Consider the following 104,447-nt stretch of genomic DNA (forward strand, 5'->3'; position numbering starts at 1 on the left):
CAGGGGCCCAAGAATTTGGACTGTCTTCCACTGCCTTACCAGGTGCACTAGCAGGGAGCTGAATCAGAAGTGGAGCAGCCGGGACTCGAACCAGCACCCATTTGGGATGTTGGCGCCACAGGCAGCTGCTTTACCCACTATGCCGTAGCACCAGCCCCATTAACACCTTTAGAAACTAGCGACGTTGTAACGCTCACTGGGATTAAACCTAGGGGCAGGTGTTGGGCCTAGTGGTTAAGGTGCCTGCATCCCATACTGGAGTACCTGGGTCTGATTCCTGGTTCTGGCTCCTGACTCCAGCATTCCTGCCAATTCCCACCCTGGGAGGCAGCTGTGATGGCTCAAGTTGGGCCCCTGCCAATTCATGTGGCAGCCCTGGCCTCATCCTGGCCATTGTGGGCATTTGGGGAATGAACCAGTGGCTGAAAGCGCTAACTCTGACTCTCTCTCTCTCTCTCCTCCTCTCCCTCCCTCTCTCTCTCCCCGTCTCTCTACCTCCAAACAGACAAACAAAAATGACTAAGGCACAGAGACTGGTTTTCTTGGGCCCGTCCTCTCCCATCTCCCTGGTGGAGCCCCCTCAACAGTGAGGACCCCCATTGAGCAGATCAGCACTGTAGTTCCACTACTGGACAGAGCATCCTCCTGGCTCCCAGAGGGGCTCCCCCTTCCCATCCGTGGTGCCAGCAGCCCCATGTGACTGTCGTCTGCTGGGAACCCCACAAGCCCTGTGAAAATCAGGCCTTTTTGCTGCCCAGGATCATGAGTCAGCTGCAGGGGTGGGGGACAGCTGAGCAGAGCAGGGTGAACTTCACACGGCTGGTCTCCTGGAGACAGGCCTTGGGTCCTCCACGGCTCTCACACACAGCAGCTCCCTGGGTCACTGCCTCTCAGCACCTTTGCTGCACCAACAGATTTGGCTCTTGGCTCTTTCACTCTCACGACTTGCTCTCCCCTGTAACTTCCGGTCACTACTCATCTTGGCCTGCCCACGGCGCTTTGTTGGCCCGTCTCACCTTCATGCTCTCCAGGGTGCTCCTGGTGTCGGCTCCCACTCCTCACTCCTTGCTCTCTCCATGCTCCCAGCTCAAGTTCTGGGGGTTGGGACTCTGGTGCCCAGTGTGGCCTTCTGTGGGCACAGCTTTTCTACCTGAGGCCATCTCCGAGGCCACTGTGCAGCCTGCCACCCACCTACACTTGGCTATTTCTGGTAGGATGTGATGGGCCACAAATGCAAGGGTAAAATTCCATCATCACTCCTTCACATTCATTTTGCCATCTCATGTCAATAGCAAATGACTAATGAAGATACAGGAGGAAATGTCATTAAATTGTGACAGGGTGATGGGTGTTCAGTGCAGCAGTTACGATGTCTTTTGAGACACCTACATTTCATGTTGGAGTCCTGGGTTCAAGATCCAACTCTGCTCTTGATTCCAGCCTCCTGCTAATTCTCACGCCTGGAGGCAGCAGTGATGGTTCGAAGTAGTTGGGTCCCTGTCACCTACGTGGGAGACTTAACCTCCAGTTCTAGGCTCCTGGCTTTGACCTGGCCCAACCCTGGCAGGAGCAGGTATTTGAGGAGTGAGCCAGTGGAGGGATAGCTCTCTTTGTCTCTCTGTCTCTCTTTCCATTTAAGCAAGCTTTTAAAAATTAAAAAAAAAAAATTCTGAGGTAAGCTTTTGAAGATATATCAGTTATATCCTTTTGTCCACCCTGTGTCTCCAGAAACGAGGCTCATGCCATCATAAACTCATTAACTTCCCAAATCAATCCCAAACTCTTGAGTCAGTTCCACAGCCGGTCACTCAAGTCCTTCCCACCTGCATTTCTGGTCTTGGTGCACTGTCTTCCTCTTCACATGTCCCACGTTACAGATGCCACTGGGCTTCCTTCAAGCTACTCAGTGTCTCCTTTGCTCATGAGGCCTCCTCCAAGGGCCAGATTCTGATGTGCTTCAGAGAGCAGCCCAATCTCTGCATGTTTCCTAAGGTTGCTGCAACAGATCACACGCTTGGTGGCTTGGAATAACAGAAATGTGCTCCCTCCCAATTCTGGGAGCCAGAAGTCAGAAATCAAAGCTGTCTGTGGGCAGCTCTTCCTCTGAGGACTGCAGGGGAGAAGGCTTCCTTTTCTCTCCAGGGTTCTCCTTTACAGAAACTCCTTGGCTTGTGGTTGTGTGACTTCCCATCCCTGCCTCTGCTTCTGCCTTCACGGGGCTTTCCCTGTGTGTCTGTCTTCTATTTCTTAGAAAGACACTAATGGATTGACAGTCATCCAAAGTGATCCAGGCTGATCCCATCTCAAGAACCTTAACTCAATTACTTTTGCAAAGAAATAAGGTCACCCTCACAAGCTCCAGGGTTTCAGAGGTGAGCATTTGTTTTGGACCACCATTCAACACTCCCCAATCGTTCTGAAGGCTCTGCCCTTAGCCAGTGACCTTTATCCCCTCTGAGGTCTCTCAAGTCTCTCAGGGCACTTCTGATATTTTACTGTGCAGGGTAGTACCTTGGCTCTAGTGGGAGGCACGTAGGTCACAGAGTTAGACATCCTGGCTTCAAACCCTCGCTCTGCCACCTGCCTGCTGAATGACATGGGTCAAGTCGCTCACTTCCTTTTGCCTGGGCCAGGGCACAGTGAGGCACATCTAGACCACAAGATTTAAGGATGCACTTGGCCCTCTCACCATCCTGAAGTAAGATTTTCACTGTGCCCTCGGTGTCTTTGATTTACCCCACCTTAGTTCTTGCCCTACCCCCGTCTTGGTTTCCTATTCTGTTACAAGTTTTTTTTTTTTAGCCTAAAAGTGACTTTTTATTTATTTTTAAAAATTTATTTATTTGGAAGTCAGAGTTACAGAGAGAGAGAGAGAGAGAGAGAGAGAGAGAGGTCCTCCATCCACTGGTTCACTCCCCAACTGGCCACAATGGCTGGAGCTGCGCCAATCCAAAGCCAGGGGCCAAGAGCTTCTTCTGGGCATCCCACATTGGTCCAGGGGCCCAAGGACTTGGGCCACCTTCTATTGCTTTCCCAGGCCATAGCAGAGAGCTGGATTGGAAGTGGAGACTTGAATGGGTGCCCATATGGGATGCCAGCGCTGCAGGCAGTGAATTTACTCGCTATGCCACAGCACCGGCCCCATACTTATGTCTTATTATCAAGTTTTTGGGACTTAAAGATTCAATAAATAATCAATGACATTTTTCTGACTAGACAGCATGTTCCTCTGGAGCTGGCCTTCATGTGAAATTCATTTATATATTCCTAATAACCTTAAATTGCCAAAATTTGGAAGCATCCAATATGTCTTTCAGTAGATGAATGGATAAATAAACTCACACATCCAGACAATGGCATCTTATTCAGTACTAAAAAGAAATGTGTTATCAAGTCAGAAAAGACATGGAGGAGTCGCAGATCCATATTACTAAGTCAATTCGAAAAGGCTGCAAACTGTATGATTCCAACATTCTGGAAAAGATAAACTACAGAAACAACAAAAAGATCAGTGGTTGCCAGGGGTTGAGAAGAGGGAAAGATTGGGAGGCAGACATAGGATTTTAGGGCATTGAACCTGCTCTGTAGCATACTATAATGGTGGATACATGTCATTACACATTCATCCAAAACCATGAAAGGCACACCACCACGTGTGACCCCTACTGTAAATGGGGGGCACTGGGTGACTATAATGCCTCAGGGTAGGTTCATCCATGGAAATAACATACCCTGTGGTGGGAGGTTGTTGGCCACAGGGAAGCTGGGGCGCATGGGACAGAAGACAGATGGGCAATGTCAGTACCGCCCCCTCCACTTTGCTGGGAACCAAAAACTGCTCTAAAAGATAAAATCAGTTTTTCAAAACAGATTGAACATATTACATTGAAAATAGCAGGTGACCAATTACGTTTGAGTAAATTAAAGAATATCTGCTAAGTTTGAGGCATATGGAAATTGGGTTAATAGTCTATAATTAGGTAAACAACCCTGCATCAAGGCCCTGGATCAAGAAGTCTTGGGCTGGTTTATCTTCTTGTTTGTGCAGTGTTTAGAAGGTTTAGGTGAGTGCTTTGGACCGAAGTAGTAGAGTCCAAACCTCAGAAAATTTCTGAGGTTGGTTTTCAAATTAGAGCCATGAAGGAGAGCGTTCTGAAAGTGGGATGCATGCACGTGGAAGGACTGGCCCGTGTCTGGAGAGCAGCAGATGAAATATGCAAAGTGGCTTCGGTCCATGCATGCTGGTCTCATCAGAGATGGATAGGCTCCTTCCTGGTTACACCCTTGCCAGCTCTCGCGAAAGGAGGCTCTTGCCTGGAACACAGACACTATCTTGCATCTTGCCTGGAACTCTGTGAAACTCTGGGTAGCACCTGGTCCAGCTGGGTGCACACCGAAACACCACATTTATTTGATATTGGGGTTGATATTCTTTTTTTACATAGTGGTTGGGACTCATTAAGTCTCACTAAGGAGCAACATTGAAGGAAACGTTTCCTCCCTTTCTAGCAAAAGAAAAAAAAAATCCCTTGGATGGGCCACAGCTCCTGTAACTGATTTGCGCTCCTGGCGCAGGACAGCATGTTGTGTGGTACCCCGAGGCTGGTGAGAGAGGGGACAGACTCAAGAATTCCTGGGTGGGAAGGCTCTTCCTTGTATTTACCACAATTACTAAAACACTATGTTTAATAGCTCCAGACTGGTCTATATTTGCATGGAAACTGTGTATGTGCGGAATTTTCTTCTCTTTTTTTACTTCAAGATGGTCATAATAAGAGCCAGACTGTTGATGAGTCTAACGATTAGAAGCAGCCTCTAAATTCCCTGCACAATCATGTTGGGTTCAATTTTGAGATCTTGTTCTAATAGCTCAAAACGTGTGGTGTTTATCCAGCAACTTCACTAAAAGACTCACGGTCACGGGTGCCAAACATGTGCATTAGGTTTGCAGCTGCCCAGTTCAAGGACTGCCTCTGTAACCAGCCACGGAGTTAAAGGAAAGCAGCCTGGAAGGGTGTTGGGAAGGTTCATTTTAGTAACTGCTGTATTTATGTCCATCATATCACTATGAAGTTGGCAAGCAGGAAGGAGTGTTCAGCGTGTACAGTCACCATTCCTGGAGGAGCCACATGCTTGGAAACAAGGAGCACAAAGAGGGTTCTTGGCTTAGGCATTTGGCTCAATGTTTCTATTCATTTGAGTCATGTCCACCATTGCACCTGCTTCCTTTGGAGCCAAACTTACACATTATCACCATTACTCTTTAATAGCACTAAAATTGCACTAATCTATGAAATCTGTCTTTTCTTTCTTTCCTTGCCACAAAATAGAATCTCCAGGAGTGTGTGGGAGTGTAGAATCCATTCTGAGCTGCTTGAGAAATTTTTTGTTGTATTACTTTTCAAGTAATTCTGCTAATGAAAGTTATTATCCTTATTGGGCAGGCAAACATTAAAACTGAAGAGCAATCGGATGGTAAAGACCACTGCTTTAATCTACTATACGAGGGGTAATGGCTACTCATTTCCAAAGCTATTATCAACCTGGCATGTGGGGTTGGAGAAGCTCTCCCAATATAGTTAGTGTGTTCACGAAAGAACCACAGGCTTCAAAAGAGAAACACTTGGACCCCAACAATGAATCCATCACTTTCATTTATATCTTATATCAGCAAAACAATCCTAATGTAAATATCAAGACACAATTCTATACTCCCATGTTTTGTACCTGTTTTGTCATGAGCCACAAAGTGTCACTTTTTAAACTCTTGTGTAATGTCCAAGGAATAGAAAAAGCATTGTGGGGCCAGCACTTGGCTCAGTAGGTTAATCCTCCACCTGCAGCACCAGCATCCCTTATGTTATGGGCACCAGTTCTAGTCCCGGCTGTTCCTCTTCCAATCTAGTTCTCTGCTGTGGCCTGGGAAAGCAGTGGAAGATGGCCCAAGCACTTGGGCCCCTGCACCCTCATGGGAGACCTGGAAGAAGCTCCTGGCTCCTGGCTTCATATTGGCACAGCTCCAGCCATTGCAGCCATTTGGGGAGTGAACCAGCGGATGGAAGACCTTTCTGTCTGTCTCTCCCTCTCACTGTATCTCTACCTCTCAAATAAATAAAATCTTTAATAAAAAAGAAAAAGTCTTCCAAAAAAATAAAAACATTATATGACAAGGGCAGAAGAGTCTAGAGCAGGGACTGACAAACTATAGCCCATGGACTGGCAATTTGTTTTTGTAAATAAAGTTTTATTAGAACACAGCTATGCTCACTCATTTACATACTGTTTGTGGGTGCTTTGTGCTACAATAGCAGAGTTGATTAGTTGCAACAGACACAGTACAACACAAACCTCCAAAATATTTACCCTCTGGGTCTTTATTTAAAAAGTTTGCCCACCTCGGTCTACACAAATAGTCAGATAAGCCAAGTGTTGGCAAAAGTTCCCCAACTCACAATGCCAAGAGAAGGACTGGCTTAGCTTTGGTTGCTGTGCATTGCATAATATTAAAACTCTTACACGTTAGTGTAAGTTAGTGTAAGTTCGGTTAGTAGAACCGAAACTCCTATTTATCTTACCTTGGAATAGTAATATAGAAAGTCACCTGGACTTTGAATGCATTGCTGGATTGTTTGGATGTGCACTGTCATCTCTCAAAACTTTTAATAGATGCAAATGTTGGTGGTCACTGAAGTATTGGCATTATGCTTGGGTCTCTGCAAAATTCCACAGTGCTCAAAACCATGCATGCACTGTAGTTATAAATTAGTCCTACTTCAAAGAAAACTCTTCAGTCTCATTTTTTCCCCATTCTTTGAAACAAGTTTTAAGTCACCAGAAATCTGTAGTGTAAGACACATTTCTTAGCTGAGCCTTCTAGGGCTAATGTGCTAGACTCATTCATTAAAACATGCCTCAAATTATATGCATGACCATTTTATCTGAATTAATGGGACACTTTGTATAATGGCAAGAGTTGTTGGGAGATCAGAAGCCAGATGTGGATTTGGGATTATTTTTCGTACATTGGTGATGTATTCAAATTTCTCCTTGGAACCCAGGATCTGCCTGTCTGGTTATGAATGCAGCTAAGGATGACGAAAAAGCTCAAAGTCCTGAAAGATTACAGTCTCAACGGCTCTGGGTTAAACAGTCTACACAGTGCAAGATGATTGGCCACAGTGATATTGGACTGACAAGTCAGGAGTGATTTGAAGGCTTTGAAATGTCATGAAGGAAAAGATTCATTATTTGATATTGGTTACAGGGAAGGCCACCTCATTTCTTCCCCTTCAAATACTAGGTCGATCATAGATAAGAGACATTATTATGGATTCCACCTGCTACTGTTATCTTAGTGGATATGTGGTCATCGGTAGCAGAAGAGCCATTTGGGCGTAGGAGCACCTGGGCTTCCCTCTCCACCCAGGTTTGGCTGCTTGGCTGTCCTATTCTACAGACTTAAATGGCTCAGATCCAGTTCTTTAATCATAACTCCTTTCACCTAGAAGAATCTACAAAACTTGGGACAATGACTTTGGGGACAAAATGGTTTGTAGGGAAAATGTCACTAATAATTTAAATGTGATTTTTTCATACTTGTTTTTAGAGTTAAAACATATGAACACAATTGATAAATTATAAGATCTGTAACAAATAAAGACATAGGACATGACATTTTCCTGCATTTCGAGCACAGCAGGACCATCCAGCTGAAGAAAACATCACCATTCTACATTTTTATTAAAAAACAAACAAATATTGATCCTAATCCTTTTTCAGATGCCTTATGAATGTTTGTGTTATCCTTGCAGGGCCATGCTCATCTTCTCTGTGTTCTTCCAATTTCTGTGTTGTAGATGGGCTGCTGAAGTGAGTACAGTCCCAATTCTAAAAACTTCTGCATTTTTTTTTTAAGGTTTCAAAAGTCCACTAGCAGAAGTCTCTTAGTTTTGGCATCCACCATCACAGAAGGCCACTTGTAAATACTAATAGCAATAGTCTTCAGAAAGGATGGCCCACCATCACTGTTTTAATTTAGGAATGGAAAGGTGACACCTTTACGGGGAGGTGCATGGAAGGTGTTCTGGAAAAAATGAATGCTCTCAAGCCTTTCACTTAGGACTGAGGCCGTGGGCTAATGGGGCTCTTCAAAGCCAGGCAGCTGACACCATAAGCCACGTGGAAATAGTAATCTGTGTGTCCCGTGGCCAAATGGTGAGTGCACGCTTTTGTGTGACAGACAGCCCTGTGGTTAGATGATCGTCAGGGAGAGGTCCAGGGTGTGGGGACCACTTCGAGTTACATTCCGTGAGAACATTAGACTGTCAAAGCTGAGGAAGGCCGTGATTGTCCATAGACACGGAGCCGGGGGGAGGACTGAAACGAATGCGAGCACATGTCAGCATGAAATAGCTGCTGACACAAATTGAACATGTGCAATTTTTTAAAAAGGTGGTATTGAATATCAGGCCAAGAGCCACCCCCTCAGCATTTTAGGCCTCTTTCTTCTCTCCACTTTGGCTCTGTGTTGAGTCACTTCCATCGGGCAAAGTTCCATAGGATAAGCCGTTTGAATCCTGTTGTATCTTGTCCAATATTTGTTTCCCTGTGGAGATCATAATCATAAAAAATCTTTTGAGCTCTCAAAGAAGAATAAGTCTTAATGATTTCCCCTCAATCTAGGCCACATTTTATTGCTTTTTTTTATACTATGTGGTCAACCTCTAAACAGAGGAGATAAAAATCAAGAAGCTAAGGCTCATGGAACTCCATGCTGCTTGGTGGGTGACACGCACTGTTGATGGGAGACAGCCGGTTCCCCCACCTGCAGGCTTGGCTGCACGGAAGTCAAGTTAGGTCAGTCTGGAGATTCATGTGAAGTGTTCACTCATCTCCAAACCTGTCTCTCTAATGTTTTGTCTTCTTTTCCATGTTTAGTCTAATATGAGGGGTCATCAAAAAGTTCATGGAAAACAAACTTAAAAGATAACGCATACTCTCCATGAACTGTTTGAAGACTCCCTGTACCTGTAACAACACAGAAAAACAGCTAAGTGGCTTCTAATGCTGGTACTGGTCTGAGGTCTGAGGCACTGTGAAATGGAAAGCAGAGTTAAATATAAGTAAACTGGGCTTCCACACAAGTCATCTGTAACACACACCTTTGTCATGAGCTCCAAGTCATGCATTGAATGTTTTTGGTTGACAAGATGGCCCAAATGGCAAAGCGGGCACAGAATCCATTGGTTAGGGCTATACCTGCCCAGGCTAAGAGATGAGGCTTTCATGGTTTTTGGTTCAAAGGTATGGTGCTATCGCAATGGCGGTGGAAGCGATGTGAACATCTCCACTTCTGACTGGATACCCCAAATCCCCAGCAAAGCTGGGGACTGCTGAGGGCGGGTGGGCGGGGGGGGGGGGGAGGAGGCGAGGACTCTGCAGGTGGCTTCCTTTGTTCTTGACTTGGCCTCTGTGGCCCATGTGCCTCGATGAGCTACTTCTCAGTGAGAGCTGGAAAGGTGACACCTGTTAGCCCAATTTGCAATGAGTAAGCTAGGGCACAGGGAAGGGGCCACTCATGTTTTGGTGACTGATAAATGTCACCGTTGGTACCACAGTGCACAAGCCACCTCAGTCATCCCCAGGAATTCTGTCCCTTAGCTGTTCTATTAGAGGCTCCTCAAGGGGCAGGGATCTGCTGTTGGGAGCCAATCCCACCACCTTCCCTCTCCTCTTCCAGTTTAAGGAATCCTCAAAAGGAAATCCCCCAAACCAAGGCAGCAGTCAGTTCTTTTATATCCCCAGTGTTCTGTGTAAAATGAGTATTTAATAAGTTATCATCTACACTTAAAGAATCACCTTTGGTTTTATCATTAAATATAGTTTTGAGCTTAAGAATTGTTTTATGGTAGCCTAACACCCATTGCTAATCCCAGCAATTACTAATTTATAAGGATACAATTCTCTACTATGAATGAAAGGATATGTAATTTTACCAGGAATATTTCCAATGTCAATATAAGGCTGTTGCAGATGTTCCCTTTCTCGATTTCTTGTGACCAAAAACACGCCAAGGAATGACAGAAAACACCTGTAAGAAAAATATTAATAAAAAGCAAGAACACTGAGACAGCTCATGGTGTCAAATAACGGAGTTCCTTACTCTACATGCTGGCATAAATTCCATCGGTTTTGTTCATCCTGTTTCTCATGGTAAGCTGCCTAGAACTTGTCTTAATTGCTGCAGCCAATAATATTTGTACCCAGAACCACGACTTGGGCAACATCCAATAAGTCTCTGCCCCAGGTTTTTACCATCTGGAGGCTAATTCAGGCTCTAACCCCTTTGGGTAGACACTAGGTCTCATTTTCTATCCATGCATGCCCAGACCATTACTGGCTGGCAACACGAGTGAAAAAATAATTTATTCTTTAATTTTCTAAGAAATCTCGCTGTCCTTGGCCATAGGAGCAGTCATAGTTTCCAGACCCCAGAAATTTGGCCTCACCCAAATGTCTTATGAAATTGACTTTTCAAGATAGATGGTTTCCTATGCTGAAAATAATCTGGGCTCAAGTTTGCATAACAATGGCCATGCTGGATACCAGCTCAAGGAGGAGCCAAGCACTATGGGAGTGCCAGTTGGAGCCAAGGGACTCCTCCATACCTCAGTGATACACTGTTAAAGTTCTGGCCTCTGCTTGCTGGCAGTGCAGACAATGATGTCCACCAACTCCCCAGGGAGGGTTCAGCCTGGGCACAATGACACAAGAAAGGGATCTGCCCCAGTCCTGGCCTTTTATTCTGGGTGCCCGTAGGGCATCTGTGGTTTCCTAGTTGAGATCTAAAACAGGAGATCCCAAGAATGTGGTGGTTTTGATACAGTACAGAAATGCCATGAAGTACTACAAGGGTCAGTGGATTTCTCTTGACTCTGGAGAGCACTGAAAGCCCTCAGTGTTTCAGAACCCTCAGGAGGGCACCTAGATCAAAAGCAAAGACGCTGAGGCCCGAGGGGGGCATGCTGAGCAGTGTGTCTCCTGTATTATTTTCCAATTTTCTATACCTCAGGTACAATGCCAAAAATCCTATATAGAAGTAATAGAATCTCACATACCTTACCTCTGAGACATTCACTTACCCAAAAAGATATATAAATACAGTGAGAAAAGCGGCACCAAGGAATTCCTGATAAAATATGATACCTATATGGAAATAGAGGACAATTTCAGACTAAGAGTATTTACAATAACTACATACTATTTTAAAAATTGTTAAGACACCACTTTTTCTAAATAGTTATTCTTTTTTCTTTTTCTTTCTTTTTTTTTCTTTTTTTTTTTTTTTTTTTTGGACAGGCAGAGTGGACAGAGAGAGAGACAGAGAGAAAGGTCTTCCTTTGCCGTTGGTTCACCCCGCAATGGCTGCTGCAGCCGGCGCATTGCGCTGATCTGAAGCTAGGAGCCAGGTGCTTCTCCTGGTCCCCCATGCGGGTGCAGGGTCAAGGACCTGGGCCATCCTCCACTGCCTTCCCGGGCCACAGCAGAGGGCTGGACTGGAAGAGGAGCAACCGGGACAGAATCTGGAGCCCCAACCGGGACTAGAACCTGGGGTGCCAGTGCCACAGGTAGAAGATTAGCCTATTGAGCCGCGGCACTGGCCTCTAAATAGTTATTCTTAAAATACACATTCAGTAGTTTATTTTTAAAAATTTATTTGCTATATTTACATTTTAAACTATTCTAGAAAGAATATAACTTGTAGACTTTATATAATGTGATTATCATTATTATAAACATAATTGACATAACTTTTTATTTTTTATTTATTTATTTTTTTTGACAGGCAGAGTGGACAGTGAGAGAGAGACAGAGAGAAAGGTCTTCCTTTGCCGTTGGTTCACCCTCCAATGGCCGCCGCAGCTGGTGCACTGCGGTTGGCGCACCGCGCTGATCTGATGGCAGGAGCCAGGTACTTATCCTGGTCTCCCATGGGGTGCAGGGCCCAAGGACTTGGGCCATCCTCCACTGCACTCCCTGGCCACAGCAGAGAGCTGGCCTGGAAGAGGGGCAACCGGGACAGAATCCGGTGCCCCAACCGGGACTAGAACCCAGTGTGCCAGCGCCGCAAGGCGGAGGATTAGCCTAGTGAGCCGCGGCGCCGGCCCGTAACTTTTTAAATAAAGCTTTATTTATTCATTTGAAAATCAGTTACAAAGAGAGAGAGAAAGACACAGAGAGATCTTCTATCTGCTGGTTCACTCCACAAGTGGCTGCAACGGCCGGAGCTGGGCTAGGCCGGAAGCCAGGAGCCAGGAGCTCCATCTAGCTCTCCCATGTGGATGCAGGGGCCCAAGCACTTCAGCCATCATCTGCTGCCTCCCAGATGCGGAACAGCAGGAAGCTGCACTGGACGTGAAGGAGCCAGGACTGGTACCAGGCACTCTGGTATGGGATGTGGGCACTCCAAGCAGCAATCTAACTGTGCCAAATGCTCTCCTCTAATCTAAAATGTCTGATGGAGGCAGAGAGAGAGATGAGCCAAGAAGCTTCACTTCATTTCCCAGTCCGGTGACATCAGATGAACAGAGGTCGCTCCCAGGAAGTCCTAGTCTCCCTGGCTCAGCAATTCCTCCATGTGCTAAGTGTTAGGAAGGCTGTCTAGTCGCAGGAGTCACATTCTTTACACTTCTTTATTCTCATTAACCACAAGGCTGTATGCCATGCCTATAGCTCTTTTTGGTCTTATTTTTCCTTTTCTAATGATTCTAGGACACATCAGTGTGCAATTTTCTTCTCAATTTTTTTTTAGCAAGTAAAAAATGCTAAAGAATTTGATGTATTGGGATATAATATTTTTATTTAAATATGAGGATCAATTTTGCCCTCTAGGGTCAGCACTGTGGCATAGATAGTTAAGCATAGATGTCTACAGTGCTGGCATTCCATATGGGCGCTGGTTGCCCCACTTCCGATCCAGCTCCCTGTTGATATGCCTGGGAAAGCAGCAGAAGGTAGCCCAAGTCCTTGGACCCCTGCACCCATGTGGGAGACCTGGAAAAAGCTCCTAGCTCCTGGCTTCAGCCTGGCTCAGCCCTGACTGTTGTGGCCATCTGGGGAGTGAACTGGCAGATGGAAGATCTTCTCTCTCTCCTTCTTTCTGTGTACCTGTCTTTCAAATAAATAAATAAATAAACAAATCTTTTAAAAAATTAAAAAAATAAAAATTGCCCACCGGCAGTCATGTTTTGTCATAAAATAAAAAATGATGTGTTAATTAGGAACCAGATAATTCCTACTTACCTCCAAAATATATAAACTTTGCATTGAGAAATGAAACACCAAGACAAGAAGATGGTAAACACACACACACACACATATATATATATTTTTTTTTTTTTGACAGGCAGAGTGGACAGTGAGAGAGACAGAGAGAAAGGTCTTCCTTTTGCCGTTGGTTCACCCTCCAATGGCCGCCGCGGCCGGCGCGCTGCACTGATCCGATGGCAGGAGCCAGGTGCTTCTCCTGGTCTCCCATGGGGTGCAGGGCCCAAGCACTTGGGCCATCCTCCACTGCACTCCCTGGCCACAGCAGAGAGCTGGCCTGGAAGAAGGGCAACCGGGACAGAATCCGGCACCCCGACCAGGACTAGAACCCGGTGTGCCGGCGCCGCAAGGTGGAGGATTAGCCTAGTGAGCCACAGTGCCGGCTGGTGGTAAACATATTAAATAAGCCAATGAACTAGGGAATAACAATACCAAGTTCAATCTGTCATATTTTTGGTTTGGACCAAGTTTTAAAAAGTTAATCAATTAATTAGTTTAATTTGAAAGGGAGAGAGAGAAACAAACAGATACAGAGTCTGTCCTTTGGTTTTCTCCCCAGAGGCCTGCAACATCCAATTCCAATGCTGGGAGCTGGGGACCTGGGAACTCAATTCAGCTCTCCTGTGGGTGGCAGGAACCCCGCTGAACCATCACTGCTGCCTCCCAGGATCTGCACTGCAGGGAGCTGGGGTCAGAAGCCAGAGCTGGAGCCGGAGCCGGAGCCGGAGCCGGAGCCGGAGCCGGAGCTGGGGAATCAAACCCAGGTCCTCTGATGTGGGAGACAGGGTCTCAACTGCTAGGCCAGGCACCCCTCCTAGACCAAGCTCCAGATGCATAGCTTTTGTTTTAACAGTATTGTGTCTGTCAAATAAAAAACTTGTTCATAAAAACAAAAGAATTATAATAGTGGAAAAAGAGAGGCCTGAATAGTGAAGGGAGCAGTTTCTGTCCTTGTGTGTCAGACCTGTCCTGGGACGCCTCTGAACAAGCCACAGAGGGGCACGTCGGCAAGAGTTCACGGAGCTGGGATGCCTGGCCCAGAGACTAGACTCAAGAGGACCTGTCCGTCGCTTTGGTTATCTGATGGGCTGGCCAGGGAAGACTCCAGAAGGCAGAACAGAGTCGTGTGCCTTGAATTTACAAGGAAGTTAATTTCAGCCCCAAGATAAGGAGGCAGTTTCCAACAATGAGGCCTCGCCAGACAGCAGGACTATTTCCTATCCAATACGAGACTGAATGGTTTCGGGGCGACACTCACAGACGGCAGAGCGACCTGTGCACGAGGACAGACGTGGTGGGTGGAGGCCAGGGGGCTGTGGGCTGCACAGCTCCTTATGACCCAAAGACTCCTTGATGCTCTCATTACTCTGGGAAACTTCAATCACGCTTGTGCCCGGGGGTGGAATCCTGGATGTCCAGAGACCCAGAACTCACCTGCGATAATGGCACTAGTTGTAAAGAAAATATGGTTAACTGGCACCACCGTCGTCGTATTGTAGAGTTTCGTGGCTTGGTTCAGGAACCTAGGGCAGAAGGCACTTACTGAAGCTTTGAGAGACGTTCAGCAACAAGTTAACAATAACTTCAAGAAATGCGTGTTCTTTAACTCTGACTACAAAGCGAAAGGAAGTGCAGCGAGAGGGCATTTCCAATCAGCAGTCATAGCTTATATGCATCTGATGTATGAGATCAGATGTCAGGTTTTATGGTCTGTTTAAACCAACAACAGTAACAATGAAAAGCAATTAATCATATTCCGAGGCCACAGAAGTTTGACTTGGAAGCGGTTCAAGCTGCTGGACCAGTATCACACTGGGGCTGATTCATTAGAATGGACCCTAGAATCTGTTAAATATCATATCTGGGGAATAGTATAGCTATCCATTGACATGCCACGTGCCAAGAAAGAAGATGGAGAAGTACAGGAATGTTTAATGTTTCAAAACCAGCGCTCAGTGCTCCAGCTGCAGAGCACATGTGGGAGCCGGGCTTCTTGCTCCGGCCACCACGCGGAATGCAGGTTCCCACAAGAGCGCTGGTCTGCCCCGCCAGGGACTAGCCTGGTTGCTAAGGCAGCAAACTGCACCTTGATATCCTGGGTGCTCTGAAAAAGCACTGAAGCTTAGGTCCCACTCTAGAGCAACTGACAGCAAAAATCTTGGTGGGTAGAGCCCAGGGTGGAAGCAAGGGGGATACAGACTACACAGTTACCTAACAAGGTATGCATGCATGTTGGTGTGTATACACACATATGAAGGAATACACATGGGCATGTCAATATGTGCACACACACACGTACAAACAAATGTCCGCAGGTGACTGCAATGGGCACCCGGGTCTGGGAACCCCAGTTTTACCATGTGATGGGTGCAGGGACTGAAACAATACCATCTGCTTTTTAAATCCATAAAGCATGGCGTTAACTACGCTAAGCCCCTCAGGAAATAGCAGTCCCAACTAATTCAAAGAAAGGGAGAAGAAACAAAATAGCAAGATCCAAATATTAGAAACACAGTCAGTCATCTAAGGAAGAGACAACTGGTGACAAAACACTGAGTTTCTGCAAACTCTCCACAGAGCTTGCAGAGTGTCTCTTCCCAGTCCACAACTAGACTAGCCTCCAGCACCCACAGAACGAAGATCTCGTGTTCCAAGTTCCAGCTCTGACTTCCTGGCTGGCACTGGCCCCGTGCCTGGTGTTCTGGGGGTGAACAGATAACTTCCTGGCCACTCCAGAGAGTCTAGCAGGCAAAGGTACAATCACGAGGTGAGATGCAGGGGACATGATCAGAGCAGATGGAGGTGGGGGCGGGGAGAAGAACGGAAACTCCAAATGTTCCACGTCACCACGATGGGGCCCCAAGAGAACACAAACCGAGCCCCCTGCAATCCCACTGGTACAGAGCCAATTCTGGCCAGAGATGCAAAGTTCTGGGGAAAGGGTTTCCCTCCCGGCCAGGCGTCTGGTTTCGCCCCTCTCCGGGCAACTCATGAGCATGAGCTAAGAAACGAAGGTGAAGGGTTCATGCATCTCCTAGATTTAGAATGAAGCCCTGGATGTGGACCCGCCCCTTTGATTTATTGCTAATGACAACCTGTGTACGAGGGATATTAATTACAAGCAGAAGAGCATCAGGAAAGCATCAAAGTGCACTTAGCTGGATTACGGCCACACTTTAGAACTCAGAAGACATGAAGGCAATGCCGAGTAAAAACTTATTATTGGATGCGAAAGACAAAGCAAGGCATGCTGGCTGGGGAGAAGCTGGAGGCCCCTTGCTCTTAGAAATCAGTTGTAGCTCATTTTAATTATCATCTGAAATCAATAAGGATTAATGCTCAGAGAAGCACAGGAATGTTGAGAGATTAGCGAGTATGTAGAAGCTAACTTACTTGACTTGGAAAACACAAGATGCTATCATGATGATGAACATGATATAGAAGATGGGATAAGTTAGCTGCATTTTATCCGTCATAGAGAAAGTGATCATGCCCGAGACGGCTTTTACTGAAATAACAGTCAATGAGGCTGAAAAAGAAAACAAACACCACAAATAAAGCACATATTTGGGACAGAATTACAAATAAATATCTTAGGTTTACGTGGGAGAGTAGCAAACACGCCAACCATGCTTTAAGAAGGAAAACTGTTGTAAGAGGTACGGCTACGACTCTAGCCATGCGGCAGCTCTGTGTTACATTTGCTGAGATTAGCTAAAGAGCTGCTGGGTGACTGGGTACTTTTAATCATTGGAGTCAAAATTTTTTTTTTAATTTTTTTTAGATTTTTAAAATTTATTTATTAGGTAAATTACAGACAGTGAGAGGGAGAGATGAGAGAAAGGTCTTTCTTCTGTTGGTTCACCCCCCAAATGGCCACTACGGCTGGTGCTGCGCTGTTCCGAAGCCAGGAGCCAGGTGCTTCTCCTGGTCTCCCATGCGGGTGCAGGGCCCAAGCACTTGGGCCATCCCCCACTGCACTCCCGGGCCACAGCAGAGGGCTGGACTGGAAGAGGAGCAACTGGGACTAGAACCCGGTGCCCATATGGGATTCCGGTGCCGCAGGCAGAGGATTAGCCAAGTGAGCCAGCCACAGCGCCGGCCCTGGAGTCAAATGTTTATTGGCCAGCCCCACCTGTGGAGGATGCAGCAGAGGTAAAGATGAAAACGTTAGGGAAAGGAGATAAAAAAGTCCGAGTTGCCATGTGACATTAATGGGGGAAATCACAGAACTCTACTGTGATAAATCCAGAGAGATGAGAGGACTGGAAAGGGAAAAGCAGCTGACAGCCTGAGTGTCCTGGTAGAGCTAGGGCCACGTGTGTGTGAACCGTTTAGGAGAGGGACATTGTTGTCAATCAAGACAATAATGGGAAGCAGGACCCTGGCTGAGAATTCATTTCTCAGCGTCCCACCATACATCTAAGATTTACAGGATATCTATTCATTTTCTATGGTACAGAGGAAATCCATCCCTAATGAGAAAAAACGTTTTGTGGCTTCCAAATAGCAATTAAGAAAAAAGTGACTTAATAAGGTTGCATGGGTAGGAAGGCGCTGAGCACTCTCTGGCAGCACCTGCTTCTGCAGGATGAAGATAATGCTTTCTTTCCGGCCCAGGTGCCCTGAAGTTACTGTAGCAAATAATTACATAACTTAGCTGAAACTCCCAGGAAGTTTGAAGGTAATTTTTACATGAGACCAACTAACTGTAAGTCAAAGGCAATGTGAAGGAGAAATACTCCCTTTGTTGCTGCTGAGTTACCTGGTCACAATATATCTGAGCTTTGTTCTTTTAGCTTTGGAAAAGCTATTATCTCTCTCTCTATATATGTATGTGTTTATAAAGAATATGTTTAAAATAGCAGGTCAGGGCCAACCAAGAAGAGCCCTCCATGATTTCCTTTTCCAAAAAATGGAGAATATTACTTTAACTTGAAGGGTATCAGGGCACACTTCCAAATTAGGCATTTTCTTTTGGTTAAATTTCATAATTAACAGGGGAGGCCAGGTGAGAAATTCTGAAAACAATCTGAAGAGGCTCAACTGGGACAAAGAGGCCCATTGTGAGCAGGCTCTTCTTCATCCTAAAATGTCTTTTGATGCGATCCTTTTACATTTTCCAACAATAGCCGTCTCTGATCTGGGAATTTAAAATATCCGTAGAGGAGATCTGTGTACCGCTTGATGGTTTAAATTTGAGCTCAGCTCTTTAGGGACCCTGATTTCCTTCGAAAACACTTTGCTGAAATTAGAGCACAGTGTGGTTATGGCCTTGTGGTCTGAACTGCCAAGTTTCCCAAAGGGATAATGAACGGAGAGGGAACTGAACACACTGCTCCATTAGCCTCTGAACTTCAGGGCTGCAAAGGACTTGAAAGGTCATCTAATTGAGCCACCACCCGATTTTAAATTATACTTAAACAAAAAGCAAAAACAAAACCAGAATGTTTCACTAAGCTGCTAAACAAACTATCAGTTTCTCTAGTTAATCATTATATTTTCAAAGCATGTATAATCACCGACTGATTAAGCACTATTTACTGTCACTCTGCAAGTTATTTCTAGGCTGGTATTGAGTACATGTAAGCTTTGTGAGTGTGTGTGTGTGTGTGTGTGAGAGAGAGAGAGAGAGAGAGAGCGTGAGAGAGAGAGAGAGAGTCTGGTAAGTGGAAATACAAAGATGTAATGCAGGAGCATTTTAATGTGTGTACACAAAAGTAGAAAACACTTAAGTATGCACAGAAAGAAGGAGCTAGAAGAATCTACACTTAGATACTGTCAGTAGGTATCTCCAGTACTGGAAATCTGAATAGTTTATGTTCATTTTTTAAAACATCCATAAAATATATGCTCATTTAAAATTTTTGGGAAAATTCTAAGAAATCTGGAGAGAAAAACTGAAATCACCTGTAATCTCAACATTCATCCCCAGACCACTTCTAACATTGGGCACATTGCTATTTTTCTATCTGTAAGTATAGCTATGTGCAAATCACAACATGTGAGTTGTATGGTACACACCATATGTTTCTGAGGAACCTGTTTTCCATTGCTACTCACTGTTTTCCAGGTCATTAAGTATCATTCAAATCAATATTTTTATTGGCTGTAAAAAATGTATGAATGTCTAATTTATGTTAGTAACTTCCTGCTGTTGCGTATTTGGTTTGCATTCTTTTTTTCTTTTACTACTGAAAATGAGGCTTAGGAGAATATCCTTGAGTGTCGCTCTGTGTGTCTGCGTGTATCGCTCTGCCTCTTTCCTCAGGAAAACCTCCTGAATGGGCATTACTGCGTCAGCAGCCACTGTGAAGGCTTCTGGGCAACACCAGCAAACTCTCCCAGGGAGGGTCGGGCACGCTGGCCTGCGGTGCGCAGTGACACAGGTTCTAGATGGTTCTTTCTGTCTTGTCCATTTGCTTACCTCTCGACAAGGAACATATTACCATCCTCATGGAACACCATCTCCCCCATGTCTGACCGTGTTCTGAAATTTGGCCCTCTCAGTTTATTCTTAGCTCTCCGTCCTGTTCCAAGAACTTTTTCCTAGATTGCTGGATCCTCCATCGCTGTCTCCGGATTAGATCCATAAATATTCATGTTGAAATTCTGCTTCGGAAGCCAGGGTGTGGGGAGGATAGAGAGGGACTTCCTGGCTTCCCCAGCTAGCTCATCACCCGACAGAACCCCGCTAAGACGCTCTGGATTTAAGAAACGAGATCACGATTCTCGATTATTAACTATATTCACGTGCTACGCAACAGAACAAAACAAAAACATTTGGGGTAGTCCCCTGTCTGAGATTTGGTAGACATTTTTAAATTGCTAAGAAACTAAAATTTCAAACCTTCTTACCACAAAAAATATTAAGTGGTTGAGGTGATGGCTATGTTAACTAGCTGGATTTGGTTATTCCACACGTCGTTTTACAAGTCAGAACAGCACTGTGTACACATAGATTTATACGATTATAGACGGTCAACATAGTCAAAAACTATGCATATATATTTATACACATACATACACAAATAAAAAGAAAGGAGACCACAGCCACAGCAGAGAGAGCCACTCATTAGAAGGCAAATTCCTTTCTTCCTGATTATTATCACTTCCTTAGCTTCCTTTTTAGCTCATTTTTTTAAACCGTCATATAAATATATTGTAACAGCAATAAAGAAAAAGAACTCACCTCTGCTCTTCCACTGATTTCCAGTTTTTGCTTCAAGTGTGTTTTTTTTTTTTTTTTTTTTTTTTTGACAGGCAGAGTGGACAGTGAGAGAGAGAGAGACAGAGAGAAAGGTCTTCCTTTGCCGTTGGTTCACCCTCCAATGGCCGCCGCGGCCAGCGCGATGCGGCCGGCGCACCGCGCTGATCCGATGGCAGGAGCCAGGAGCCAGGTGCTTTTCCTGGTCTCCCATGGGGTGCAGGGCCCAAGCACCTGGGCCATCCTCCACTGCACTCCCGGGCCACAGCAGAGGGCTGGCCTGGAAGAGGGGCAACCGGGACAGAATCCGGCGCCCCGACCGGGACTAGAACCCGGTGTGCCGGCGCCGCTAGGCGGAGGATTAGCCTAGTGAGCCACGGCGCCGGCCTCAAGTGTGTTTTTAATCACAAGGGTGTGTGCTACTCTTTCCATTTTATGTAACACTACAAATATTTTTCAATTAATATTTAGTAGCAAAATTCGTTCATAGACGTCTTCATTTGTGCTGTCTTTCTCAGATTTGGGACTGGTATTATCTGATTGTGCTAAAGAAGCTTCCTTCTATGTCTTCAGAGCCTTCCATCATCAGAACTCTGCCACTGTTCCTTGAAGGTCTGAAGACCCTGGTTCTTTTTCACAGTGTAACTTGTTAACAATGCCTTCACTTCCTTCACAGTTACTTTCTTTTCAAAAATAAGCAATTTATTGATTAATGAGGGGTCTTCAACCAGTTCATGGAAAATAATATCATGAAAAAAAAAACTACACAAGGATTTCAGAATTTTTTGCACCAAAATAAAACTCTCTTAATTTCACTTTCTATACACTTTTTGAAGTCCCCTGGGATGTGTATGTATGTGTGTATAGACACACACATTTAGAATCTACATATCTATCTAGGTTTTATTTCTATTTTGGGATATTGGATGTTTTTCTAATGGAGGATTTATTTTATTGGTTGTTTTTTTAAATAACTAATTCTTGGGTTTATTTATCATTCATTGCTTTCCCATTATTTTGTTAATTTTTTGCCTCAATAAATTGCTCATTTCTGCTTTCTTTACCTTTATTCCTTCTTGAATTGAGCACTTAATTAATTTCCTTTAAAAGCAGCATTACTCACAAGCTATAGGTTTTAACACTAAGTGTTTTCATAATAATTTCAAAAATATATACTGTAATGAAACTTTGCTTTCCACCTTGCCCAGCTGTGGGTTAGGAAGAAGGTGAACATTTTCAGGTGGTAGGTTTTATTGATGTCTTTCTGCCATTATTTTCTCTTTTTTACATCACTCTGTGATCCCAGAATGTGGCCTGTACTATTACAGCTCCCTGGAATTTATCAAGGATTTCTTTGAGGCTAATTATATAGTCAGCAACTGTAAATGTTACCCAGGCACAAGAGAGTCCAATATTAATGCTACCAGACCAAATTAAGTTATGCAGATATTCTATCTTAACATGTTTTTATGTCTATGTACCTTCCATGAGCCCAGAGAAGTCTCCTAATCCCTTTATATTTCTGTTAATGCAATTTTGTATTTTCTGCAGATCTCCATAGCATATTAAATATGACATTTTTGTGGGCTAGACACTTTTTATCAAGATAAAATCGCCCTTTTAAAAATGATTTATGTCTTGATTTTTAGCTTAGTAACATCATGATTCTCTGATTTCTTCTACTTTAGACCTGAGTTACCTTGTTTTAATTGAAATTGATATATGAAGGCACATCAAAATGTTTGTGAAAAAATGGAATTAAAAGTATATCTTGGTGCCAAAAAATGTGAAATCTGTGCACAGCTTTTTTATATTACAGACTTTCTATGTATTATGAAAAAGAAATCTGCACCAAAAAGTTTTTGCACCAAAATAAACTGATACTTTTAATTTCATTTTCACAAAATTGTTGAAGTACTCTCATTTATGGTCCAAACATTTCGCAACCAGCAGGAACCAATCAGAAAGGCTGCTGGCCCTGGAGCCACTGGAAAAGGATCTAGTGGCTCCCTGCATTAATGCTTAGTAGCTCATCCTGGCAGGGCTGGGGGTTAGGAGGAAGCGGCACCCAGCAGGCTGGGTGGCAGCTATTTCAATCACTCCCCTGCATCTCTATTAGTGCAAAAGTGCTGAATACAATTTGAGAATCTTTTTCAGAATCAACCTGAGACTTTCTCTGATGTCCATTTTTTAGTAGGTAAACTCATCCCATTTATCTTTATGTTCAAAGCTGGTGTGGATGCTCCTAATTTTGCCATCTTATGTTCCTATCTAAACTGTCATTATATTTAATATTTTCTTGGATAGTGCACATTCTCTGCCTTAGCTGTTTGCTTTGGTTCTAGGCGATCGTTTAAAAAGAAACAAGTATAAAGTCTCCTTTCCGATCTCTTCAGCGACAGCCGCCAATTTGTTTCCCTTAAACAGCAATCACAAACACAAATCCTTCACGCAAAGGACAGAGAAATGAGAACGAGAAATGAAGAGCCCAGTCCCTCACGGATGTGGTGCAGTACAACCTACCAGACCACAGACAACAACACAAGGTATATAGGACATCTTATTGGGAAAAAAAGAGGCGAAGGAAGAATGCAAATAAAATTCGAGAAAGGGAGTTTCCCAATGACTAGTCAGATCTCCTGGTGTTGGTCTCTCTGCAGGTGTTTGAGTGCGTGGGGAGGAGAGAGAGGAAAGAGGCTGCATTAATATATACACAGGGGGCTTACCCAGCATCAGTTCTCAAATCTGACCAGGAGCTCTGGGGGGAGGGGGTGGTGGTGATGGAAATGGAAATGGACAGGGAAACAATGAATGAAAGAAATAGGGTGTTCAGGAAAATCATCCTGCTTACCTTTATGTTTCTTATTAACTGTATTTTCTTTTTTTTTTTTTTAATGTAAACAGGATAGGTCTTGCTAACTAATTCCTGGCACAAAAGTTTCAATTGGGTTCATTAGTTTATTCCTCCTTTAATAGTTTTCAATTACAGTCATCCCTTGGCATCTGTAGGGGACTGGCTCCAGGACTCTCAGCCCGCCCCACAGATACCAAAATCTGTGGATGCTCAAGTCCCTTCTATAAAATGGCGTGGCAGCTGCATGTAACTCAGTCACATCCTCCCGTATAATCTAGAGTACTTAGAATACATCTCTAGAGTACTTAGAATACCTAATACTGTAAATTATTTAGGGACTAATGACAAGGGAAAAAAGTCTATACACACTCAGTTGAGATGCATTTTTTTTTTTTTTGGGCTGAATACCTTTGACCTGTGGTTGGTTGAATTCTCTAGTTTGGAACCCTAGGATACAAAGGGCAACTGTGTTTAAAGTGTAATTTATATAATTCAGACTCGGTTTCTATCCATCCAGCAGAGGTGAAAACGAGGACCAGAACGCCCGGGGATTTTCCTGCAGATCTTGTTGATGACCTAGCACCGCCAGCGATCAGGAACCAAAGCACGCTCTCACCTAGGAGTGCCACCAAAGCCAGCAGAACCACCATGTGCTTCACTCCTCTTCTTTTATGGAAATACAGGAGGACGCAGAAAAGTAGTATTTCTAAAATCTAGACATGAAAAGGATGAGAAAGGGTAAGTTATTCTACACAAAGCTTCTCTTACTGATTTTGCAACGGCTCTCCCACAGGAGTCATGGGGACGACACAAGCAGCCACGGTCACCCAGAGCCACCAGCGACACCCGGACAGAGCCCAAAGGCCTCACTTCCCTGCAACTCTGGGCTCACTCATCCGATGGTCTACCAGATGTTTCCCTGTCCGTGTTTAATGGACACTCCACACTAATCAGGGCAGCACTGAACTTTCCGACCCCAAATTGTGCCTTAGATTCCCAAAATGTCTTCCCAATGGGTCCTCAGGGCCCCTCAGTTCATGTCAGCATCAAAATCCCTCCCTGGCCCAAACCAGAAGCTCCTCCCCGAGCCTGGCTCCCTGCCCTCCTCTCTGCACTACTGGGATAAGCTTCCAGCTCGTCTCCGATGGTACCCTTGCCTTTCAACAAACCAGCCGTTCAGGAGCACAGGGATCCCTTAGAAGTACAAGTTGCATCAGGAAATATCCCATATATGTTTAAGGTACCTTTAGTAACACGACGAGTACTCTACCCAACTGCAGGAACACAACCCAGCGTGGCCTTCGAAATCTCTCACTGCATTCTCCTCCTCCTCCTCGGCCTCTCCCAGGAACCCTACGCTGAAGCGGGAGCCCACCATTCACTTCTGTGTGGTTTATCACGCCTCTATGTCCCCAAGCTGCACCCGACTCCTTTGTGCACCTTTAGACCTTACAGAAGTGGAGTCACGCTTGCTTGCTTTCCTCCCCTCTGAATTATGTTTAGGAGATTCATCCGGGATGACACATGTGGTAAAAATATAGATTAGATCCAGCCACTCCTTTGGAGAATTCCTCAGTGGTTTCCTAGTCCATTTAGGATAAAATCCAAATTTCCTCCTGGATTACAAAGCCACGGCCGACTTATCAACTGCATCGTGTCCCACTTGCTCCTGGATGCACTCGCTGGCCACGATGGCCTTTCCACGTCCCTTTTTCTGTTCTTTGTAATTTTAGATTGCTTCTGTCTGGGCTATTGCACTCACTGTTCACGGGTTGAACAGCTTTTTCATTGGTCTTTGTATAACCATTCCTAGTCTCAGCTGGCAGCTCATGTCACATCCTCTACGAGGCCTTCCGTAACTACTGTGACCTGAAAAAGCCAACCCGGTCATCCTGCACAGCCCTGCTTCAGGTTCCCATATTGTATTTCTCATTCATGTACTTCGTGTTTCTTGTCTCTCCCCTACCAGAATAGGGACCTTGCCTGCTGTCTGTTACTCTGTTTCCGGCGTCTGGCACATAGCTGGTCACTCAGTATTTATGGAACCAATGAGTAAGCTATACCTAAAATTTATTGTGAACTATTTGCCAAAAAGACCTAATATCTAATAAATTGAGTGTCCAACACATATTAGTTGACTGAAAGCCTGAAGTGTTCTCACCCCTTAAGAAAAGTCTAGTGTAATTTTAAGTTCTGTTTTATTTTTAGTATTTTTTGCAGCACTGACCAAAACCTGAACTTAAGCTATCACTAACACTCTTTCGATAAGAGATGGTGTCCCTGGACTGAAATCATCAAAGTGAATGTTTGTTTTTCTGACACAGACAAGTAAAAGCATCACCAGGAATTTTTTTCTTAAAAACAAAAAAAAATCGCTGGCGTTTGGGACTTCCTTCGCTCCAGGAGTGCGTGTGATGCGCGGAGCCCTTCAGTCTGCTTCAGTTCCAGATTCTGCTCGCCGATTGGCTTTCTCCTTTAATCCCTCTGTGGGCAGGGAAGCGGGAGGACCCTGCCGTCCCCATTTAGAAACCTTTCCATCTTACCGCAGAAGATTAAATCATTCTTCAGTCTGTTTTCCCCTGCTGGCAAATGAAACCGATTATTTTCACTTTTCTTTATAGGGCTTATTTTCCAGGACCTTAATTTAATTGACTCGATTACAAAAGCCATTAAAGTCCTATTCCCTAGCCTTCCCTAAAAGCTGCCATCAGAACACGGGGCGTCCTCCTCTCTGTCCTGCTCACCGCTGGGAGCAGAAGTGTGGGCTCCGCCTGGCTGCCCCTCACCCCCAAGTCTGCTGCTGCAGACGCTACACGGCAGCGCGAAGCTCTTCCTGCACTCACGCACACCGCGTGCTGGCTGCGTCTACCGGCACGCCCAGTCCTCATTTGCAGGATGGGGGGATGAAGGTAGCTGTTACCAGTTCGAAAACCCATGTAGGACTTTTTCTTCAAATGCCTTTCTGCAGCTTCCGATAAATAAAACACGAGTTCTCATTATTCACGGCATGACTCTCGCGGCTCTGGGTTCTGTCTTGTGGCAGGAGGTCGCACAGCTCCCAGGAATAAAATATTCAAGCCGTATGAATTTATGGTAATTCATTTTCTACTGCGTGTTTTTTTCTTTCTGAAAATAGCAGTGCATCTGCAGACAATCCCGGGAGCTGCGATTTCCCCCGGCTGCTGGGCCCCGGGAGGATGCTACCTTCCTGACTGCTGTCTCCAAGTTCAGAAATGTCAGTGGCGCTTCCTGCATGGCCAGTGCGGGCTGTGCTTGCTCTCGAGGGCTTTCCTGGAGCTAACTTACTGGCTCCTCACAACCGCTTTAGGAGCGAGGCACTATTAGAACATCTCCAGTTCTACAAGGGAGGAAACTGAGGCTCAACAGGGTTCATGACACTGGCCACACCCCCTCCCCGCACACACACCCCAGCCCAGGGGCCACATCCTAAATCTCGAAAACCTGTGATCGCGTTACTTCACACGGCAGAGGGGCTTTGCAGCTGGGATGAAGATTACGGACCGCGAGACGGGGAGATTATCCCGGAAGATCCAAGTGGGCCCAAGAACGTTCCCAGCTGCGGTCAGAGAGCGTTGCAACGTGAGACAGACCCGGGCCAAGGAATGCTGGCGGCCCCCAGAAGCTGGAAGAGGCAAGGAAATCGATTCTCCCCTGGAGACTCCAGCGAGGAGCACAGCCCTGCCAGCACCTGACTGTGCTCCAGCGAGACCTGTGTCAGACACAGCCCCACAAAGCTGCAGGCTCGTAAAGGGGTGTTGTCGTACGCCACTAAGGTGGTGACAATTTATTATGGAAGTCATAGAAAACGATTTCGGGTCTCGGACCCCTGGCATCTTGGCAGAGAACAGAAATCTCAGGGTGAGTTTTCTGCATTGATTGTGAATGGATTCTCTAACATAAAGAAAGACACAAATCACCCTGTTTCCTATGGTACAAAGAGCACTGGAAGTGCATGGGACGAGGTGGCAAAGAGACACAAAATGTCAGCGCCGCTGCCTCACTGCCGGAGCCACACTCTGACCCAAGGTTAGCTCACCTTCTCTCACCAAGCTCTTTGCTGAAAGCTTAGCTCCTGATACCGCTTCTTTGTCCCAAAGGGTTGGGCTCAGCCGAGGCCCTCCTGAAGGCCAGGTATGGACGAAGATTTGCCCCTTGGGGGTCAGCGTTCATCATTCTGCCAGGAGAGGTACCCGGGGCAGGGCACAGGATTGAGTGTCCACAGTGGACCAGCCTGGTTTGGAATCCTGGCCCTGCCACTCAGCACAGGGTATTTCAAAAAAAAGTATGTAGAGAAATAGAATGAAGATGGGCTTATTTGGGTGCAAAAAAGCCTTTGAAACCTATACTATGACAGGATCTTCAAAAAGTTCATGGAAAAAAATGTATAATGTGAAAAAACTATGCAGGGATCGCAAAAAATGTTTTTGCACCAAAATAAACTTATCTTTTAATTCCCTTTTCCACGAACTTTTTGAAGCCCCCAATATTTATGTGCTTTGGGGCAAGTCATGTGACCTTAAGCTTAGGTGTCCCCGCCACCAGAGGCAGAAGATAATGGTGCCCGAGGGAGAGAGAGCGATGCTGTGCAGGACTTGATGGCTCAGGGCGTGTGGGCTCCGGTACGGCAGTGCTGCGTGCTTTCACACAGCGAAGCACATGAACGTCACGCAGCAGATATCGATGTCTTGTAAAAACACACAGCCCCCCCCCCCCCCCCTTTCAGGTTTTTAACACCTGCTGGTGGGTTTCGAAGCAGATCTGCCAGAAAGGTCGACTTAGCTGGCGGTTTTGGGTATAGAATGACACCAGACCACAGGCTTGGCCCCTGCTTCTGCTGATTTCATCTTCTGTCTGGCAGGGAGAGAACAAACCCCGTGCAGAGGATTTTGTGTTCACAACAGAGGTTTTGATTTGAATAGTCCTTCGGAAAATCTGGGTGGGCACAGTGGCCACGGGCAAGCCTGCCAAAGAACATGAAGTCATGGAGGCCCAGGGCCATGTGTGCTCACTCGGGCTCTGCAGGACATCTTAGTAGGTGTCGCTCAATTAAGGCTCCTTGTGGTCCAGTCAGCCCTGGGCACCCAGGAACACATGGAAACCTGTCTCTTTCCTAAGAACCCTCGAAGAGACAACAAGTTTCCCGGAAGAGGCCATTACTTGGGCTCTTGCTCCAGCTGGTTTGGCCTTGAACCTCAAGCAGTGTCAGGTCAGGAGCTCACCTCCAGGGCCTTGTTTCCGCGGGCGGCTGGAAGGTGAAACAGATGCCCCTCTGGTCCAGGTCACCGGGGGAGAACAGAGCCGTGAGCCAGTCTGGACGGCAGTTTTACAATCCCGTTTTGGGGAAATATAAAACTGACTCTGACTTTCAGATATTTTTGTTCATTTTATAAGTTATTCGGATACTCTTGAAAGACAATTCAGATCCTGTATTTATACCTGGCATACTTCACAGATTGGTGAACTAGACATTGAAAATTTGTTTAATTACTGTAACTGCCATCCTTGCCCTCATGGTTTGCAGGAAAAGCAAAGAATTTGCTACACCTGAGGATTAAATATTCCTGACTTAGAGGTTTAGCAGACTTAAATGGATCTTCTGCTGAAGATGTTGGTATCTAATCCATCTCTCTGAGAGTCTTCGAGAGGAAACTAAATAATGGGTTAAATTCCAAACAAGTGCAATATAGATTCCTCCCCTTGCTGGGTCTAATGCCGACAGTGCTATTCAAATGTGACTCTAGTAAAGGCTTAGTTTATGCTATCTTATAAATACTCAGCATTGTTTATGTTTTTCTCTGTGGCATTTACTTTCACACATTCTTAAGTACAGTCTCTCCTGGAGCTGTCAAGTCCCTGCTGTAGGAATTCTACTCTGTACTAGGCGTCTAATCAGTTGAATGGATGAGTGCAAATGACTGAATTTAAGGGTTGATTTTGACAAATGGCAAAATATAAAGAATTTCATAGTATTTTTTTGTGGAAATAGAAGGTTGAATTAGAAAGTAGTATGGGGGCCAATGCTATTGTGCAATAGGTTAATCATCTACCTGCAGTGTTGGCATCCCATATGGGCACCGGTTCTAGTCCCGGCTGCTCCTCTTCTGATCCAGTTCTCTGCTGTGGCCTGGGAAAGCAGTAGAAAATGGCCCAAGTCCTTGGGCCCCTGCACCCATGTGGGAGATCTGGAAGAAGCTCCTGGCTACTGGCTTCAGATGGGCTCAGCTCCAGCCATTGCAGCCATTTGGGGAGTGAACCAGCAGATGGAAGACATTTCTGTCTATCTCTCCCTCTCTTTGTTACTATCTGTAACTCTATTTTCAAATAAATAAATAAAATATTTAAAAAAGTAGTATGGTTCTTTTCAAATATTTCCTCTGGTGTTAAAACAAAACAAGGGATCTCATCATCAAACAATGCTGTTTATTCCGGGAAATAAGTCTTGATGCATCTTTAATCTCCAAAGGATTCAAGTCAGGCTATCGCTTTTCTGGCCACCAGTTACGTCAGTCACTCTTTTCTTACTGGATGAGAACTTGTTTTGCCTGTAGGCAGGAACTAGTAATTTGTTGGTAGAGCTTCAAGTCTGGGCTATCATGAAATAGCCAACAAAGTACAAAGAGCCGAAGTAAATCGCAGAGATTAAAATCCCCTCCAGCGCTTCTAAGTTGATCGATGAAAGCTGTGATCGTTAAAGGACTGAACACGGTGGACAAGTGGGAAGCTAAATAGGCAGACGCGAGGCACAAAGTATGACAGCCCCGAGGGAGGCTCGGTTGGGAAGTCCAGTCCCACAGGTTGAGGCTGAGCAAGGGCAGGCGTAAGGGAAGGAGGAGGAAGTGACAAAGCTAGGGTGGAAGTACAGTCCACGAGAACGGGAGCCAGCGCCATAACACACAAGTAACAGGTGTTTAAGTTGGCAGGGCATTAGGACTGGTAAGCTGAACAACGGACTGATCAGCCAGGAAGAGTTCTTGCCCTGAAGAAGTGCATGGTCTGCTAGAGTAGGGCTTACAGGTAAAAAGAAAATTAAGACAGAACACGGCCCGTGCAAAGCTCAGAAAATGGATCAGCTCATTGGGCAGTATTTCACTGAGGGGGTCACGTCTGGGCTGTGCACAGTGGGGTGAGGGTGCAGGGGGTGGTAAGAGGATGAAGTTGTGGGTCAGAGGAGGCGGGGGACAGTAGACAGGCATGACAGCTACATGGCTGGATGGGCGTGCTGGTGTGACCGGTGTTTGTAGCTGCAGTGTTCATGGTCAGCAGTAGGGGAGACAGACTCATGAAGAGGCTGCTGGATCATTTAAGCAAGAGATGGCGAAAGCTTGAATTCATGCAATGGTGAGGGGAATGCAGAAAGAGGGATCAAGTTCAAGAGACTTCAGAGTACCCAATAGGAAGGGGGTGGGGATGCAGAACGAGGGTGTGGGAAAAGTCAAGTATGCTCAGGCTTCTGATGTGGGAGGCTGAGAGGAGAGAGGCCAGGGAGAAGACAGTGGGGTCGGTGCTTCATGTGCTGAATTTGGGGAACCCGTGGCATGTCAGGCAGGGGTGAGTCAACAGTGGGCTAATGAGAACACATACCTGGTGTTCAGGAGAGCTAGGCGGGATCTGGGAGGAGGACGATGGTGGGATGGGGAGTAGTCATTTAAAAGACCCCACAAGAGCAGGCCGGCACTGTTGTGTATCAAGTAAAGCTGCAGCCTGCACTGCCAGCATCCCATATGGGCGCCAGTTCATGTCCCGGCTGCTCCTCTTCCGATCAAGCTCTCTGCTATGGCCTGGGAAAGCAGCAGAAGATGGCCCAAGTCCTTGGGCCCCTGTACCCGCATGGGAGACTGGGAAGAGGCTCCTGGCTCCTGGTTTCAGATCAGCACAGCTCCGGCTGTTGCTGCCAACTGGGGAGTGAACCAGCAGATGGAAGACCCCCCTCTCTCTGTCTCTTCTTCTTTCTTTATATAACTCTGACTTACAAATAAAATAAATAAATTTAAAAAAAAAAAAAAGACCCTGCAAGAGTATGTGCCATGAACAGATGCAAGAGGCTGGCAGGAAAGTAGGAGATGCCCACCAAGAGCCTGGGGTGGATTAGTCAGAGAGAAAGCAGAGAAAGGGAGAAAACACACTGAGGAAGCCCAGGAAGAGATGTCCCAGGAGAAGACAACGGGCCATGGAGCAAGGTGCTCAGATTCAAGAAGAAACAAGGCGGAAAAAAGCAACTCCGTTCAGTACTTTGTGGGGAGGGATCCATAGGGGGTGGGGAACCTCTTCCCTGCTAAAGGCCCTGTGGGTATTTATCGCATTCTTCACGGGTCAGACAGAATTATCAACTTAAAAACTAGCCTGCGGTATTTATAGAAGTTCGAGTCCCACCTGCGGTCGGTTGTCTTGTCAGGGCCGGACCAAATGATTCTGCGGGCTGGGTGTTCCCCACCCCTGTGTAGGGAGCTGAGAAAGTGGACAGGGCCAGCAAGAGGATATTATTTGAACACATTTTTGGTGGTGAATGGAGAAACAGAAATAGGATAGTTTATTAAAGGGTAGGAGAAATTAAAAATAAAAAACAACAGTAGCAATAGAGAAACCTGACTACCTAGTAGGGTAAGAGACAGGAGACTATAAAGAGAAAAGACTTGGGAAGACCTGTGCTCCAGAGGTCAGAATGCCTGTCACACAGCCTCAGACCGCTGCTGCAATATCCTGAGTGACACTTAGAGCAAAGCTCACCAATAAACATGTCCCTGTAAACACACCTGTCGCACTTTTATATACTGAGCAATAAAGTAGGATTATACTACTTTGTCTATTTGACTAAACTTGATAGTGATTTTTTATTTTTTAAGAAAGTTTCTTTTTGACAGGCAGAGTTAGACAGAGAGAGACAAAGAGAAAGGTCTTCCTTCCGTTGGTTCACTCCCCAAATGGCTGCTACGGCTGGCGCTGTGCCGATCCGAAGCCAGGAGCCAGGTGCTTATCCTGGTCTCCCATGCAGGTGCAGGGCCCAAGCACTTGGGCCATCCTCCACTGCACTCCCGGGCCACAGCAGAGAGCTGGCCTGGAAGAGGGGCAACCGGGACAGAACCGGAGCCCCAACCAGGACTAGAACCCGGTGTGCTGGCGCCGTAGGCGAAGGATTAGCCAAGTGAGCCACGGTGCCGGCCTTGATAGTGTTTTGAGGTCACAGTTAATCTTAAAAATGTACACTTTGATTTTTCAGACTGAATTCACAACTGTTTTACTGACCTAGTTCTGGGCTAAATGCTCAGCTAGACTTTCTCAGATTTCTTCTCACTACCTGCCCTTCCTAGAACATTCTTACGCTCCCATCTAAATGGACTTCTGTGACAAGTTACACTTCAGCCATTTTTGATCATGTTCTGTCCTTATCCCTGCCAGGTAGAGCCACTGTATCAGATAAAATATCTCATCAATGGCTTCACAGTTCTGAGTCAGATGATTTCATTTTTTCTTTTATGCATCTTTTACGCACAGTGTTACTGCTTCTCTCAGATAACCTGCTGCGGTGATTTCAAAGGAAACTTCTTTGAAGGTGCTAACTCAGTACTTCAAAAACTCTGGCATTTCTGTTGTTAACTTAGTGTTTCAAATATTTTGGTATTAGTCAGATATATCTGCATTTTAATAAGTCATCAGTGCTGAAAAGAAAAGATGATATCAGTTTTCTACTGCCTGCATGTTCCAGGGGTCTGGAAGATAAAGCTTCAGGGACAATAAAACGTTTAGAATTCTTACCACATAGATCAGGAATTGCCAGCCGACCAAGAAATACTGCACTGCTCTCGCTGAAATGGCCTGAGTTACATTTGGAGCAAAGTTCACCAATAAGTATGTTCCCGCAAATGCCAATGCCATTCCTTGAAACAAAATGGAAAAGACAAATCAAATTGAAAAGGGACCCTTAGAGCTTTTTGTTGATGCAAACATCACCGACAGCCTGAGCACCGCTCGCAGAAGAACCGACAGTGCCTTCTGTCAAAACACCACTCATCAGCTATCCCCGGGTGGCATCAGATGTTCACCTGCAGAGTCACCTTCCAGGGAGGACGAGGGGCAGGACCTAACTTCCGATTTCACTCTGCTGTTCCCGACGAAGCCTGGCGTTTTCCGTGCAGCTTGCTCCCAGGATGGGCAGCTCAGAAGCTCGTGCCTACAGAGATGCGCGCACACAGCCACGCTGACTGCTTCCACACGGGCCGGTAAGTGCGCCATGGCTCTGGATCTAGACTGCCAGGCCGTGGGCTCTGCACCCACTCTTCTCTGGAGGGTTTTCACACAGTGAGGTGACTTGAGACTGGACACTCTGGAACTGTGCACCTTAAACCACTGCCACCTATTGCCATTCTGAGAGCAGAAGTAACAAAATGAATACTGACTTTGCTGTAGGAGTTTAGTTACTCTGCTCTAGAATCTAGAATTCCAAGGAGATCTTATATTATTTTTTTTAAAGTCACATCAGAAACCTATGGCAGGAGTATGTTCCTGTCATCACTGTAGGTTTGCACAAAATGATGGGGGAAGGGATGGGTGTGTGAGGGGTGGCCATGGAAGGAGAGGTGAAGGGGGGACTCGCCCTTCCCAGCACCACTGAAAGCTGCTCATTTATATGTAGTTAGGAACCCAAGAAATAGTTAGATGTGCGGCATTTTTCAGATAGCACCCTTCAAAACTTAATGCAACCAGTTCACCGCGGAGGCCACTGCTGGTTAGTGTACAATTTGCAGCCAGCGTCGATCCCAACCTGCAATGCCGGTTTGTCTGTTCACTCATACAACTTGAAGGCACCTATTTCCTACTCTTTTGAACCAAATGATTGAGGTTTTGAACTGGTTTCTGAGGGCAAACAGCATCTGACTTTTCACACAAGCTCGACCACAGCTATTCAGGGTCCTACAGAAGCCACAGTAAGTTCCCTCCAATGTAATACTTTATTCTGTAATATTTTGTGCAGACAGTAATTAGAAACACAATTTTTAAAGCTATATTTAATGAGGACTTTTAATATGAAAACAACATACATTATTAAACATTGTAATAAAAGCAAAGTAATAAAAACCATATATAAGAACTTAGAGGAAAATTATTGGTCACTCTTATCCTTTCTTTGGCAAAAAAAAGAGATTATCTTTTTTTTTTTTTTTTTAGATTCATTTATTAAGTTGAGTTACAGAAAGGCAGAGGCAGAGAGAGAGGTCTTCCATCCACTGGTTCACTCTCCAGATGGTTGCAATGGTTGGAGCTGTGCTGATCCGAAGCCAAAAGCTTCTTCTGGGTCTCCCACGCTGGTGCGGGGGCCAAGGACTTGGGCCATCTTCTATTGCCTTCCCAGGCCATAGCAGAGAGCTGGATTGGAAGTAGAGCAGCCAGGACTCGAACCGGCATACATGTAGGATGCCGGCACTGCAGGCGGCAGCTTTACCCACTACGCCACAGCACCAGACCCAAGATAACTTTTAAAATTAGGTTCCTGGGGCCAGAATTGTGGCACAGCAGGCAAAAGCCACCATGTGCAATGCCAGCATCCCGTATGAGCACCCGTTCAAGTCCTGGCTGCTCCACTTCTGATCCAGCTCCCTCCTAATTAATGTACCTGGGAAAGCAGTGGACGATGGCCCAAGTACGTGGGCCCCTGCACCCACATGGGAGACTGGGATGGAGTTGCCGGTTCCCAGCTTCAGCCTGGCCCAGTCCCGGCCTTTGGGGATATTTGGGGAGTGACCCAGTAGATGGAAAATCTCTCTCTCTTCCCCACCTTCCCCTTCACTGTCCCGTAACTCTGCCTTTCAAATAAATAAATAAATACATCTTTAAAAAAAGAGATTCCTAAGAAGGAGGGATTAAAACACCAGTTTTCTAAACTTCGAATAATAAAGTAGCGTCACTCCACTGAATACACTTTAAAAAGTCTTCCTGACTTCCAGTTGTGTCCTTTGTGAAATCCAGATTTCCTGTGTGTATCAAGCTTCTCCACCAGATAGTTCATTTATCTCATCTAACAGTGTCTTGTGTTGATGAACTTGCTCAGGTTTTAATTTTATTTCAAACGGGTGAATGGGTGACATGTGGAGGTGGTAACAATTCAGTGGGAAGTGACACATCTCACACACCTTGGTGACCCATTAGCTTCCCTCCTCAAAGGTGACCACAAGACTAGTTCCAAGGTTTTTTTTGTTTTGTTTTGTTTTGTTTTTTTCTCAGAGATGGTGTACCATATGTGTCTGAATGTGAATGGGATTTTTTAAAAAACATAGAGATAGGTAGATAGGTAGGTAGACAGACAGACAGACAGACACTCAGACAGAGATAGCTACCATCTGACAGACTGACAGAAAGACAGACAGAGATAGCTACCATCTGATCGTTTCCCTAAAAGCCTGCAATAGCTGGGCCTGGGCCAGGCTGAAATCAGGAGCTGGGACCTCAATCAGGTCTTCTGTGTGGGTGGCAGGGACCAAAGTACTTGGGCCACCACCTACTGCCTCCCACAGGGTGCAAATTAGCAGAAAGCTGGAATTCAGAGCAGAGCTGGAACTGGAATCCAGGCAGTCTGCTACAGGATGTGGGCATCCCAAGTGATATCGTAAGTACTACGCCAAACACTCATCTTGGATTTTGTTTACCCATACTACACATAATTTTCTGAGTCCTGCTTTTATTCTACTTAGTATCTTGAAGGACATGTGCCCAGGGTAGCCTCATTCTTTTTAAGTCTGTGCAGTGCTGTATTAGATGGAGGCCAGCTTATTTATGTAGCTTAACATTTGCTATTGCCTGTTTGCCATCTGCTTCCACACTGGCCTTCCATGGCCATCGTTGTCACCATATAACCTCAGTGCATTTCTAAGCTAAAAACAAGTAAAAAGGCGGGTGATTTTGCAAGTACACTTTCATAGTATCTTTCCATGAATATTATTTTATTTGAGCCTTATGTCATTGTGAGCCTAGTAAGTAATTCTATGGCAGCCACATACATTCTTTCTTCTTAATAATTTTAATTTCATCTACCTTTGACAATTACTGAATCACCTCTGCATAACTGTTACCACTTGTCTGCTTGTTTGTTTCATGTCATTCACATTTTTAAAAGTGATTTACTGTCTTCTTCATGAGTCATGTGCATATTTTTCAAAAGTGTTTGAAAGTGTTGAAGACAGCCATTTGCACTTCCTCAAATAAATGTCCTTAAAATTTATTTTTACCCCACCTTTTTCTAAAAGTGGCACGAAATGTCAGTTCCTGCTATTTTTATTCCAGCAAAATCACAAATATTCCTCCTTCTGAAAGAGACAGATTTCTGGCTTAGAAAGCTTGCTAGATTACCTTCTGCTCTTGTTTACCCAAAGAAGTAATCTGGGCCGGCGCCGCGGCTCAACAGGCTAATCCTCCGCCTTGCGGCGTTGGCACACCGGGTTCTAGTCCTGGTCGGGGCGCCGGATTCTGTCCCCGTTGCCCCTCTTCCAGGCCAGCTCTCTGCTGTGGCCAGGGAGTGCAGTGGAGGATGGCCCAAGTGCTTGGGCCCTGCACCCCATGGGAGACCAGGAGAAGCACCTGGCTCCTGCCTTTGGATCAGCGCGGTGCGCCGGCGCGGCGGCCACTGGAGGGTGAACCAATGGCAAAGGAAGACCTTTCTCTCTAGTAATCTGGATGTGTAAGATCCAGGAGGATGGGGCTGGCACCACGGCACAGCAGGTTAAAGTGCCTCCTGCAGCACCAGTATCGAGCCCTGGCTGCTCCACTTCTGATCCAACTCCCTGCTAATGCTCCTGAGAAAGCAGTGGAAAACGGCCCAAGTGCTTGGGTCCCTGCACCCATGTTTGAGGCCTGGAGAAAGCTCCTGGCTCCTGGCTTTGGACCAGCTCAGCTCTGGCTGCTAGAGTCATTTGGGGAGTATACTAGCAGATGGAGGATCTCTCTCTCTCTCTCTCTTCCCCCTCTCTCTCTGTAACTCTGCCTTTCAAATAAAAAAATAAATAAATCTTAAAAAAAAGATAGGAAGTGGCTACACTTGAGGTCAAGACTTGAATCTTAGAAATCTAATCCAATGGAAACGGGCCCCGCACAGGTCTAATTTTATTGCTATCGCTAGCTGGAAGACTTCAGGCAAGTTATTTACCCCCCGTGACTCGGTTCCTCATCTCTAGGTACCATGAAGTCATCATACATCCTTGACTCCAGGCATCTGGCTCTGCAAGAGGCCAGCCTGGGGAGCTGAATGAATTGGAAAGATCACTTGGACGGAGGCCAGGCTGGATCCATCTCAGGATGAGGACTGCCTGCCATCAGTCAAAGGCCATCAGAGTTAAGCTTAAGAATTCATCCAAAATTGTATCTCTACCATCATAGCTCAGGGATGACCAGGGACTGTCACTGGGGCTCTCTGTAAGGAGGTGACAATGCAGTCGGACAAAGGAGGGGACAGAAAGGAAGGAGTCGGCTGGTGTTTTCTGAATGCACAGTGAAGACTTTTCCCCACTGTTTTTTTTTTTTTTAAGATATATTTATTTATTTGAAAATCAGAGTTACACAGAGAGAGGAGAGGAAGAGAGAGAGAGGTCTTCCATCTGATGGTTCACTCCCCAACTGGCTGCAACAGCCAGAGCTGCGCTGATCCAAAGCCAGAAACAAGGAGCTTCTTCCGGGTCTCCCATGTGGGTGCAGGGGCCCAAGGACTTGGGCCATTTTCTACTGCTTTCCCAGGCCACAGCAGAGAGCTGGATCGGAAGTGGAGCAGCCAGGTCTCGAACCAGCGCCCATATGCGATGCTGGAGCTTCAGGCCAGGGTGTTAACCTGCGCCACAGCATCGGCCCCATGCTCTTTTTTTTTTTTTTTTTTTTTAAAGATTTATATATTTATTTGGAAGTCAGAGTTACACAGAGAGAGGAGGATGGGGGAGAGGGAGAGGGAGAGAGAGAGAGAGGGAGAGAGGAGAGAGAGAGGGAGAGAGAGGAATAGAGAGAGAGAGGGAGAGAGGGGAGAGAGGGGGAGAGAGAGGGAGAGAGAAGGAGAGGGAGAGAGAGAGAGAGGTCTTCCATTTGCTAGTTCACTCCCCAGCTGGTTCACTCTGCAATGGCCAAAACTGTACCAATTTGAAGCCAGGAGCCAGGAGCTTCTTCCGGGTCTCTCACGCAGGTGCAGAGGCCCAAGGACTTGGGCCATCTTCTACTGCTTTCCCAGGCCATAGCAGAGAGCTGGATTGGAAGTGGAGCAGCCGGGACTCAAACCGGTGCCTATATTGGATGCCAGCACTGCAAGTGGTGGCTTTATCAGCTATGCCACAGTGCCAGCCCCTCCCCCCCCATTGGTCTTAATGAGAACAGAGGAAGAGGTGACCTAAATTAACAGAACACAAAGAAGGAGCTGCAGCCAGACGATACTTGCTACCCATAGCTAACCTTAGGAACTGGGCACAATGCACTGGGAAGCCATGGGGCAGATGAAGGGGGAGTCTGCGTCGGAGGCGAGGCCTCCTATGATTCAGGGGTGTGGCCCCACCCTCTACCCTCACACCCAGACAACTAGTGAATGCACTTTCTCATCAAATACAGCACAAATCACTTAAAAGACTACAATGAGTTGGTGGGCATTTCAGATTCAGCTTGATATTATACACAAATAAAAATGGAATCTCTTCTATAAATTTGTCATATATACAAAACAGGTCAACCAGCGGATCCCTGCTCTTTATAGTAGGTAGAGCAGGTGCACCAGCAGGGCACATGCCTGGGGTGGGAATTTTTTTTTTTTTTAAGGTGAAGCTCTTCAAATGCTTGATTTCATAGACAAGTATGACTTGACATAAGAATTGTATTATGATCAGCATCATACTAAAATGTGATGCTAATGTCTATAATAGCTAATATTTATAAGAATGACTCAAAATGCTTTATATGTAACTAATTTACTCCTTATAAATGAACCTTATAAATGCAAAATTATTAGGGTAGCCCCTGTGGTCCTTAAGGATCTGTTCTTTTTTTTTTTTTTTTTTTTTTGACAGGCAGAGTGAACAGTGAGAGAGAGACAGAGAGAGACAGAGAGAAAGGTCTTCCTTTTTGCCGTTGGTTCACCCTCCAATGGCCGCCGCGGCCAGCGCACTACGGCCGGCGCATCGCGCTGATCCGAAGCCAGGAGCCAAGTGGTTCTCCTGGTCTCCCATGTGGGTGCAGGGCCCAAGCACTTGGGCCATCCTCCACTGCACTCCCGGGCCACAGCAGAGAGCTGGCCTGGAAGAGGGGCAACCGGGACAGAATCCAGCGCCCTGACCGGGACTAGAACCCGGTGTGCCGGTGCCACAAGGTGGAGGATTAGCCTAGTGAGCTGCGGAAGCCCTTCAGCTGATGCTTGAAACTACAGATGGTCCCAAACCTTATAAATGCTGTGCTTTTTTCATATGTATATATGGCCTATGATAAAGTTCAATTTATAAATCAGGTACAGTAAAAATTAGGAGCTGATGCTGTGGTGTAGCAGGTAAAGCCACTGCCTGCAGTGCTGGCATCCCATATGGGCACCGGTTCATGTTCCAGCTGCTCCACTTCTGATCCAGCTCTCTGCTATGGCCTGGGAAAGCAGGAGAAGATGCCCCGAGTCCTTGGGCCCCTGCACCCACATGGGAGACCCAGAAGAAGCTCCTGGCTCCTGGTTTTGGATCAGCCCAGCTCTGGCCATTGCGACCAACTGGGGAGTGAACCAGCAGATAGAAGACCTCTCTGTCTCTCTGTCTCTGTCTCTCTCTGCCTCTCCCTCTCTCTATGTAACTCTTTCAAATAAATAAATAAATAAATCTTTACAAAAAAAGAAATTAAAAACAGGGCCAGTATTGTGGCACAGCAAGTTAAACTGCTACCTGCAGTGCCAGCATCCATTTGAGTGCTAGTTCAAGTCCTGCTTGCTCCGCTTCTGATCTGGCCACCTGCCAATTATCCTGGGACAGCAGTGGAGGACAGCCCAAGTCCACCAACGCGGCAGGCTCGCATGCAGTTCCTGGCTCCTGACACTGGCCTGGCTCAGCTTTGGGTACTGTGGCTATTTGGGGATTGACCCAGAGAATGAAAGATTTCTCTCTCTGTAACTCTGCCTTTCAAATAAATAAAATGAATCTTTTAAACAAGAAACAAACAACAATAAGAAGGGACAATTATAACAGCATGCTATAAAATAGATTATTTAAAACCTATGCATTGTTTATTTCAGGAATTTTCCATTTAATATTTTTGGACTGCAGTTGGCCACAGGTGACCAAAACCACAGCAACTGGGAGACTATTATATATACAAAGTGCATGACATAGACTGTATACTCTTGAACCATACAATCTACATTTGACAAATGAGAAACTCGAGTAACAAAAGGAATAACTGTCTTTTTTTTTTTTTTTTTTTTTTTTTTTTTTTTTTTTTTTTTGACAGGCAGAGTAGACAGTGAGAGAGACAGACAGTGAGAAAGGTCTTCCTTTGCTGTTGGTTCACCCTCCAATGGCCGCCACGGCCGGCGCACCGCGCTGATCCGATGGCAGGAGCCAGGTACTCATCCTGGTCTCCCATGGGGTGCAGGGCCCAAGCACTTGGGCCATCCTCCACTGCACTCCCTGGCCACAGCAGAGAGCTGGCCTGGAAGAGGGGCAACGGGGACAGAATCCGGCGCCCCAACCGGGACTAGAACCCGGTGTGCCGGTGCCGCAAGGTGGAGGATTAGCCTAGTGAGCCGTGGCACCTGATGGGTCTCAGGTAAGTTCTGGGTCTGAGGATTTTTTTTTAAAGGAGCATCCTCAAACTGGTGTTCCTAGAACCAGTTTCACAAGACACATGCTCCACCAAAAACAGTCCCAAGTCAAACCCAGGGGACTTCAAAAAGTTGTGAAAAATGGAATTAAAAGGTAAGGTGTGGGCCGGTGCCACGGTTCACTAGGCTAATCCTCCACCTTGTGGCGCCGGCACACCGGGTTCTAGTCCCGGTCGGGGCGCCAGATTCTGTCCCAGTTGCCCCTCTTCCAGGCCAGCTCTCTGCTGTGGCCTGGGAGTGCAGTGGAGGATGGCCCAAGTGCTTGGGCCCTGCACTCCATGGGAGACCAGGAGAAGTACCTGGCTCCTGCCATCGGATCAGCGCGGTGCCTCGGCCGCAGCGCGCTGGCCGCGGCGGCCACTGGAGGGTGAACCAACGGCAAAGGAAGACCTTTCTCTCTGTCTCTCTCTCTCTCTGTCCACTCTGCCTGTCAAAAAAAAAAAAAAAAAAAAAAAAAAAAGGTAAGGTGTGTTTTCCATGAACTTTTTGCAGACCCTCATCTACTTGGGAAGAGGTGAGAACATCAGCAGTTCTTGACTGGAAGACACCTGAGATCCTCTCATGCATCAGTGTCTACTGTGGATTTCCTACAGGAACTACGGTGGTCATGTTTTCTAAACACACCTGTGCATTTATATTGCCCTAAGTAGTGTCTATGGGAATACTTTATCCTTTGGTAAATACTCGCCCTTGACCTTGAACTGGGTTTGGCTGTGAGCAAGCAGCCTTTGTTGCAGGAAGCTACTAGGTTCTGTTGCAGAGTCTCCTGTGGATTCCTGTAGACCCAGAATGGCCTAGGACAGTGGTGGAGGGAGGGAAGGTGGCCTAGAACCAGGCTCACTAGACTGCTGGGTGCCTCGCCTGTGCCAGCCTTGAATTCTAGGATCCACTTGTACAGCTCTTCCTCAGTTGATACCCTGTTTCCCAAACCACTCTGCCCCTTAGGTAACACCTGAAATCTTCCTGAACCCACTCCCCAGCTGCACGCCAACCCCTATGAACTGCCTGTTTCTGCCTTCTGGAACCTGACTTGACCTGACTCCCGGGGTAGGGGTGGGGGGTCTTAAGAGCCTTCTGATATTCAGCCAACCTGACTGCAAATGAGATCTGCTCGTTGATGCCTTTGGCCCCTGCAGTGTGACTGCTGGGCAATGGGAGTCCAGCGACCGCTTTTGTGGGAACTGAGGAGTCACAGCATAAACTTACTCTGTAATTCTCTTCCAGTCGTCTCCCTGTTTTCCCAAGGATCTGGCAGCCAGCTCTGAAAGGAGCCCTAGATTGGGAAGTCTCAATAACAGACCGAACCCAAACAGTCCAGGACCCGATCCTGAGGCAGCTCGGAAACCCCGAGAGCCAACTGCTCTTCAGGACCAGAAACGAGGGTTAATTCGGCTCCATCAGTATACGAGAGGCTGGACCCAACCCAGCTGACCCCCTGCGGGACAGGTAGGGGGCAGGAGGCAGGAAGACCACCTAGGAAACCCTTTATAGGTGACTTGAGGCAATCACGCTACTGGTTTCTGGAGAACACTGGAGAGTTGACCATAATTTTTATTTCTCTGATGACACTATCTGGGCTTAAATCTACGAAGATCTCACAGACTATTAGGTTCGGGACTTTTGATGACTAAGGGAGAAGGAGGAGGAAAATGCTATAGTTTTTGGCTGATTGAAGGGGAGAGAAATCTGGTGCTTTTTTAAAGGAAAAATAATCATTAAAATAATTAAAAATCATTAATCTCCTAAGACTCAGACTCCAAAGCCTGTCACTGAGTTAATAATAGCTGGCGATTCTCTTCAGACATAGCTTTTGTGAGGTCATTCTTTTGAGACTAGTGGTGAAAAGTTTCATGGCCACAGAGCAACATTTGGCAATAAATTAGTTCAGCTTGTTTCCACATGGCCCCGAATCTTCATTTGTTCCATCATGAAAAACAAACTTTCATTTGCTCGAAGCAGGGAAAAATAAATGATTTTCCTTTTCACATTTTGACAATTTAATTTTTAGCATGCTCATATGTTAATCTTTAAAAAATACCACTAACTACTCTTTTCCCTCTTTGGTTTTAGTCCCTGTGAAGAAAACGAAAATGCATTTTTTGCTTTTAACAGAAAGAGCTAAATTTTCTCAAGGCAATGGCCATATAGGCCTAAAGCACACACATGTGACTTAACACGTTCCTGTGCGAAGCTGGGGTGAGCTCTTTCCCCATACTTCCTGAAGTATGAAGTGGGTGAGGATGGCTTAGATAATGATAATCTCACAGCATTCCTTGCTGGATGAAAGGGCATAAAATAAGTGGCTAAATACTTTTTTTATTCCCATGGTACTAAAAACTGATCACTTTTCACTGTGGTTACAAAACAAATATGACTTAGTTACTATGACTTAGTTATAAAGCCTACTCCAAAAAAAAAAAAAAAAAGCCACATTAGCTTAGGGGGTGGGCATTTTAGACTAGTGAAGAAGACTCTGGTTAAGATGCCCATGTCCCATACCCAAGAGCCTGGCTTCAATTCCAAGCTCAGGATCCTGACCCAGCTTCCTGCTAAAGCAGACCCTGGGAAGCAGTAGGCAATGGCGCAAATAATTGGATTCCTGTCACCCAGGTGGGAGACCTGGGTTGACTTCCTGGTCATTTGTGAGCATCTGTGTTTCTCAAATAAATAGATTAAAAAAAACCATTAAGTTAGAAGACAAAACCAACCAACAAAACCCACTCAGAATTGTGAGAAATGTTACCTGGATTATTAAAGTTTGAAAAAGTAGCCTAATCCAGGTTTCTCCTGATTAATAAGTAGAGTGTAGTGGTGATGGTGGGGGTAGCTATAGTGGTAGAGATGATAAAAGCAGCTCACATTATGGAGCACTTAATATGAGACAGGCCCTGTTCTAAGTGTTTTACATATATGAACTCATTCAGTTCTGGGAGGTGGGTCATATTATTTTCATCTTAAAGATGAAGACATTGAGGCTTAAAGATCCTACTCATTGAAATTTGCAAAATCACACAGCTCTCTGAGAATAAAGGCTCAACACAAAGCACCACACAGAGCTCCAGGAAGCTGCCACTGTTAGAACACTAGTCCATCATTCACTAGTTGTACGACCCTGGGCAAGTTATTTAACCTCTCTAAGTACCAGATTTTCCCCTGTCAATAGGTTGTTCTATATATAAATGAAATAATCTATACAAAACACAACATCATCTCTGGCAAATGTTTACTGAATGTTAGTTTTTATTAAAAATAGGAGAAATTAATTAAGAGTCTTAAATAATTAATTAGAGGTATTATTTCGTATGTTTTCTTGGGAGTGTTTCTATATTTCTTTTTCTTTATATTACATTTTTAGTATTACCTCTTGGGAATCTCTCAGGAATGAAGATGATAATAAAAATTATGGCAATTATAGTGACAGAGTTTTAGATTTCTCGAAGTGGTTTTAAATGAATTATCCAATTTGATCTTCAAAACAGTCTTACATATTTTTCAGCCAATTGAGGAGTTAAGTAATACCAGGCTGGCCACACAGTTGATGGCAGAAGTTGAAGCCAGAGTTGAAGCCATGAGAGTGAGTTTAATTTCTATCCTTTAGCTGAGATTGATTCCAGTAATGTGCAGTTGACCTTGGGTTTTCTGAGTTCATAACTAAATCACCTGTACACATGGCTATTTCTACTTCTTCCTTTCCCATAGTTATGACTTGCACTGAGTTCTTTTCTAACCCTTACAGGCGGCAGCTGTAGCATGGTATTAGGTAGAAACTGGTCTGTTTGCACCTGTGTTAGCACTTCTCCTGAGTTCCTCTGTGTGCCTTCTCCACATCCGAGGTATGGCCTGTGTCCATCCCATCCAGCTGTCAGAACTGATTAAAATGTTACCTCTGCTATTAAAAAAAAATGCTTCCCGAACGTCCCCATCCGAGTAATAGCCCTTCACTCTAATCAGTGGTCCTCCGCTGGGGGGTGATTTTACCCTCTAGAGGGCATTTGGCCGTGTCCAGAGACATTTGTGGTTGTCATATCTGGAGTGGAGGATGTTGGAGACATCTAGGGGGTAAAGGCCAGGAGGGATGTTAAACACCCCACAAAGCATAAGGCAGTCCCTACGCTGAAGAACTATCTGGGCCAACATGTCAGGAGTGTTGCTGCTCAGATTCATGACATCATGACATATATTGTTTTCTACTTTAAAAAATTGGTGGGAGTTTGTGTTGTGGTGCAGAGTTAAGCCATTGCTTGGGACACATGCATTCCTTATGGAAGTACTGGTTTGAGTCCCAGCTATTCCACTGCAGATCCAGCTCCCTGGTAATGCACCTGGGAAAGCAGTGGAGGATGGTCCAAGTATTTGGACCCTTGAACCCATGTGGGAAACCAGAATGGAGTTCCTGGCTTCTGGTTTTGGGCCTGGCCCAGTCCTGGCTGTGTGGGCATTTGGGGAGTGAACCAATTGACAGAAGATCTCCTTTATCCCCACCTCTGCCCCTATCTCCTACCACTCTTCCTTTTAAATAAATTAATCAAAAAACCTTTTATGTGCCTATTTTATCATGGACTGTAAATTATTTGAAAGCAGAGACTATATCTTAACTTTTTATCACTAATATGCAAGGTAATTAGCTAATCCTCCTTTATCATAATCTATATTATCTCTTAGATACCTTAAATTAATCATTATCCATCATGAGCTACAAAAGATGACAGATAAGAGGGTTAAAGTTTCCTGAAAGCATTTGATAAATGAGACAAACATTAGGATCTAATGTTTTAATTTACAAAATTCGGGCCTTGGTCATTCTTAATTTTGATTCCATACAACTTCCCTCGGATGATACCACAAACCACAATATATAGCAAAGGGTATGGAAAAATCCTATGTTGGAAAAGATACAGTTCACATATGAATGCATTTAGAAAAACATTTTAACCATGAAAAATTTGACAATGTTGACTGAAAAATCTACCAGCAGAATCAAACCAAGGAGGAAAAGACAAAGTGAAAACACTCCCAAGCAGTTGGGCTGGAGGGAAACGTGATCGGGGCAAACAAATGCTCAACACACTGACACCGGTGTCACAGTTGGAGCTCAAATTTTCTAAAAAATCTGATCTCTCTGGAAGAGGGTAGGCTTGTTTTAGTTAACGTGCCTAAAGGATCTGTGTTCATTATCATATGTCAGCAGCAATTTGAACAGGATTTTGTCAAGAAGAAAATATGAATTTCCATAATTCTCACCCATATTTCCAACGAGAGCTAGAAGTCACAATGAACATACGATGGCTTTGCCATATAACAGAGACCTCTCTCACAGCCAGAAGGGCTACTGTTGTTTTCCATTAATAAGTGCATTTCCAAATAAAATTCTGAAGGGCAGCATTCTCTGTGTTACTTTTGGAAAGAGCTAAATACAAATTAGGTAGTTAGTTGGTAACATCTCATTTTTTTTTGTGGTTTTCATTTTTATGCAATACAAATGGAATAATACAACAAATGTGTCCTTTTGAAGTGCAGTGGCCTATTAGGTAACACAGATGTTTTCATTGAATTTTATTATGTTCATAAAAATGTCATAACCTTAATAACAGTGACATTATAAAGTAATAATCCGCTGTGGCCAGTGGCACGGGCAGTGGCCACAGTGAAGATGGAAGTCTCACGTGAGAAGACACGCAGTTCCAAGATAGAGACATTCACCTCCAGGTGGGATTTATACCCATTTTGTTGATTCGTTCCCAGTTTTCAAAGCACACATTTTTTATGGAAAGCATTATTTATTTCTTGGTCAAGCCATGCTATAACTACATGAATTAAATAATTACTTACCTAGTAAATCTGCAGCTCTCAGGTTTTCTTTCAGAAACAGAACAGAAATGATGGCACTACCTGTAATGGAAATGGGCATTAGTGGCAGTTCTAGACTGGAAACAGAAACCCGCCTATTACAATTCCATTTGGAAGAAGCCCAGCAATTTGCATCTGCTGGCCAGCTAGCTGTGTCCTGACCAGAGACACCCAGCAGCTGTGGTTCTAACTACAACCTTCTCTGGCTCCTGGTTGGAAACATGTGGAACCTGGTGTGGTTCACAGTGGACTCAGCGCCATGACCGGGAGAGAGCCTGGTACGTGGTGAGAGCCTCCCAAGTGTTTCTGGGATGACTACAAGTGTGGGCAGAAAGAAACAAGGAAGAAAGGCAGGAAGAGCTGGAAGGTTGGGGACGCGACAGGGGACAGAAGGGCAGGAAGAACTTTAAATACAGCCCAGACTGGAACTCCCTTCCCACGACCATCATTCCACGGACACGCACCACCAGCAGAATCCCGGCGTCCTCCGAGCCCCTCACATTCCCACCCCACACCCTACAGTGCTGGCCTCTTGTTCACTCCTGCCTCTTCACCCCTCCCATCACCACCCCAGCTCAGGTACAAGTTGAAACCTTCTGTTGGGTTGGGGGCATTCCTCTAGGAGGATAGCCATGGAGAAATCCAACATTGAAGTGATTAAAAACAAAACGCACATCCTAATTTGTATTTTAAAATTTTTTCAAAAAATTTTTAGCTATTTTTTTTCTAAAGTAAAAATACAGGAAAGAAAGAGTATCATAAAATAATATCTTTTTTTTTTTTTTTTTTTTTTTTTTTTGGACAGGCAGAGTGGACAGTGAGAGAGAGAGACAGAGAGAAAGGTCCTCCCTTTGCCGTTGGTTCACCCTCCAATGGCCGCCGCGGCCAGCGCGATGTGGCCGGCGCACCGCGCTGATCCGATGGCAGGAGCCAGGAGCCAGGTGCTTTTCCTGGTCTCCCATGGGGTGCAGGGCCCAAGCACCTGGGCCATCCTCCACTGCACTTCCCTGGCCACAGCAGAGGGCTGGCCTGGAAGAGGGGCAACCGGGACAGAATCCGGCACCCCAACCGGGACTAGAACCCGGTGTGCCGGCGCCGCTAGGCGGAGGATTAGCCTAGTGAGCCGCGGCGCCGGCCCATAAAATAATATCACTAGAGAAACTTGTTGGTGTTTTATTTCCCTTTAGTTGAGATCAAATCATAATAAAAGTTTCTTAGTTTACTCAGTAATCATATTAAAAGTTGCGTTGTAATTAAGAATCTTTTTAAAAAAAGATTATTTATTTCAAAGATTTACAGAGAGGGAGAGGCAGAGAGAGGTCTTCCATCTGCTGGTTCACTCCCCAAAGGGCTGCGAAGGGCAGGGCTGGGGCCAGGCTGAAGCCAGGAGCCAGAATCTTCATCCAGGTCTCCCATGTGGGTGCAGGGGCTCATGCACTTGAGCCATCTTCTGCTGCTTTCGCAGGCTTATTAGCAGGAAGCTGGATCAGAAGTGGAGCAGCTGGGACTCAAACAGGTACCTTTCTGGGATGCCAGCACCACAGGCAGCAGCTTTACCACTATGCCACAGTGTGGCCCCAGTCATTAAGAATTCTTCATAGGCATAATTTTAATGTCTGCATTATAATCTATTAAGTGGATGCTTCAATTAAACTTGAATTTGACTATGTCTGGCATTATGATACTCTATTTAAAAGAAAATAACAGAGGCAGGTGTTGTGCAGCAATGATTAAGATGCCACTTAGAATATCTGTATTTCATATCAGAGCTATGAGTCCCAGCTCTGCTTAAGATCCAGCTTCCTGCTAATGCACACCCTGAGAGACAGCAGGTGATGGTTCAAGTGCTAGGGTCCCTGCCACTCACGTGGGAGACCAGAACTGAGTTCATGGTTTCCTGGCTTCAGCTTGGCCCATTCCGGCTATTGGAGGTATTTGGGAAGTGAACCAGCAGATGAAAGATCTCTCTCTTTTTCTCTCTCCCCTCCTTACAAATAGAGAAATAGAAACATTAAGTAAAACAAAAAATCACTCCAAATAAAATAACAAATCCACTGGAAATCCTCATTCAAGGTAAACTGGGATCCTATATGTGTTTTGCCTTTTTTTCTCAACCTAGCTCTCTCTCATTCAAGTTGATGTTTGTCTTTGCAAACTTCTCCTGGGCAGGCTATTTATAGAAATGGAAGTGTCACACAGAATGAACAGTGTGGGAAATGTTCACCAAGCAAATGTTAATTGAGCGGTGGGGCTTTAAAACATTGAAACAAGATTTCCTGTAGATAAACTAACATTTGGATACATAGCTCATTAAGGTAAGAATTGAGTTTAGGGCAGACATAAAATGAAAATTTCTTATTTTAGATTTGAACAAAAACAATTCAGGGAAACAAATTTTGGGTGTTAGAAGCATTAGAAAAGAAATAAAAAACCAAGACCCCTGTAAACCATCCCCTCTCCCATTCCTGATTCTTGTAATTAGGTAAGGAATGTTTTCACGTGGACAGAGATAGATTAGCAATGAAAAATAGGCCAAGTGTTGCTACACTAATACATACCAAATGCAGCCCATTGTAACAATCCTTGAGATGACTACTTCAGAGCAAATGATTCCAGTAAGAAGGGAGACACTGCTTCCAAGGAATGAGGAAATTCAGAGTAGCAGGAGACAGAGAGATAATCTACTCCAGGTCCTAAACTTTGTCATTGGGAAACGCAAGTCCAGAGAGGTTGTTTGTCTACGCACTCACTGACCCTACTCCTCTACCAAACATTTGTATCACAGCAGAACAGGAGCCAGCACCCCTATCTCCTGATTCTGAGTCCACCGCTCTTTCTGGCACACTCCATTGTCTCTCTCAGAGGAAGAAAAGGCATCATTTTCTTTCTCTTTTGTTGCTCAGCCACAGTTTCAAAAATAATTTTACTTTCAGAAGAAATGGAGAAAAGTTAGGAAGGAAGTAACTTCATTACTTAAAGCAAAAAGGCCATGGTTGGTAACAACTATAACAAAACCCTTGAAATACACTACATGCATCAAATTATATCAGTTGCCATAAAACAATTATCAGAGTTTTCTGAAACATAAACATGCTATACCTTTTGGAAAGAATGAGAAGTCAAAGGCGTTCCCACTCTCATCCAGTGGCATTTTTTGTGCTTTAAGGAAACATGAGCTTTTCTACAAAATTCTTAAATAAGATTTTTACTTTCATATACCTAGTAAGTGAATAAAAAAGGCCATTCTATTAAGATACTATTACTTATAAGTCATTTATCTTGCAAAAGCAGTAAAATGATGGTCGTGCTGAGCAATAGACAGTGTTGGAGCAGTGGCTAATAATGTGACTTCTAATTAGAGCAGTACATTTTTAAAGTGGGGGAAAATAAATCCACCAAAGTGGCCCCAGGTATCTGCGGTCACAGACCTGTCCAACACAGCTCTGTTTAGTAGCTGCCGTAACAATAACCACTGCTTAATGAACATTTAGCAAAGAGGGGGTAACTATTACCTCTTGATTCCTGTAGAAAAACTGAATATTCAAAACAGAGTATTTCAATTTAAAAAGCACTAGAGCAGAGCTCATCTTGAACTTGCATGGGTTTGTGCGAGGTATGGTTAAGCTATAGTTAGGACTGAGAGTTTCTTCAGCGTTCACAGCCTGGTGGGCATTTTTGGTTTTGGGCATGTTTGGGCTCATGATTGCTTTTCTTTTTTTTTTTTAATTTTATTTATTTATTTATTTTTTGACAGGCAGAGTGGACAGTGAGAGAGAGAGACAGAGAGAAAGGTCTTCCTTTGCCGTTGGTTCACCCTCCAATGGCCGCTGCGGTCGGCACGCTGCGGCTGGTGCACCGCGCTGATCCGATGGCAGGAGCCAGGTACTTTTCCTGGTCTCCCATGGGGTGCAGGGCCCAAGCACTTGGGCCATCCTCCACTACACTCCCTGGCCACAGCAGAGAGCTGGACTGGAAGAGGGGCAACCGGGACAGAATCCAGCATCCTGACCAGGACTAGAACCCGGTGTGCTGGCGCCGCAAGGTGGAGGATTAGCCTAGTGAGCCGTGGCGCCGGCCTATGATTGCTTTTCAATTCTGGGCCTGGTAAGATACAGAGAAAGCTCACTGGTCTCCATGCTTAATTTCTGAGCACTTTTCCAGAAAGGAAAACCAGGAGGAGATGCCTGGTTCATAGGTACTCAACAGAATCAGGTCAGTAAATGTCCCTCCGTTTGGATGTGTTTTCCCAGGCAAAACTCACTGTCCACAGTCAATAACTGTTATTCTTGGTAAGCAGAAAATGTCTACAGCACGAAACACTCCTTCCTCCCAACCTTATCAACGACTCATGGTGGATGATGCTATAGCAATTGCCCAAAAACCATCTTATCTTAGGGCCCGTATATAAAATCAGTGAAAGGGGGCATAATGTGGGATGAACGGTCATCAACTCATTCTAGAATATGTCATTATCCTTTAGGTGATGCTCAGTTGCAAAGGATGGGGCTGATTCTTGAGGATGCTTTCAAGCGGAATATGGACAGGAATTAGACAGAAATCCTTTGCTCTTTGGTTATTCAGAATATCGACCCAGGTGAAAAACTAGAAGGTCTCACTGAAAAACGCTGGAGCCATGGAGCTGCGCAGGATGGTTAGACACTGGGCTGTCGGGAACCAGCTATGGAAAGCAGCACATGTTAATGGGCTGCCCTCTGGGTTTTACGTCTTCAAGCAGTGGGATGAAGCATGTGTGCATTGTGGTTTCCAGTTACTGTGCCTGAACATGCTACAGACAGCCAGTCATCAGAAATCAGAGCACATAGATCGAGCTGGGCCCTTGGTGTTTTCCCAGGTAACTTGGAGGATTTGAGGGAGAGTAAGAGCCAGATCCTCTGTTTTCCAGGATGGCCAAGGTCTGTGTGTGCAGGTGTGACAGGAACGACCAAGATCTGATGCACTGCGCTTTCCTTACTAAGTGATGAGTCAGGTGCAGCCACCAGAAGGGCCAGAGAGCCATGCCCAGTGGACAAATGAATGGTCAAGAATACAAGTAATCCACAAAGGAGAATGGGCAAGCACATAGGAAATGGAACAAATTAACCAGTGACAAAAGAAAGGGAAGACGAGGTCGGGTGCTATTTCCCACACACAGCATTAAGGCTGAGTGATGACAAGCAGGCAGTGAAATCAGTACTTCCCCACATCACTGGCATCACTGTCAGCTTATGTAACCATTCCCAAAAGTGATCTCACAGCAACCATCGGGAGCGACGTTAAACTATTCAAATTCTTTGACCTAGCAATTTTGCTCCTGGGAATCTGTCCTAAGGAAGTATTTATTCCCAAAATGAAAGAGTCTCAAGCCTACTAGTGTCCACTGCAAAATCAGTTTTCATAGCAGAAAACTGGGACAGTTTAAATATTCAGCAGTAGCGGACAGAATATTGTGCAGTCAATAAAAATTATAATGGGAAGTTATAAAGTAATGTTAAAATATTTGTTAACTATTTAAAAATATGAAAAATGTATTTATACAATGGTTATAATGTGGAAAGGTATACACAAAAATGGTGGCTAAATATTCTACTAAGTGCCTGACATGGAATAATGAACTTTCATCCTCCCACCATCTCCGTGAGATAGGTGTTGTTCTACATTAGACAGACGAGAAAACTGAGACTCAGAGGGGTTAAGCTCACTACACTGTGTCACACAGTGACTCCAGGCCCAGGCACTGAACCACAGTGGCCATAATACATTTTTTTTAAGGTGAGAGGTAATATATGGGCACAAAATTTCCATTAGACAGGAGGAGTGTGTTTTAGTGATCTACTTCCCACTATAGTAACACAGTCAATAATAGCTATCACATTTTAAAATTGTTAAAAGGATAGATGTTAAACATTCTTATGAAAATAATAAGTAGGTGAGGTGACATAATTGGCTTGATTTGACCTTTATACAACACACACACATATACCAAAACATCATGTTGTGCCCCATAAACACATACAGATATTATTTGTTAGTTAACACTGAGAAAATAGCTAAGCTTTGAAATAGACATGAGCATTGGGCACGTGGCTACGAAGCTGCTTGGAGCACCTGCATCCTACCCTGGAGGGAGGCCTGGGTCTTGTCCTGGTTCTGGCTTCCCCCGACCACTCTGGGAGGCAGCAGTGATACTTCAAGTCAAGAGATGTGGACTGAGTTCTGGGATCCTGGCTTCAGTCTGGCGCAGCCCCAGCTGTTGTGGGTATTTGGGGAGTAAACCAGTGCTTGCTTGCTCTCTCTGCCTTTCAAATACACACGATAAAATTTAAATAAATCAAATAAGATTTTTTATAAAAGACAATACATCACAATCCACACAGTGGCTCTGTAGGAGTCATGGGGCATGAAAGAGACAGCAGGGTCAGCACGAGGACTGTTCCAGGGGAGAGGACATAAAAGCCTCTCGGGTATTTTCTGTAGTACAAAACAGCACTTCCACAGAAGCATCAAACTAACGTCACTCGGCCTGGAAGTTCCAGCGCTTCATGGTCAGGACGGGTCTCAGCAACAGTGCTGATGGACGGGCGCCTCTTGGTGAGTCATCCAGGCCCTTTCTGGCTGCTGTCACTCCGGTTGGCAAGCTGAACGGAGAGGCACTCTGGCAAAGGTGGACATAAGCAAACCTCCATGTGGGGGCTCCAGTTTAGGTTTCCAGAGGAAAACAAATGAAGGCTAAGTACTTTCCCCTAAACCAAGACTCGCTGTGGGGGGTGGTCCCAGGGTGGGCAGGTGCTAGGCTGCTTAGGCTTCCTGGTGCCCTTGATCACTCCTGAGTTTGCCCTTCATTCACCTCCCCTCTGACACTACGTGGCTCATGAGACTTAGAGTATAAGACAGGCCACTATTATGGAAGAGTTAGCTCTCAAGATCCCCTGCATGTAGTGAGAGAGAGAGCGAGAGAGCACAGTACTAAGTAGGCTGGTGCATAAGGGCTTAGAAAGGTTGCAGAAACTTGACCTGGGTTTTCTTCTGTGATTGCTACTAATGGGGGATGGCAAACAAGAAGCCCAGTTTCTATACATTAGCTGTTAAACCCACAGGCAGATTGAATCTGTGAGATGGGCATTCCCTTTTCCACCTGGAACATTAAGATGTACGTGTGGTTTCTACGGCCCTCTCATGGTGCTTTTTCACTGAAGGGTGCAGAGGGTAGAAGAGAGTTCAGTGACTATTTAAATGTGTATGGCATGGCTACTGTTGAAGGGATTTTACCCACTTTTCTTTATTCCTTTCTACTTTCCACCCTTTATTACCACTTCATAAGGACAGACTTATTTTAAAGCAAAGTTAAAACGGTTAACGATGCTTTTGCTCAGATGGGATCATGGCTATGACATTCTTACGTGACTCGGTTGGAAACAAACAGCCTGTATCTGTGGGCGACAGACTCAACTGCCAGTGGGGTCCAGTTAGCAAGTCCTCAACGAGGAGGAGGGGCGCAGGTGAGGAGTGGGTTCCGGGAAGTGGGGCCACGTGAACTACACGCGATCCATGAGCAGAGGTGGTCACAGTTCAGCTCTGGCTGACTGCAAGTCCTGCGCTACCAAGTCTCATTTTTTACAACAAAAACCCATGTTTGCATGTGACACGGTTTAATTTTTAAGCACATATTTTTAAAAACCATAGTTTGAACCAAACAAAACCCGGCAGTGGCTGACTGGTCTACAGGCTACCAGCGTGTGAACTCTGATTCAGTCTGCAAATGAAAATTTCGTCAACTTTCATTTCCTGGACATTTAATTTACTGTGTAACCTCTATCAACCGAGGAGGAACCAGGATGCATGTCTGTAATATAAGGAAGTAGAAGACAAACAGTCAAGGAACTTTCATATGCATACACAAACAAACCATGACATGAAAAGAACATATTTACATAATAATGCTGCAAATAGAAGCTCACATGTAAATATCTGGCTTGTGGTTCCTGACCACTTACAATGGCAACTTTATTGTACTGCTAAAAAGCAAACCACAGGAACACTTCCACGTCAGTCACAATCAGGCTTCAAACACGTGGGCACCGAGTGTCTCACGGCGACCCGGCCGCACTGAGGTACTGCTCCCTAATTATCATTCCTCGTGAGCTCTAGAATTTTCCGAGAGAAACTATGTCTGTTGCAATGTACTCCATGGAGCTAGGATTTGAAGGTTTGAGGATATGACAGGTTGAAAAACATCTTCTCGTGGAGAGAGGGGTTTTCCTGCCATCCATGTTGGCGGAAGAAATGTGTCAAGCAACTCATGTTGATGGAAAAAATTACTGTTGTCATTTACTGAAGATAATGAAGATAGAACCATTGTTGAGAGGCAATTAGCATAATTTCAAATCAGGAAACTTACCTGAATTAAGAACAATAATCCTTTTTTTTCTGCATTTCCTTGGCATGCATTAATGATTAAACTTGAAAAGACTCCAAAGAAAGTAACAATACTACCACTGGCAAGATTAATTCTATATTATAAATTTAATAGTGCATTGCTTCATCATTAGCAGCTTCTCTAGAAATGCCCTTAAGAAAGAGGGGTGGAAAAGATGTTTCAGATTCAGCTGTTAGGCTTCAGGAATGCTTTCTGCTGAGCGTGTATGAGCAGACATAAAACTAAAACTGCAGGGTTTTCCTCTGCACATTTTATGTAGGCTTGCTTCTGGACAAATGTGCCGAAGCAGACAACTTAGCAAACCACTCAGCAAGGGACATTTTCTGCGAATGTCAAGCACCGACATAAACGTCCACGTGAAGTGCTGCTGCCACAGGCATCCGGGAGGTTTTGGAGCATCAGTGACTTCCGCCCGGCGAGCGCCACGCATGCTGCTCCTCAGGACAGCGAAGTCGCGTCATCCAGGTTTGTGCAATGCTCCAGGTCACTCGCTCCTGGGGCCTTCATGTTTCCTTTCATTTGTTTCTAATAAAAATCTTGGAGACCAAAGTTTCTGCTTGACATGACTTCTCTGGAATTCCAGAAGAGCTCACCAGGGCTTTCTGGCTGCGCTGTGACCATCTTCTAATGGATTGCAGATACACTTCAGCCTGAGCTTCATAACGGCACAACAGAACTACAGGAAACATATATTCCATATCATGGATTTCGACTTGAGCTAAAGCCAGCATATTAGGGAAAATTAGAGATGGAAAAGACTTATCAATCACACATCTCTCGTTATTTTCTCAGTGCAGTTAGTTTTCCAACCTTAATCCAAATTAGCCCAATAACAGGGTGACGCCGCCTCTAAGGAAATTATTCTAGGGCCAAGGAGCTCTTGCTGCTATTAATTTCGTCTTTCCATATAAAATTCTAATATAATTTCATATCATTTCCTCCTTAATTCAATCTACTTCTTACTTCAATTCAGCTGGGCCATGATGAAGTAAGAAACCAAGTTTAGGTGTCTCATACAACACCTGCCACAGGGGATGCTCATTCAACACTGGTTTCTTACCTATAACCCTCTCATCTAAAGTACTGCCTGGGTTTAACTGGAGAAAAAGTGATGTGTTCTCCGAACTCTTTCCTTGTTCCTTTACATCAGTATTCTCAGAGATGCAGAAGAGAGCAATGTCACTGGCATTTCCAGTTCTCCTTCCCCTGCTCCGTGCCCTGCACCAATTTCCTGCCACACCCCACTCGCTTGCCTCCCCCACTCCCATGAGTTCATTTGACACTGAGCGAGCTCCACCACGAAGCTCCTGAGTTCCATGTCACTTCAGTTCTTTGGGTTGATGATAACTTCATTATTGTAAACTGTCACAGTCAGGGGATAAATAGAAAAAGGAAAACATGAAATACAAGGCCACGCTTCGTAGATGCACAGATAATCTAACTCGGTCTCCGAAGACCAGACTTGGAAGGCTCCAAGGACACACATGAGCGCCTTGAGATGAAATGCGCAACCACCGTGCTCCACCAGGAACTGAAGCCTCTTAAGCAACTGTTTTTCTCTTCCAGCACTCTAGAACAGAACATCCTAGCCTCACATTATCAGAGTTCAACCCAACTCTCCAAGCCGTATCACCGGAGTCCCTGGGCCACGGTCTCCTGGACATCTAAGCAACTAGATGCACATGGCTGCTGGTGTCCCGGGCCTCACTGAATGGTGAGGACAGATGTTAACCAGGTCATGCTAAACATGCTGAGAGCTGCTGAAAACAAAGGGTAGGCCAAGGTTGCTGTGTGCAGTCAGGTGAGTTGTGCACTGCACAAAGACAGCAGAGCTGGCCAGCACCTACCACTTGTTGATTTGTGCATCTCTCAGGGCAGTGTTCTGACAGTCAGCACCAGTGTCTTGCTCTCATAAATCGACATACTTGATAGCTGCAGATGGACAGACATACTGTATCTTAAGCAACAGATGCTTTTTCATGGCCCCTCTAGAGGGCCTGGTAGGTGCGAAGGCAGCAGAGGAAACAGACCACTGGAGTCCCAAGGCCAGTGGAGGTGTCCTGGAGAAGAAAGTTGACTGGAGGGAAGGACTAGCAGTGGTTTGGAATTTTATTACAAACTCCACAGAGTTTATTTTTACTGGATTTCTGGTGTAATAAATAGTTTCCCAGAAAACACATTCTCAGATCGCCAGATCTGAAGGAAGTCTGCGGATCCGCCTGTGTGTAATTGATTAGCACGAGAACAAAGGTGCTGAGAAGCCCGGGCAAGAAGACTGGAAGTTGCGCACGCGTCTAGCTTGCTACGCTTTTCCTCTGAGCAGCTCCTCATCTGTCTCTGAAAATGTGCTCCCTCCTGGTGTGCTATTTGGAAGTTCTGGTATTTCCCGGTATGTTTTGTTAGGGAATATCTGGACGGGTTGAGGAGTAAATGCTGCTTAATGGTCGAATGAGGTGTGAAGAGCCTTCCGCTCTGCTCCCTAAAAACGAACCATTGCACAGATCAGAACAGTTGAAAGCATTTCCTTTATTGGTTCTTCCATTTTGGAGATCTTAACCAAGAGCCAGCTTTGGAGGGAGGGAAGTAAACTCCATGGTTATTATTACATAGGAACGAAGCATGAACCAGAAGCCATGGAGACAGTCTCTAGCACTGTCATTGTCTAGCACTGTACCATGTCCCCCTTCTTGTCCTTGGATACTTCTCTTTGCTCCAGTCGTCTCCACCGCCACCTGTGGGTAGCAACAATTTTTATCCCCATTTTACAGATTAGGCATATGAGGTATATATTGGTTTAAAGACCTTGCTTGAGGTTACAGAGCTTGCTGGTGGTGGGACTGAGACCTGAACCCCGGGCAGTGTTTCCCCAGAGCTCGGGCTCTTCACTGTCCTACCGCCCTGGTCCACTGGGGCTAGTGTACTGCCTAGGTTCTAGAAGGCACTGAAAACCATCAATTAATGGAAACATAAACAAAAAATCAATATCCAGAATCAACCACACTGCTGCTGTAAGCAGCATTTTGGCCAGGACAAACATTTGCACTTATTATTCACTGATGAAAACCGTCAGCAAGAGAATTAAAATCCAGTCACCTTAAAAGAAGAAACAAGCACTGGCGCCACGGCTCACTAGGCTAATCCTCCGCCTTGCGGCGCCGGCACACCAGGTTCTAGTCCTGGTTGGGGTGCCGGATTCTGTCCTGGTTGCCCCTCTTCCAGGCCAGCTCTCTGCTATGGCCCGGGAGTGCAGTGGAGGATGGCCCAAGTGCTTGGGCCCTGCACCCCATGGGAGACCAGGAGGAAGCACCTGGCTCCTGCCATCGGATCAGCGCGATGCACCGGCTGCAGTGCACCGACTGTGGCGGCCATTGGAGGGTGAACCAATGGCAAAGGAAGACCTTTCCCTCTGTCTCTCTCTCACTGTCCACTCTGCCTGTCAAAAAAAAAAAAAAAAGAAAGAAAGAAAGAAGAGGAAGAGGAAGAGGAGGAGGAGGAAGAAGAGGAGGAAGAGGAGGAAGGGGGGAAGAGGAGGAAGAGGAAGAGGAAGAGGAAGAGGAAGAGGAAGAGGAAGAGGAAGAAGAAGAAGAAGAAGAAGAAGAAGAAGAAGAAGAAGAAGAAGAAACAAGCACACAGCGACGCTGACACCCTCCAAACGTTGGGCCAGGGAAGGAAAGGAGACCACGAGGCATCCGCACTCTTGTTTATGGCGGCACTAGTCACGGCAGCCAGGAAACAGAATCAACCCCGGTGTCCCTGATGGATGAGAGCCTAGCAAAATGGGGTACTAATACACAATGGAATACTATTAGGCCCTAGAAAAGAATGAAACTTGTCATTTGTGGCAATGTAGCTGAACTCAGGTTAGGTGAAATAAGTCAGACCCAGAAAGACAAATCTCACTGGCTCGCACTCGCATGTGGACGCTAAGTGAGGTCATCAAAGTTGGGGGAGGGGTGAGACCCCAGGGTCTGGGGAGGGTGGTGGGTAGAGGGTGTGGGATGGAGAGAGGGTGAGGAACAGGTATACATGTGCAGCTGGGTAGGAGGAATAGCTTCTTTTTATTATTATTTATTTTATTTATTTTTTTTTTTTGACAGGCAGAGTGGACAGTGAGAGAGAGAGACAGAGAGAAAGGTCTTCCTTTGCCGTTGGTTCACCCTCCAATGGCCGCCGTGGCCGCTGCACTGCAGCCAGTGCATCGCGCTGATCCGAAGCCAGGAGCCAGGTGCTTCTCCTGGTCTCCCATGGGGTGCAGGGCCCAAGCACTTCAGCCATCCTCCACTGCACTCCCTGGCCACAGCAAGACAGCTGGCCTGGAAGAGGGGCAATGGGGACAGAGTCCGGCACCCCGACCGGGACTAGAACCTGGTGTGCTGGCGCCGCAAGGCAGAGGATTAGCCTAGTGAGCCGTGGCGCCCGCAGAGGAATAGCTTCTAATGTCCAGTCGGATAACTCTGGTTGACAACATTTAATCATATTTGCGATTTCAGAACAGCTAATAGGATTTTGAATATTCCCAACACAAAGAAATAATAAATGTCTGAGGCAATGGATATACCAGTTATCCCAATCTGACCCTTACACATTGTATGATGTATTGAAATATCACACTGTGTCCCATAAATATGTACAATTATGCATCAGCTAAAATACAATAAAATAAAAGACACAGGCCTGGGCATTCAGACCCACCGATGCCCACGCCATGCACAAAGGTACTATGTCCGTGCTCAGCACCGGCGTGTTATCCAGCTGAGCCCCCAGCGTGATGTGACTGCGTGTGAGCACTTTCTGCTCAAAGTGTTGTCCCTTGAGATGCTTCATGTAAAAGTATCTACAGTTAACAGGTTTTATTTACAGTTAATAGTTATGAATCTGCTTCTGACAGATTCATAGTGTGCATGGTCTATTCCAGGGCCCCAAGAAGCCCCGCACTAACGGGACCTGTGTAAATACCAAAGTGCAGAACGCTGTTTGGTTCCAGAACTCTGCTTCTTAGAATACCCAGGATACCTTCTGCAAAGCTACTGCTTGAGACCTGCCGTCTGGGGGTTGGCACGTCAGGGAGGAAGACGGTCAAGGCAGGAAATGTGGGGGGAGAGCAGACTGAAATTCCCCTAACACATAGCGCTTCTCACAGACCAGTGCTGCCTGTGCACCTGTATCCACGTCTACGTGGCTCTTTCTGCATAGACTCAGACGTACCTGTTTAATGCAGTGTACAGAAGGAGCAGGAGTGTTGATTAGGGAAGACAAACAGCAGCTCTGACACACGAGCTGTCTCACGGGCAGTCAGACCAGAACATGCATGTATTTACCCACACAATATCCACACATGCTGGTGTGGATCAGACCACCTAAGGAGAGAAGGGGGAGGGAGCTAAGTCTCTTCGCTTGGACTTAAGGGCTAAAACCTTTTAAAGTACTTGGATTTAAACTGTCTTTTCTAAATTTGAGAAAGCAGCAGAAGAAAAATCAGCAACGAATATGCAATTTCCACACAACATTGCAACAGATTTTATCTTTTCTTTTAATTCAAAGGAGGCTCCACTTCTTTCTTCTAGCTCCCATTGAGATAACAGGAAATTTTTAAAAAAGTTCTGGCATAGAAAAATGGGGACACTATTCTTTCTGCCTCATCTGTAGACACAGCCATTAGCTACATCTGTTTTGAAAATACTTTCCTTTGCCCTTCAAGTCCTCAGGAGTTTCTAGAATCCTGCTGTAGACTCTCAGGGTAGCAGGGGTGGTTCCAGGGAGACTCCTCCAGCACCAGCAGGCCCTTTCCCACCTCACAGTGACTACACACTCAGCCTCGGATGCTGCGGGCGGGTGCTTCTGAGCATGCATTGCTGTCCGCAAGGACTGCAGGGTAGGAAATGATGTGTGTTCGGGGCTATAAATTCACTTCTTTGAATCACTTAAATGGGCAGAGAGGGAGGTAGCTAAAAATGCTCCCGAAGGAAAATCGTTTCCCAGGAGTGGGGGACACGAGATAAAAGGAGAATTTCAAGCTGAGGCAGTGCACTCGGCCCTCCCCCAGGTATCTACCAGATACACCCAGACGCTTGGTCTTCAGCTAGTTCATGGACACTGCACGGAACAGTAAGAAACGAAACTAAGGAGGAGCAGTGGACACATAGGCTTTCTGAAGAATAATACAACATTTCAGAACAACTGGAGAAATCCCAAGTTGACCAAGGAACTGGATCTTTTGTCTCATATTTCTGAGATTTTGAGAAGCAAAAAAAAAAAAAAATTCTAGAATTTCCATGCACAAGTTATGTCGGTAAACAGAAGATAAGACATACACAATTTGTTCATTGTATTGGGATGTCAAAAGTAGTAAATGACTACATCAAATTCTGTACCTTTTCAGAGTGGTAATAGTATGATTATTTTCAGTAAACAGTTTCTAAAAATATTCTACTATCATACATCATGAGACTATTTTATTATTTATTTATTTGAGAGGCAGAAGGTGAGGGTGGTATAGAGGGAGGGGAGAAGGAGAGGAGGAGCGGGAAGAGGGGGACGGAGGAGAGAGAGAAGGAGAGAGAGATATCTCTCATCTGTTGGTTCACTCACCAAATGCCTGCAACAGCTAGGGCAGGGCCAGGACTAAAGCCAGGAGCCAGGAACTCAATCTGGGTCTCCCATTTGGGTGACAGGAACCCAGTTACCTGAGCCATTACTGCTGCCTCCCAGGGTCTGCATTAGCAGGAAGCTGCAGTCAGAGCCAGAGCTGGTATCTGATGTGGGACTGCAGGTGTCTCAACTGGCTTCTTATCTGCCAGGCTACACATCCACCCATGGATGATTAAAACAGGGAAGCTATTTCGAAAAGAAAATAAAATTCTCTCTGAACACGTATCATTTCAATTGAAACTATGCTTTAAGAATTGCATATGTTTTAAGGAACAATATTAAAACTGGGATATGTGAGCATGTGGTATGCTTGATCTAGTTGTTAACAATGACTATCAACTTGTTTCCATTTCAATGAAGATTCTAAATTCACAGAAATTTAGAAACATGCTGTTTCCATACCAGCAGTTAAAGAGTAAAACCTAAGGGATTTTATTGATTTTAACGGGGCTTAGAAATTTTGTTCTCTCTCTCTTTTTTTTTTTTTTAGTAATGATTTTGCTGTTTTTCTTAGTCGTTTGTAACATCTCAATTCATGGTTTTCTAAATGTATTGAGTGAACCATATAAGTCTGGAAAGCAGATAATTGTAACAGTACTATAAAATTGTACATTCTTTTGGTAATGTAGTAAAACCAATATTTAATTATTAATGTCAAAGAGATGTTGAACTATGGAGTCAAGATTAGACATCAAAGACTACAATTTAATACAAGTAAAATATGGCATTGTATTACAAACGCTTTTAGGTAAGTTGCTAACGATTAAAGGCACAGCAGTAACATTTTCCCTGAACATTAACTTATGGAGACTCAGACACTGGGAACCAGGCTTTCACAGGCAAGTGTGACGGCTACAAAATCAAGTGTCCTTATGGTTACTGGGCAGCACCAAGGGGCTCACTGAGGCCAGCAGTAGTGTCATTCCACACTTGCACACTAAGAAAATAGGGAATGGGATTTCTTCTTGTCAGCCCTTGTTTCCACTGTATGTTTTTTTTTTTTCACCAGTTATTCTAATTTCTTAAGAAACATGGCCCACCTGTAACAGACATACAGCCTAACGGAGCGATGAGAGTAATGGGGGCGAATCCGTAGGCGGCGAAGTTCCCCGTCTCCCCAGCGGCCATCAGCGCCACTCCGCCCCACCACAGCACGCTCTTGAAGTATGGCTTCGGGTGCTCTTGTTGTGCCAGCTGGAGATGAGAATATTTCTAGAAGCAAATCAGAAATGCAGATAAGAAAATGGTCTTACTTAATTAAAACTTGCCTGAAATTCTGGGCCCCATAGGTTTGCATCATGGCTTTCACACTTATTTGTGGGTTATTATAGAGCAATTCGCAGGGTTTCCTACTTGTTTCAGACACATTAACAGCAGAAGTGACTCACATGGTTACAGCAGTTAGGGCCTTTTCACAAATGAGTGCTTAAGTCTCATGACAGTTCTAAAATATGCATCATTATGACTGTTTAAGATGGGCTTTCTATAAGGAGCTATGTGACTTTCTAGAACATTTTACTCAAACACTTCTTTTAGAATGTCAAAAAAACTCCAGATACCTAAATAAACATGAATGAAACACCAATAATAAATTATTAAAGTAAAACATTTTGAAAGGGGTTCAGATTTATGGGTCAAAGTACTTACCACAATAAACACAGCAGAGAAGAATGCTTTGGTAGCAGAAGATTGGTGGGGTAACTCTAATGTATATCTGGGTAAGTATGTATTTGAAATACATCAACAAATTCTTGAAAAATGGCCATTAAGTAAAGCCCTAGTTCCCTAATTATTTTATGATAACTAAACACACTTTCGTATGAGAAGTACATACAATTTTAGATTACTTACAACTTTTTCTAAAAGAATGTAATAAAAATACTAGAAGAAAACATCAGACATTAAAAAAAAAACTTGGCATATAGAATATCTTACTAAGTATGGTCCAAAATTCCTAAGCCAGAGAAACAAAGACGGTTCAATTTTACTATATTTAAAAAATTCTGTACAAAACAAAATATTGTGAACAAAATCAAAGCAAAAACAACCATGTGAAGTGAGGGAAAACATCTACAGTAAGCCTAGTAACCGAGGGTTGATATCACTAACATAAAGAGAATTTCTACATGTAAATAAGAAAAAGGCAAAGCATGCAAAAGTTATTTTGCAAAAGATATAAAAAAGTGGCCTACAGAAATAAAATTACAAGTGTAATTTGTAAGTGTAAAAGCTCTCAACCTGATGAATAATCAAAGGAATGTAAATATTATGAAACAATGAAACACTATCTATCTATCAGATTCCTTTACCAAATTAATTAATGGTATATGACCTTGACAATATGGAGAATGGGCACAACCAAACTGCTGGTGTGAGTAACATGGCACAACCTACACGGACATCAACTTGGCTGTCCTGAGCAAAATTTAAAATGAATATGCTCTTTGACTTATAGAATACTCATGCAAGTATGCAAGGTATATCTATCTTTATAAAAATAATATGGTTATGTAGATATTCATTTCATTATTTGTAGTAGCAAAAAAGAATCTATATGTCCTGCATGGTTATATACATTTTGGAATATCCACCTAAATATAAGTGTACTTCTTATGTACAGAAGTCAGTTTGAGAAAAAAATGCATAACTAGCAATGATTACTTTAGAACAATGATAGAAATTTCACTTTTTTTGGCTTTGACTTCTTTTTATAAGGATAATGACTTATTTTAGTATTTTTCTAGTAATTAATACGTTTCTCCATAATTGTTGAAAATTATATTTAATTATTTCTAGAAAGCATTTGTATAAAACAACATTCGGGGCCAGCGCTGTGGCTCACTTGGCTAATCCTCCGCCTGCAGCGCCGGCACCCTGGGTTCTGTTCCCGGTTGGGGCGTTGGATTCTGTCCTGGTTGCCCCTCTTCCAGGCCAGCTCTCTGATGTGGCCCCAGAGGGCAGTGGAGGATGGCCCAAGTGCTTGGGCCCTGCACCCCATGGGAGACCAGGAGGAAGCACCTGGCTCCTGGCTTCAGTTTGGCGCAGTGCGCCAGCCATAGCGGCCATTTGGGGGGTGAACCAATGGAAAAAGGAAGACCTTTCTCTCTGTTTTTCTCTCTCTAACTCTGCCTGTCCAAAAAAAAAAAAAAAAAAAAAACAAAAAACCACACACAACATTCGGAGATATACAGTATACAGATGACCAGTTTCAAGCAATCACTGTAGAAACTGCATTAGTTCTGCTCTGTTTCAAAACTGATTCATTAAGTGATTTAAATTTTTTTATTTAATTCACGTACAGTCAGCTTTTCGTTACTATAATGGAATATCTAAAATTAAGCTTATGAAGAAAAGAAGCTTATTTGGGCTCACAATTCTGGAGCTTTACAGCCCAAGATCAAGCGGTTCCGTTGGTCTGGGCTCTGAGGAGGGGGCAGATGGCAGTGGCAGAGCAATTACAGAGATGGACCCTTGCGGGCCAGGAAGAAACAGGGCAGCTCAGCTCAGCTCCCTTTATAACCAACTCTTGGAAGACCTCCCTCTTAGGCTCACTTCCTAACTGTCATAATTGGATGAAGTTTCCACCCTGTGAGGACCATTACCTTATGACTCTTGGGTTTCAAGTCCAGCATGAGTTCCAAAGAAAAATCATGTTCAAGCCACAGCAATGCATGATTTGGTTTACAATTAATATTTTATTCAGTTTTTAGTTTAGCAAATCAGCAATTGTTTCAGGTTTCTAATTCATGGTTCAGTGCGAGTTCCCGTTTTACACTCTACGTTTTTCTTCAAGATCTTTAGTCTGCACTGACAAAGTTAATAGTAATTTCAAGAAAAGGGGAAAACCTGAAAATCTATACTCTTATGAATTGCTTCTAAAAAAATATTTGTACTGCATCAGGGGGTGAAGGCTATGAAAGGAACAAAAACGCAGAAAATGAAACCAGGGCAATTTATCCATTAGACGGAGCACACACCTTGCTGAGAGTTCACAATACTATCATGTGCCAACAAAAATATTTATTTTAAAATCAGAAGAAGAAGAAAATGAATGTGATCCAGCTGAGATTATATTTGCCTTCATACCAATGAGGTCATAAAATACAATTTTTTACTTTTTTTTTGAGAAAGAAGTCACAGAGGCAAAAGTGCTGAAGGCCTATGGAAGTCATAACATGTTTCTGGATCAAATTAAAGAGTTTTAAAGAATAAGTTTTTTCTTACCTGAATATTTAGGGAAATGCTGATTACAAGGTTTCCTAAAATGGCCAGCAAAACTCCCAACAGGTGAATCTGTAAAAGAAAATGTTTTCTTTAAATGAATAGGACTTGCAAGACATGTACTGCAAAAAAGATAAAAAGACAAAATTCAGTTGCTGTTTCATTCATTCTTGCATTCAGCTTTACTGATCGCCTATTTGCAGAGTAGGTCTGGAGCATAAATATGGTTTGAGTAGGATTTGTGTTTTTGCTTTAATTAAATATTTTTTAAAGAAGTAACTTGGTCCTTTACTGAATTCTCTAGTCTTTGCTTCATTCACTAAAATACATAAACTAACCATCAGGTTCTGACTTTCCCACAGACACATCTTGTTTCTGCTTTCTGTCCATTTTGTGTTCTCTTAATACATTTGGGAGGATTGTGGTATGCGAGAATGATCATCATACTTGGTGATAAAGGATAAGCGCCAGATACAGATCTGTGATTTTTTCACTTGAGTGACTGAGCAAGGGGTTTTCACTCCCCACCCCCACCCCGGCCTCACTACAAAGGGTGTACTAGGCAAGAAGTTTCCAGAAATCCCTGTCTTTCTAAAAAGATTTTTTTCACTACAAAAAAATTCAACAGACATAAAATTTGTACATAGTTATGTGACATTTCATTTCATGTGTACTTATGTGATGTCTAATCAGGATACATATACTTATCCTTTCAAGCATGTAGCATTTCTTTATAGTGAAAACACCCAGAAATTCTCTTGGCTTTTTAATAGAGAAATGTACAGTAAACTAACATCTATCTTTTCCCTATTGTCAACAGAACCTCAAAGCTTCTTACTCCTATGTAGCTATTACCTAGTATCACCAATGAACCTTTCCCAATCCCCGCCTTTCCAGTTCCCTTCGCAGTCTTTGGTAACCACAATCATGTTTTTAGCTTCTATTCAGATTCCACACATGAGTGAAACCATGTGACATTTGTCCTTCTGTGCTCGGCTCATTTCACTTAACATAATGATCTCCAGTTGCATCCATGTCATTGAAAATGACAAGATTTCATCATTTTTTACGGCTGAGTAGTATGCCATTGTGTATGTGTACCACATTTTCTTTATTCATTTCCTGGCTCCTCTGAATAGTGCTGCAATAAATATGGGAGTGAAGATGTCGCTTCAACAGATGGATTTCATTTCAATTGGATGTAAAGTGAGATTTCAGGAGCACAGGGTAATTCTACTTTCAGCTTTTTGAGGAACCTCCATGCTATTTTCCACAATGGCTGTACTAATTTACATTCCCACCCGCAGTGTGCAAGTTGCCTTTTCTCTACATCCTCACCAACACGTGTGTCTCTCGTCTTCTTGATAACAGCCAGTCTTTCTGGAGGCAGGTGACAGATCATCATGGTTTTGATTTGCATTTCTCTGATGATTATGGATGCTTAACTTTTTTTTTTTCTGTATCTGTGGCCACTTATAGGTCTTCCGCTGAGAAATGTCTCTTTATATCTATTGCCCACTTTTAATTGCATTGGTTTTTGTTGTTTTGTTTTTGTTTTGCTATTGAGTTGTTTTAGTCCTTTATATATTTTGAATATTAACCCCATGTCAGATGTTTAGCTAGCAAATATTTTCTCCCATTCTGTAGGTTCTCTTTTCTCTATTGATTGTTTCCTTTGCTCTGCAAAAAGCTCTTTAGTTTGGTAAAATTTAATTTGTCTATATTTTGCTTTAATTTCCTATACTTTTGGGGTCTGATCTAAATGATATTTGCCAATTTCAGTGTTCTGAAATGTTTTCTCTATTTTCTTCTAATAGTCTCAAAGTTTCAGGTCTCACATTTACCTCTTTGATCCATTTTGAGCTGAGTTTTGAAAGGTAGGAGTCTAGATTCATTATTCTGCATGCAGATAGCTAATTTTTCCAGCGCCATTTATTAAAAAGACTATTCTTTTACCGAAACATGTTCTCAGCACTTTTATTAAAAACCACTGTGCTATGTGGACTGCTACTGTCAGGTCACTGCCAGACGTTGCACCTAACAGTCACTGCTGACGCTGTCCTGCTCCACCAGAGCCTTGGAATTCCACTGGGCTCTGAAGTCAGTCCACAGACTATCTGCAGGCATTGGTCTTGAGGCAGGGACCATTAGAATCTGCTTAATGTTGGGTTTTATCAGTCTGGCACTGAATTCCAGAACAGTCCTCTGCTTCTCTGCTATCTGTGGGGTTGCAAAAGGAGTGAAAGAGTTTCTCAGCTTTCAGGCAGGTCCTAGGTGGGTCACACCTCACTCTCGTAGTCACCAGGCCCTGTGCAATCTTAGGGGTTCATACCAGGGCTGCGGGAGGCTGGTGGTGCTACACATCAAAACAAGTCTGTCTCACCACAGTGTAAGTCCCTGCCTGATCCTGGGACAAGTCCACAGACTCCAGCCACAGGCACCAGCCTAGGCATGGAAACCGACAGAATCTGCCCAGCATTGGGCTTTATCAGTACAGTACCATCGAAATCCCCCTCTATGACCTCCACTGGAGTTAGACCACAATTTCCCACCACTTCCCTGCTCAAGAACCCATAAATGTCTCTCCACAGTCAACTTTGTGAAATTTGGAACCACCACACCAGCTGCCCATCATCTGTCTTCACCCTGGCCATCCAACTGCCTACAGCATGCTTGATGTGTCCTTCCAGGGATCTGGTCCACATCACCTTTTGGTCAGATGGGAAGTTGTTTGTCACACCTGGCTCACCTGGGTGGTACAGTTCCTTCCCTCACCCACTCCAGTCATACTTCACTCTCCTGGCCTTTGTTCGGTCCAGCCATTTGAGACTTTCTCAAATGACTACATTCCATCTTTACTTTTTCAGAGTCTAAATGGTAGATGTCCCTTATTTCTTTTTAAAAAAATATTTATTTATTTGAAAGTCAGAGTTACACAGAGAGAGGAGAGGCAGAGAGAGAGAGAGAGAGAGAGAGAGATGGAGGGAGGGAGAGGGGTTTTCCATGATGGTTCACTCTCTAATTGGCCGCAACAGCCGGAGCTGTGCCAATCCAAGGCCAGGAGCCAGGAGCTTCTTCTGGGTCTCCCATGTGGGTGCAGGGGCCCAAGGACTTGGGCCATCTTCTACTGCTTTCCCAGGCCATAGCAGAGAGCTAGATCTGTAGTGGAGCAGCTAGGTCTCGAACTGGTGCCCATATGGGATGCTGGTGCTTCAGGCCAGGGTGTTAACCCGCTACACCACAGCACCGGCCTTAACCCTAACCCTTATTTCTTCTTTTTCATTGTCATATATGTCATTTTGCTTTTCAAGGAGAAGGCAAATACTTGAAGTGACAAGACAAAGTCTTATGCTTCTTCCAAGGAGTCTTCCACATTATCTACCACACAAAATTAGGAGCTTCACAAATACTGTGGGGAGCAACTCGGACTAGACTAAGTTACTGGAATTAAGACTTATTCTATGCATCTGCTCTCCCACAATATGGTGCTGGGAGAGGAATAAACAACTTCTACACAGGTGCCTCTAGTTCGACCAATAACCTGCAGGAGCTGATCCTGCTCCTGATTGGAGGAGAGCAGCGTACTCGGCGTGTGGGTAGCAGAGTTGGGATTGGTGGAAGAGGACTATAAAGGAGGAGAGAGACAACATGCACCAGGAACATCTAAGGGGAACACCTGAGGAACATCTGAGCAGCCCCCGAGAGAGCCGGCTGGCGGTGTGCCGCTCCCCTGCGGAAGTGCGGAAAGTGGCAGGGGGGCCCGCCCCTCCACGGAGGTGGAGGGACGGCAGCCAACCCGGGAAGAACCAGCAGCAAACCCGGGGAGGGCCGAGCAGACAAAAGAACAGTGCAGGGTCCTGTGTCGTTCCTCCACGAAGAGGGGGAGCGACAAATACGACTTGAAAATAATCTAATCAGAGCAATGACCTCTAATTTGTCCATGCTGCCCCAGATGATTGTCACAGACAGTTCATGTATGACTTGACACCTTCATAAGATGTGTTTGCTGCTTCCATGGGAGAACAAAGGGACAGTATTTTCTGTTGGTATCAATCAGCATGATACAAGGGGCCTCTTTCCCTTCTTTCTCTACAGTAGATAACTTCTAGCTAACTTCAAATCCCAAGGAGTTATTTGAATTTCAAATGAATATTACAACCACAAGAAACTCTTTTCAAACAGCAAAATGTCTTTGAAGTTTTAGAGCTTTATTAAAAGAGCTGAAGTGAAACTCAGTGTTTTAAAAAATGAGGCAAGGAAGTTAAAAATTCATTTTATAGTTGATATATAATATCCATCGTCTTTAATCAGCTAAGAATTTCCTTTTCCTAATGGAGGAACTTGGCAATAATTTTGATCACTATTCCTCTTGGGGAACAATTGCAGCAGAGTACAATGTGCTATTTCCATGCTTTGTATTTACAATCTGGCATTTGGCAGTAATCAGGAAAATAAAGATTTAGAAGAAATTTGGCACTGAATGGATAATTACAAAAATCTTCCATAATTATATAGAAGTAAATTATTGAGTAGACATAATTTACTTTAAAATTCTTTTAACCATTCACTGAGCAGTTTAAATGGCACGAGGCCGGGTGTTTAAAAATTGGTGGCAAGATTTGGCAATGATTTCTTGTACATGAAACCAAAAACATAGCCAAGAAAAGAAAAAAAAAAAAGGTAAGCTGGACTTCAACAAGATTAAAAACTTTTGTGCATCAAAGGGCACTATCAACTGAGTGAAAAGACCACCTACAAAATAGGATAAAATATTCACAGGTCACGAATCTGATTAGGGATTGATCTCCAGAATATATAAAGAATGCCCAAGTCAACACCACCACTACCAACAATCAATCTGATTAAAAATGGATGAAGGATTTGAATAGACATTGCTCCAGAGAAGACACACAAAAGGCAGACGCATAGAAAGATGTTCAAATCACTCATCATTAAGGAAATACAAACCAAAACCACAATGAGTCACCCCTTCATTCCCATTTGGATAGCTATAATTTAAAAAAAATTAAGACAAAAAATAAGAAAATAAGTATGGGTGAAGATATAGAGAAATCGGAGCTCTTGTGCATTACAGAAGGGAATGTAAAACGTTGTAGCCACTGTGGAAAATGGTATAGCGATTCCTCAAAAACTGAAACAAAGTATTACCATATAAACCAGCAGTTCCATTTCTTGGATATACATCCAAATGAACTGAAAGTATTGGACTCAAACATATATTTGTTGTCCATGACTATGGCAGCATTATTCACAACAATCAAAAGCCACTGACGTGTCCAGCCATGGATGAATAGATACAAAATAATGTGGTATATCTGAAGAATAGAATATCATTCAGCCTTAATAAGTAAGGACATTTTTTTCATAAAATTTTAAAAAAGATTTATTTATTTATTTGAAAGAGTTTCACACACTGAGATCTTTCATCCTCTGGTTTATTCCCCAAATGGTTGTGACAGCTACCAGGACTGGGCCAGGCTGAAGCCAGGAGCCAGGAGCTTCATCAAGGCCTCCCTCTTGGATGCGGTGGCCCAAGCACTTGGGTCATCCTCCACTGCTTTAACAGGGTGCATCAGCAGGGAGCTGGATAGAAGTGGAGCAGCCTGGACTCAAACCCACACCCATATAGGATACTGACACTGCAGGAGGTGGCTTTACCCATTACACCACAGCGCCAGCCCCTGTAAGGAAATTTTGACACATGCTACAACATGGATGAACCTTGAAGGCTTTGTTCTTAAGTGAAATTAGCCAGTCAAAAACGATAGCTATTGTATGATTCCACTTACATGAGGTTCCTAAGATAGTAAAATCCGTGAAAGAAGGTAAAGGATGGTGTCCAGGAGTGCAGAGTGGGAAGAATGGGGAGTTGTTGTAGAATGAATATCAAGTTGGGCTGGAGTAAGAAGTTCTAGAGATGGATGCTGGTGATGGCTGCACCACTGTGAAAATGTACTTAGTGCCATAGAACCATACTTAAAACAGCTAAAATGGTAAATTTCACATTATATGTATTTTACCACAAACAAAATTGGTGGTGGAGGAAGTCTGATTGTGGGTTGACTTGGAGAACCTAAGGAAAAGCTCACCTCCTACAGAATAGCTTCATGCCGAGATTTAACATTGAGCACTTTACTTTCATTCTTTTAAATTAAATATTGTCCTACCACAAGATTTTTTTTCCCTTAAAGTGGACACTCCTGGAAAGGTACACACTATTAAATTATTAATATAGTAACATAAATGTTATCAAACAGATTAATCAAAAGAGCCCGAGCTGGCAAAAACAGACAATTCCTCCCTGCTTCCTATACCCATGCACTTTTCTGGGTAACCACATACTCCTTCCCATCAAGAGGCACGGGCCATTTTCTACCCCTGAGTTCCGACTGGCCAATAGACTACAATCAAAGTGAAAGTGTGCTACTGCCACGAGTAGGCCTCAAAATGTACTGCATGCTTCCACACCTTTGTTTTGGAAAGTTCTTGAGAACCAGCCCAGGCTAACCTGCTGGGTAATGTCAGACAGGGGCCAAGCAACGTTGCTGCTCTAGTGTCTACGGCCTAGCCAAGGGTCAGTCAATGACCAGTCTGAGACAGAGGCCATCCCTCCACCAGCCAGCCCCTGGCTTGAGTGACCAGCCACAGCATGATCCACACCAGTTGATCAACTGTCTTAGATGCACCAATACATAGTTGTCATTTTAAGCCACAAAGAACTGGGGATGATTTGTTTTGCAATAAGAAAGAATAGAATGTGGCTTAGAAGACAGAGAAATGGGGAGAGAGATACTCTAGGGCTCTTCAGGGTGGGGAACATCCAGCCCATAGGCTATGCATGTGAGCCCCATGAAATCATTTGGTCTGGTCCTGCCAAGGCAACAGCAGGTGGGACTCAACATTCAATAAATCTATAGCAGATGATTTTGGATGGCTGACAAATGATGTTATAAATAACCAAATGGCCCTTAGCAGGAAAAAGGTTCCCTACTTCTGACTTAGAGAAAACAGGGTTTCAAGATTAGAAAGTGAGACATTTTGTCTGCTCTTTTCAGGGACAGACAAAAAAAATACTGTTCCCCAAATCAGGAAACGCATCACTGCCATCTGCTCGCCACATGCGACCCTACGGAGTCTTATCCTCTCTGACCCTCGGTTTTCTCAGCTGGGAGATGAGATGACACCCTCAGGAGCCTGGGGGAGTCCAAGATGTGAGAGGTCATGGAGATGAAGTCAAGATGCAACACAGTGATGATCTGAAGTGCTGGACTCAAGCGATATTAAGAAATAATAATCATGTTATCATTTGTTTATATCTAAAATTTCCAAGTAAACATTTAAGTTATTTTTTTGAAAAAAAAAAAAAACACAACTGTCAACCTGCTTCACACTTTTTGCATCAGAGTATATGTGCCAATTTCATATACTTTACTATAAACATTCATTTTGTTTTCAAGAAGGTCTTCCAAATCTGACGAGTTTCTAAAATAATTACAAGATGTAAATTATCTTATGGTTTTCTTAATGTAATAGAATCAGAGATACAATTTTGTAACATTTTCATTCTTTTTCTCCAAAAATTACTTGATTACAGATATGGGTAGCCGAAGGAGTATTTCATATTTTCTGATCAGTAAAGCAGTCATGCTATTCTAATACTTCTGCTTCCAAGCCTTCATGATAGGGTTAGAGAAGAGCTCACATTATAATATTTACCTTGCCACCATTTCCTCTGTCATTTTATGGAGTATTAAAAAATTAGTCATATTTCAGGATGGACGACATAAAATTTATTATTCCTGAAGGTAGAATTAACTTTGAAGTCAGTTACCTCACACCTGCCATCTTCATGGAGCAAAATTTGGAGATTTTAAATTAACCATGTACAGATTCCCTACAATTAAATAACAGTCTTCCTTCTGGTCTGTTGGGTTTCCCCCAATAAACCTTTTCCCTTAAAAAAATTATAAAAAAATGACAGTTGTCAAAGTCATGTGGAAATTCAATTCTACAACCTAAGAAACTATAAAAGGAGGACAATCTTTTTTTTTTTTTTTTTGGTCTAAGTCTAGTTCTAAGTGTTATAAAATAATTAAAAGAAGTAGGAAAAATCACAAACTATTTCTGAGTGAATCAGATGATTTTCAATTGCTGAACAGAAACAAGTGGGCAAAGACATATTCACATATGCACAATCTTCTCACAAAGAACTTGGAGACAGATATGACCTTCTAAGTCTTTCCTAGCCTTGCTCATCCATCAGAGAACCCCCTAAACACATTTCCCCTTGCACACTGATGATTTATTTTGTAATATGTGCAATAAAACTTAAGTTCTGGTGGTTGGTCCAATAACTACCATGAATTCAAAGTAGTAAAATTAAATTTTAAGATGTTTTCAACAACTTCAACATGATCTAAGATTATCAGTGGTTTCCACTCGTGACAAGGGTACACGTTCTTTTAATACTACTTTAGTCTCTTGTCCACCTTCATTATAGAAGGAAGTGGTAAACTTCAGCCAAGCTAGTACAAATACAAGAGTAGTGTTTGTTTGTTTTTTTCTTGTTCAAATTCACCGAACTTTATCCCTGGACAACAAATTCAGAACCCTTGCACGTGAAGTGTGACTCCCCCTGTGTTCTTTTTGGTATGTAGGGATCAGTTTTTGCTTGAATTCCTCCAGTGATGTGGCAAATATTTCCTACTAAGTAGTGAGCCGCCCATCACCAAGTGGTTGAGGGGCTCAGCTGGTCAGTTCTTTCAGGGAGTGGTCATCTTTCCACCCTGGGTTGCACCCCTAGGTCCTTCTCCCTGCAGATACAGACCTAAGTCAGCTCTCTCTTCCACTGGACACTTTTCAGCTGCTAAAAGACAAGGATTCCACTATTTTGTTCTCTCTCTCCCTCTTGCCCTCTCTCTCTTAATGAGGCAGTAACTTTTACTCACTTGCTAAAATGAGGAAACTGAAGTTGAAAGATTTAAGTTACCTGATATATTTCCATCCTTAGTGGGAGATCCCAAGTCTGTTTGATTTCAGAGTTCATCCTTCTTTTAAGACCTTATGATGAATTTTTAATTCTTTTACTATATTTCATTCTCTCTCTTTTTAAAGATTTATTTATTTTATATGAAAAGCAGAATTACAGAGAGGGAGAGACAGAGAGATCTCTCATCCACTGGCTCATTCCTCAAATGGCTGCAATGGCCAGGACTGGGCCAGGTCAAAGCCAGGAACCAGGAGCTTCATCTAGGTCTCCCACGTGGGTGCAGGGACTCAGGGACTTCTGTCATCTTCCACTGCTTTCCCAGGCACATTAGCAGGGAACTGGAATGGAAGTGGGGCAGCCGGGACTCAAATCCTCACCCTTATGGGATGCCAGCATAGCAGGCAGCAACCCAACCCACCACGCCACAATTCTGGCCCCTTTTATATTTCTCTTAAGCTAAATGGAGGTCATCAAGGGCAAGGATTTTGTCTTTTTATTTCTTCCTTATTCATTTTGTTTCTCCAACAATGGCACTGACTTTGCTACTGAAAAATTAATCATAGGCCAAGGTGTGTAGAAAGAAAAAGATATTTCTTCTACAACAGTTAACCTGTCTAATTTTATAAAAATAAGCTAGTGAATGTTTTAGAGTGTTAGAAATATTCTGTATGGGGCTGGTGTTGTGGTGCAGCTGGTTAAAGCCCTGGCCTGAAGCGTTGGCATCCCATATGGGTGCCATTTCTAGTCCTGGCTGCTCCTCTTCCTATCCAGCTCTCTGCTATGGCCTGGGAAAGTAGTAGAAGATGGCCCAAGTCCTTGGGCCCCTGCACCCATGTGGGAGGCCTAGAGGAAGCTCCTGGCTTTGGATTGGCACAACTTTGGCTGTCGTGGCCATCTGGGGAGTGAACCAGTGGATGGAAGACCTCTCTGTCTCTACCTCTTTCTGTAACTCTTTCAAAAAAATTAAAAAAGAAATATTCTGTTTAAAATGTTATTAATAGTTACTGTAATTTATTAATTAAAAATAATCAATACAATTAATTCATTTGTTTTTAACACCAAGTAAAAATTAAAAGTACTATAGGCAACTGTTTTCTTATCCTACACACCACACATTACAGAATTCAAATTATTGATATAGATTTAAAATTTAAGATGTTCTCTGAAAACCAAGAAAATCAGTGTTTTTTTCAGAAATATTTCCATAATGCTCAGCATCAATGTAATATTAACTCCCAATATAAAATCCTATAATTATACAGGATAAATAAAGTATTAAAATGTCCATAAAAAGGCTATGATTAAAAAGAACAGTTTCTCTACCAACATATAATTAAGGAATTTTAGAAATAAGTGGGCCATAAATCAAACTTTTCATTTCACAAATGGGGAAATGAGAGTCCAAGGAAGTAAGCTACTGAAAGACAGGTAACAATGCAGAATCAGGACCAGAGCCCAGTATAGAGACTCCATTTTTTATGTCTCTTTTAAGAGCCACATTAATCTTAAATTACTGATGACATCTCACTAGAAAATAATTACATCATCATATACTTACTATATGACATTTAAATTTTGAAAATTATAAAATATACAAAACCTACAGAAAGTATAAAAAATTTTATTACAAACCTACATTCCAACCAAATGACCAAGAAGTCATAAAGAACTAGCACAGTGGCCAGCGCCGCGGCTCAACAGGCTAATCCTCTGCCTTGCGGCACCGGCACACCGGGTTCTAGTCCCGGTCGGGGTTCCGGATTCTGTCCCAGTTGCCCCTCTTCCAGGCCAGCTCTCTGCTATGGCCTGGGAGTTCAGTGGAGGATGGCCCAAGTGCTTGGGCCCTGCACCCGCATGGGAGACCAGGAGAAGCACCTGGCTCCTGGCTTCGGATCAGCGTGATGTGCCAGCTGCAGCGCGCCAGCCGCGGTGGCCACTGAAGGGTGAACCAACAGCAAAAAGGAAGACCTTTCTCTCTGTCTCTCTCTCTCACTGTCCACTCTGCCTGTCAAAAAAAAAAAAAAAAAAATTAAAAAAAAAAAAAAGAACTAGCACAGCAAGAAAATGAAAGGAAGAAATAAACCTATCTTTTGCACAAACATGACCTTGTATACACAAGATCCATTAAAAAGCTATTAGGAATAATTGGTTAAGCATAGTTGCAGGACAACAGATCATTATACAAAAATCAATTGTATTTATACACATGAGCAAGGAACAATGAAATAAAATTAAGAAGCAAATTGCATCTATAATAGCATCAAAAGGAGTAAACTATTTAGGAATAAATTCACCAAAAGAAACACAAATCTTATAGTCTGAAAGCTATAAATATTGTTGAAAAAATTATAGGTGATTCTAAATAATGGAAAGACATTCTATGTTCATGGATCAGAAGACTTAATATTCTTGAGCTAGAAGCACTCAAAATTGATCTACAAATTCAATTCAATCCCTATCAGAATCTCAACAGGTTTCTTTGTAGAAACTGACAATCTGATCTTTAAATGCATACAGAAATTCAAGGGACCCAGAATAGGCAAAAGAGTCTTGAAAAGGCTGGAGGACTCACCTCATTTCAGAGCTTACTACAGCACAACAGTAATCAATATAGTGTGATACAAGGATAGGCATCTAGATAAATGGAACAGAATCAAGAGTTCAGAACTAAATTTATCTAAGGGCAATTGTGTGAAAAGGGTATAAGCTCACTCAGTGGAGAAAGACTATGCTTTTCAACAAATATCCTGAGACCCTTGATTACCACATCCAAAAATAAATGAAGCTGAGCCCTAACTTTATACCATATACCAATTTTAACTCAAAGTTTAGGATCAAAAACCTAAATTAAAGAGCCATAACTATGAAACTTTTAGAAGAAAACATAGGGTAAATTTTCATGACTTACATTTGGCCCTGAATTCTTATATATACCAAATACATAATCAAGAAATAGATAAAGCAGATTTTATCAAAATTGAAAGCTTCTGTGCTACAAAGGGCATTGCTAAGAATGAAAAGACAGCACACAAAATGAAGTAAATATTTGTAAAACAGATATCTCATAAGGGACTTGTATATACAATACATGAATAACTCTAACATCTCGATAATAGAAAGTAACCCACTTAAAAATGGCCAAAGGGTCTGAACAGACATTTCTCTAAAGAAGATAAATAACCAATAAGCACATGAAAATATGTTCTAAACATCACTAGTCAACAGATATGAAAATTAAAACCACAATGATATGCCACTGCATACAAAGTAAGATGCCTACAATTAAAAGTCAAGTAATTACAAGTGTTAGCATGAATGGGTATAAATCAGACTCCTCAGACAGCGCTCATAGGAATGTAATATGGTACAACCACTTTGGAAAATTTTTTCCTCAAAAAGTTGGTCATGAAATTCCCATTGACAAAGCAATTTCATCACCCCTCACCCTTCAACTCATCAGTATTACTCAAAGTCCACAGTTTGCATGAGAGTTCACTCTCTGTGTTATAGTCTATGGACAAGGACAAATGTACACTGACATGTATCTAACAGTATGGAATCATTCAGAATACTTTCACTATGAATATCCTCTGTGTTTGCTCCTTTATCCCTCCTTTCTCCCAGCCCCTGGCAACAACTGATCTTTTTGCTGTCTGTGAAGTTTTGCCTTTTCCAGAAAGTCATGTGTTGGAATCACACAGTATGTAGCCTTTGCACATTGACTTATTTCACTTATACGGATCTAAGCTCCCTCCATATCTTTTCATGGCTTGATAGCCTCTTTCTTTCTTTCTTTCTCTCTCTCTCTCTCTCTCTTTCTTTCTTTCTCTCTCTTTTTTTTTTTTTTTTTTTTTTGACAGGTAGAGTGGATAGTGAGAGAGAGAGAGACAGAGAGGAAGGTCTTCCTTCGCCGTTGGTTCACCCTCCAGTGGCCGCCGCAGCCGGCACACTGCGCTGATCCAAAGCCAGGAGCCAGGTGCTTCTCCTGGTCTCCCATGGGGTGCAGGGCCCAAGCACTTGGGCCATCCTCCACTGCACTCCCAGGCCACAGCAGAGAGGGGCAACCAGGACAGAATCCGGTGCCCTGACCGGGACTAGAACCCGGTGTGCCGGCGCTGCAAGGTGGAGGATCAGCCCAGTGAGCCACGGCGATGGCCCCATTTCTTTCTAGTGCTAATATCCATCCCATTGCCTGGTTGCACCACAGTTTCTCCATTCATTTAGTGAAGGACCTTTTGGTTGCTTCCAAGTTTTGGCAATTCTAAAAAAAAGCTGCAATAAACATCCATGAGCAAGTTTGTATGTAGTGACAACTTACCAATATTTTTGGGTAGATACTGAGGAGCATGACTACTGGATGATAAAATAAGAGTAGTTTGGTTTTCTAAGAAACTTCTAAGTTGTGTAAAATGGATGTACCATTTTGAATTTCTACTGTCAATGAATGGAAGTTTCTAGTCAGGGCAGATTCTTGATGTAGCAATTCAGACACTGCTTGGGACACCCACATTTCACATCAGAGTGCTGGTTTAGAGTCCAGGCTCTGCTACTGGTTCCAGCTTCCTATTAATATGCATCATGGAAGTACCTGCCACCAACGTGGGGGACCCAGGTTGAGTTTTGGCTAATGGCTTCGTCCTGACCCACTGCAAGCTGTTATAGGCATTTGGAGAGTGAATCAGCAGATAGAAGATCTCTCTCTCCCTTCCCTTCCCAAATTTTGTCTCTCTGCCTTTGAAATAAAATGAAAATAAACAGAAAGGAAAGATTATGAGTTGATTTTTTTTTACAAAAGAGGAATGCTTAAAGAAACAGTTGATATTGATTTATAGTCAATACTTGCGTTATTTATCCATCTTTGCTCACCATTCCTAGTTTTTAAATAACAGCTTTATTGAGACATAATCCATATACCATATTTTCATCTTTTTAAAGCATGCAATTCAACTTTTTAAAAGTATATTCATAGAATTGTGAACTCATCCCCACTATCTGCTTTCAGACATTTTCATCACCACCAAAGGAAACTACATCCCCTTTAGCAATCACTTATTCCCTCCTCCCTGGACACTGCCAATTTATCTCCTATCTGCATGTATTTGCCCATTTTGGACATTTTATAGAAATGCACTCATACAGTATACAGTCTTTGATGTCTTTTTTTCCCCTCATCATAATGTTTCCAAAGCTCATCATGTGGCATTATTGACATTTAATATGCATGTGTCATCCCTTATATGGCTGCATGGGCCATTATATGGATTTATCAAATTTTGTTTGTTTATCCATCAGTTGAAGATATGTACGTTGTTTCCACTTTCTTCTGGATTCAGCATTCTTCTTCCAGAAAAAAACTTCAGCAGTTCTTTCAGCAGAATTGTATTAATTGAAAATTCTGTTACTCTGCAAATATCTTCATGTCATCTTTCTTCCTGAGTATAGAAGTACAAGCTGATAGTTCCTTCATTCAACACTTCAACAATTTTATCCCATTGTCTTCTGGCCCTCATTGTTGTTGTTGAGAAGTACATTGTTAGTCTAACTGTTGCTTCTTTGTAGTTAATTTTACTTGGTAGGTCATTTTACTCAGGATACTTTAAAGATTTTCATTGTCACTTTTTTTTTGTAGTTTTGCTATAATTTCTCTAATGTGAATTACTGTTTGCTTATATTGTTTCCTTAGTTTAAGGACTGATATCTTTCATTTATTTTGTTAAGTTCTCAACCATTATCTCTTAAATGCCATTTCTCCAATGCTCTATTCTCTCCCTATATAGAACTCTTCTTCCTAGTGCATTAGATCTTTTCATTCTGTTCCCATTGTTTCTTAACATTTCTGTCACATTTTCCAACTCTATCTCTTCGCACTGAATTCTGAGTAATTTCTTCAAATCTATCTGCTTTCCTGGCCTCCCTCCTCTGAAGTGAGTTTTAAGTGCTTCTATCAGTCCCTATATTATACTATGATTTTCTTTTTACTAGTCCATTTCCCCCTCTAGACTATATGTTCCTTGAGAGCAGGCTGTGTCTTACTCAGAACATATAATAACCTGAAGTAATCACTACTGAATAGTTTTTTCATTTAGAGGCTCTGGTAAATGTGCTTTAAGGACAATAAAATCCTCATGTGCAATTAGAAGTATCACTTGCATACAATGAGCAGGCCCTTAAAAACTTGCCATTAAATTAAAGATATATAGCTCATATCATTACTTAGTGAGTATATTGTTTTCAAGTATTTTAAAAGCAGAGGCTTAGAACTCTCTCTCTCCTCCTTCCCAAGCCCCTTACTAATCTGGAGACTAGTCCGGAAAAGGAACAGGCAGCCAGAGAAGGCAAGTGACTTATGCAAAGTCACACAGCTAGATAGCAGCCAAATTTGGGCCCAAGGCACCTAGGTTAAGTCTGCAACACTGAATCACAGACTGTAGTAGGTAACTTTCTGGATACTCAATGTAAATATACCACACTTTTTTAATTAGCAGAATTTGTTTTTCAGTGTAAATAAAGCAAAGACAACAGTCCAGAGGAAAGGTTGATTCATAGCTTAATAATGTAGTTACAAGTACAGCTCAGAAACTCAGGAAGATGGCCTTAAGTTTTACTGAATTCAATGTTGTTACCACTGTAGCTTAGTTTCCGACTTTTTCCAATATTTCTTGGCAAACAGATGGTGGCAGCCATGGCAAACAGTTTATCTAGATGCAATGAGGCTCAAAATATTAGTGCTGATGTATGAAGTTGTTTTAATTTTATTTGGGATAATGATTTTTTTATCTTATTTTTAGTGCCAGGATGTTCTGTAGATGTTTCACATTGACTTGTATTATTTTATTATTGACCTATAATGAACGCATGGGTGGGCCAGATGGAGACAGGACATGATAATACAGGAATGTGTGGAATTGGTAATAATTTGTCTTAGTTCTGGCTTTGAATGCAATCGTATTCCCGGCTCTGCCTTCAAAACATAAATTTAGCATGAGACTCCAAAGGAGAAAGTACATGGCTCAAAAAGAACTATCGGTTTGGAGGTAGTTTTGAACATGGGAAAGGTCATATTTGCCTTGTAACTTTGGGTAATGATACCTCCTATTCTAGCAGTAAAACAGCCTGACCTAGAAAGAGAGGCCTAATTTCTAGTATCAGCAAGACCAAAGGTTGGAGCAATTTAGGTCCACTAATCTCTGTAGGGATGACCCCAGGACCTATACCTAGGTGGGGATATGTCTGAGCAAAGGGTTTTCAGTTCACCTTGCTCAAGTGAATTCTGAGTAATGAGCTGAGACGTTTCTGCATTTGTACTCAGTAAAGCAGATGGGCACAGAGCCTGTTTCCAGAACAGATGGAGGGGGGGCACAGGAGGACACACAAACTCTTCAAGATACATCCTTCAGTATTTAGGAGTGAACACCCAGAATGTCTGCCACTAAATTTTAAATGGTCGACTCACTCACTCACTCACTCTATCTACCTACCTTCCTACTTCTCTCCTATCAATCTATGCATATCTATCTATTTACTGAAGAACATACAAATATTTCACACTCTTAACAATTAGTGAATCTCTGGGTTGAAAGACATATGGTGTTTATTGTTCGAACCTTTCTAAAATTTTCTATAGGAATTGAAATTTCCAAGCTAAGAAGTTTTGAAAAAGTTGCTTTGCAGACACAATAAAATGAAAGGGGATATGGATTCACTTAAAAATCTAGTTAAAAGAGATGATAACAAGAAAAAAAAAGGAAACTGGCAGAACCAAGAAAAGATGTTAAGGAGAAAAATAAAACCATTGCACAACTTAAAACCACGTGTAAAAACACACAATGTGGAAGGAAAGGACATGGAATGAAAAGTGATCAGAGAGAAGGTGGTAGACATGGGAGACAGACAACGTGAGGAAGTGCACATCAGACGTCATTCAGTCAGGCACCCGCTCGGTCTTTGTTCAGCAACTGGTGAATGTTAGGTCCCATGTCTGGAACCAAGGATGCAAAGCACCCTAAGAGGAGGCAACCAGAAGCCTGTGAGGTTTGTAACTGAGGCACGTTCTGCAGAACCTGCAGGAACACAGAAGGCAGCACAGATCTGGTGAGGTTGGGGGCTCTGTTTCCTATGACTGATGTACCCCGATTTTAAAACAACAAAAATGTATGAATTGAAATGGTGGAGTTAGGAGAGCTGTGCTCCCCTGGAGGCTCTCCAAGAGAATCTGTTCCCCGTGTCTTCCAGCTTCTAGTGGCTGCTGGCTTCCCTGGTTTGTGGCCACACCACGCCAGTCTCTGTCTACCTGGTCACACGGCCGTCACCTCTTCTGGGTCAGATCACCCTGTGCCTTCTGGAAGGATACGTGTTATGGCATTTAGGGCCTCCCTGGGTGATCCAGGATAATCCCCCTGTGGCAAGATCCTTCTGTTAACCACATCTGCAGAGCCTTTTTTTTTTTTTTTTTGCTATTCAAGGTAACGTTTACAGTTGACCTTGGGATTAAGATGAGGATCCTTTTTGGGAGCTCATTGCTCAGCCTACCCCAGGGAGGGAGGAAGGGAAGCCTTCTAGGGCAGTATCTCACCAGGGTGAGAGCATTCCAGCCAAGGGCAGAGCAAGTACAATGGCACAAGGTGCAGTACACAGGGTGCTCTGAAGGGCCTGGAAGCAGAGGACCAGAGTGCAGCCGGCTTGGAAAGGCAGGAGGAGTTCTGTGTGCCATGTGGCTGTGGGTGACATTACACCTACGAAAGACTCTGAACTAAACAAAAAGAAGTCCAGAGCTGGCTGTAGTGTGGTGCGTGGACAGCAGGCAGGACGACCAGGGAGCAAGAGGACCAATTAATAGATGGTTCCAGGAGTTCAGAAAAGAAGCAAAGGCAGTCAGGATAGCTCATTGCAACAGGGCTACAAAGGAATAGTACGAACAGAGACGCTGGAGGCAATGTGAAATGTGATGCTTTTTAGACGACTGAATAGGTTGGACACCTCTTACTGCTGATCTCCTGTGTTCTTGTAAATAATTGAGTTGTCTGTAATAACCAGACTAAGTTAAAACTATAATCTCACAGGCAAAAAAGAGGAAAGAACACTTTTCAGCCAGGAACAGATTTTTAATTTGCTTTCTTGGTTATTATATGCTATAAGCTTATTGCATTCCTATCCTGAGACATTCTCATGACATCGAATCCAAACCTGGTGACTTAGGAGCCAACAGAAAAGGTCAGGGTTACATAACACAGTATATCATTGCTGTTCCCCAAGCTGTTCTATGCCAGTGTTTAATCAGCCTTAAAACCTAGGCAGAAAAGCTCAACATAGTGCTTTCCCATACAATTAAGAACTATTAAATTTTGTCTCTTGCTAGAGAACATATTTACTTACATAACTGTACATTTCTTATTCTCCAAAACCAAATTCCATTAAGGATAAGCTTTAGTTTTACTCAAAAGCCACCCTGTATTTTGCTTATGAGAAACTTAAGTTTCAGCAGAGCAAATTTATGGGAAAAGTAGGACATTTAATAACACATCCTTTGGGGGCTTTTAACACTTTGTTAAAAAGAGAGTAACAATAGTCAAGACAAGGCAAGATTCCAGTTAAGGAAGTCTTAAACTTGGTCCTATTACAAAACAACTTAATCTTATGTAGTAATGGGGAGGGAATCTCTGAAATAGCACGGACATGTTGAACACAAAGAATGCTATTGTTTGCAGCCAGATTAATATGGAGTCCCATAACTTTCAGAGTTTGCAAGAACATATTTGTAAAAGTAATTTTTTAAAAACCTAGAATCCTTTGCTTCCAAAGAAGCAGGATTTCAGGCTGTGTTTTTTTAGGCCTATCCCAAGATGGGAATGAGGACTTCTACTCTACAACTGAGGTGAGCTCCCTCAGCTGAGTGAGTTCTCCTCCACCTGCCTGAGTTTCCAGAGTACATACCCCTTTGGAGCAGTGTACGTCTTGAACTCCACCTGATTCTTCCAGCAACTTTCCCAGGAAGACTGAACTCTATCGCCTTGGTCAGGCCCTAGCCACTCAGTGAGTGTCTGTCTCAGAATGGGGAGGGATCATGACACTGGCATTCACTGACTCATGTGCACCAGTCTCCTGCAGCCCTCACCACCATCCAGACCAGATCTTTCTCAAATGAAGGCAGGAATCAAGTTCAAGTTTGCAACACATCTCAGATACTGTGACTTGGGCCCTTCACTGGCTCTGCAAGGCAGGTCTTCACAGCCAAGCTCTTCTCCTTTTGCCCCATACTTCCAACCTCTGGCCAAATTCTCACATCCCACTGACCCAGCAGCCAGGTCCCATGGTCACCTCACAGTCACTGCTCATATGAAACCTAGGGTACTCAGCGATGGCTAAGGGTTATTTGGGTCTGCAAACGTAGTGCATCAACTCATAAAACACTAACAGGTATCACAATTATCCTCTACTCTATCTTTTACTATGACAGCTGCTTATGAGGCCTGCTCAAGCCTTGTTCACAAAAAACCTGCCCATCTCACCACCACCGGGACTCAGGCAGCCACATGCAAGTGTGAATTATCATTTTTCCTCTTCTGCTTTGGCTCTCTTATTTATGATGCCATAATAGGACTATGCTCCTGGGAGCTTCATGTAAATAATGTGTCAGGTAATGAAAGCAAGGATGACTTCAAACCACTCTTTTTTTTTTTTTTTTGGCCAGGTAGAGTTAGACAGTGAGAGAGAGAGAGAGAGAGAGACAGACAGACAGACAGAGGGAGAGTTACAGACAGTGAGAGAGAGACAGAGAGAATGGTCTTCCTTCCGTTGGTTCACTCCCCTAATGGCCGCTACGGCCGGTGCTGTGCCGATCCAAAGCCAGGAGCCGGGTACTTCCTCCCGGTCTCCCATGCGGGTGCAGGGCCCAAGCACTTGGGCCATCTTCCACTGCCCTCCTGGGCCACAGCAGAGAGATGGACCAGAAGAGGAGCAATTGGGACTAGTACCCAGTGCCCCAGCCAGGACTAGAATCCAGGGTGCCAGCGCCACAGGTGGAGGATTAGCCTAGTGAGCCACGGCGGCGGCCAAACCACTCTTTCAAATGTTGCTTTTCAAGTATTTCTCTCTTTTTTGGAATTTTAAAATTTTATCAAAAATTTATGTGCATTTAGAACAAAGTGATGTTATGCTCTCTTAATACAATGTGGGTAATTAAATCAGGCTAATTAATGTATCTGTCCCCTCAGATACTTATCACTTTTTGAGTGATAAGAACCTTTAAAACTAAACTTACAGTTTTGAAATGCACAATACACTAATGTAAATTGTATTCCGCATGCTGGGCAATAGATCTCAGGAAGAAAACCACAACCACCACCTTATTTCTCCTGTCTGAGATGCCGCATTCCTTGACATCGTCTCCCATTCCTGCTGCTCCCTGGCTTCTATAACCACCCTTCTGCTCTCTGCCTCTATGAGTTTGATTGTTTTAGATTCCACACGTAAGTGAGAACATGCCGTACTGGTCTTCCCATGCCTGGCTCACTTTACTCAGCATAATGTTCCCCAGTTCCATCCATATTGTTGCAGGGGACAGCATTTCCCTTTATAAACGGCCAAATAGTATTCCCTGTGGATAATACTATATTTTCTTTATCCATTCGTTTGTTGATGGACCCTTAGCTTGATTCCATATCTTAGCTATTGTGGATAGTGCTGCAGTGAACAAGGGAAGAAAGCACCTTTTCAACAAACTGGTTCAAATCTTTTGGGTAAACACTCAGAGGTGGGATTGCTAGATCATATGGTAATTCTATTTTTAGTGTTCTACAGAAGTAGTTTTCCAAGTATTTCTAAAGCATTCTATCCTTCCTTCATGTATATGATGTAGATCACAAAAATATAATTCCTTTTTGAGGACAAGCCCCATGTTTTCTGGTTTCCTTGGTATCACTGTCAATACTGCTCCAATGAGAAGGGCTCTGATCCCTGTTCACAATTTTTAAAAAAGACTTATTAATGTATTTGAAATTCAGAGTTATAGGTGGAGGGGGGAGCAATGGGAGAGAGAGAGAGAGATCTTCCATTTGCTGGTTCACTCTACCTGGCCCTAATTGGCCAGGGTTGGGCCAGGCCGAAGCCAGGAGCCAGGATCTTCATCCAGGTCTCCCATATAGGTTCAGGGGTCTAAACATTTGGGCCATCCTCTGCTGCTTTCCCAAGTGCATTCACGGGGAACTGGATTGGAAGTAGAGCAGCCAGGACATGAACCAGTACCCAGCACCCACATGGAATTCCGGGGCCACAGGCGATGACTTTACCTGCTATGCCACAATGCTGGCCCCTCTGCTCCCTATTTTTGCAAATGGATTGTTCATTATATTTTAAACTCCCATTGCTGGTTAGTTGATCCAGCTCAACATGAGCTGTGACAAGAGGGAACACAGTGTAGCCATTTCTCACACAGCCCTGGAATGATCAGAGCCCCGCAAGTGCAGAGGCTGAAGAAGAAAGACTTCCAGAACTCACAGGATTCACATCAAACTTGAACAAGATACCCACAATGCTAACATTGCTCCTGGGACTCCACAAACCACACCTGTTTCACCAACACCCACCAAACTGTAAGGAGATTCCTACCTACTGAAAAGATGGCCATTGATGGAAAAGAAATTGCCAAGCAGGGAGAAACAAGGTGGAGACCAAGCAAGGGACATCATCTTTCCCAAATGCCTGTCTCTGATTTTCCCATGAACAGAAAATCCCAGAGACCTTTCCAGAATTTCTTTGGTGAGGGGAGAGGAGACTAAGTCTAGCATTTGGAAATAAGTCATTGCTTAGAGATAATGCTAATGAAAATGTTTAAGAAATTAATTTCCAAATTTAAGCTTTTAAGAAGATTACTGGTCAGGTCTCACCCAGGAGGACGGGCTAAAAGGGGGACATTTCAGTGGGCAGGGCTGCTCATGTGAGAAGGGGAAGTTCCTGCATGAGCTGGGCTGGGCCTTATTCTAGAAGTTGCCCATGAAAGAAAACAATCAACAGGAGGAAGCTTGAATTCTAAACCCGTCTCTTGGTTACAGGGCCCCTATTTCTTGTGGGCATTCAGTCATTCCTAAGAACGGCCACGTGCATCAGGGACACCAAGTCCATAACTCCATTCTCAGTGACTGCTGGGAGCAGGACATGGACTGAACCTTGTCCAGGCACACCGATGCCCGTGTCTTTTCATTTGAGGCTGAAGAAGTCATGCTCTTCCCTGCTGGGAGTAAAGGTTGATGTGTCCTAGAGGGGCAAACCTGTTCATAATGGAACCAACAACCCTGAGGGGCCAAAGCTGAAAACGAGCAACAGGTATTCATCACAATATAAAAGTCCTTGGATCAAAGCTTGCCTGAACCCAGAATTATTCCGACCCTTTATATCATCCATCCACTGCATCACTGAAGCCAGCAAGAGGTTTTTTGGTAACGTGCAACCTTGTCTCCTAACTTAGAAGCATTCTTGCTAGGAAAGCTTCCAAAAGCAGGAATAGAGACTCTTATCGCAAGCTACAGAAATCAGGCCAGTGTCCAAGTTCCTGAAAGAAGGAAACAATTTGAGACTTGCAAAGAAGGTGAGGTCATGTGATTTGGTTTAAGAAGCCAGTGCTGAGGTCATAGGCAGGCAACAAGACATTCATTACATGCAGATCTGGCAAGACCCTGCCAAGTTCAGGGTGGGTATTTAAAGGAGACATGCCAGGGCAAACACTCTCCTTAGTGAGATGTAGAGCTCATGTCTAAATATAGGCTCCTATATTAGCTTATGTGTGCCAATGATAACAGGAGACCACACTGAGAATGTGACCAAAGGTCACACTGGTGACAAGGTGAGGCAAATAGACAGGTGCACACATCCTGAGAGCTAGGTGGAGGGGGAGCTAGAGTGTTATCTGCCACTGTGGTAACCCACGACAGACTGGGTAAATGCCTTTGCTCTATGGAAAATGTAAGTCCGCTGGAACTCAGGGTGAGGGGTGTGGTTAATAAAAGGTGTAAACTGGATAAAAGAGTTTTGGGGAGTATTTCAGGGGGAAAAATTCTAAGTGAAAATAAATGGCACCACTGTGGTCTCAGTTAACACCGATTGAGCCTTCCCAGGATGGAGGGGCTGGGTCTGCGGGCCGGTTAAATCACAGTCCGGGTCTATGAAACGTGATCACACTTCTTCCACCAAACAGCTCTCAGCTGTTCCAGAGCCACACACTCCCTCTCGACAAGCCAGGAGTTGGCAAAGTGGCATCAGACATGGAAGCATCATTGCCTTTCAAGAAATCAAGGGTACCAAATAGGAAATTATACCAGCTAGGAAGTGTTCTGGAAGCTGACTACTCTCGGAGAGTAAAATGGAGGAGACCATCAAAGGGAGTGAGGAAGGTGCTAGATAGAAACTGTGGCTACAGATGAAAGAAAGCAGTTATATCAGAAAACTGACATGCTCTTTCTTATTTCCATTTGCAATGAACTAAGTCCAAAATTACTAGTTTCAGAAATACATATTTTATGACATTTCCTGTAATACAGGTTGAATGTAATGCTACTAATAGTTGCCAGCATTAATGAATGGTACATCCTATATGTCTGGCACTTTGCTAACTATTTGACATGGATTGTCTTATTTTATTCTTGCAACACCCTACAAGGTTAAGTATCATTATTGTTATTAGTGTTATTATTTCCACAGAGAAAGCCAAGAAATGGAGAAATTAAGAAACTTGCCAACACATCTCGTAAAGTGGCTGAGCTTTGAAAATCACACTCCATGGGAGCAAAAAAATTCAGCTTTGGGGAATGCCATCCTTCCCATGGTGACCTCTCCAAGGCAAGTTGTATAACCATCAATGTTTCTAAAAGAGAGTCTTCAAATAATTCTGCAAAAAAGGTGAATTTGGCATATATCTCCAGTACCACCTAGGTAAAATATGCAAGCTGAAGAGTCACAGCAATTTTATTATTTTCTAAACTTTTGAAAAATTGTAGAATATAAAGAGAAATATCTAGATGAATGTTACTACAAAGAATTATTTTTGTAAGGCAAACACCCTTATAACCACCATCCAGATCAAGAAACAGAAACTGGGGCCCTCCATGCTTCACCCATCACTACGCCCTCCCTTCCCCTGAGGACTGGCTGGCAAAGCACCATCAATCACCTCCTTGCTCTTCCTTACAGATTTAGCACCCAAGTGTGCACCCCTCAACACTGCAGCTGCATGTTTTCCTTCTCCCCCACCCACTGTCTTTTAACTCTATTTTAATCTGCAGCCTCTTCCTCCATGTATTCTGTCTCCCTTTTCCCCTCTGTAAAATCTAATTTTTGACAGGTTCTGTGATGCAATGGGTTAAGCTGCTGCCCAAATCCAAGTGCCTGGGATCTGAGACTCACTTCCACTTCTGATCCAGGTTCCTGCTAATGCATCCTTGGAGGCACTAGGTGATGGCTCAAGTGCTGGGGCCCTTGCCACCCATGAGGGAGACCCAGATGGAGTTCCCAGTTCCTGGTTTCAGCCTGGCCTGGCCCTGGCTAGTGTGGACAATTGGGGAGAAAAGCAGAGGATGGAAAATCTCTCTCTAGCCTACCCCTTTTAATAAATAAAGAAATCATTTTTTTAAAAAAAACTATTTTTGAGTATATGAGACCACATAAACCTGTAAACTGGCAAAGTTTTCTACAGCCTGGGCTTGGCTGATTGCATTAGCTTGAATACTGTAACTGGTTAGTACAGATAAAGCTATAGGAGGGTGTTGGGTTGATTTAAACGCAAGCACCTGGCCTCCAAATCACAGGTGAAGTTCAACCCTGTTCCTCTTACAAGGACATGGGAACTTTTTCATCTTCTCTTCCTTTTTCATTTTTTGTTTGTTTTTAACAAAAGGCTCGATACAGTCACTTTGAGGTAATCTGTTCCTTCCTTCCTTCTTCTTACTCCCATACACACACACACACACACACACACACGTCCTCGAAAATCTGGTAAAGGGAAAATGCCACATCACACACATGAGGGAGGCAGAAAATCAATAAGTCTAAGCGAAACAAGGATTTTTCTTAGAAAGGAAATGGAAAGAGCCAGTGACTTGTACGCTGCCCTTTGATTCTCTGTGAGTTTCGGCACATTTCTTTAAGAGACAGTGCTACACAGCTACCACAGAAAAGAGACGGATGGCAGCACAGCACAATCAATACAAGGGCAACACAAAGCTCACGGCACTTTTTCTCAGCTACAGCGAGATGAGGTATCTTCATGGTGCCCTTGCCACCACATCCTTTCCAAGCAGGAGTCTCTCACCATGGCCTGCAGACGTGGGATAAAAATAGCTCTGCAACTAAACCTACTGCTGTGATCTCTGGGCAGGTTCCTCCACGCATGTTTCCTTACATGAACGGTGAGGATAATATGTGCCTTACGAGGTTGTGGCGGGGGGGAGGGGGGAGGGCTCCAATGAGATAATAGCTATAAAGTGTCACATAGTAAATGCATAACAAATGTCAGTCTCTTCCCTTGCCTCTTCCCTGCCAAGTTGTATCAATTTCCCTTTAAACATGTTGACTTTAAAAATTCAAGCCATTTGAAACCAAAAGTTCAAATAAAGGACATTAAAAAAATTCTGAATTTTCATCTCTCCCTATAGAGAATATACCTTTCTGACAATGTCCCTGTGAATTGAGATATTTAGCAGTCTGCACACACTTCAAGAACCAAGATCAGTAGGGGCCGGCGCTGTGGGCGTAGCGGGTAAAGGTGCCGCCTGCAGTGCCGGCATCCCATGTGGGCACTGGTTCGAGACCTGACTGCTCCATTTCCGATCCAGCTCTCTGCTATGGCCTAGAAAAGCTGTAGAAGATGGCCCAAGAAGACCTGGAGGAAGCTCCCGGCTCCTGGCTCCTGGCTTCGGATTGGCACAGCTCTGGCTGCTGCAGCCAATTGGGGAGTGAACCAGCACATGGAAGACCTCTCTCTCTCTCTCTCTGCCTCTATTTCTCTGTGTAATTCTGACTTTCAAGTAAATAAAAAAATCTTTTTTTTTAAAAAAAGAACCAACAGCAAAAAATCTTTTACCATGTTTCCCATACTCTTCCTCTCCTGTCTATTCCGTCTACACCATTTTTACTAGAGAGTTTCCAGGTCTAACCCTAATTTTACCAGTAAGGAGACTGTGGCCCAGAGAAATGAGGCAACTTACTCAAGTACACTCATCCATTTAACCATGGAGACAGCAGCCTCTAATACTGGCTGCAAATTCAATGCCTACAAAGTCAGCAGGTCAAAGAGAGGACCGGAAGTGGGAGGTACAGCCTGCTTTAAATGGGAACTCAAGCTCTCAGGGACCATGTGGGAAAGAAGGCCCTGTGTGGCTAGGATTTCCAACACTCAAGGAGATGATGGAAACTTGAAATGTTATGATTAATCTCGTTCTTAAATGTTGGCAATATATTAAACATTTTTAAAATCTCTCTGCAGGTCAAACAAGATGGATTATGGGCTGGATTTAGTCCATAACCAAGCCAGTTTGAGGCCTCTGCCTCCTGCTAACCCTAATTTAAATTTATTTTATTTAATTTGCTTTGATTCTTGCACTCCCTGCTTAAAAAAAAAAAAAAAAAAAAAACAAACACACACACACAACTTCAATCCCACCATCCACGAAATAAAGTTCAAACTTCCTTGCCAGTCTTTAATGCGATCCATGACTATAACTAAGACCCCCATATTTCCACCTTCCAGTCAGTCTCCATCTCCCCCTGCAAGCAGATGACAGCTAACTTGTACTCTAGGCACGACTCTGGGTTGTTTTCTTCTTCTTCTTCCTCTCTTTCCTGGAATGCTGTTCACCTGTGCACGCCTATCAGCGTTCATCTTTAAGCATCCAGCTCAAGCGCTAACTCTACAATTTTCTGGCCGCAAGCGGCCACACTGGGAATTTGCACAGGCCCTTCAATCACTCACATGACAGTTACCACATACTGCCTTGTTTTGGAGTTACCTACACAGCTCATTTTTCCCAAGCACTAATAACATTCCTGGAAGGAAGCGTTTGAGTCTTGGACCATATTGAATATTCCCACAGTGCTTTGTACCTAGCAGGGAGCTCCATAAACATCTTAGGAACATTATCCTCGTGTCCTGAAAGCTTGTGGCTCCAACATAAAGGCAACACCATTGCAGAACTCAGCGGACTCAAGACTTCCATAGGCTGGGGCTTTCCACCAAGCCGGCAGAGAGTAGCGCCAAAGGACACGGGTCACACCCCTCCAACTCCCCAGGGCAGCTTACCCACCGAGCTGCTAATTTTCTACTTGCTTTGAGAATTCCTCCTCCAGAAGAACGCTTGCATCTTGGCCTTTCCTGACTCCAAGAACCGCTGATAAATACCCACCTATCAAGTGAAAATATTCCAGGAGAGTGAGCCTTTTCTATGGCGTGAGACTAGTTGATCAGATCTGAGAGTGATCACTCTGAGAGTCACAGAGAACAACTATCCGTGAATACACACTGCATGTATTTCAGTTGCAATAAAACTGATGGAAGCAAACAAACTCCACGAAACCCCAGCCAGCCAGCCAGCCAGCTACCAAGGCCGATTTTGACTGTGGGAGTAACAAACATATCTCACACTTTGTTTTTCTGGAATCACTCCCATTTTCAGCCATCTCTATTCAGTGAGTGTCAAACAAGAAAAGAAAAAGAAAAATTAGACTCCATTTTATTTTTACTGGCCTGGCCACACTAGAGGCACTCAGTAAAAATGTGTGTCGAGTGGATTTTAAAAACTGATCTTTACTTTTTGCTTTAGACAAACACAATTACTGGAAGGATAGAATACCACTGCCTTGTGAGATGGCCTAAATTTGCACAAGGATGGGAAAAGTTGATACAGTCTTATTTCAAACCAAGTATAGTTTAGATGTCAGCTCAGTAATTTCAACTAAGCATATTCTGGCTACACCCCTTCTAACCTGTACAAATACACACTGTCAAAAGCAAGTTAAACCTTGCAAACATTATTTATTTGCCTCACATTCTGTCACAAGTTTGGGTATCAGAGAGCCAAGACAATCAAGAATTCCAGGAAACGTTAAGGCAAACCGATGACTACAAGATTTCCACTGTGAAAACGACGCTGTCCTGTTTGGGAGGATGCCAGGGCAGGTCACCCCTGCTAACCCTCTGATTTCCTAACCAAGAGGAGGTCATTCATTCTTAACTTTAATTGGAAATGCTTCTAGTGTGCGCATGCTACAACAGATACACTCAAAGAAGTTCACATAAAAAATGATTCTTTGTAAGTCCCGGGGGTGGAAGGAAGGAGAAACTGGACATGTTACAAAATTGACTGAGTCCTCCTCTCCCTCTGCCACTATACCCCCCCCCTTTTTAATCTTTTTTGTTTGTTTTTGTGAAACAGACTTAAAGCAATACTTTCCCTTTTGTTGAAAACCAGTAAGGAGAACATGCTTACTTATTCTTTATACAAATTGACTTCACTTCGGAAGCCTCAAAGAAATCTAGATATTTGGTTATTGGTTAAAATCCTCCATTTAGGCCAACCGGCTAAAGACATTTGACGGTTCTACTGCCGGAAAGGATCCTTGGTTTTGTTCAAGAACAAGCACAAAGAACACACTTAGGAAAACAGGGGGAAGTCTGGAAGCCTCCGTGGGAAGCTCGCTTGCTCCCACTGGAAAGAACAGACACGCTGCTTTGTTTAACCTTGAACCCAGCCACAGTAAACGCGCAGCTCCAAGTCCCTTTGATCTCACTCGATGTCTATTTCCAGGGCAAACCGGCGTTGCTCAGGCCGACAGTGTTTTCCCCAAGGGCGAGTGACAGCTCTGGAGAGAGGCAGCCGCAACCCGTGCTGAAGCGAGAGCTGTGCCCAGGCGCCCGCACTCGCACTCGGGCCGCCCGCGCCCCGCTGACGTCGCGGCCCTTCTGAGTTTTTAAAAAACTGTCAACGGGTCCCGGGATGACAACGAGTGAGGTTCACAGAGGGTGGACTCGGGCCGGGGGCGGGGCTGGTCGCGGCTCAGAGGCCTCCGCAAGGAGCCCGCAGGAGGTCAGGGCCTCGGGTGCGGCGGCCGCTCCCAGGGGCTGGTGAGGGAGACAGGAGAGGACCTGGGGCTGGGGGGCGTCCCTCGCTCTCTCAGGGGAGGGCCGGTCCAGCAGCCGGGTGACGACAGAGGCGTCCACTGCCAGCTCTTCCCGGCTCTCTCTGTGGTCGGGCGGGCAGGCGGCCGAGGCGCTGCGCGCGGGCTCGAGCCCCGCCCCTGCCTGGACCCCCGGGCGGCGGCGGCCGGGCAGCCCTTACCTGGTTCCTGCGGTACCAGGCGCCCGACAGGGAGCCATTGCCCGTGCCCGGAGCCCAGTACGTGAAGTTCCGGGATAGCTCGTCCAGGGCTGCTGAGGCGGCGTCTCCAGGGCCCGCGGGCGCCAGCGCCGCCATTAGGTCCTATTCCCGGCCGCTCCAGCTCCAGCCGCTGTCGCCTTCTCGCCCCGCTGCACCGCCAGGAGGCCGCGCCCGGGCGGCGCCGCAGCCACTTCCTGCCAGGTGCCGGGCGAGACGGGCGCGCCCGGGCCACCTGGCTCCCGCCCCCGCGCGCGGCAGGTGCTGCGCCCGCCTCGCCCGGCCCTGCCTTGCCCTACCCGGCCCGGCGCGGCCTCCTCCGACCGCGTGAGGCGCCCGCGGGGAGCCCGGCGGTCTGCGTTCTCCCGGGGCCGCAACCCCGGGGTCAGTATCCGCACCCCTGTTGAAAATCAGAACACATCGGTGACCTTGCTGCCCTTGTGGCCCTTAGCAAATACTTGTCTAAGTGGTGGAGAAAGACTTCGAGGAGACCAAAACAGCTGCCTTCCGCGTCTGTACCTGACAGTTCCAGTTCCCCATCACCTGGGTGGCGGGGCTCCTTTGTATTTTAACAAATTGCATGTGAAAAAGCATGAACTCTCAAAGACGTTGTAAGTGATATGAGAATAAGGATCGGGCGATTCAGTTTCGGTGCCAACAAGGGATAAGCACTCTTTACTACCCCTGGGGTGAAGGCAGGAATCCCCAGGGGTAGCTGGATTACCCTCGACCTGTATTTGGTGACTGGATGGAGGACAGGACTGTGATGACCAGCTCCAAAGTCTATCTACTTCAAAGCCCTTCAGCTTTGGAAGCACCTGATGATTTTCACAGTTGTTTCTCAGTTACATTCCAGGGAGAGATGAGATCACCAGCCACCCCTAACTGGTCAGGAGCCTACCACAAGAGCATCCCTGCGCAGATGGGCCAAGAAGCGGCCAAAGTTACCCTTTCGGCAATTTTAATGCCTCATCGTGGTTAACACGAGAGAACATGTTAGAATGCGCCTGCGCCGGGTTATTCTCTTTGAATATCCATTCCCCCTCCCAAAGTGAGAGGCAACTCCTTGCTCAGCGAGTCATGGCCTTGGAAGTGAGTCTCTGTGATCTCTTTAACTGCTGCACATAAAAATTACTTTGCGTGTGATAACTACTTCTGGAGAAGGTTTTGATTTCCACTCCCCCAGAAGTGAACTCACTTTATGTAGGTAACAGGACCAGAAGGAATTGCTGAAGACTTGGCAGTTATCGTGTATATAGGAGTTTCGGATGGGAGATGGATGTTATTCACTGAGAACTTTAACCAGATGTTCTGGTTCTACCTGTGTTCAAATTCTACTCATGATCAGTGAGATGTCTCTCCCTCTGAGAATTTTGCGACTCTCTGTTGCGGCCTGAAGTGCTGGAACTTGGAATTCCTTTGTTTACACAATGCTGAGAGTCTTCCTAAATGATACGGGTTGGACTTCCCTGACTTCCTGAAAGAGAGCCCTTCAAGAAAAGGGAATTGCTGCCTGGCAGGGAACAGGGAGAAGGTTTTGGGTTGTTTCTTAGAGAAATGTGCAAATGAGAGGAGAAAGTGAGAAAAAGTTATTTCAGAAACAGAACAAACAAGACATGTTGTCTTGGAAGTTGTGTCGTTCCTTGTTTGAACACCCCAAATGTTCCGGGAACAAACTGGGAGTAGCTAGCTGCTCCCAGTGTTAAGAGCCTTATTTGTTTCAACTAGAAAGTTGAAGGAGAAAAGGTCTATTTGTCATATTCGCTATAATATTTTGTTAATTCGTGTTGGTGACTTTATGGAATTCTTCTTTCTCCCGATGTGCTGTAGGGTTTAAGTAACAGAATCTCCAAAGTGGCTAAAATAATGAGTGTTTATTGTCTCCAAAGAGAATGTGTCTCTATGTGGTCTCCAATGTTGTCACTCCCTTCCCTTGTCTCCGCCTTTCCGGAGGTATGTCCTTGTCCCTTTAGAGAAAATCTTTCTGAGAATTCCCCCAGCAGCCTTTTCCCTTATGTCTCATTGGCCAGGATGGGGTCAGATGCCCAGGTCCTGCCTGCAAAGGAGGCTGGGAAAGTGATTCCCAGGCAGTTTCAGTCTTGAGAGTAAGAGATGAGCTCTGCCAGCCAACGGGGGAAGGGTGGGAGCGAGGGGGAGGGGGGGCCAGCAGAGTCTGGCAGGATCCCTCTTTAGAATTTTCTATCAGCCAGATTGTAGTATTCCTGCAGCCTCCAACAAGCACAATACTGAACAGATCACATTACTTTCCTGTTTAAAACGCCTTGAAACCTCCCTGTTGACACAATAAAGTTCACACGTTTAGAACCTAGCATAGGAGACCCTTTCTGATCTGGCCCCCATTCTCTGCTACGCTCAACTTGTTCCCGTTTTATTTTTTAATTCGAAAAAAATCATTTTCAGCTTCTATTTGTTTAAAACCTCTAGTTTTAGAGGAAGACGGTGCTGGGTGCAGACAAGATCTGTTCCCCAGATCTCAGAGTGCCCCTGCCTGTGCTGCTGCAGTGTGGGGGTGGCTGAACTGAAGACATCGTGACCAGTGTTCCTTCCCACACTGTTCACAAGCGGGTGGCAGGAATGCCATCAACTATTTTGGGTCCAGCCAGGTAGGCAGAACTGTGGAGACTGTTCCAGCTTTGGGGTGGCCTGTACTTGTGGCACTTTTTCTTCGGGGACATCCTGCTCACTTTACAGGATGCTAAAATCTTTGATCAAGCCCCTGGACTCAGCACTGCACCGTGGAGGTTGGTCTTCCTTGGTGAACTCCAGGAATTATGTTCTGGGGCCATATCATTCGCTGCCGGCCTTTGCCATGGATGCGGAGGGCAGGCCTCCTTGCCTGAGGTCACCCACTTGCTGCACTAACAGAAGTTTTCTTTTTTTAATTCAGCTTTAGCCTGAATCAGTCAACAAGAAGTTAACAATAAACATTTCACTAAGGATGAGTGTTTAAGGGGCTGCTCTGGGTGATGGGTTACAGGGGCATTCTTATTAATTTTAATGGTACACATTTAATACCATGTTACTCTTTATTTATCTTTTTTTAAAGATTTACTTATTTATTTGAAAGGCAGAGTTACAGAGAGGCAGAGAGAGAGAGAGAGAAAGATCTTCTATCTGCTGGTTCACTCCCCAAATGGTAGCAATGACTGGAGCTAGGCTGATTCGAAGCCAGGAGTTTCTTCTGGGTCTCCCACGTGGGTGCAGGTGCCCAAGGACTTGGGCCATCCTCCTCTGCTTTCCCAGGCCATTTGCAAAGAGCTGGATTGGAAGTGGAGCAGCTGGGACTCGAACCTGTGCCTATATGGGATACCAGCACTGCAGATGGTGGCTTTACCTGCTACGCTATAGCGCTGGCCCCCGTGTTACTGTTTTGTAACTGTGATCTATTTCATAACATAAAAGACCAATACAGAAAAACAAATCAAGATTCTGTAGTCAGGAGTTTCAAAAGTTCAAGATGTATAGGCCTGGATTTCAGTGCAGTCTTCTGCTCTTTATCAGTGGCAGATACTCAAGAGATTCAGTTTCCTGATTCATAAAGTGGGAATAATTATATTTTCCCCCAAGACTGTTGTGAACATTAAGTAATAGATGATGTGAGTGGAAAGCACCTTGTAGGTCAGCTCAGTTCACAAAATACTAACTTCGTGCCAGAAGGCAAGGACACGAAGTTGCAGAAAGCCTGAGTTCCACCCTGCAGGAGCTTACACTGCACTGAACAGCCATGCAAACGGGGAGACTCCACGTTACACATCCTCTTCCGTACAGGAGGGGAAATGCAGTCAGCATAGGTTGGGGTGGCAGGTGCAGCCAGGGAAGGCTGCCGAAAATCCGTGTTGATGAGTGTGGAGCATCCTGAGATGTGTCGGCCAAAGAGAGAAGGGAGGGAGGGCTGAGCAGGGCTGGCAATGGGAACAACTAAAGCAAAGGCCCAGAGGCGAGAGACAGCAGAACATGTTTGGAGCCACAGGAAGCAATTCCACGGTAGACGATACGGTTGTCCCTCGGTATTCATGGGGGGATCAGTTCCAGGGACCTCTGCAGATACCAAGATCCACAGGAACTCAGGTCCCTTATTTAAATGACACACCACACACACCCTCCTGTATACCTTAGATTGTCTCTGAATTACTTGGAATACCTAGTACAATGTAAAGGCAGGATAAATATTTGGTATATAGTTTATTGTTTAGGAAATGATGACAAGAAAACTCTTGACATATTTATTACAGAGGCAATCTTTTTTCCTGAATATTTTTGACCCACAGTTGTAGAATCTGTAGATAGGGAAGGCAGACTGTATACTCTCAAATAAGGGTAGAGGGGCCAGCAGGACCAGGAGCAGGATTTTGTGTGTTGGGTTATCAAGGTTGGACTTGAATCACTCTAGACAAAGGAGTGGCAGGACAAGATTGGCACTGCGAAAGACCCCTGTAGGGAGAGAGCAGGTGCACTTTCAGAGGAGAACCACGGGAGCTCAGTATACAAGGCAGGATGCTGTCATGGCTCATGTGAGGATCTATGAGAAGGTGGGAGAGGAGGAGAGAGATTTAAGATGTTTAGAAGGGAATCCTGCCCAGCCTGTTGATGGGGGCAGGGAAAGAGAAGGAAGAGTCTAAGATGTCCTTTAGTTGGGCTGCTGGGTGCAAAGGCAGCACCATCTACCCATGTGGGGAAGAGGAAGGAGCTGCTGGGTTAGTGGGAAAGGATACGTGCAGGTTGATAATCATCAGATTTGAGGAGCTCGGGGAGCACCCCAGCAGGAAAAGACTTGCAGAATTACCCAAAAGTACAAGTGTGAGAGCAAGCCAAGGAAACAGAGTTGGCGGTCACCAGCAGGCTGATGGCTGAGACTGGCCAGGGAGAGCAGTGGCTAGCAAACTTTTTATACTGCCAGATAGTAAATATTTTAGGTTTGATGGACTGTATGGTGTCTGTCCCAACTACCCCATTCTGCCATTGCAGTGTGAAAGCAGTTACGGACCACACATGAATAAAAGCATGTGACTGTGTGTTCCAATAAAACTTTATTTATGGCTGGATTTAGCCCATGGATCACAGAGCGAGAAGAGCTGAGCACAGAACGCAAGGCCAACAAGGACCACTTGAGAAGTAAGAGAATTTACTTGCTAGGGTTCTTGGCACATGAAGATGCCAATTCAAAGGGGGAATTCATGGACTCATAACTAACACTGGGGAAGCACTGGATCTAAGAGAGTGTGGCAGACTGGAATGTTGGTCCCACTTCTTCATGCCTCCCCAGGCAGGGGTATTTGCGTCATCTGTTCCCAGCCTATGCTCAGTGACTGAAGTTCCTCCTCAGTGATGCTGGGCTTGGCCATGTGACTTTCTGTGGTCGATGGAAATGTGGGTGGGGTGACAGATCTGGGCCCCGGCCTTCAGGGGCGTCATGTGTTCCCCTTTGTTCTATGCTCCTCCCAGAGAAGAGAATGCCCCTAAGTAGGCCCTGGGCCAGGGAAAACAGGAAGCCCAAGAAGCAGACCTGAACCAGGCCTTGCTGTCTTGACAGAGTCACATCTGACCTTCATACTCTCAGACAAGGAAGGAAGTTCTGGTTGTTAAAAGTCACTGTGTATTATGCAGCAACATGGATTAATTAAGAGTATTTCCAACTGGCCTTAAAGAAAAATCCAGGCACAAAACCTTGATTGGGGCCGGCACCATGGCTCAATAGGCTAATCCTCTGCCTTGCGGCGCTGGCACACCGGGTTCTAGTCCCGGTCGGGACGCCGGATTCTGTCCGGGTTGCTCCTCTTCCAATCCAGCTCTCTGCTGTGGCCAGGGAGTACAGTGGAGGATGGCCCAAGTGCTTGGGCCATGCCCCCCTTGGGAGACCAGGAGAAGCACCTGGCTCCTGGCTTCGGATCAGCGCGGTGTGCTGGCCGCAGCGGCCATTGGAGGGTGAACCAACGGAAAAGGAAGACCTTTCTCTCTGTCTCTCTCTCTCACTGTGCACTCTGCTTGTCAAAAACAAAAACAAAAACAAAAAAACCTTGATTGGCATAATTTAGAACACGTGACTCATCCCTGGACAGTTGACAAGGACAGAGAGAGAGGTTAAGTGTCACGATTGACTCATGTGGGTCACATGTCCACTCTGTTCAGGGATATGGGGGCGTGTGCAAGGCGAGAAGGGATGGTTTGTAGACAAAAGCAATAGCTAGTACTGTGGAAACCCGGTGTGGAGTACTGCCATGTGGCTAGGGCAGGAGAGAGTTAAAAAGTACGGGCGTGTTGAATAATGCCGTTGACTTCGAAGAGGACACGAGATAATAAATGAAATGAATTTATTGGCTTTGGAAATCATAGTTGTCACTGGAGATCTTTTCCTGAGCAGTTTCAGTTAAGTGTTGGAGTGACAGCTAGATTACAGTTAACTGTAATATTTCAAAAACTCAGATTACCTATAGGAATGTCAGTTATTACTAAAAAGGACCATAGATAAGGAGCAGCCTGGAAATCAGTTAGGAGAGAGCCAGGAGTTTTATTTGTTTGAGCATCACTTTCAAGCCATTGCAGACCTCTGAGAAAGAGAATGTTGGGATCAGTCCACACTTGGGGGAGACGATGCTCAGTCTGGGTGGGGGGATGCCCCTTGAGAGTGGGAGCCTGAGCTGAGAGGCCACGTGCCAGGAGTAACCCTCAGGGTCTGCGGCAGAATTGAGTCTTTGGGAAACAGATGGGGAAGCAGGATCCAAGCAAAGTGGAATTTAGAAAGGAAAGGCCGAGGGAGAAGAGAGCTAATAAGAGTGTCTGGTCTCAGGTCCAGGGAGATGGGAAAAGCCCCAGCCCCAGACAAGACCTTTCAGTTGACAAAATGTTCATTTAGGACCCTTGCCCCTTAAGGCTTTGAACTTTTCTTATCTTCTTTCAAGGCCTCTCTCCCTATCCACACCCTGCCCTAACCACCTTTCCCAACTTCTAACAAGGCAGAGTCCCACCCAGGCAGTCTTCTCCAGAGAATACCAACATCTCTCCCTGCCTCATCTCTAATCGTGTTATCTCGATTCTCATTCCTTTGCCCTCTACTTTCATGGAGGCACCTGGGAATGACTCCCTGCCAAGGTATCCATGTAATTGGCCTTCTTCTTCTTTTGTGGTTCTTGGCTTGCTACATGGATGCTCCTGATAAAACAGGTCTTAACCCAAAGGAGTATTTGGTTCATGGGAAGAATGTGGTCAGACGGAACTGGGGCAGGCAAAATTGCCCCATCTTAACACGTAATAGGTTTGTTACTGAGAAGGCCAGTCCAGAACATATCAAGGGAACATGAAACAAAATCTTTAATTTTAGAAATAAAATATTTAATTTGAGATGACAACACAGCAGGTATTAGATGCCCTGAAGTGAGAACCAGGCAAATGGCTGCAGATCTGAAATCAAGAGGTGGCTACTCACACTGTGGTGTTAGCTTTTCCTTCCAGAGGTAGGCAAATCCTCATACCTCTATTGTTTCATCCGAGCCTCACAAAAGCTCTGTGAAATACACACAACATTTATTTTATTTTATTTTTTAGGGGCTGCTGCTGTGACATAGCTGGTAAAGTTACCACCTTCAGTGCTGGCATCCCATATGGGTGCTGGTTCGAGTCCTGGCTGTTCCACTGCTGATCCAGCTCTCTGCTATGGCCTAGGAAAGCAGTGGAAAATGGCCCAAGTCCTTGGGCCTCTGCCACATGGGAGACCCAGAAGAAGCTCCTGGCTCCTGGCTTCTGATCGGTGCAGCTCCGGACATTGTGGCCATCTGGGGAGTGAACCAACAGATGGAAGACCTTTCTCTCTCTCTCTGCCTCTGCTCTCTATAACTCTGCCTTTCAAATAAAATAAAAATAAATCCGAACAAAGTTTTCCTTAATTTGCATTTTTAGAAAGCAAATATTTTCACTTAGGGAAGGTAAATTACTTCTCTAACTCTTCTCTGCTCACTTAGGATGGTTCAACTAGGTGCAGGTAACTGTCAGAATTATGCAGGAAAACAGAGCCAACAGGACACACACCACACACACATACACACTTTTTTTATTATTTTTTAACTTTTATTTAATAAATATAAATTTTCAAAGTACAACTTTTGAATTATAGCAGCTTTTCCCCCCATAAACTCCCTCCCACCTGCAACCATCCCATTTCCCACTCCCTCTCCCATCCCATTCTTTATCATGATTCATTTTCAATTATCTTTATACACAGAAGATCAACTTAGTATATACTAAGTAAAGATTTCAACAGACTGCACCCACAAAGACACACAAAGTATAGAGTACTATTTGAGTAGTAGTTTCACTGTTAATTTGCATAGTACAACACATTAAGGACAGAGGTCCTACATGGGGAGCAGGTGCACAGTGACTCCCGTTGTTGATTTAACAATTGACACTCTTATTTATGACATCAGGAATCACCCGAGGCTCTTGACATGCGCTGCCAAGGTTATGGAAGCCTCTTGAGTTCACCAACTCTGATCTTGTTAAGACAAGGTCATATTCAAAGTGAAAGTTCTCTCCTCCCTTCAGAGAAAGGTACCTCCTTCCTTGATGGCCCATTCTTTCCGCTGGGATCTCACTCACAGAGATCTTTCATTTAGGTTTTTTGTTTGTTTGTTTGTTTGTTTTTATTTTTGCCACAGTGTCTTGGCTTTCCATGCCTACGAAACTCTCATGGACTTTTTAGCCAGATCTGAATGCCTTA

At 44.3% G+C, this 104,447-nt stretch overlaps 1 protein-coding gene and 1 long non-coding RNA gene across 6 annotated transcripts; one reads left to right on the forward strand and one right to left on the reverse strand.

Annotated features, from left to right (window-relative positions):
- Window positions 1–6,223: 6,223 nt before the first annotated feature.
- NIPAL2 (NIPA like domain containing 2) lies at window positions 6,224–95,966 on the reverse strand. Of its 4 annotated transcripts, XM_089336368.1 has the most exons (12): window positions 95,681–95,886; window positions 66,359–66,427; window positions 63,175–63,346; window positions 62,170–62,320; window positions 47,035–47,094; window positions 33,159–33,280; window positions 24,004–24,100; window positions 16,720–16,855; window positions 14,761–14,849; window positions 11,142–11,205; window positions 9,996–10,090; window positions 6,224–8,605 (listed from the first exon to the last, which is right to left on the reverse strand). In XM_089336368.1, the coding sequence occupies exons 4-12, from the start codon at window positions 62,201–62,203 to the stop codon at window positions 8,493–8,495; spliced, it is 810 nt and encodes a 269-aa protein (XP_089192494.1). In that variant the 5' UTR covers window positions 62,204–62,320; window positions 63,175–63,346; window positions 66,359–66,427; window positions 95,681–95,886; the 3' UTR covers window positions 6,224–8,492. The 4 variants fall into 4 exon arrangements, 3 of the variants coding, with proteins under 3 accessions (XP_089192494.1, XP_051699908.3, XP_089192495.1); XM_051843948.3 differs by lacking the exon at window positions 62,170–62,320 and having other exon boundaries at window positions 95,681–95,966; XR_016236525.1 differs by lacking the exons at window positions 16,720–16,855; window positions 62,170–62,320 and having other exon boundaries at window positions 95,681–95,957.
- Window positions 22,943–24,048, forward strand: LOC103348098 (uncharacterized). 2 transcript variants are annotated; one of them, XR_016236526.1, is made up of 2 exons: window positions 22,943–23,079; window positions 23,908–24,048. It is a non-coding gene; the product is annotated as an uncharacterized LOC103348098 (long non-coding RNA). The 2 variants fall into 2 exon arrangements; XR_016236527.1 differs by having other exon boundaries at window positions 22,946–23,079; window positions 23,905–24,048.
- Window positions 95,967–104,447: the final 8,481 nt, after the last annotated feature.

The sequence above is a fragment of the Oryctolagus cuniculus genome, chromosome 6 (assembly GCF_051225735.1).
Source record: "Oryctolagus cuniculus isolate XC-2025 breed Fujian yellow rabbit chromosome 6, ASM5122573v1, whole genome shotgun sequence".
NCBI lineage: Eukaryota > Metazoa > Chordata > Mammalia > Lagomorpha > Leporidae > Oryctolagus > Oryctolagus cuniculus.

What these genes read in the sequence shown, in the direction of transcription:
- NIPAL2 (XM_051843948.3), bottom strand. Translation starts at nt 95,815, where the DNA reads ATGGCGGCGCTGGCGCCCGCGGGCCCTGGAGACGCCGCCTCAGCAGCC. An exon ending in GGCAATTCCTGATCTATGTG is followed by an intron (nt 24,101 to 33,158) that starts GTAAGAATTCTA and finishes TTTCATGTCTAG; the next exon opens with ATTTTAGAAATACTACTTTT. An exon ending in GGCTTTGGTGGCACTCCTAG is followed by an intron (nt 16,856 to 24,003) that starts GTGAGAGCGTGC and finishes TTTCTTTTTCAG; the next exon opens with CCTCATTGACTGTTATTTCA.